The sequence below is a fragment of the Dendropsophus ebraccatus genome, chromosome 9, assembly GCF_027789765.1.
Source record: "Dendropsophus ebraccatus isolate aDenEbr1 chromosome 9, aDenEbr1.pat, whole genome shotgun sequence".
Lineage (NCBI taxonomy): Eukaryota > Metazoa > Chordata > Amphibia > Anura > Hylidae > Dendropsophus > Dendropsophus ebraccatus.
The window spans coordinates 31,091,455-31,235,633 of NC_091462.1; the positions used below are offsets into that span (position 1 = coordinate 31,091,455).

The 144,179-nt window shown below is 43.4% G+C and overlaps 3 protein-coding genes across 5 annotated transcripts in view; all 3 read left to right on the forward strand.

Annotated features, from left to right (window-relative positions):
* LOC138800816 (sodium channel protein type 2 subunit alpha-like) overlaps window positions 1-41,098 on the forward strand; it is a 180,589-nt gene extending 139,491 nt beyond the window's left edge. For both annotated transcript variants that reach the window (XM_069982869.1, XM_069982868.1), the window contains 10 exons: window positions 6,023-6,158; window positions 6,961-7,115; window positions 9,039-9,212; window positions 17,097-17,219; window positions 25,524-25,805; window positions 27,335-27,388; window positions 31,559-31,696; window positions 33,164-33,268; window positions 34,523-34,793; window positions 37,581-41,098. In XM_069982869.1, coding sequence (XP_069838970.1) covers window positions 6,023-6,158; window positions 6,961-7,115; window positions 9,039-9,212; window positions 17,097-17,219; window positions 25,524-25,805; window positions 27,335-27,388; window positions 31,559-31,696; window positions 33,164-33,268; window positions 34,523-34,793; window positions 37,581-38,776 — 2,634 coding nt within the window. In that variant the 3' untranslated portion in view covers window positions 38,777-41,098. The remainder of the gene's footprint in view (window positions 1-6,022; window positions 6,159-6,960; window positions 7,116-9,038; window positions 9,213-17,096; window positions 17,220-25,523; window positions 25,806-27,334; window positions 27,389-31,558; window positions 31,697-33,163; window positions 33,269-34,522; window positions 34,794-37,580) is intronic.
* An 18,600-nt stretch (window positions 41,099-59,698) lies between these two features.
* TTC21B (tetratricopeptide repeat domain 21B) lies at window positions 59,699-119,715 on the forward strand. Of its 2 annotated transcripts, XM_069982870.1 has the most exons (30): window positions 59,699-59,778; window positions 62,338-62,467; window positions 62,549-62,659; window positions 65,556-65,722; window positions 69,080-69,202; window positions 70,018-70,175; window positions 72,582-72,666; window positions 73,542-73,640; window positions 74,930-75,122; window positions 76,639-76,736; window positions 77,875-78,075; window positions 78,852-78,981; window positions 81,959-82,116; window positions 84,055-84,279; window positions 90,001-90,239; window positions 91,681-91,753; window positions 93,844-93,954; window positions 94,025-94,163; window positions 95,884-95,990; window positions 96,551-96,739; window positions 100,584-100,694; window positions 102,565-102,646; window positions 104,362-104,512; window positions 105,862-106,023; window positions 109,395-109,590; window positions 111,058-111,282; window positions 112,783-112,903; window positions 114,827-114,954; window positions 116,190-116,257; window positions 119,126-119,715. In XM_069982870.1, exons 1-29 carry the CDS (start codon window positions 59,746-59,748, stop codon window positions 116,214-116,216), a joined length of 3,972 nt encoding a protein of 1,323 aa, XP_069838971.1. In that variant the 5' UTR covers window positions 59,699-59,745; the 3' UTR covers window positions 116,217-116,257; window positions 119,126-119,715. The 2 variants fall into 2 exon arrangements, with proteins under 2 accessions (XP_069838971.1, XP_069838972.1); XM_069982871.1 differs by lacking the exon at window positions 114,827-114,954.
* Window positions 119,716-136,291: 16,576 nt separating this feature from the next.
* The window catches only part of LOC138800822 (polypeptide N-acetylgalactosaminyltransferase 3-like), a 9,565-nt gene continuing 1,677 nt past the window's right edge, over window positions 136,292-144,179 (forward strand). The window contains exons 1-4 of the mRNA XM_069982873.1: window positions 136,292-136,367; window positions 136,448-136,597; window positions 137,021-137,246; window positions 140,468-140,535. Of these exons, the coding sequence (XP_069838974.1) occupies window positions 136,304-136,367; window positions 136,448-136,597; window positions 137,021-137,246; window positions 140,468-140,535 (508 nt within the window). The 5' untranslated portion in view covers window positions 136,292-136,303. The remainder of the gene's footprint in view (window positions 136,368-136,447; window positions 136,598-137,020; window positions 137,247-140,467; window positions 140,536-144,179) is intronic.

A 144,179-nucleotide genomic window follows, 5' to 3' on the forward strand; every position in this document is an offset into this window, starting at 1 on the left:
TTGGTGACAATGCAACGGTGGTGAATTTAGGGAAAAGTTTATATGTTTATTTTTTTCAGGTTCCAACTTTTTAAAGAATCAGCCCTCTATTTTCTTTTCTTGTTTTTCTATATTGGGGCCCTGGCAGCAAGCTAGCAATGTACTAACCAGTTGGTTCCCGCTGCATTATTCCTACGCTTTGACACTATTCAGGTCCTGCTGGTGCCGGCTTTGACTGTCCCAAGGATATTTTGCTTTTGAAGAGCCAGAAGTTACTGACTTCTATGCATCTGTATATGAGCGTTAATAGAGATGTATATAAGACATGACCTCCAGTCCATGTAGCCTCGGGAAAGTCAGAGGAGAAGTCACCTGGGCATCAGCGGGACATGAAAAGTGTCAGAGCAAGGGAGTAACACTTTGCCATGGGAATGCGATGGGCTCAGATGTACATGTAGATGTACACTTGCTGCTAAGTCCCCAATAAAAAAAAAACTGCTGACAATTAAATGCTAAATAAAACTAATGTTTATACATTGAAAATGTCATGGTATGTATAGATAATTTAACAACACACTTTTTTTTATCTGAATGTGGGATTAATTTCCATGCTCCTATAGCATGTATAGAAAAGATATGTTATCTGTTTTGTTAGTAGCATGGTGGCTCAATGGTTAGCACTGTTTCCTTGCAGCGCTGAAGTCCCTGGAATCCAATTTGGTCAAGGACAACATCTCCATGGAGTTCACCCTGAACGTACTAGATAAAGCAATTAGAATGTGAGCCTTTATGAGGACAGGATCATCGGAATAGAGACCATCTCTGCTGTACATTTTCTGGTTATCACTTCAAGTTCTAACATGAGTTATGAGATTTAGTTAAAAAAAACAAAAAAAAAACAGTTATGTTAACAAGCAGATTAGTTGCTAAAATAACGGCTTATACAGGTTAGGGGTATTGTTAATTTTATCTTTTTTTTTTTTTTTGTGCTTGCCCTTTTTTTTTTCCACTTCTCACAGGGGTAAAATCAAGCAGAAGCTACCGAGAATGCAACTCCGGTGCTTTTAAACAAGGCAGCGCAACATGTCACCACGTTTCCTAAGGTTAAACCAAACGATATCTGATTCCGATTAATTTTGATTGGCTTGCATGCAAATCAGCTGTGTCCCTTGCCTGTCCATTGCAATCCAATACGAAACATGCACAGCTACTAGGCTTAGGCTGAGTCATGTGACTCCCTTCACAGCATGGTCTGCCGAGACTGGCCGATACAGATGTTGTACTAAAACGATAAATGTTTGACTTCATTTTTATATTTTCTTTTAACTTCCTTCAGCATTTGTAATGCATGCTCTAAACCTATACCGTTTACAAATCACAAATGTAAAGTAAAAAATGGAGCATGCACCATTTTGAATGTTACTTAGTCCATAAGAACAATGGTTTGATAATATGTTTCTTTCTTCGCACAATGACGATGAAATATGTATGAAAAAGTTGTATTTAAAGAGGTTGAGAACTAGTAAAAAAAAATAAGGAACAAAGCAGTAAACTGTTCATAGACATAATGGGGGGAGTTATTAAAAGGTTTCTGGTCTCAAAAAGTCTAAATATTTAGCAAAAATTGATGATCCTCCCCCCTATTTAGACCACCTTCTAAAAAAGTGGGCAAGGCTTACTACAAAGGAGGCGGAGCCTTCTGTACTATAACTTATCCCTTCAAATTGAAATCTATATCAACATTTCAAAGTCTGATCTCTCCGATTTACTCAGGGGGTTATCCTAGATTAGAAAAAGCACCACTACTTTCTTACATAAATAGCACCACCCCCAATCCTCAGGTTGTGTATGGTATTAAAATTCACTTCCATTCACTTCAATGGAACTGAACTGCAAACCCACACCCAACCTAAGCATAGGAGAGGTGCTGTTTCTCCCGGCTTATTATCAGCGGGCCTTACCGATCAAAGCTTGTGACAGTGCCCTTTTAAGACCAGCTATTAAAAACCAGTCTTAATAAATTCCCCCAATAGGTGGTTTGTAAAAATTTCATCCGAAAGGGTGCCAGGTGATTTTTTTATTTACATATGCGAATCCATATCCATACAGACTACCATTGAGCCAGACCATGCAACTGCTATGGGGTCCCTGGAGTGGTGAGAACCTATGAATTGGACAAGCATTTGTAAACAAAGACCCCACCTGTAATTCTGTATGCTGCGGGGGGCTGCAAGTTCAACAAAGATTATATTGGGCAATGGGAGCATGTCTAGTGTTCTGTTATTCAAGGGGGATTTCAAGTCAAGCCTATCTGATCAGTGGTACTGATCCGCTGTTTGCCAGAACCATAGCTCAGGTATACACTGAGAGACAGAAGCATTGAAGTGAAAGGGAACTAAGCTGCAGTTGCTTATTATGTCCACTACATACTGTATGGAGCTGTCTGTTTCGGCGTGACTGACAAAAAACTGATCAGCAGTTGTTGGCACCCCATTGATCTGATATTGATGACCTATCCTAAGGATAGATTATCAGCAAGTTTTAACTAGTGAACCCTTTTAAGTCTAAGACCTCATTTAGATGGTGTAGTGTACCTTTCGGAAAACCCAAACTTAGAGTACAGTAGGGATCTATGGTGCTGTAAGTTGATTCTAAAAAAACACTTTAAACCGTCAGATTTTATTTATTTATTTTTTACGTAATGAAGATGTTTTTGATGTTTTGTTGATTTATTTTACCAACTATTCTCAGTGGATATAATTTTTTTTTAAAGACAGAAAAGGAATTTCTGGGGACTTTTTGAGAATGTCTTTGAACTCTGTGTACATCTGACTTCTGTAATGGGGCTAAAGTATTATGGACCAACCTGCCACCAATCAGTTCACTAGGAAATAATGACATCATTAAGGCAAGACTGTTCACTGATCCTTTCCTCTGTGATGTCACTGCTTTTTAAAATACTCCATTATGAATGGAACAGTGGTCAAGCACGTCTCTCCATTTAAAGACCATAAGACTGTCACAGATAGCTTAGCGCCATGCTCTGCTTCTCTTGAGGAGTCTTATAGCCTTTGAAGCGAATATACCAAATTTTTTGTTTTTCACATGAGTAGACCGGCACTGGCTTGGCGATACCGATGTCGCTGCCCTATTTTTGAACCATGAGATGGTTTCTGCACACGGCGCCAGTCTGTTACCAAGCGCTGGTCCAGCATGAAGCACTGGGGTGGGCAGTGTGACGTTCTGCCCTCCCCTCTGTGATGCAGCTCTATTAGAATCAATGGGGGGGGATCGTCACACTGGGTTTGGTGGGCTTGCCTCCATTGCTTTATGCCCGGGCAGCGCTCGATAATACACCAATGCCGTGTGCGCAGTTCAAAAAATGACCATGTCACCAGCCGAGTCGGTGCCGGTCTATTCATGTGAAAAACAAAAAACAACGTACCTAGTGGTACATTCACTTCAAATAGAGCTGCAGCACTTTCTTGACCACCACTCCATTTAATGGGGGATATGGAACCCTTGATCTCATGATCAGTTATGGTGCCAGAAGTAGGACCCCCATGATCAGGAACTTATCCCCTATCGTATGCATAAGTAATAGGTTTCTATTATGGGAAAAACGAATGGTGCGTTTACACAGGCAGATTTATCTGACAGATCTTTGAAGCCAAAACCAGGAACAGACTATAAACAGGGAACGGGTCATAAAGGAAAGATTGAGATTTCTCCTCTTTTCAAATCCATTCTTGGCTTTGGCTTCCAAAATCTGTCAGATAAATCTGCCTGTGTAAACGCACCATTATTTAATGCAATAAATCAGACTTGCTGATCAGGTTGACTTCTATATGCATTAAGTCCACTGCACCTGTATAATAAACAGGTATATGGCACATGCACAGGAGTCGATCTACTGCAAGTCAAATGAAAAATACTGACTTCCTCTTTATCTTAGTCATCTGTTTCTTTATAAATGAACAATTAACATTTTATTTTCACTGAAGTATAAATGTGTCATATTGCTTTGAGCATCAGGATAATTTAGCACTTGACCTGTTGACCTCCTGTAAAAAAATTTCTGGAATGTTATTCTTTATTAACACTTTTTTTTCTTTTGATGCCTTGTCTCCTTTATAACTTTTGCTTATGGCTACAGCATTGTGGCAGAGTTTGTTATTCTGTGGAAATGATGGAAGCATTACAAATTGTTAAAGTTATGTAAAGGTTATTGACAACAAAGTTATATAACTCATTCTTTTGGTACAAGCTACTGTAGGATAGACATCATCGAGAGACAGTAACTGTAGTGTACCTAGTTTTACTATTTTGCATACAAACCAGGAAGTAGTTTTCCTTGCAATACCACTCCTAACCACATGGCGAGCTGTTGTAAGAAAACTTGTCTATAAGCGGTACATAAAATGAGCTGCAGCTGTATAAAACAATAACATTCAGAAAAAAAAACACATTTACCATCTGGTTTTAGAAATGTTTAATGTAATGATGACTAAAGATGAGCGAACCGGGTTCGGGTTTGAGTCGATCCGAACCCGAACGTTCGGTATTTGATTAGCTGGGACTGCTGAACTATATCCATGATTTCCACATAACCTTAGGGCTTTATCCAACTTCAGCAGCCACTGCTAATCAAATGCCGAAAGTTCGGGTTCGGATCGACTCGAGCATGCTCCAGGTTCGCTCATCTCTAATGATGACCATGGGATGACCACACTAACTGAGTTTAACACCTAAATGGTCAGTCCATTAATAGATATTCCATATGAATGAGTTTTCTTAAATTGTCCCTGTCATTGACAAGCTAATTTTTGAGCTTTCACTGCTGTTAATCAGCCTCTGAAAGTCAACTCAATGGTCACAGCTATTTCTTATTCTCTTCATTTCAAGGCCTGGATCCAGAGCTAGGCTGTTTGCCAGTAGTACACACATAGGTTCCTCCTTTCCCTTACTTATCTGTCCAGTCATAGAATAGCACCTAGTTCTTATTTCTATGCCATGATATAGTGCTGGTAAAAGTGCATTGAACTGACCAGACTAGCTTTGAGCTGGGGGATCATTTACAGTAAACAACTATAGATGTCACATGGAGGAGAGAAGGTGTTATTGATACACTGAGTTCTACACAGGGTTAATACATAATCCTCAAATACAGTGGATGACAACTATAGGGGGAGGGATCCATAATGTTAAAAGGCTCATCTTTTTCCTGTTTGCAAACATGTATGCTTCCATCATTCTCTATATTACATTTGCTACCTATCAGCACCGCCATTAATGATGTTATACATTACACAGTAATAACATTACACCAGATCAGAGAATGCGGACTGTGTATGCTACCAGATAAACTACTGTGATATAGAACGGTACTCATACTTGTCTCACAATGACCAATTCCCCAGGCAAATTAAAAAATGAATGCAAATTAAAAAATGTTGCCATCCCAAAGTGGCCAACATGCAATGCACACGATCCCTGGTGCCTAAAATTGTGACCTGCTATTGCAGCAATATCCATAAGTATGACTATCGGGTTGACAAGTAGTTTGAAAATGCACAGTGACCATGGGTGCATTATAAGAGATGGATGCAATTGCTTGAAATATTATAGTGTTCCTTTATAATAACTGATGATTTATATATGTTTCTATGCATTACATTGCATAGTTATTATTACGTTGCAGATAAAATTCTTGTTTTATTGTCTTAATGGAAATATATTAGGTTTGTACATTATGTAAATTAAGTCCAATGTAAAAGTGGTGTATAATAAATATAGTACAAATATATGAAATAAAAAATACATAGATATTACTGACACAAAAGCTAAAAAAAAAAAAAACTAATGTAAGTATGGACTATAAACAAAAGGTAAGGCTTAGCCGATAATAGGCTATCATTTTATAAATGGTTAAAAACATAATAAGATAATAAAAAATATGAATATTGTCCAGTAGAATAGACTTGTTATTGGTGAGAGGTTTGTTAATTCTTCTCTCTTTCTTACTGCGGGAATTTATCTGTAGAAGCTGAACCTAACCAGTTCATCTGAAGGGAGCACGGTGGATATTAGACCCCCTGGGGTAGTGGTGGAAGGAGAAGGAGAGCTGGTGGATTTAGAACCAGAGGAGGCTCTGGAGCCAGATGCCTGCTTCACAGACGGTGAGTGGGAGAACATTGCTCATTAAAGGCTGTACGTGCAGCGTCTTGCTTGGCAGTAGGCCTACACAGCCAGATTATATAATGAGATGAACTTCTAAAGTTCCCGGTAAATCATGAAAGCGCACATGTTGTGTGGAGGGGAAAAAACAAATTATTGGACTTTAGAACTCAGGGGAAATACCTCTTATGTTCCGTTGGGTATAATGTTTACATAGGTAATATTTGAAGAAATTGGAGAACACAACTGTTTCGGTATCCGAATGAACCTGGAAATACAAGTATTATAGTTAAATGGTAAATGCATAGAGCAGGAGGAAGGTTTGTGTGAGCAGTTTACCTCACACAATAGAGCCTCATGAGATCCAAAATGCCTGCTCTTCTTTCCTTCAACAACCATCATAAGGGGCAGTGGGTAGGACACCCCCATTTACAGTGGATCCTACCAATAGTGGCAGGTGTGGCTGACCTCTATCTAATATGTATGCACCAACTGGTGCCAGAAAGATTTGTAAATTACTTCTATAAAAAAAAAAAAAAAAAAAAAAAAGTCTTACAGTACTTAGCTGCTATATGTCCTGCAGGAAGTGGTGTATTCTTTCCAGTCTGACACAGTGCTCTCTGCTGCCACCTCTGTCCATGTCAAGAACTGTTCAGAACAGAGGCAAATCCCCATGGAAAACCTCTGCGGCTCTGGACAGTACCTGTCGCGGACAGAGGTGGTGGCAAGGAGCTTTGTGTTAGGCCTCATTCTCATGTTCTGTGCACGTATATTCGTATGTTCTTATTGTGTTCAACTATTTAGGATGTGTAAAGAGATTTCCAATTTGCCACGTGAACATTGATGAAAACAACGGGAAGACATGGTGGTCGTTTAGGAAAACCTGCTACACAATTGTGGAACACAACTGGTTTGAAACCTTCATCATCTTCATGATTCTTCTCAGCAGTGGAGCTCTGGTAAGTCAGATATTTTGTTACCGATGTGGAAATGGTGAGATGGCCATTCAGTGTAGGTGGTAACACATTCAACCAACATGGAAAATTATCTGTACATAGAAAAGGGAAGAGGGAATATAATACAGTCTTATCGTATAATGTTAAAGAGGTACTGTCACAAAAAAAACTTTTGACACGTCAGAGAGACATGTCAAAAGTTTTTATCGGTCGATCGATTGGGACAATGAGTCGGGAGAAGTTGTGCTCAGCGCATGCCTTTAAAAAAAATGGCCTGGTCTTAAAGGGAACCATTCAACACATTTGTGCTGATTGGGCTCCCAGAACGGCTGCACGCATCTAACAGCCGGTCTGTAATGGTGTCAGGGGTTCCGGGCTCCATAGTCGTCATGTCCGATAAGGGGGCAGGGGGAGAGCTGTGAACTACTCATCTGGGCTGTCACTAGTCATGGTTCTCTGTCCTGTCAGTGTACTCTGTGGGGTAATTGAGGCGTTAGCGGTCATTCTGGGAGCACAAAAACCTTTCTGTTTTTCTGTATAAACATATAGTATTAGAGGGAAACACATAGGATAGGATGACATTACTGCTGTATCTTGGCTCCTTAGAACTCATGCTTTAGCTTTTTCTTGGAGATTCTCTCCATTGCGCCATGCCATGATACCACAAAGTAATACTTCAAGGTTCCAACAAATCTAGAGTCTAGAGTGTGCCAAGAGTCATGGTTTAGCTGGAGAGCAAGAGGTTGGAAACCAATGTCCTAGTCCAATGTCCCCCAACCTGTGGCTCTCCAGTTGTAGCAAAACTATGACTCCGAGCATGCTCATACTGTATTTCTCTAAAAATAAGACAGAGTCTTATATTATTACTAGGGCTTTTTTCGGTGTGTTTTTTGGAGTAAAACAGTATGTCCTGACACTGTAGTCCTACTCTATAGGTATACAGCAGTTAACACCCATACTGTATGCCCCACTGTACTGTAGGCCTCCATACTGTATACATCCCCCTTCTGCAGTAAGGCCCCCATACTGTATGCCTCACCTCCCTGTATAGTTATCCCCCCATACTGTATACATTCCCAGTCTGCAGTAAGCCCCCCATAATGTATGCCTCCCCTCCCTGTATAGGTATTCCCCCATACAGTATACATTACCAGTCTGCAGTAAGCCCCCCATACTGTATGCCTCCCCTCCCTGTATAGTTATTCCCCATACTGAATACATTCCCAGTCTGCAGTAAGCCCCCCCATACTGTATGCCTCCCCTCCCTGTATAGTTATTCCCCATACTGAATACATTCCCAGTCTGCAGTAAGCCCCCCCATACTGTATGCCTCCCCTCCCTGTATAGTAATTCCCCCATACTGTATACATTTCCAGTCTGCAGTAAGCCCCCCATACTGTATGTCTCCCCTCCCTGTATAGTTATCCCCCCATACTGTATACATTCCTCTCTGCAGTAAGCCCACCATACTGTATGCCTCCCCTCCTTCTATAGTTATCCCCCCCATACTGTATACATCCCTCCTCTGTAGAAAGACCCCCATACTTTGTGCCTCCCCTCCCTCTATACTTATTCCCCCATACTGCATACCTCCCTCCTCTGCAGGTAGTCCCCATACCTACCATCCTTTCCCCTAACAGGTGGGGGCAGAGTTTAACAAGTCTGGCACTAATTGGCTGATGCTCAGTCACCCCATGTCAGGGATCTGGTCAGCTGACTTTAACTAGGGCTTATTTTTCGAGTAGGGCTTATAGTTCAAGCCTAAAAATTAAGCTAGGTTTTATTTTCGGGGTATGTCTTATTTTCAAAGAAACACTGTAGTTTCAGCTAGAGAATATTGTTCTTGGACAAGTAATTTCGCCAACATTTGTCACACTTCTTTATTATTTAGATGTACTTTGCTTAAATCCTTATTGTTTCCTTTAGGCTTTTGAAGACATTTACATCGAGCAGCGGAAAACAATTAAGACCATGCTGGAATATGCAGATAAAGTGTTCACGTACATCTTTATCCTTGAGATGCTTCTGAAATGGGTGGCCTATGGATTTGTAAAATATTTTACCAATGCCTGGTGCTGGCTGGATTTCCTGATTGTTGATGTAGGTATTCCACTCTATTATATCTATATACTGTCGGCTTAGCCAGTATTAGTTATATGCTATGTACAGTTGATAAAAAACCTGAATATGTTGCTTTGTACTTATATTGTACTTTTATTGCTTATGGAGTATTTGCTACGAGTGATAGCAAATTCCTAGCTGTGATTTTTTTTTCTCTACAAGATCCAAAACCATTGTTATGCCTAGCTGTAAAATAACTAGTGTGAATGTCAGACTATAGATGTAAAACTGAATGGCTGTCAGTCACTGTCGACAGCAATTCACTAAAATATATATTCTGTCAATTTATAAAAATCAACACTGAAACCGAAAAAAAAGACAGAAATTAAGCAGTGTGTCATACACAACCCCATCCTCCAACACATGAGCAGCATTTGTCACATTACTGGCTGTCATCTCCTATAGCTGCTTCAGAGTGCTGGATAACCCCCTGTACTTGTGTCAGTAGTGACTACCACCATGACATGTACATGATGAAATGGAGAAAAGAAATCACAGCCGCAAAATGGTAGCTGTATGGAGGGCATTGTATGTCTAGAAGTACAGAAATGCTAATGCAAATTAATATGTGAATAGTGAAACTTTGAGTCATGATAAGATGGTACGAGGGTGGTGGTAGGATAATGTTGTATGAGGGTGGAATCCCAATGATTTTGTATGAGGGTGGTATCAGGATTGTGTTATATCAGGGTGGTATGATGTGATGTGGGTGTAGTATTAGGATGATATGGGATCAGTATGATATTAGGACGACGTGTATAGGGATGGTGTAAGGGCATTATGGTCTGAGGGTGGTGTTATCGTATTAGAATGATATTCACCCATCAATGTGCGACGTTTCGATCTCTCATTGAGATCTTTTTCAAGCAAGGTTGCTTGAAAAAGATCTCAATGAGAGATCGAAACATTGCACATTGATGGGTGAATAAAAACCTTTTTTCACTCACTATATACTGGAGTGCCGCCTCGTACAAACCTTGTTGTGGATTTGGAAGCCTGGGTCTGGCTACCTGAGTTTGTGCACCCACCTGAGCCTTTGAGCCAACACAGTGCCATCCGGCAATTTTCCTTTTTAGTATTAGAATGATATATGACAAGGTTGGTATTAGGGTAGAGTGGAATTACTGTGCATAGTAATAGGGCAGTTACATTTGTTTCCATTAAACCAAAGATTTCCTTCTCCCTATAACATTTTCCATCCCCTCTCAGGGATTCAAAGAGATTTAGGATATGTTCACACTGAGTAAATGAGGCAGAATCTATGGGAGAGTGCACACTCCTCCGCTCACAGAAGTGACAGGCTGTGTCCATCTTTGTGAACCATTACAGTATGTATATAATCTACATAACTTTCTAAATACATCACTTTGATTTCACCATACAGATAATAGCCCAGATTAATCTGCCTAAAACCAAAATGACTTGGTTTTGCCCATAGCAACCATCTGGTTTTGCCCATAGCAACCAGTCACAGCTCAGCTTTCACTTTCATTTTACCACAGCTTGTTAAGTTACAGATGTAGCAGAGTTAGTAACATCAGAGACACAGCGCAGTTATTGTACATTGTGTGGGGGCATGGCTTGGACTTAGACCTACCCCTCCAAGTTTCAGAACGCTTACCGCCGAGATGTGGAATCAATGGAAGTAAGCACTGGGGAGCATCAAGCCTCATCTGCCTTCTGTGCCCTGGAAAACCCCTTTAAGCCAGCGAGAAGAAGATTTCAGTTTTAAAGCTGGTAGAATTGTGAATGCAGCTCTGCACTATAATACAGATCAATCCAAGATAAAAATGTAATTTGTTTGCAAAATTACTCAACTTTTTATGTAGATTTAATTCTATATACAAAGAAAAATGGTGCTGAAAGACGGACATACCCTTTACGACTTGTCGGTGCATTTATAAAAACTGTCCTTTTTTTCTATTCTTTCCGTTTTTTTCATTCTTTCAGTTTGAGGTACAGACTAACATGTATACAAAAAGAGCTGTCTATGTTACAGTAGGTCAGATCAATCATACATTATAGAAGGCCACACGCATATGGCACTGTACAAGTTCTGATTCACAAAGGTCTATGGACACAAAGTAAGCCCCTGTTTTTATATAGAAGCATAGAGATTTTTCTCTGTCGGATTCATATAGAATGAGTAAGAATATACTTCCATGTTCACTCAGATGCTTCTAGGGGAGAACACTTCCATAATATGGCGCACAATGGCACCATATGGCGATACATGGAGTGCTAATGACTTTGTAGCACAGAATTGAAAGGACTCTGCGCCATCATATACTCTCCTAAAGAACAATATTCGTGTATGTCTCTATGGTAATTGGTGCATTTCATATCGCAATAAAACCATTTTAGTTAATGAAAAACACTTTTTATAAATGTGCCCCAATCCGTACATCACATAGGGAGAAATATGAAGGCACTGTTGGCACTTGGCGCCCATGGCCGTCCCCTGGGATTGCACACAAATGGCTGTGAATGTGTTAGTTTGCCTGTAGATTGGATTTCTCTAGTGTTATGTGATTCAGTTCTAACCACACATTTTCTTATACTGTGCAATGCTGTTTTTAATGACACATCGATCTTTCAACAGGAAACAGATGGCTGTTCTCTGAAGCTGTAATGGCTGCATAAATACCATTGTGATGAACTATACCTTCTGTTTTATAAATCATTTCATCTCTTTCTGTTTAATGATGCCAATCTCAGTGTCCCGACCTTTGCTGCGTATTGCTTTTAGTGTTTCAAACAATGTTGGTTTCATATTGTAGATTTATAGTTAGGTTCAGTGCCTTAAAAAATATTCATTGCATAAATCATAAAACAGTGAACAATTTATTGTTGCAATATGGGGCCACCTGGTGTTCAAAGTGTATAGCAATGTGTATGTCCACCCATTCAGCTGGTACACATGCTCTGTCACTCTCCCCTAAGCCAGTTCTCTATATTGTGATCCTCTGTTAACAAAAAAAAAAAAGATCTCCCTGCTTGGTTTATAAAGGAGTGCATACTGTGGTGCCCACAAGGAAGATGGGAGTAATAATTTAGGACCAGCTGGGGGAAGTAAAATTTCAGGAAACATTTGTAGTATCAATGAAGCTTGAGTATCTTCCTGAGGGACACAGCATGTGGTGGTATAGTTTGGGACTCTGGGCCTACTATTGAATTCGGCCAGGGGAAACTTATATAATAACTTTACTTAAAGTGTGCCTTGCCTCCAGCTCTGTGCACTATAGTCATTTCTCTAATGTGTATTTTGAATTTGGCACCATAATAGGCTTTTATACGTCCTGTCTCCCACCTCCCCGCCACATACAGTGGAACCTTATGAGACAGAGTTTCCCACTCCATCTCCATAGCTCCCATCTCCAGTGAGAGACCCAGCATCATAGAATTACATGGAGCTGGGTCTCTCACTGAAAATGGGAGCTATAGAGATGGTGTGGGAAGCTCTGTTTCATTAAGCTATAAGTCTGCCTGAGGGAAGGTAATGTGACCAACTCCTCATAAACTCTTTTAAAAGTATTTAATCAGTGGAGGCAGCTCAGAAAAAAATAAACAATTGCATGACAATGTATCTCAGTGTATGCACATGTTAAAGGGGTTATCCAGCGTTACAAAAACACGACCACTTTATTCCAGAGACAGCCCCACTCTTGTCTCCAGCTTGGGCGAGGTTTTGTTGCTCAGTTCCATTGAAGCGAATGGAGCTTAATTGCAAACCGCACCTGAACTGGAGACAAGAGTCGTGTTGTCTCTTAAAGAAAGTGGCCATGTTTTTGTAGCACTGGCTAACCCCCTTAAAGCAGTATGAAACAATACAGTATATACATTAGACATGTTTAACTCACCATACCCAGACAGGATTAAGCTGACAGGACATAGTCTACAGCCTCACTCCAACCTAAATAATTAAGCAGCACATAGACTAGTACTGGGACACTGCAATGCTTTATATACTTTCACTACTCTAATCCCTATAATATCTGCAGGGACTGCCAGAGAAAGAAGTAGACCAGCATGGTTTAGCATTAGTGTTGAGCCGAGAGGCCAAACCGTTTGGGTTCGGCAAAGTTCTCCAAACCTGAATGCTCTGCATTTAAATCTCTATGGCATCCAACTTATTATTATTATTATTTATTTTTAAAGCACCCTTGATTCCAGATTGCTATACAAGTGATGGGGGTGACAAACAGAACATTACAAAATCAAAAGACGTTACTTGAATAAGGTAAATGGCTGACTGGTACATAGGGATAGAGGACCCTGCCGCTGAGCGGTTCGGAGAAGGTGAACAGTTTGGCCTCCCTGCTCAACACTACTTAGCAGCATCACCTAGGGAGACACATGAAAGTAAAAGGCAATGAGATAGTAATAACATTTCAGGAGTTTTGGTATGAGAATGGTTCATAGGATATCGAGTGACACTTAAGGATAGCTCTCATGGCTGTAAGATCATAGACATCAATTTAAATAGTTCTGCATGTAGAACTTAGTCAATTTATAGACTGTTTACACTTAATATTGTAACTGCTGGCCATTACTCCAAGAGGTTTGGGATGAGGAGTATGTGTGTCTTGAACAGTTTGACCAACAGACCTGTACAGGTCTCTTCTGTCTAAAGGCCCTATTACACTGAACGATTATCGGCCGTATTCGGCCGATATCGTCCGTTACGGACGATAATTGTCCTGTGTAATAGAACACAACGATCAGCTGACATGAACAATGTCGACTGATCGTTGTAGTTGTGTGTCTTTCAACATGTTGAAAGACAAACGACTCATATAGCAGCGATCTGATGCCGTCGCTCAGTGGAATAGGAGCAGCTCCCCGCTGCCCCCCTTGTCTCCCACCCACTCGCTGTGGCCGCGTGTAATAGCGGCAGTAGCGAGTGAGGAACAAGGAGCAAGCGAGCACTGACAGTGCTCGTTTGCTCCTCACAGTCGTCCCGTGTAATAGGGGCTGAAGGACTGGACCTACTCCCACCATTCCCACCTGCCTGAATTTCAGAGGCTTCATTGTGATTACCACTGTAAAGTCGTCTAAGTCCTCTTAGATATTCCTTTGATGTTAGTTTTCTTCTTATGTCGGATTTTAGATTACTTAATCCTCTTACTGAAACCAACAGCAGTTAATGTGCAATTAATGTAATAGCTATTTCCAGGAATTGGTAGAATTACTTCTCAGGTGGAGTGCGAGGTGAGCACTTTATAGACTTAACATTGGATGACACAACTATCTCATCTGCAATTGTCATATTGAAAGATATATTTGTCTCTCGTTGATGTTCCTTATTCATATATTTAGGTGGAATTGAAAGATACAAAAGGGTGGAATTGAAAGATACAAAAGGGTAGATAAACGAAACATATTTCGGATGACCACCACAAATTGGTCGTCATCTCAAAGAGGAAGGTCAATAATAGTGGTCTAAATCTGATCCAGTTTAGGAATGGAACATATCCTTATTAAAGGAGAAGTACGGCCAAGTAGTTTTTTTTTTTTTTTTTTTTAAAGGCAGGGGAGGGGGACATAACAATCAGTCCTTATTTACCTCTTCCGGTTCCTTCCATCCGCTGCATGACCAGCCCTGGAACCCCCCAGTTTTGATGATGTCACAAACATGCCTGTCCTGGCTGATGGACTGGCGGTGTCCCACCCCAGTCATTGACTGACTGAGCGGCCAGTCAATTGACTGTGTTGTGGTGTCAGCTGTGATTAAGATCCCCAAGCCAGGTTGGGGTGCCGGAGCGGCAATCTAGCACTAAAGAGGCACGGGAAGAGAGAGGATTTTTATGTTCACCCCCTGCCCCCTTAAAAAAAAAAATTAGTTCTTGGCCGGACTCCTTTTATTGAGGTCACCTGTATGAAGTTCACATTCATCTATGGGTAAACCCATGACATTGCATCTTAAACTTCTAGACATAAAGCAAGCATGGTAACTTCCCTTGTTTCACGTTCTGTTCCATGCAATTGGGCATTTATAGGCACTCATGCCTCATCATACTTAAACAAGAATTACATGATCCCATATAATAGTGTTGAGTGGATGAGTCAATATGTAGTGAGCTATAACTTTTTGTCCATACATTTCCCCTTCAGTACGTTACAGGGTTGTCATTCGTTCCCTCCTACGCCCTGTAGACTGAACGCATGGAATTGTGCTTCCCCGGTCATGACTTGATGATCATGCCTTGTCATCATTAATCATGGAGTTATCACGTTCTTGCTAAAGGCATAAGGAAACAGTACATGCAACTATTGTTGCCTTTTCTCTTTAAGCTGATCCCCATTTAAAGACACAATGAGGGTTATATATATATTAAAAAAAAAAAACAACAACAGTAGTGTTGCCCTACAAATTTCCTGGGGCAACAATACATTTTTCCACCTCTCTATAACTTGCCACCATGGCTCATTTTCGTTAGGCTATTGAATGTCTAGTTTGCAGATACTGTAAGCATATTCAAAAATATTCCCAGCCAGTAAATTAAAATAGGTTAAACATTTAAAAATGTTTAACTGAAAAAATTTCAGTTGGGGAGGGGGGTCATAATTTGTAATGTACTACCTTTTCCTAGAGGGGTTTTCTGGCCCAAAACATCACCTGTTTACCAGATAACTAAATGTTAGATTGCTGGGGGGTGGCTACAGTTGCTAAAACAGGGAACCACAATAACCTGTCCCCAGCTGCATGACCACAGTAAGGAAGGGTATAAATGGGGAAGTGAGCATGTGAACTACAGCGCCATTCAAACTGTATGGGATTGACCAAAACACCAGGGATCAGCGGGGGACTGGTTTACAGTATTCTTACTTAATTCAGGAAGAGGTCCGGGTAGGGGGATTTTTTTTCAAAAGTGCCGGGGAGGATTAAAAAAATAACATGCACTTACTGCCCCATTTCCAGTGCAAACTGCCACTGTGGCTCCTGGATGCTTCCTGGTTTGAGGGGACCTGGGACCTGACATTCCAGGCCTGCTTAGCCAGTCAGTGACTGTACCAGGTCCCACCTCTGCCGCTGAGCAGCTGAGCAGGTCTGGAACATTCCAGGTCCCCTCTTAAACCAGGAAGTGGGGGCGAATGGAGCGGTGGTACGCAGGCACCAGTGGAACAGTACATGTTATTTTTTGAAAGTACATGTTTGACAGTTTTGAAAATAATCCCCCTGCCCGGACCTCTTGTTTAATTATTAGGGGTCAGACCTTTACATTTTAGATAATTATCACCTTTTCAATGAAAAAGTGGGATATATTTTCTTGCTGGAATAGCCCTTTAAGGAATAAAGAATAAGTTATCTTTGAAAGAAAACACCAAAAAAACAAAATTATTATTCAGTTTTTAAAATTTTAATTTAACATGCCATTGGTTCTGAACAGATTTCAATTATATCCATTTTGGCGGTGGCCCTCGGGTATGGTCAACTAGCCGCTATTAAATCTCTAAGGACCTTGAGAGCATTGAGACCTCTACGTGCATTATCAAGATTTGAAGGCATAAGGGTAAGACTGAGAACTAGGATGTCACACAGCACAGATTCACTTATTTTCTTTGTTGTAGGTGCGTTTTTATTGTCAGTCTTAATTTTGCTCCTCAAAACCAACTGGAAATTTGGCAAATTGTGAGAGCGGGTAAGATTTTGAGGGTTTTGGTCCCATTGTGTCAACAGGTTTCTGTCATCGGGTGGAACCCCCGTGTGCTGTGTTCTAACCAGGTTTTATTTTGCAGCTGGTCGTCTTCCAACTATATAGAAAATCACGTCATCTCTCACGGAAAAACTAAAGGATGCCTCGTCTTTGTACAGTAGAATGTGGTGCAGAAATTAGAATTGTTGCTTTTGTTTCCATATAGGTATCTTTGGTTAGCTTAGTAGCTAATGCCTTGGGATATTCAGAACTAGGGGCTATTAAGTCCCTACGGACATTAAGGGCATTGAGACCACTAAGAGCCCTCTCACGGTTTGAAGGGATGAGGGTAAGATGAACACAAACTTTTAATGCATGTGTAGATACATGCATGTTGTATGTGATAATGAATGAACAACCAACTCTGTACTATTGCATTGTATACCATTGCAACTATCGAATCAATTTACCTTCACCTAAATTCTTGTACCCAAAAACGTCTTATTAAGGAAGAGAGGATGCTCACAATTAAGAATTACATTCTGCTGATAGTCGAAAGTCGATGAAGAAAACTAATACAATTGTTCTAAAATTTCCGATAATGTCAATGGCTGATTTACGGAGATGAGTTGGGCAGCGTTCACCATTACAGCCCAAATGCAGGAAGGACATTTAATAGTCTCCCACAACATTACAATCACATGACCTTCAGCTACATCCCAGCTTTGTTCTATGTCCTTCTAGCATTTGTCTGTATGGAAATCTCTGGTAATGTGATCTAAAGACCAACAAAAGGTCCTTATTATCCTGTATATGATTTGCACATAAAGGGCCATTGGGAAAATATAGATTATGATATAACAGCATAATGAAAAAAAAGAAATTAAAATTAAAACTGCTGATAGCACTATATAGGGGATAGGGAGGGCAGTGTGACAATTTCTGGGGTATAATCATGTAGGTTGCATGACTGAGAAAAAGTCAAGAGCCCAGAAGGCGGATCCTTTGTGTTAAGCTTCTCTGGCTCCTCCACTTAGCTTTGAATGACAGCTTTAACATCCAATCAGGAGACCTCTTCAGTGCACAGAGCTCTGAACATTTCCAAACCCCTCCTCTTGTCTCTGAATGATGACTCTAATGGTTTTCCTGGACGTTAGTACCGTGACTGATGGCTGAGAGGAGGAGCCAAAAAACGCTCAATATTCAAATCTTACCAAACCCCTTTTTTAATCTCTTATTGATGGCTCTAGTCGTCTTTTGATTGGTCATTACAGCGTTAACTTGAGGCTAAGAGGAGGAGCCAGAAGGCACTCAGTGGCACTCTGGGCACTTGACATGAGGTTCCACCTTCTTGGCACTTGCAGTAGCAGCCTGGATGTTCCTAACCCATGGTATGTATTCACTACCCTCCCTGTCCTCTTTATAGGGCCATTTTGAAGGTTCAGATAAGATACCCACTACAGCCAAATTAGGGTCCTTGCTTTTAGTGGGTCTGTGCCTGCACAATGAATGACTAAACGCATTATATGTACAAATGTACATTATATGTACAATGAATGTATATTACCGATACTGCAAGTAAGCACGGCACCGCTAGAACATAAAAGAAATAAAAATGCAGACCTCCAGTATGGGAATATACAGTTTGTCTTTGAAATCATGCCTTGGCATTATCGGTAACTAAACACAATAGAAATCTACAGATATAGCCAATATCATTGTTATAACCTAGGCTTTTCATCCAAAGCAGTTTTAATTATATTGGCTTAATCTGTTGTGCAAATGTGTAAGTTAGCCTCAACATAGTAATAATGTACATACGAGAAACTATTGTATAGTCTTATTATTATTATTATTATTATCATTATTATTATTATTATACACTTCAGTCTATGCGTGACTATATTGGATTATAGTTAACAAAATTTCCTTCTGATGCTTGTACTACAGTGACTCACTTGTTATCATCAATCTGAAGAATTCCCCGTTATGTAGAATGCATTGTTTTAAGATTTCATAGGAATTGAAAGTTCTCAAGCAAGAGAACAAGAACATGATATAAAACAATTCTGTTCAGGATTAGTTATAAGTTGCTGGGGGAGGTGTAGATTTGTTGCGCAGAGAGTACGCTGGGCACGGGGCCGCCCGAGTTTACAAAGAGGCGTGTGCCCCTTAGTAAATCCGGCCTGCAAAAAGGGGTGGGGCTTAATTTAAGACTAGCGTACTCATACACCGATCTTCTTAAATGTCCCCCAATGAGTGGATACTGTAGGCACCGATACTAGAGATGAGCAAAATGGCCGAGGTTCAGGTTCGTATGAACCTGAACTCTCGGCTTCTGACTGCCGCTGTCTGCCCGCTCCTTGGAGAGGGTGGATACAGCCGGAGGACCGCCTGGAAAACTAGGATACAGCCATAACCATAACCTCGGCAGGTTCGCCCATCTCTAACCGATACCCATCAGCTTATCAAGGGAAGGATTCCAGTGATACACAGATATTAAGTAACCAGTAAAAGGAATCTCTGAATCAGAGTTCCCCTTTTATCACGCTGAAATGTAATTATTCTCAGTAAGAGGCATAGCAATTGATACACACGTCTTGGGGGAAGTAATAATATGTGGAATGAACTTTGGATATACAGCGCATTATTTATTGAAGAATGTCAGGGAGGGCGCATAGACAAGCGCGTCACAGGCTGGATGGCTTTATTTTTAGAAATCGCAATATAATGATTATTTCCGCAATGACTATTTATGATCAATTTAGGTTACTAGCAGGTGGTGAAATATTCATCCTAAAAATACCTGCGCTTATTCAATAGTCTATATAGTCTATATATTAGTCCTTCGCCACCTTATGTCATGCCTAATGGATTTTAATAGGATTTAGGATAGGCTTAGCTCACTTGATAGGGCCTAGGGTTTGGATTTTTTTTTTTTAGTATATAGCAAACGGTACATCCATAACCCTGTTTTAAGCCAGGACAACATATACTTCTATTCCTGGCTTTGTTACAAGCGACAGAGCCATTCCCCACTAGAAGAGTATTAGCTAAACTAGCTGTTCATTAGAATTCAGATATCCAGCTCCATGGTAACCAAGCCACCGTACAGCTGATATGACTTATTTTTCTACTTGATGGTTCAGAAATAAGTATGTTTTTCCCGCAGCAACAACATTCAAATAGCCTGGAAATTCTAGGAACTTCATTGCTGGAATAATAAGGTGGTGCCACATTGTTAAAAGTCAGAAAAACAGCTCAGTAGAGTTGTGAAAAAATAAACTAAGCAGGGGCGGATTAACTTCACCATAGGCCCCGGGCTGTTGACCAGGCCTGGGCCCTCAAACCCTCTGTAACTATGGCAACACTAGCATAGTGTTTATAATGCAGGATAGATAATGTCATGATGCCCTAATTTGCGCAAAATTGCGGTAAAAAAGCAGCTGACTGCAGAACTGTAGCCAGGAGACAAAACAGTACTAAAAAGTATAAGTCTTTTTGGGTGGCCTGGGCCCCCCAGGAGCTCAGGGTCCCGGGCTACTGCCCAAAACGGACCTATTATAATCCTCTACTGAAACTAAGGCCTCCTCTACATGACCGGGGGGGGGGGGGGAGTGATAAAAGTGGGGATTCGTAGTCCGCATTTTATCTTTTGTGAACAGCCAAAAAAAATAATATATGCAGATACACAATGCACTTTAAGGGGAGCTGTCATAAAAAAGACACCCCAAACTGTTCATATGACCACATAACTGTGCGAGCAGAGAGACTTTCCATAGCTTTTAGATGTTCAAAGATGCAACCAAAAAAAAACACACACACATAAAAGCCAAATGTTCATGTGTTCCCTATGGGCTAGGGCAGGGATAGGGAACCTTCGGCCCTCCAGGTGTTGTAAAACTACAATTCCCATCATGCCTAGACAGCCGAAGCTAAAGCTTCGGCTGTCCAGGCATGATGGGAATTATAGTTTTGCAACAGCTGCAGGGCCGAAGGTTCCCCATCCCTGGGCTAGGGTAAGCCGCAACCAGACAGCTCTGGTGATGCCTAATCTCTCCCAGAACAGAAGGGTCGGGCCCAAGCGTCTTAAAAAGTCTTATTCTCACACAGTATTAAGAATCCTTTGACGTTGCCCAATCTTGCTAATGACAACAGAGATGGGCATGTTGAAATCCAGCCTATTCGATCCTTCTCTCCCCCAACATCTGCTGTCAGTTGATTTTACCGAAGGATGGCTCATGTCCACCTGTACCAGAGCCATTCATACAGATCAGGTCCCTATTCTGGTTCATAGTGGGGAGTCCTGGGTGTGGTTAGGTCGGTGAGGTTTGCTATCATACATGTCCTTTTTTTCTTAATAAGATTGTCCAGGATTAGTAAAAACATGGCAGTTTTTCTCCAAAAACAGCATCACCCTGATTGTGTGTAGTATTATATTTCTGCTCCATTCACTTCAATGGAAATGCAAAATACTGACCAAACTACTGAGCAAAAATACTGTGTGTGAACATAGGCAAAGGGTGTTAAAAGCGGAGTTGCCACACCACACACAATCAAGAGTGGCCTTTTAAGTCTTTCCATACTTATCAGGTGCTGTATGTCCTGCAGTAAATGTTGTTTTCTTTCCAGTATGACACAGTGTTCTCCGCCGACATCTCTGTCTGAGACAGGAACTGTCCAAAGCAGCAGTAAACCCCCATAGAAAACTTCTCCTGCTCTGGACAGTTCCTGTCTCGGACAGAGATGTCGGCGGAGAACACTGTGTCATACTGGAAAGAAAACAACATTTCCTGCAGGACATACAGTAGCTAATAAGTATAAGAAGACTTTATATTTTTAACTAGAAGTAAATTACAAATCTATATAACTTTCTTTAACCAGTTGATTTGAAAGAAAAGCATTTGCACTGGATCACTTTAATGGAACTGAGTTACAAAACCTGCACCCAAACTGGAGACAAGAGTGGTGCTGTCTCTGGAAGAAAGCGGCCATGTTTTTGTAGTGCTGGATAACCCCTCTAAATGCAGCACCTATACAATAAAACAAGATAATAATACAATGCATCCTACTTATAGTAGTAATCATTGTAATACAAGCCTCAGAAGCTGAGATATATTAAGTGTAGACTGGTGGAACAAAGATATTTTCTTACTAATTTCCTGCATGTGGGAATCTACAAATGAAACCCGGCACAGCATGACACACTTGCCTGTTGAGTGTTAAGAATACTAATAATTGTAACAAATCTATGCTTATCCCAATGCATGCCTCACATTGTAAGTGTCATACTAGATACACAATCCTCATTTCACTTTACATCCTAGAAATAGAGTGTATTCATTGACTGAAGGGGATCGATTGCTCTAAAGGAGAACTATTAAGGAAAGAACCTTGCAGCACTATGAATAAGCATACAATACAGTCAGTAGGAGTGGAGTTCTCTGGGGCTGAACAAATATGGCTCAATGACAAAGCTAAGGATGTACTCAGACTGACTAAGGCCATGTTCCCACTACCTAGTTCCGTAGTAACCACGGCCGTTGTAACACAGGCCGTGATTCCTACGGAACTTACGTAGTGCTGCAGGCTGAGAGAATTCCAGCTGCAGTGTATACACATACAAGGGGAGATCTATCAAACATGGTGTAAAGTAGAACTGGATCAGTTGCCCCTAGTAACCAATCAGATTCCGCCTTTCATTCCTCACAGACTCTTTGGAAAATGAAAGGTGGAATCTGATTGGTTGCTAGGGGCAACTGAGCCAGTTTCACTTTACACCATGTTTGATAAATCTCCCTCATACACACTACATACATACATACACACATATATACATACATAGATACATACATACACACATATATATACACACATACATACATACATACATACATATATATATATATATATATATATATATATATATACACACACATACATACATGCACTACAGCCAGGATCCCTAGTGGCACTGCAGGAGACTGACATGTCAGTTTTCTGCGGTCACTATTCATTGAATAGTGGTCGCAGAAAACCCTGTCAGTTCACACAATGGCTCCAGCCGCTCACTCCATTGTGTGCAGCAGGGAATTCGGATGCGGGCGCGCACGGAATGTGCCCGCATGCGAATTCAGCAGCAGTAAAGATCATCCGGCCTGTACTGCAGTACCAGCCAGGATTATCTTTTCTCACACCAGCCGTTCCATGACCCGGCCAGGTCAGGGAACGGCCAGCGTCATACAAAGTGTGAACATAGCCTTATATTGTGCCTGGTACAATTGGGTCCCTGGTGCACTGATCTTGGAAAGGATTGGCTTATCTATGGAAATTGGATGGATAAATGTATCTTTATATCTTTAGATATCATTGCAAGGGGGTTGTATGATATTTGTTCTATTTTTCTAGAAGCAGTGTCAGTCGGGTTTAGGGGTAGGGAACCTTGGCTCTCTAGCTGTTGCAAAACCAAACTCCCATTATGCCTAGACAGCCGACACTTTAGTTTTGTCTTCCAGTACTTATCAGCTGCTGTATGTCCTGCAGGGAGTGGTTTATTCTTTCCAGTCGCTGCTGCCACCTCTGTCCATGAAAGAGCAGGAAAGGTTTTCGATGGGGATTTCCTGCTGCTCTGAACAGTTCCTGACATGGACAGAGGTGGCAGCAGAGAGCACTGTGTCAGACTGGAAAGGATACACCACTTCCTGTAGGACATACAGAAACTTATAAGTACTGGAAGACTTGAGATTCTTGTAGATGTAAACTACAAATCTATATAACTTTCCAAACCAGTTCACTTGAAAGAATTTTCTTATTGCCGGAGTATCCCTTTAACTTGACACTTGCCCCAGTGCAAAATTATAGGAGACCCCCACCTACCTAACATGTGCCCTTATAATAAAGAGCTTCCATACAGCTGAGAAGCTTTTGAGCACAAGGGTGAATTACCATTCATTGAGCCTTTGTATTGCACATTTATTACTATGTTATCTTATACGATTTGCCAGGTTCTTTTAATAGTTCTCCTTTATAAAACACCTATGCAAAATACATTCTTAAATAACTTGAATTGTAAAATGTATAAAATGGTTCCAAGTTTCCTTAAAAATGTACACATAGGGGGACCCCTCAGTTAGTAGGTGCTGGGGTGGTGGTACCTTGCCTAACCAGTTTTCCACTTTATTTTGTTAATGGGTCTCTTACTATTACTTTTACGATTACGATTTTTGCTAGATTATGTGCTGTTCTTTTATATAGTGATACATGCATTGTAACCTGTGGCCCCTATGTACAAACACAGTCACAACTGTGGATGAACAAGGGGATGGCCCATCTGTCTATATATCCTAGTAAGGTATATGGGCATCATAGAGGGTAGTCCCATGCCCAAGACTGCATCCTATGAGTCAGATTTGAGCTAGAGGGGTTCTGTTAGGATTTACGTGGCTGCTTATTCATTTCAGTAGGTGTTGTGTAATATTGCACATCTCTTTTGGTCAGAGGCCTTTGATGCAAACAACACCTATAAACAGTGAGACCCCCACCAGTCATGAGAATGGGGGTCCCATGTCCCCTTGTTAACAAGGTGTAACATTGGGGTGCGTGCATATTCAACACTATAGGACTGGAGATAGCCAAGAACTCTCCCATAGAATGGAATGGAGCAGTATGCACACCCAACTGTCACTCAATGTATACAGGAGACATAGGACCCTATTGTCATTATGAATGGGACCCCAGGGATCAGACAGTCATCTCCCCTCGCGTAAATAGATGATAAGTGTTGTTCAAAGGAAAACCCTTTTAATACACTCAAATTAGTATTCATGTACATCATAGAAAGCTTATATTACATGCTATACTAATATAAGTAAAAGCCCATAGAGGTTTCATTATGGCAATATTAAAGAAACACTCCGGGAAAATCTGATACACTGTATTTGATAGTGACATAAGGGGGCGATAGAAGACACAGGGAGTGTCAGTACTTTATTATTATTGTATCAAGCCCCGCCCCTGAGGATCTCTAATAGGCATACCATAGTGTATTAGTTTCCTGCTACCCTATGAGAAAGGACAGCACATAACAGATAGGGACAAAGAACTATATCATAGCTATACAAGAAATTGTAATGTTGTATAATGCATGTCCATCACAATCACTATATATAATTCCCCATGATGATTAAGAGCATGTACAAATATAAGGAAAGTAGTGCATGTTTTAAATGAAAAACTTACGTTGCCTTCTGAAAACATTTTATTGTATTTTATGTCTTTATGGTGCCAATTTTTTTTTAATATTTTATATTTTCTGCATACATTTTGTCCACCATTTATTCTTTCTAGCCAATATGATTTGCAGTTCCTTTTTATTCGTCCTTTGTTACATTTCTTTTAACATTTTTCTCTTTTTTTCTGCAGTTTACATGTCTGTGCGTTCGTCTTTCCACTCTCAGGTCTTTATTTTTTCTATATTGTTATAATTTCCTTTTTTTTTTTTCTTTTTATGTGTCGTGAGGTTTTTTTTCCCACCTGGCCCATCTGTTTAGATTTATTTTAGTTTTTTTTTCTCCATGTCTGATGCCGACCTGACAGCGACATCTGTGATGTCAAACACTGACATTCTTTTTTTTTTCCCTAATCATTATACTAGGTGGTCGTGAATGCGTTGATCGGAGCGATTCCCTCCATTATGAATGTGCTGCTGGTCTGCCTTATATTTTGGTTGATTTTCAGCATTATGGGAGTAAATCTTTTTGCGGGAAAGTATTATCACTGTGTTAATACTACGACGGGGGAAATGTTCCCTGATACGGAAGTTAATAATAAAACAGAGTGTTTGGAGCTAATAGAAAGAAATCAGAGCGCTCGATGGAAGAACGTAAAAGTGAATTTTGATAATGTGGGAGCAGGGTATCTTGCACTACTACAAGTGGTAAGTGTGACCCATACATTCTCTGTATCAGATATAATGGATTTGTTTTAGATCAATGACATATACAGTGTATATGTCATATATTAAAGTGTACCTATCACTTTTAGAGACAGGCCAAAGTTTTGATAGTTTTGACTGATCACTTAAATGGGTCAAGAGAGAGGCACATAGCTGAGCACTTTTCTCTCCACTCCCTGTACCTGGGACCGAGATTGACCCATAGACTTACATTGTCATGGTCACTTAGCAAAGAGTCAGGAGGAAGAATAAAGCATACTCACCTGCCTGATCCTGACAATGCTTTGCCCCATGATGGTCACCACTTCCTTCACATGCCAACACAGAAGAAAATGCCAGTTCAACCAATGACTAACTGAGGCGAGTCACCACTGAAGCCAATGACTGGCTAAGTGGTATGCCCTGAGGTGTCGGCGTGAGGATGTGGTGACAAGGCACTGTCAATATAGCAATGGATGTGAATTGGACAGGTGAGTATTAGAGATGAGCGAACCGGGTTCGGGTTCGAGTCGATCCGAACCCGAACATTCGATATTTGATTAGCTGGGGCTGCTGAACTTGGAAAAAGCTTTAAGGTTGTCTGGAAAACATGGATACAGCCAATGACTATATCCATGTTTTTCACATAGCCGAAAGTTCGGGTTCGGATCGACTTGAGCATGCTCGAGGTTCGCTCATCTCTAGTGAGTATGCTTTATTTTTTATTTTTAAAGCACCCTAATTTTACACAATAATTTTATTATCTTTTTCAATAAAAAAACAACAACCTTTGTTCACAGGCAAATAGTCACTCTAAGGCCCAATTCACATCACATTTCTGCACCACATCAGGGGTTTCCATGAAATACCTTCATAATACTATTATAATGCTATTTCAGTGTCTGTCAGTATTCAGAGAGACAGCTTGTATCTACAACCCACCAAATATGACTTGTAAAATGCCCCCACTTAATACTGCCACCCTAGGCATCAGCCCATAAGTGCCTAACAGTTAATAATGAGCCTGTTCTCATATACCAGATGTAAACTTTTTTTTTTTTTTTGCAAGACCCAAAATTGTAGATTCCATTTTGAGTCCCACAAAATAAAAGTATACACGTGGCAAATAGACTGAATGTAGTCGCTAGTAGACTAGGTCCAGTCTGTTAAAGCGAATGGACCTGCTGTGGGTACGTCATGTTATATGTGAGAATAAGTACACCGTATACCTCTGACATAACACATACAGTACATAATGCCCTACTTAAAGTTAAACTATCAGCAGGTTTGAAGTATCTAACCTGCTGCTATGTCCCTATAGTTTCCCTTCAATGTTAGAACATAGGTAGGAGTAGCGTGTGTTACCATCACAGTATAATATTGCCTGTTCCTGCCGCCTAGCTGTATAACTACAGGCACACATGGGTTCTCTTTGCATTGGAAGTTATTTTGCGAATTAAAATCAACATGTTGACAAGTCTTGTGCGAGGAGAAACCAAGTACTAATGATGCTAAATGCATTTTTCTTGCAGGCAACATTTAAAGGCTGGATGGATATTATGTATGCCGCAGTTGATTCACGGAAGGTTGGTATAAATTATGAATGACTTGTGTCATTAGCAGGGCTGGAAATTCAGCTCACAGTGCCCTAGGCGCTAAGCCTGAATATTACTCTGTTTTTCTCTTTCTTTTTTTTTCATACTGATATTATTATATGTAAATAATAGTCCTTCTTATTGCCACATTATATGCCTTCTAATAACAGCTCCTTCTAATTTTTATGGGGTTCACAGAGGATTTGTTTATTGGATGGGTGCTCTCCCGGGATCGGTTATTGGATGGGTGTTCCTCTTGCATGGTTTATGGGATGGTAACTCCCCCACCATAGTTTATAGGATGGGTGCTCCACCGGCATGGTTTATTGGATGGGTGTTCCTCTTGCATGGTTTATGGGATGGGTGCTCTCCCGGCATGGTTTTTTGGATGGGTGTTCCTCTTGCATGGTTTATGGGATGGGTGCTCTCCCAGCATGGTTTATTGGATGGGTGTTCCTCTTGCATGGTTTATTGGAAGGGTGCTCTCCCGGCATGGTTTATTGGAAGGGTTCTCTCCCGCCATGGTTTATTGGATAGGTGTTCCTCTTGCATGGTTTATGGGATGGGTGCTCTACCGGCATGATTTATGGCTTGGGTGCTTTTCTGACATGGTTTATGTGATGGGTGCTCTTCTGGTATGGTTTAAAGCAGGGGTGGGGAACCTTTTCCATGTCGAGGGCCGTTCGGGCATTAATAAAATCATTTGAGGGCCGCATACTGTGCGCAGCAGTTAGTAGCGTGGGTTTGCAGCACACGGGGCAAGGCAAAGTATTGTTCCCCCAGTGCCCCTGCTATTGTAGTTAACCCCCAGTGATGCCCCTGCTATTGTAGTTAACCCCCAGTGATGCCCCTTGTAGTCTAGCTAATCCCCAAGTCATGTCCCTGGTAGCCTAGTTAACCCCCCAGTGATGCCTCTGATAGCCTAGTTAACCCCCATCAGGCATGTCCCTTGTAGCCTAGTTAACCCCCCCATCAGTCATGCCCCTGGGAGCCTAGTTAACCCCCATCAGGCATTTCCCTGGTAGCCTAGTTATCAACCCCATCAGGCATGTCTCTGGTAGCCTAGTTATCCCCCCCATCAGGCATGTCCCTGGTAGCCTAGTTAACCCCCATCAGTCATGTCCCTGGTGGACTAGTTAACCCCCATCAGTCTTGTCCCTGGCAGCCTAGTTAACCCCCAAATAAAAAAATAAACATCCCACTCACCTTTCCTCCGTTTCCACGCTGTCCAGGTCCTCTTCTGTCCCAGGTCCTCTGTGCCGGTCTTCTCCTGCAGGCGGCGCGCGATGAAATGACGTCATCGCGCGCGGCCCCCAGGAGACTGAAGACACGCGCCGCTCTAGTGGGGAAGAAGCCGGCACAGGCAGCATCCTCCTATATCCGGCAGCTGTCACAGACATCGGAGGATGCTGTGTATGCCGGCTCCTTCCTCCTCCAGAGCGGCGCGAATCACAGGGAAGCTGCGGGCCGCATCGGGAGGTCTCAGGGGCCGGATGCGGCCCGCGGGCCGGAGGTTCCCCACCCCTGGTTTAAAGGATGAAAGTCCCCCCCACGGCATGGTTTATGGGATGGGAGCTCTCACAGCATGGTTTGTGGGATGGCTGCTCTTCTGACATGGTTTATAGGATGGGATCTTTCACAACATGGTTTATGGGATGGGTGCTCTACTGGCATGGTTTATTGGATGGGTGTCCCTCTGGCATGGTTTATGGGATGGGTACTCTCCCAGCATGGTTTATGGCATGGGTAATCTCTCAGCATGGGATGGGTGCTCTTCTGGTATCCTTCTGGAGGATGAGAGCTCCCCCCGGCATGGTTTATGGGATGGGAGCTCTCACCGCATGGTTTATGGGATAGGTGCTCTTCTGGCGGGGTTTATTGGATCAGAGTTCTCCCAGCATGGTTTATGGGATGGCTGCTTCTCTGACATGGTTTATTGGATGGGATCTTTCACAACATGGTTTATGGGATGGGTGCTCTCCCAGCATGGTTTATTGGAAGGGTGCTCTCCTGGCATGGTTTATGGGATAATTGCTCTTGCTGCATGGTTTATGGGATGGGTGCTCTTCTGCCATGGTTTATTGGATTGGTGCTCTCCGGCATGGTTTATGGGATGACTGTTTTTCTGACATGGTTTATAGGGTGGGATCTTTCACAACATGGTTTATAGGATGGGAGCTTTCCTGCCTTGGTTTATTGGATGGATGCTCTTCTGGCATGGTTTAGAGGATGGGAGTTCCCCTGGCATGGTTTATGAGATGACACCAGCTATATGTTCTCAAGTCTTTTTTTTTTTTTTTGCATTGAAACTGTACTGTACAGATGGCTTGTACATAGGGTAAAATGGCCACAACTGCAAATTTTCAATTTGATTCAGGATTCCCTGGGATTGGTAGAAGGGGTGGCCTAACCATTGGGTCAAATCACTTCTCCTAATTTCCAAATTAAATTTAGCATTGTGCCCTGGTGAAGAAAAATTCACTAAGATTAATAAGTTAACTTTGGGAAAGCTGACGTCATGGGTGGTGCACTCACAGTGTCGGACTGGGATACCTGAGGCCCACCAGAGGAAATGATCCTTGGGGCCCACCAAAGAAGAATCGGTAAAAAGCGACATACTGACCCGGCCCTATCCTGGATTCATCTGGATCTGCGACAACTCCCTTGTGAATGACATGTTTTCAGTCGAACTATAACTCTCAGAATACCCTACACTTATGAAGCTTTAATGAAGGGTATGTTGGGAGTTGTAGCTTCAGACAGAGCAAACCTTTAATAATTGATAGTTGTGCAGAAGCTTCTGGTGGCCGTAATCTGTTACAACCATCAGCCCTAAAAGTCCAGCACTATATGTCTCTACAGTGGCAGCTCATATGTACTACAACTCCCAGCATAACTCCCAGCATATCCTGAGACTATCAGTAAATGCTGGGAGTTGTAGTGCTTGCAGCTGTTGTACCTGGAGGATTCTTGGTGTATTGTACACTGAATGCTTTGTGGGAGATCAGAATACATAGTTATGTGGGGGCTCAGTGTGTGGAAGTGACCCCAGAACAGAACTACCATCACACTGCTACTGACCATATCATCCATCATCATACTACTACTCCTTCATCCTCCTGCACCTCCATTATCATACTCAGTGGCGGATTAACTTTACCATAGGCCCCGGGCTGTTCACCAAGCCTGGCCCCCCCACCCCACTGTAACTATGGAGGCACTAGCCTGGCGTTCAGGACATCATGACATTATCTATACTGTACTATGATTTGTGCAAAATTGCCATAAAAAAACTGTGATTTTTTGCAAATCATGGCAGAAGTGTAGCCAGGAGACAGTACACCACTGAAAGTATAAGTCTTTTTGGGTGGTCATGGGCCCCCCAGGAGCTCAGGGCCCCGGGCTGCCGCCCAAAACGCCCCTATTATAATCCACTACTGATCATAGTACTACCCCTCTCATCCTCCTGCTCCTCCATCATCATACTACTACCCCTTCATCCTCCTGCTCCTCCATCATCATACTACTACCCCCTCTTCCTCCTGCTCCTCCATCATATTACTACCCATCCATCATCCTCTTACCCCATCATACTACTACCCCTTCATCCTCCTGCCCCTCCATCATATTACTACCCTTCCATCATCATAGTAGTACCCTTCTCATCCTTTTGCCCCTCATCAGCATACCAGTACCTCCCTTATCATTCTCCAGCCCCTCCATCTGTATTTAAAACAAAAAACAACTATACTTACCTCACCTGTATGGTTCCTCTAGTGCCCCAGCGACTCCTCTCCCTGCTCTGCTTGAGTAAGATCTCAAACGCTGGAAGGGGGTGGGGCTTTCCGCAGTGGGGGCGGAGTTTCCCGGGACTACCCAGGACATGGTTTTGCCAGGGCTGTCTCTTCAGAGTCAGGCAGACCCGGCAAAACCATGTATTTATCCTGCTGCAGCTGGGGGCCCACTGAGGACAGGCAGCATCATCCTATGGCTGTCTGGGGGCCTCACCTGCTGGACAGGCAGTGGGAGTGAGAGTGGGGGAGGGGCCCACCGCAGGATCCTCCGGTGGCCCAGTCCGACACTGTGCACTCATCAGCCGTAATGAATAGAATGCTGTAAATGACCGTGATTTATAATGCACATCGCTTTTATATCCTACAGCTGGAGGCTCAGCCTAAATATGAAGACAACCTCTACATGTATCTCTACTTTGTCATCTTCATCATATTTGGCTCCTTTTTCACCCTGAACCTGTTTATTGGTGTCATCATTGACAACTTCAACCAACAGAAAAAGAAGATAAGTATTATATTATAACAGCCTATGGCTATGTTCCCACTTCAGAAACTTATCGGGCGAAGGTGGACGTCTCGTCATATTGACATCCACCTTTGCCAGATCTGTTCCCGAAGTGGGAACATAGCCTATGGCTGTATCTTAGAGAAGAGCGAACCTGCCGAGGTTCGGGTTCGTATGAACCTGAACTCTCGCCTTCTGATTCCCGCTGTCTGCCCGCTCCGTGGAAAGGGTGGATACAGCCAGAGGACCGCCTGGAAAACTGGGATACAGCCTATGGCTATAGCTGTATCCCAGTTTTCCAGGTGGTCCTCCGGCTGTATCCACTCTCTCCACAGAGCGGGCAGACAGCGGCAGTCAGAAGCCGAGAGTTCAGGTTCATACGAACCCGAACCTCGGCAGGTTCGCTCATCTCTACTGTATCCTTGTTTTCCCAGACTCCCTTGGGTTGCAGCAAACTTCTTCAGCCACCGGTATTCAAATGCCAAATGATCGGACTCTTTAGTCTTTAGTAATCTTTAGTAGCTGGCAGACATTTTGAGAAAGTTTTTGAGTTGCTGAATTGATATAAAGGAATTGATATAAAGGAAAACGACTTTTGCACAGTTCCTTATGCCATGTGATACCAAGGATTACTGTGCTAACAGAACATATAAAGGCTCCTGTGAATGCCACAGCTGTGCCCAGGGGCAGTACACGGTACACACAGTCCCTTTAGCTCTGTACTATTACAGAAACAATATATCCCTCCAAAAGAAATCAGGAACATGTGGAGATATAGTAGGGCCCCATACGCTTTTATAAGTACGTTTTTCTGAGCAATAGCAGCTGATAGCAAGGAATCTCAGCAGTGGGAACCCACTTGGAGACTTGGGCAACTCCTTTAAAAGGAATGTATTGCCTAGATTTTTATTTTTATACTATTCCCAGCTACATATAAAAAATGCTAGGATGCAGAAATTAAAGCAAATCTGTATTCACCCACACCCCCCCCCCAAACCACAGGTACTGTAGCTGACATCAAGACCTTTCCCTTTCAAATAGCTTCTGGTGATGTCTTTGGGGTAAAACAAAAACACTATTTTAATCTGTAGGACAGTATCAAAGAGACATGGCCTAGAGTGTCCATGCCCTAGGTCTGCGACACCTCCCAAGTCTTCCTCCCTGCCCTCCTTATCTTTAGTGATACCCCTGGACATTTCCTCTCCGCCACTGTGAAAATAATTGCGAGAAGAAGAGGCAAGGGCGCACTGACGCGGGTTGGCTCTTTGCTCTAGGCAAATGTCTTGTCCTGCCCCGGGGCGTCGCACCTGAGAGGCGTTGCAGGCCTAGTGCACGGATGCTTTGGACTAGGGGTTAAGGGGGAATAAAGATTTGCTTTAATTATGTTATGGAATTCATGATTCTGAAATATGAATGTAATATTTTATATTTACAAGGTTATAACCATTTTTTTTTTTATTTCTTTACTTTGGAGGTCAGGATATCTTCATGACAGAAGAACAGAAAAAATACTATAATGCAATGAAGAAACTGGGGTCTAAAAAGCCACAAAAGCCTATTCCGAGACCACCGGTAAGATGATCATAATGTAGAAATATTACACTTACTAAAAGGGGTTTCTGGGAGTGGGAAATATATGGCCTATTCTCAGGACATTACAGTGATGGGGGTCTAATGTCTAGCATAGTGCTGTACATTGGGAAGCAGCTGTGCCTGATATTACAGGTCAGTCCCATGCACTTAGATAAGACTAAGGCCCTTATTACACGGAACGATTATTGTTCGAAAAATTGTTAGATTGTTCGTATTTGAACAATAATCGTTTAGTGTAATAGCAGACAATCATTAAACGACCAACGAGAGTTTGGACCTATTTTTATCATCGATTGTTTGCAAATCGTTTGCATGGAATAAGATGTTGCTCGGTCGTTCATAGTAGCGGCGAATGCAATAGTGACGACAAGACGACCGCAAGAACGATCATAAGTAACGATCATCGCTCCGTGTAATTGGGCAAACGATTACAGGTCATTCGCAATAGCGGCCGTTTGAGATCCTTTATCGTTAATCGTTGATTGTTGAAAAATCGCTTTGTGTAATAGTACCCTAAGATGCAGAGGGCTGCGGTACCAGACACTGCCACTACAAAACGTTATTATACTACCCCTACAGCCACAGCGCCACTGCTGACCATGACCCTCTGGTCTCCTGTATCTCCTGGGTTCCTGTGTCATCACGACCCAATGGGAATTACCTGCTCAGCCAGTCAGTGACTGCAAAGGTGTCCCGCCTCAGTCACTGCTTGGCCAAATGGGGATGTGATGTCACAGGACCATGAGATACAACAGACCGGCGGGGGACTGTTAGCAGTGGTGCTGCCCTGCCGGGGTCACCAGGACAGGTTAGTGTCACTCATTATGTCCTTACCTTCTTTTAAGTTTAGCCACAGTTCTCCTTTAAAGGAATTTTCCAGGCAAAATGGGCTGATGTGCCATCCACAGGATTACTCATTGTGGCGGGACCCCTCTCTGAATCCCGTGTCCTTAAGGGGTTAAAGGTTTTTATATTCGTATAAACATCACATTATAATGTCAGAATGTAACACTAATAGGAATAAGTGATAACGTACCTCTTACTTTATATTATAAGAATATTACGGGTAATCTGTGAGCGTTAATATTCTTTAGTTGAAGGGGCATTATATTACTATATTGTTTTCTATAGTTGTATCCAGAGATCTTTGGATTCTTATTTTTATTTGAATTGTTCTCTATTTTATACTTTTCCTCTTTCTTATTCCTACTTTAATGTTTTGTTTTTTTCTAGAATAAATATCAAGGCTTCGTGTTTGACCTAGTGACAAGGCAGGCGTTTGACATCACCATCATGATCCTTATTTGCCTTAACATGGTAACAATGATGATTGAAACAGACGAACAAAGTATCGAGATGGAGAACTACTTGTACTGGATCAACATGGTCTTCATTGTCCTGTTTACTACTGAATTTGTCCTAAAACTGGTTTCTCTTCGTCATTATTACTTCACCATTGGATGGAACATTTTTGATTTTGTTGTTGTTATTCTTTCCATTGTAGGTAAGAATTCTTTGATTATTAAGAACATAAAATTAGTATCACAGACCCTTATTTTTGTGCAAAGTTTAAAGGAACATTCCAGAAAAAAAATTATGCAAATCTAGTGAAATCCCAAAAGGGTGGATCATGACACATCTTAAGGAGTGTATCTTTAAATAAGCATTCCATGACCTAGGCTGTATTCCTGTTTTCCAGGTGGGACTCAACTGTCTCCACCTTCCCCATGGAAGGGAAGGCAGTGGGAGTCAAATGCCGATGGTTCAGGTTCGTACGAACCCGAACCTTGGCCTGCTTCGTTCATCTCTACATATAATGCACACTCACCATCACTATTCCTGCAGTATCATCTGTTTCATCCAAGCTCTCCTGCATCCACACATTTTATTACTGTATCTAAGTAATGTATTCTCTGATCAACCACCATCTTGACTGATTATAAACTGCATTTTCTCCCATTCAAATCTCCTAGTAATCCTATAATGCATCAGCACAGCATTACAGTGAATTAATTGTCATCTCTTTATATCTCTTAATAAGATAAGAAACCATAACTAAACAGTCAGAGCGGATGGCCTGTCGTCAGATCCATATAACTTTGTGAAAGAAGCTGTATGATCCTCATCTGTAAATCTAATAGTAGGAGTTTCTGTCGCCACACTCCTGGAGAACTTGTAGAGCAGTACATTCAGCTTCATTTAGGAAGTTCTGACTGAGATGGTGAGCCTAGAAACACATGTAATTTCCAGGGGGTCACCATGAGATCATATGACCCATTTAGCAGAAAGGTTTCTTTTTAGATAAAAAGGAACAACTAAGTGAGGTGATACTAGCTGAATTATAGATATTGGTTCCCTAGCTGCATAATTAATTATTAATCAATTAAGTATTTGATTTCTCTAATGGCCAAACATAACTTTTTATTGGAAAAAATGCTAGATGTCTGGATTTTGTTGTTACATACTTGTCATAGCACCCCCTGGTGTTCTTTTCATTCCCTCTTAAAAGGTCCATCTAAGGGTCTTTTTACACTGTGTACTTCAATGTCTTAGTTATATATCAGGGGGTCATGACACCTCCAACTAATATGATGTACAGTATGCTTTGCAATGCCAGAAGAAACAAGTAGTTAAAGAGGTTTTCCCAAGAGGTCAGAATATATTAAATGAATACTCAACTGCCCAATCCATTTCTGTGTCACTAGAAAGGGCAGCACTGACACACCAGCAGCAGGTGAGTATGTGTTTTTATTTTTATTTTGACAGGACCTTGACCCCTTCTGGGTAAATCTCCTCAGAGTAGTTGTCAACTTTTGAATGTGCCATTCAGAAAACATCCCTGCAGTAGCGGATCATAATAGGTGCTTTTCGGGCGTTAGCCCGGGGCCCTGAGCTCCTGGGGGGCCCATGACCTCCCAGACTTATACTTTCAGTGGTGTATTGTCTCCTGGCTACAATTCCACCATGATTTGCAAACAATTACTGCTTTTTTACTTCAATCAGGTAATCATGACATTATCTATCCTGTAGTATGAACACCACACTAGTAGGTGTTATTAGGTAATAGTTACAGTGAGGTGGGGGGCCCAGGCTTGGTGAACAGCCCGGGGCCTATGGTGAAGTTAATCCGCCCCTGCATCCCTGGGTCAATAAATCATATCAGTTCTATGGTTTTCCCTTTTTTCTTAGGGCTCTGTAATGTGCTGTTCCTGTTCTTCCTACCAGAAATATATGACTCAACTGAGTGTCACCAGTTGGGGGATTTTCCCTACACTATATGGCCTGTCAACTTTCATTAGATAATGCCTGGACACACCCCCAACTGGTAACACCCAGTTGGCTATTTAGCCATTTATTTCTGGTAATGACAGAGGAACGGCACATCACAAAGCTAAATGAAAAGGGGTTCTAGAATTATTATTTAATGAGAAAAACAAATATTTAGTAAAACAAACACTGGTCCTTTTTATCAGTACAACTGGCTTGACGTTCTATATTCTCATTGCTCTTATAGATATAACCTAAAACATGGCCTAGAACAATGTCTAGACATAGTAGATGCCCACTTGTGTAGTCAGGTCTCTGTGCGATCTGTTCTTTTACTTTCCCAAAAGTGGACTTTTAACAAATGGGCTGGATCTCCCCTGACTGTAGGATCTATAGTTTAAAAAAAGTTTTGTATGGTCAGATCAGCAAATAGAACTACTGTTAAATTTAGTGGGAGCTAAAATTTGTTGCTTCCAATAATGGGTTATAAGAAAGTGGCGCTGCAGTGAAGGACTTTCTAGAGAGTAAAAAAAGAACCTCTATGATGAGCCCCTTAATGTGAATGAATCAGCTGTTGGACAGGATACTGGTTTTACAGTTGGTCTTCTGTTCTTCCCTACAAAGTCAATGGTAGTGAGCTCACCGGATACTCCTCCAGCCCAGCCCATGTGCTTAAACGAGCCCAAGGTTCAACCCACAAGTAATGCAAAGATTGTTTCCAGTACGAGGCAAAGCTTCGTATCCAAAGGTTTTATGGCAAATCTATTAAACCATTAGGAATAATTTTATTCCTGATGATTTAATGGATTTGCAATAAAACTTTCGGATATGAAGCTTTGCCTCGCTCTGCGGTGCTGGACACAATCTTTGCATTTCTGTTCTTCCCTGGTATAAATGCAAGGTTTTTTTTTTTAGACTCATGAATTACGATTATTAATACACAAAATGACAATTTAGGGCACAAAAAGGTTACATGTCAAACTATAATACCACCTTTAATGTTAATGTTCCTTATTTTTTGCAGGTATGTTTCTGGCGGACATGATTGAAAATTATTTTGTTTCTCCAACGCTATTCAGAGTCATAAGACTTGCAAGGATTGGAAGAATTTTGCGTCTCATAAAAGGAGCAAAGGGAATCCGTACTCTGCTTTTTGCACTGATGATGTCACTTCCTGCTTTATTCAATATTGGTCTTCTGCTCTTCTTAGTCATGTTCATTTACGCCATCTTTGGAATGTCCAATTTTGCTTATGTCAAGAAAGAAGCTGGAATCGATGATATGTTTAATTTTGAAACTTTTGGCAACAGTATGATTTGCCTATTCCAGATTACGACTTCAGCTGGGTGGGACGGTCTGTTGGCACCGATTCTTAACAGTGGAGCACCAGACTGCGACCCAAATGCTGAACATCCAGGGAGTTCTGTCAGAGGTGATTGTGGTAACCCCTCTGTTGGGATCTTCTTCTTTGTAAGTTATATCATCATATCATTTTTAGTGGTGGTAAATATGTACATTGCTGTCATTTTGGAAAACTTTAGTGTTGCTACTGAGGAAAGTGCGGAGCCTCTAGGAGAGGATGACTTTGAGATGTTCTATGAAGTTTGGGAAAAGTTTGATCCAGACGCAACACAATTTATTCAGTACAGTAAATTAACTGATTTTGCTGATGCACTGGATCCACCTCTTCGTATACCAAAACCAAACAAAGTTCAGCTTATAGCGATGGATCTTCCCATGGTAAGCGGTGACAGAATTCACTGCCTTGACATCTTGTTTGCCTTTACAAAGCGAGTATTGGGTGAAGGAGATGAGATGGATAACCTCCGAGCTCCAATGGAAGAAAGGTTTATGGCCTCCAACCCTTCGAAAGTCTCTTATGAACCAATTACATCTACGTTACGGAGAAAACAAGAGGAGCTGTCTGCTTTTATTATTCAACGTTGTTTCCGGCAATATCTTTTAAGAAAAACAATTAAAAAAGCTTCATATATGTATAAAAAAGATAAACTGAAAGAAGCAAATAGCTTACCTATTAAAGAAGACATGGTTATTGATAAGCTTAATGGGAACTCAACCACTGAGAAGACAGACATGACGCCCTCTACGACATCACCTCCGTCTTACGATAGTGTAACAAAGCCCGAGAAGGAAAAACATGAAAAAGACAAAGCAGAAAAAGAGGACAAAAGCAAAGATGCCAGGGAGAATAAAAAATAAAACTGCACATTTTTTTTCATTTGTGTGACAAATTGTTTACAACCTGTGAAGATGACCCATCTGTGTCAACAGGACTCCTTTGGGAGATCTATGCCAAACTGACAGTTCTTGCGTATATGTACTTAAGGTCAGTGCCTATAATAAGACAGTGACCTCTTGTCAAGAGATGGTGTATCAAGCTTGACTGGTGGTTACTGCTTAAATACCAGTTGACACTTACTCTGGAAGCCACCAGAGGCTTCTCGGCCTGTTGGGACCAGTCAAGGGAATGCAAACCTATACTGTTTGTGTGTTTCACATAAAACACTGTAGTACAATAATTGTGTCCACTGTTTGCATTTTCAGTTACCATACCGCCATCTGTTTACAGAACTTGTGTTAGTGATTTCATCTTTTCTTTTCTTTTTTTAATTTAATTTGTAGACCATTTATTTATATATGTGACTATTTTTGTAACTGGGTTTTACAGTATGCTGGGGATAGAGTAAAATCTTTAAGGAAATTATTCTAAGTCTAAGGAAAAAATACAGATGACCACACACTGTACACGTGAAAAAGTCATTCACACCAACTCAACGGCACGAGTAGGAAACAAGCAGGCACACCTAGGTTATTTCTTAATAGTCACACCAATATAGGTTAGGATAGAAGATTGTCTAAGACTATCCATTCCATCCACGACTGTCAGAAGAAGTCACCGTGAGATGAGACAATGCGTGTCCCAACAAAAATCAACTTGTAGATGGTAGTAGTCCAATTCTAGAGTCATTTCGATGCACAGGGTTTGAGGAACCACCAAGCTTTTCGATCTGTATCTGTTAAAGGTTCTAGATCATGTTGTTCGAGATTATTTGAAATAAAAATATGGAACGACAAAACTAGAGATGACTACTGTTATATAGTGGTTGGGGGTATAAAGGGGAAACGTAAATGGAGTCAATAGATCAAAAATATTGAAGGCTGTGAAAAAGATGTGAGATATATAAAGTGGACAGAAACGTTTAACGAAGACGATGTCTTTCGCTATAAATATATTATTTCTAGAGGGAAATTTTATTGAATTTTATTTAAAAAATACACATTCATGTGCTATATAGCAATGTAGGGAGTGTGGTGAGTAGATGGGAGGATAATATAAATATATATAAAGTTTTTGTATTATATAAAAAAAGAAGAAAAAGTTTAAAATGGAAAACACTAGACTATAGCAAGTCATTGAAGATGAAGCATAATCTCAAAAGTATCAGAAAGTTAAAGGCTTTTCTATGACCCATAATGTGCCTGAGACATCCCAAGCCTTTTGTAATACGGAATCCTATTAGGTGGGTTTTGCCAAAGGACAGAAACGCCTATTGTGCTTGCTCAATGTGTCTGTCTGCCCGTACGTACTGAACATACAGACTTCTCCCACTTAAAGCACAACATCATTCAGTTTGAAAGTGTTCCATAGTGGAATGTATGACAAAAAAAATATTAAGGGAAAAAAACATATCTCCCTATGAGGAGCACCATTCTCAATTTGTAAAGAAAACAAAAAAAAAGTGGGTGTAACAGTATTGGGCCCATCCATTGGGATGGTTGGACAGCACCGATTTGCAAAACCCTCTTTATACAAAATAAACGTCTTGTTTTTGGATCCAGATTCTAAGAACGGCCAATGTGTACTTCACCCGCCAATGTGTAATGACGAGTTAGAGGTTAGACTGACGTTCTATCACTCAAAGAAGTTTTCCACACAGATGCTTTCATGACACTCAAGAAGGTGTATCATTTATTCTTTTCACTGGTGAAACCAAGTTAACCAATAAATGGGCGTCTTCCCTGAATGATTGTAATTATTTTCGACACCTTAAGTCATGCAAAAGAAACTGTAGCTTCGTTGATGACAAACTAGCTGTGTTACACTGTTGCCAAAACCAGTTGTGTACTGTCTTAACAATTCTGTGTTACGAAAAAAAAAGTGATAGTACCTTAAAATGTTAATGTAGACTCGGTCTTTTGAGAAATGCAAGTGTTTTTTGATAATATATTAACAAACTGTCTTGAATGTACATTGTAGATAAATCAGCAATTGTATTCCACTTAGCATGTCACTGTATGGGACTTGTTCAAAGTATATTCCATACAAAGTGTCTTAATTCTATCTTTTTGCTCTGATACAGTGTACATGATATGGACAGATGCTACATTCATTTTAACACAGGGACCCCATTTGTCATATTTTACATTTTATTTAATATTATTATTTATTTATTTTATTTTTTTAAATCTCTGAAAATCTTTAACTGGAACTTTCTGTGGCATTTTCTAAAGGTTCATTATTTCAGCGAATAGTTTCAATTAAATAAAGAAATATGTATTGGCTACTTTAATAATATTTTGGTTATGTTACCTAATTTTGAAGACTTTATTTTTTTTGTGGGGGGAGGTTCTTTCCATTGAGGGTTAGTTGGGTTGGGTGAAGGAAAATGTTACAAAGATCATATAAGGATAAACAGTCAATGAAAATAGGAGTATACGTATTCTTTTAAATACTACTCAGGATTCATAGCATATTTAAAGGGGTACTCTAGTATCTGAAAATTGTATTCAAATTAAACTTTCACCCCAAGATATATAACCTTCTAATATAGTGTTATCACTGATTAGTATTGGCTTCAGCGGCTTTTCTCTGCTACACCACTGACAGGAGATGGAATATAGACGCACTAAAAAATTTGTACTAACCCAAACTCCTCCCTCTCTCATGACAACACATCATCCTCTGATGTCACAAGAAGCCTGGCTGAATCTTGTCTTCCACCTCTCTAACTCACCATCTCTGACCAGCCCCTCCAGCCAACTTCTGAGCAGAGAAGGAGTAAAAGAAGCAGGTGTTGCAAATTCACTGATGCAATAGTCTGCAACAGGTTTGGGCGGAGAACTGGCCAGAGTGCTGGGGGAGGGGAGTAGGCAGGGTGGGAGGGCTGCAGAGGGAAAGCAATGCATTCTGGAACTTGTAGTAAAGAGCAACTGCTCAACCAGGAAGTTCAAACAAAATTACAAACAAAGGCCCCAGAAGAAATAGATTTTTGGTGGTTTCAGAACTGGGGTAGACAGGTAAGCGATGTTATATGCTTTTGCTGCATGCTTATCTTTTTACCTAATGTCGGAGTACCCCTTTAACGGCACATATAGAAAAATTGATTGTATATGCCGCACTCTTTTTACGTCTAAGATATGCCTATACAAACTGCTTCTGAATAAAGAAGGACATTGTCGTAAATAGTAATTGTATTAATGCACTGTACTCCTACTTTCATTGAAAGTTCATATATAAATGGTGATCATTGTGGCGTTGATGTCTGGAAGACAATGTCCCAGATCCACCATTGCAATCTAAAAATTCACATCTTACATGTCTTGAACCACATTTGTCATACGTTTAAGAAACTTTTTTGACACTTTTCCACTGGGTTTGACAAAAAGGGCATGACATTGTCCAATGGGCCATGACCTGGTTGTGGCATAATTTTGCCAAATGATTCTGGTATAAAGTAGGCCAAATGGTAGTTGATCTGAATTTAGCCTTGACCATCTTCTAATACAAAAAAGGTATCAATAAGCCTGACTAAGATTTAACATTAGAAAGTATTAATATTTCTGGGTCAATTCTAAGGGACTGGTGGACTTGAAGATCATGTATGGTACATTCCCCGGGTTTCGGTCTGTTATAAATATAAAATATCTCTATACAGTGATAGTGATTCCTCAACCCACCTTTCATTCAGTTGGTCGTACTAAGGCTTTCTACAACCTTTGGGTTGTACATAGTGGTACCCGACTGTACCCCACTGTACCACCATATGCCTCTTATTTTATCAGTAGGCGCCAAGGGTTTATTGTTGGATTCCATATGTATCAAAAGAAAAGTTGTGGCATGCTTTACTAGATGCCATATTAGGAGCACACACTGCCTATGGCTGTATCCATGTTTTCCAGGCAGTTGTCAGCTGCTTCCACCTTCTCCAGGCAGCACAATTCAAATGCTGATCATTCTCATTGGAGGGAACCCAAACTTTCGTCAAATTCGCTCATCTCTAGTGTACAGCGGTGCCCAGTAAGCACTAAAGAGATTGGAGAGCTCATTGAAGCTCTATGGCCCCTACTCTCCCTATGACATATGCCAATGACTATATCCATGTTTTCCACATAGCCTTAGGGCTTTATCCAAGTTCAGCAGCCACCGCTAATCAAATGCCGAAAGTTCGGGTTCGGATCGACTCGAGCATGCTCTAGGTTCCCTCATCTCTAGTATAGACACCACTCCATTGACTGTTGCAGGTCTGATGGAAATAGTAGGGCAATATCAACATTCAGTACAGGGTACTTTATACCAATGATGACTCTGGTGATTGATATGGGGGGGGGGACATGACTGGTTATGTTAGGGTCCCGGATCACTCCCTTTTTGACAGTACCTTAATCAACCATAATTTTATGAAAAAAGTAGAAAATTTGATCTGTAACATTCATAGGAGTCATATAATACAAGGTAACATATTTCTTAAATATTTTTTGTTACTTATACAACATACACATTTCAGACCTGAAAGTTCCACTTCTAACAATGTTAATGTACAGGAATAGTAAAATATAATTGTACAATTCTATAGATTTCCATTTTTTTTTACTATACAATCAGCATTACATTATCTCCATTAAAGTGAGAATTCCTAGTTAGCTCGGCTTTCTATGACTTCTATATAAGTGTCAATGCCACCAAATATTAAACCACTGATGGATTGTTCTCGCCTGTAAGAAGCTTCTAGGAATTTCGCAGTTTGCTGACTGTGGTTCTTATTCTGCGTTGAATTTTTTAAAAGAAAAATTGAATTCAGTCAATTGAAAAAAAATCTTAAATTTAAATATTTAATGAATTTTTTTTAAAATTTCTAAGTAGATAAAGTCTAAAATATAACGTTATTGAAAGTGTTAAAACTGTCGCCTTGGGATTGATAAGATTTTAAGGCAGCCATTGACTATAAGAGGCCATCTATATACTTCCTGGGGAAGAACGCAGAGCAAACAGGACACAAAGTGGAGCACTCTTTGGTATTATTCCCATAATACACAATTTGGTAGAGGTCACGATAGTCAGACCACTGTCATTGATGGCAAATCTAATCAAGCCTGTGACAATTCCTATAACTAAACATGTAAAAATCAAAACTAATTAAGGTTAGATTTATAATAAGATAACAATTGTGTATATTTTATGGTTATTTATATAGCACAAACATATTCCAGAGAGTCAATCTTTGGACTCTCCATATACTAGGCATACACACATGCAAACATGTATAAAAAATTAGTTTTGATTGGTTGGGCTCTTAGTGCTAAGATCCCACCAATCCCTTGATGTTACTGCGACGGTCTGCCAGCAGTTGCTCTATGCAACAGGAGCGGTGGCAGCAGACCTCTATGGGCCATCTGGACAACCTGAAGATCATCCGGGAAGCCCCTCCCACTGTTCCCTGCGCCTTCCCCCCCCCCCCCTGCAATCATCCCCACTCGCTGTTGGGGTATGTAATAGCACAGGCAGCAAACGGGGAACGAGGAGCAAGCGAATGCTGACCTGACAGGTTGGCACTCGGTTGCTCCTTAATATCGGGCCGTGAAATATGGCTAGGTTCACACGGTATTTTTGCATGCTCTTTAAAGGTATTGCCATTATAACAGGACGCAATGGGGCATAAAAATTTTTCAAAAAGGGTGCAAAAAATGTGGTATAAAAAGGGCCTACATTGTGCAAAAAACAGGATCGGTAGGAAGCATGTAATAAATTCCCCTTTACTACATCTGATACATCCAGGATGTCTTTTTGATCATGTGGGGAAGGGTATTGTGGTCCAAAGTATCAGAAGGAAACCTGTACACAGGCAAAACATCCATTTTCCACGCTGATATTGCCTTGGTTGGATACAATTGCTGCAAGGCAACAGTCGTCTGGAATACTTACCGCCAACACATTTTACAGGGACAATATACTTTAGATGGTAAGAGAATTTTTTTTCTCACAAAAGGGCGAAACGTCAAGGGATTGACTTGTTTTCAAAAACTTTTTTTTAACTACTCCATTAGGAAATGTAATAGTAGGTTCATATTTTTCTCATGCGGGTGTGTCCCATCAGTAATACATGCCAGATACAAGGTATATGTGCTCAGGAGTCTACAGTTTATGGTGGCTGCTCTGTTTCCCTACACGGTTCATGCAGTTCTTCCACACTGCTTTTCTTTGTCCTTCCAACTGTCCACACTATTGTCTGCTATGTATAACCCCCTCCCTGCTGCTATCAGAGAAGGGAGGGCGAGCAGGTAGGACATTTTAAATGAAACTGGGAACAAATTATGAATTAAAATAATGAAATAAAATCAGAGCAAAGGTATCAAAAGTAGAGTAGTAGAGAAAAGTAAGTAGAGTAATAAAGTAAGTCATTTATTAAAGGACAATTTGTTCGTTTGGAAAACTCATATAACCAGTCCATAGTTACATGGTAAGGGCGGGTTCAGACTACAGAATTCTCGCGGATAAATTCCGCCTAATTCCGTTGCCTCCACTGGCTCCAGAGACACCATTCTATGGGCAGGCTGATTCCGCTATCCGCCAAAAGAATTGACGTGTCTGTACAGCCGTGAGCGCGTACAGGCAACGGAATTCGGCAGAATTTATCCGCGAGAATTCCATAGTCTGAGCCCGCCCTAAAAGTGGTCACTTTTCTTTCCTTCTTCCTATCCTAGGAATAAGCTTTACCAAAAGCCTCTATCAGCTGCTAATAAATAATAAAACAAATAAATATAATAATAAAAATTATTTATCGTCATTGTTGTTATTATCTCGTCTTTACAGAAACGTAGCCAAGGATTGTATCCTTCCGTTGCGTCCATGAAGGTATAGGCGTCGTTTATGTAACCGTTGTTTATGCAAACGTAGAGCGTGCCATTGAGATGTAACTCTACAATTTTGTTAATGCTGCCAATAAACTTTTATATACATATCTTCCTTGGCAATGGATAAAGGGAAACATGTAAAAAAATAACAGAAAATCCATTATTTACCCGATAGACCTTTGCTGCCCCAGTGCCGGCAATCAATTTCTCAGTTTATTTTATTACTTTGCTGCAGCCTATCTGACCCTATGACTGGCCCATATACCCCAATTATTAGCCTCAAGAGTCCTGCACCCTAGCACCACAGAGGCAAGTGATTGGCTGCAATGTCCATATGGGTATACCGGTATATTATTACGGCAGTCACCTAATCCCAAACCAGTATAAAGCACTGGATTGACAATGCTGGGGCAGCATCGGAGTTATCAGGTATTAAATTATGTTTTGTTATTTTATGGTAATTCTTTAACCATTTTTTCAGATCTAAAAAAAAAAAACCTTAAAGGGAACCTGTGAACACTTTCATCCTGCCTGAACCAAAAGTCATCAGGGCAGTTCCCAGTAGCTTCTCCATGGGAGAGATAGATCAATCAATTCTGGTGGGGAAGGGGGAAGTATCTGGGCAGCATTAGAGCAATGACTGGTTCCTTTAAGGTCTAAAAAATACATTAGAGAGGTCAATAGCAGAATATTTTTAAACAATGTTTGCTCATGTTCTATTACACTTTAAAGTCCAAAAGGTATGTATATATATATATTATTTTTTTTCAGCTTAAATATCATCAAAAATATTTGAAGTTAGGAGGGGAAATTTATGTGACGTAGATTTAAATATTTCAATAAAGTTTAAGCTATACAATTTTTATCCTAATTGACAAAAAGGTCAACTAAATAATTGCTGGATAAACTGGACCTACCAGAAATTAGGTTGGTCATGTACATAGACACTAATATAATGATCAGAGGCCAAATGCAAAAAAAAAACATGTAGGCACAACTGATGTTTCCCTAATATGTTTATTTTATAGAAAATTGTAAAATAAAATATAGATAGTCACATTCTGTACATGGTAAGGAGGGTATTGCTCTTATCTCACCAATTTGTGCCATAAGCATTGGTCTTAAAGGGAATCTTTAAGTAGCCCCGGACTACTATAATGAACGGACAACTGAAAAGACACAGATTCCAATGATGTAGCTATTACCTCTGAATTCACAGCGGTAAGCTTGTAAACAGTCAATGTGCTATAGGCTATGCCAGTGATGGGAAATCTGCGGCCCCCCAGCTGTTTCAAAACTACAATTCCTATCAGACCTGGACAGCCAAAGCCTTATATATGGTTGTCAGAGCATGATGGGAATTGTAGTTTTGCAAGAGCTTGAGAGTCCAATATTCCTCATCCCTGGGCTATGCTATCCGCTCATTTTAAAAGTTCAGGGAATTTTTTCCTTTGAACGGATTCACTTTAAGGCTATGTTCACACTACGGATGAGACCGTCTGTTCCGTGACTCCAGCCGGGTCACGGAACGGCCGGTCTCAGCCCGGATCATCATCCTCCGTGGAGCTCTGATGCGGGCACATCAGCACGCGCCAGAGCTTCCCAAAGCACAGAGTGAAGCAAGCGGCCGGAGCCGCTCGCTTCACTGTGTGAACTGCCAGGTCCTTCTGCGGACGGAATTCATTGAATTTCGTCCGCAAATAATGGACCTGTCAGTTGTTTGCGGCGCCGCATTGGGAACCGGCCGGAGCGTATACAATGTGTGTACGCTCCGGACGGGATCCCATAGCAAACAATACTATGTTCCACCCCGCAAATCTACGGCTGTAGTTCTGCGGTGAGAACTAAGGCCGTAGATTTACGTAGTGTGAACATAGCCTCAAGGAGTACTCCGGCGAAAAAAAAAATTTCTTTTAAATCAACTGGTTTCAAAAAGTTGCATACATTTGTAATTTACTTCTATTTTAAAATATCAAGTCTTCCTATACTTATTAGCTGCTGTATGTCCTGCAGGAAGTGTTGTTTCCTTTCCATTCTGACACAGTGCTCTTTACTGACACCTCTGTCCATGTCAGGAACTGCCCAGAGCAGGAAAGGTTTTCTATGGGGATTTGCTACTGCTCTGGACAGTTCCTGACATGGACAGAGGTGGCAGCAGAGAGCACTGTGTCAGACTGGAAAGAATACACCATTTTCTACAGGACATACAGCAGCTAAGTATAGGAAGACATGAGATTTTTAATTAGAAGTAAATTACAAATCTATATTACTTTCTGAAACCAGTTTCTGAAACTTTACATAAGTGTTTATGGTGATATGAGTACGCCGTAATATTTATTATGTGAAGTTTATAACATATTCATATAGCTATATTTCAAAACTGTGTAACCACTTCTAAAATATTTTAAGAAATGTTTATGGATATTTTATTGTGATTTATGAAGAGTATCTTATTATATAGAATTGATGGATAGGACATGGCGGGGGAAATTATTAATGCTCCTGGGCCAATATTCCGGCATTTTATTCATGGCCATATTCATTTTGCATTTGTGCCACTTTTGGGCGCATTTGCCCTGTGCTGGGCAGTTTTGTTGTCTGACAGATGTTAGGGGCGTGACTTAGCCGGAATAAAGTTTTAAACAAACTTTTTATTTGCAACTTTTTTTAAAGTTTTAAAAGTTTGGTGCAATGTTACTCTGTAGGTGTCGAAATAATCCATAAGGCAAACAAACACATTGATGAAACACAACTTGAATCATACATTAAGCATCAGCATGATAGACTTGACATATTTGATATTGCCATGAAGGAAAGCATTTAGAAAGGTTATCCAGGATTAGAGAAACACAGGATGGTGAGTGCTATTACAGCTGAGCTCCATTCACTTCAATAGCACTAAGCTGCAATACCACACCCAAACTGAGGACAACAATGGCACTGTTTTCAAAACAAAAGGAGCTATATTCTACTAATTCTGAATAACCTCTTCTATAATAAAATGATAAAACAAGGTATACATAAAACCCTACAACTACAGTCACGTATAACGTTAAAGGGGTTATTCAGCGCCACAAAAACATGGCCACTTTCCCCCTCTCTTGTCTCCAGTTCAGGTGTGGTTTGCAATTAAGCTCCATTTAATTCAATGGAACTGAGTTTGAAACCCCACCCAATCTGGAGACAAGAGAGGGGGAAAAGTGGCCATGTTTTTGTAGCGCTGGATAACCCTTTTAATCTTGAACATATGACATATCACTAATTTAATACAGACTTTTTACAAATGTTTTTATTAGGATTTTAGACACATAAAATATAATTTAAAGAAATTATTCAACTGTATCATTTATTTTGCACAATAGAAATTCGTTTTTCAGAGTTAAATTTATATTTTTGTAATTTTCTTAAATTATTTCTTTGCAGTTTCAGGTTCAGTGAAAATGAGAAAAAAATTGTTTTCAAGTCAATACACAAAATTATTTTTTTTTTAAATTGAACAGGAAAACAGAATAGGAGTTTATCTTCTTATTTTTTTTTTTTTTGTTCTCCTTTGTTTTACAAAAATAAATTCTCTGTACGTTTCAGAATTATATACAGAAATATATTACAAATTATATTTGTAATCATACCTTAAATTTACTGAAACATTAAATCTTGGGTATTCTGGATATGAATACATTTAGAAAATAAAATAAATAATTGTGGTGTTTTGTTCCATATTTTTTTTATTTTAAAATGTCATTTTAATTTGTATGGTCCGAACATTTGAATATCGTTGGCTGATGAAGTTGGATGGAGGCCATATCTATGTTTTCCAGGACTCCCTAGGGCTGCATCCAACTTCTTCAGCCACCAGTATTCAAATGCCAAATGATCGTACTCAAGCATGCTCAAGTTGCGCTCATCTCTATTTCCATGTTATCTGAGGTTTTTCATAGGTGAATAAGTATAGGCCCCAATATATTATAATTTTAAATTATAAATTTAAAAAAATTATAATTTAAATTATAAATTAAAAATAAATACCAGTCTATAACTATGTCTAACCTCAGCATAAAGTTTGCGGAACACCTACAAGATTATGTGGATATAAGTCCTCAGCAACACCTATGTATCTGAATATTGGAGTCGAACTGAAGTTCGAAAACATTTGTTGAAAGAAATTCTAAAACTTTTACAGTCCATGTGGTACACGATATTCTACAAATACCTTTCGTAATTTTCGTGTAATGTGAAATTTTCTGAATGTTTATACATGCACTTATATTTTTGATAACTGAATATTTGGAGAGTTATTGTGCATCATATGATGTGTAGTTCTCTTAAATTTACACTTTTGTTACATATCAAGGAGCCTTATGTTGGGTTTCCAGTTGTGAATTGTCAGCATCCAAAAAATTTCAAACAATATTTTTTTTTTGTATAACTTTTTTATATTGCAAAGGGATATTTTTTTTTATGGTTTTTCTTTTCACTTTTATTAAAAGTTATGTATAAAATGAATTGCATGCAAGCATGTTTCACTGGTGGGTCATGCATGCAGAACCATGAAGGAGAAGAAATTGTGTAACTAGCTCATAACTCATATTTTCCCGCTTTGTAATTTCTAAAAGTCTCATGTGTTTTACATGGTAAATTCCGATTGTTGGACTCACTGTTTCAATTTTTTTTTTAAGTCTATCCCATTCTTTAATTGTAGACCAAAATATTCAGCATAGTAAAAAATAACTTGACATGTTATGTTTGAATGTGAACTTCCATTTCAGTTCTGGGGAATAAAAAAAAAAAAGTTGTATGTGCTTTTTTGTTTTTTGTTGTTTTTTTTATTTTTTACTTTTTGATTATTTGTTTTTACGCTCCCTTTTGTATAGAATAAAGCACTCAATAGATTTGTCTTCACCTATAAATATAACCAAATAAAGCAAAATAAAATTGGAAACCATTGCTAATCAGTCAGTTTTATTACCCGGTACTGTATTCTTTTTTTTTTTTTTTCCGTGGTTGGCGTTATATATTATAATGGTGGTTATATTGTTGCACACCTGGGAGGTGCTGGTTAATTTAATAGAAATATTAAGCAAAATATCAACCGCACACTGTATTACATTTTAAAAGTATCTGTCATTATCGAAAGTTGTTGATCACAGCTTACTGCTGAGACCCGCCGGTAAGGGCGTGGCGGGAGGTCAACCCACTCTCTGGCCGCTTGCTAATTCCAACACTTAGCCCCATTATAGTCTATGAGGCTAAAGTGTCGGAATTAGCGAGTGGCCAGAGAATGGATCGCACTGCTGCCATGCACTCTCCCTGGCAGACCTATTGCCGTCGATAACTTTTGAAATGTTTGATGCCATGTCAAAGTCTGTATCCATGGTTTCCAGGACTCTAGGGCTGAATCCAAGTTAAGCAGCCACCGCTAATCAAATGCCAAGTTTTCTAAGTTTTCTCAACTCTAATAATGACAAGTACTCTTTAACTATTTATTCATCGATAGCTGTAACCGTTTCGGAATACATAGTTGCTTAGACTACAGTGTATGCTTGATATTTTGCTTGGTGTCATGTACCATGTCTTATTTGGATTAGTGTGATGTCATACATGAACTATATATATATAGACTTTGTACAAAAACTATAAATATTTTTTTCATAGCTATGCTGTAATATAGTTCACTGCTACTTTACAGACTTGCTCACTTGCTGCTGTTTTCAATTATATATATAATAATAAAAGTTCAATTTACATGGTTCCGATTTGTAATATAGTGATAATGTCCTTCTGCACAACAGTATCTTTTTTACAGAACCATCTAAGAAGTATAGTAAAGAATAATAACAATCATGGTGGCATGGTGACTTCCACATGTGCCTCCATCTTGGATAAAACAAAACAAAAAAATGCAAAAAAAAAAGAAAAACAAAAATAATGCCTAGGTATAAAAAATACTTTTAGGCTGGTTTCTCACACAGCAGTTTTTGTGCCAAAGACAGATGTGGATTACAAAGGAATGGGAAATATAAGGAAAGGAATTATACTTCTGCTTCCTACTGAATCCACTTCTGGCCTTGACTCAAAAACTGCAGTGGGAGTTTTTTTTAAAAAAATTCCCATGTGTAAGACTAGCCTTAGGGCACTACTACATGGCCTGATATTAAAGAGCAAGCGGGCGCCGACCTCAGCACTCGCTTGCTCCTCGTTCTCCGCTCGCTGTCTGTCCACACACAAATATAGACGGGGAGGAGCAGAGAGGCCGCAAGGAACTGTGGGAGGGTCTGCCCGGATGTTCTTTAGAAGACAGCAGCGGTCTGCTCCCACCACTTCTATTATACAGTATGAAGGGCAGTAGACCGTCGCTATAGTCATCGTGATTTTAGAACATTCTGAAAGACAATGATCAGCCGACATTGTGCATGTTGGCTGATCGTTGCCTTTCATCATGAGATATTACACAAAACGATTATCAGCCGGAATAGCCGGTAATTGCCCAGGCATGGCTGATTATCGTTTAGTGTAACAGGACCCTTAGGCCTGTTATGTTTTTATTAGACTGTGAATAAAGCACAAAGAGACAGCCCAGGAATAGAATGGCGGCGTACCCGAGAACCGGCCATGGTTCAAATAAAGGACTGCGGCACCGGCTTCCCTGCACCGGCGCTGTTCTATCCTTGTGCAGAACTTAAAGCAAATGTACTAATGGTTCTCGCTTTAACTCAAAAACTGCAGCGCTCATTTGCTCCTTGTTCCCCGCCGACTGTCTGTGTTATTACACTCACATCAAGCGGGTGGGAAAGCAGGGGGCCGTGATGATCTTTAGATCATCTGAGTGGCCCATAGAAGACAGCTATAGGAATGTCAGGAGCAGACCATCGCTACAGTCACCGTGATTTTAGAACATGCTGATAGACAATGATCAGCCAACATTGTGCATGTCAGCTGATCAGTGGTCCCTGAGGAACATAGATACCGTGGTCGCCCAAGGAAATTTGAGGCAGCAGGTAAAAGACAGGGGGAGATTTATCAAAGGGTGTAGAACATCTGGGGTTACTTCTCCAAGATGTCTGGAACCTACCATGCATACTTACCTTTTTTCCCATACTATTGTTCAGTATGTGCTTCTTCGTAGCTCCATTTTGTGAACTGACAGGGTTTTCTGCGGCCGCTGTTCAGTGAATAGCGGCCGCAGAAAACTGACACTCTGGCCGGAATTCCTTAGAAGGTGCCACTACGTAAGTCCAGCAGTAACTTCCCTTGTTACAATGGCCGTGATTATTATAAAACTTACACAGTGGGAGCATGGCCTTACTTTGTATCTTATACTTTCAAATTGAGTCAAGTTTTCTATGCTGAAATACCCTTTAAAGTACAGCTGCACTTAAAATTGAGAACTTTTCTTACATATCATATATGGTGGTTTGTTATGCGACATGGAGAGAAAGGAGCTGCTGCCCATCCCACCTACGGCTGATACTAATGCCGCTAGGCTATGTTTAAAAACCATATTGCCCCATGTACCACGTGCAGGTCCCCTGGATCACATGGGTCCCTACACTAACTCCACACTGTGTCGGTCAGCGACTGCCAACCCTGCAAAGCGTGCACGTGCTGGGAAGGGAGGCCATGGGAGACCAAACCCAAAATGCCCCACCAAAACCCAGCCGGCACCACCGGCGGAGAAGGCTGCCCCCAAACAACACAAGTATGAATCATAAGACCCACATGACCCTAATTTGCAGGATACACCTGTGCTCACATGTCAGAACCTCCTATTTTTCCCATTCTATCTGCAGCAGTAATGGTGAGTGCAATGCCATATTCATACTTGTGTTGTTTGGGGGCAGCCTTCTCCGTCGGTGGTGCCGGCTGGGTTTTGGGGAGCTCTTTGGGTTTGGTCCTGTGACATTGAGGTTGCAGGGCCATTCTGTGGCCTCTCTTCTCTATATGTGCAAGCTTTGCGGGGTTGGCAGTCGCTGACCGACACAGTGTGGAGTTAGTGTAGGGACCCATGTGATCCAGGGGACCTGCACGTGGTACATGGGGCAATATGGTTTGATCAAATTATATACCAACATCCTGGCGTTGGTTTTTAAATATAGCCTAGTGGCATTAGTATCAGCCATAGGTGTGATGTGCAGCAGCTCCTTGTCCATGGTGATTTGTTATTCTCCCTCTCTCAGGTAGCATTCACACAATGCAGTTTTGCATGCTTTTTTTTTTTTGCCAAAATTAGAATTGGACGTAAAAGGCACAAATTTCCTGTATACTTTTTACCCTTAGGATCTACTCCTGCGAGAATTAAACCAGTAATAATATTGAGTTAAATTATATATATATATATATGTATATGAAATATTATGTCGTTTCAGTACTTGTAGGCAGGATTTAAGAGAACACTGTAGCAATGGATCCTTATGTGACCTCTGCACATCTGCGCTGATGCCGCTGTAGGTCTGACAATACCCCATACTACCTTTTCAGAAAAAATAAGGTTTCACATTTGATGAAAATCGAGCAATTCCTGGCCCAGAAACCACTAGAATGATTATCTCCAGACTGCACTCTATCTGGCATGTTAATGCACTGAATACAGAATGAGCAGCGCACAGCGTGATGGGGGAGGGGGACACTCATGTCTCATCTGTCTCCCTGTTCGTGGCATTCTTACATATTCTATACATGAGAGGCTCCAACCTACTTACTGTGAGATTCATTGGAGCATACAAAGAAACAGTAAGGATACAGTATATGGAGGTACCTACAGAAGAAGAACTAGTAATGAAAGGAAGAGATAAAATTACTTAAAGGGTTTTATTATGACATAACAAGATAACCCTGATCTAATGCCCTATGTCACACGGCACCAACCAACCCCCTTGTTTTTATCCTTTAAATCTGGACCTGTGGATCTGGGCTTTGCATTGGAGGCTACCATTTTCGGATGGTCCCAGTGGAGGTGGTGGCTGGCCCGGCAGACCAAGAGACACTAAGGCAAATCCAGGCACGGTCGGCATGGGACGGCAATGCAAAGATATAGGTCGAGGTGGGCAAAGTGGTCACCTGGGTAGCAGAGGTTCATAGTAAACACTATGGCTTAAACTAGATACAAAGAAGCATCCAAGAAACGTAGTCAGGAAAAAGGCTGAGGCCGTATACTGAGATAAACCATCACCAAGACACAATGTGACCTCCGCTCAGGCAAGGTGTTGCAGGTGTGACTGTCTAATATAGCAGAATGATGAGAAGGGGAAGGATCTGAATGCATGCACTGTCTCTTTAAGAATTAGGAAAGGAGCGAGCGTGCCCCCTATGGGCAGGAGCCGGCCAGGAGCAGCAGTAGAGAGGAGCATAGACTAGAAGTCACAGGCTACGGGTAATCCAGCAGCCATACATAGAGAGCAGTAATACGCTGGCAGGAGCAGACTACCGACATTACAAAAACAGCTGATTCCACTGAAAAAGCAGCCATTTTGCCTGAGCTGTTTAAAATGATACTATCACCCCCTTTCACTATGTGCGGTTTTCTGCACCATCCACAAGTCTATATGCTGCACATTCAATATATAACAGTATAGAACTTGTTTGTGTCTTCTTTGCACTCTAAAATCGTTTGAATTTATCGTTTCAGAGTGTCACCTAGGCGGGGCTTCACAGTAGCTGTGTCCAACTACCGTGCCCAACTGCCGTGAAGCCCCGCCTAGGTGACACTCCTAACCAATTAAATGAAGTGAGAGTTAAGGCTGTATTACATGGCACGATACTTGAGGGAAGTGAGCGCTCACTTCCCCCTTGTTCCCCGCTCGCTGACTGTGCTATTACACACATAGACAGCAAAGAGGGGCAACGTGGAGAAGCAGAAGGGGCTGCCCTAACGATCCTTAGATCGTTCGGGCTGACCATTGAAGTCAGTGGTGGTCTGCTGCCACCGCTCCTATTACACAGAGGGACGTGCAACAGACCGTCGCTGACGTGATTTTTCAACATGTTGGAGATTTATGACAAACTCCATGGACATAGGCAACAACAGACCTGTTCTATTGACATGAATAGAAAAAATGACTGAGCATACTCCGTGACCTTTGACGAGGTCATTTCACAGGGAGGGGGTGGCTGAGCTGTAAACAGGACGTTTTGAGATTATTGGTGCAAATGAAAACTGAAAGATTTCAGGATTATTTTGAAATATGGACAATGAAATTAGAAAGGAAAAAAAAATCTTTAAAAAATATGTTTAACATAAAAACTTGATGTAACAATGGGTCGTTTCCTAATGACACATTCCCTTTAAATCCCTTATGTCACCATGTATACCTCCTGTCCTCACTCCTCCTATCAGGATGCAGAATCTGGGGCGGCACGGTTGTCATTTACATTAATGAATGTGTAAGTTTAATCAAAGTGCTTGGAAAAACGAGTGCAGCGATGCAGGCGGCAGAATCCCGTGCCGGGAGCTTAGCTGAGGGCACTGGCAAATAAGAGCAATGCTACAGAAACTACACACGGCCATTGTTAAGGCGGCCTGCCACTAAGTTATGTAATAAATGCAAATATCAACAAGGAAGGCAAATGATTCTACCTCCTGAATGAATGAGCAATCCCACAGTGTGAGGACCGCAGGATTTGGTTGTTAAAGGATTTACACTTTGGATTTAAATTCAATTCAAATGTTTACAGCTCAGAGACTGATGTCTAGAAATGGCATCATGTATAGTACAGGTTGTCTCAGGGTTGGATGGGGGGGGGCCCGTTCTATCATGACATTGGTGCCAGGAGCTCTTATACACGTTACATAATTGGCTAAAATTGCCAGATTCAGACACCTATAAAGTGTCATTGACATTTAAATGAAGAAACCGAAAAACGTCATTTTTATCATAAAAAAGCAGTTTGAAGCCCCCCCCCCCCCCCCGTCTTCATTGTTCTCTTATGGAGAGGGGAGGGGTGGAGGGAGATGAGGCACCAAAACAGGACAACAAAGAGTTAATTTACAGCTACATCACTGGGCTATCTCCTCTGAGGTCAGCACTGACTTCTCTGACCTCTGAATACCGGCTTTCACACAGGTCCTGCTGTGTAATCCTTTGTTCTTTACTCTCTGCTGGTGACTAATCTCCCTCCTCCCCCCTCCCCTCTCCATAGGTTACACAGGGCTCGGCTGATGTAAAACAGTCGAGATTTCCTGATAATGAGCAGTGAATGAGAGAAGGGGGGGGGGACCTGGGAAAAGGCTTTTTGAATGTAGATAATGGCATATTTGCCTAATAAACCCAATTACAAAGTTTCATAAAATCGACGGTACTATTTCTGCAAAAAAAATAAAATAAAACACACTTGACACTTTAAGGCAGCACTTCAGTCATTTTTTGTGTGTGTGTGTGTGACAACCTCAACCACTGTCTGCTGTATGGACCAAAAGCCACTTTAGATATTTATTTCTATGATATTCTCTATATCAGTTTTATAGTCTGGAAGTCTGTATTCCTCAAAGGGGTAGTTCACCCAAAAATAGTTTCTTTCAAATCAACTGGTGACAGAATTTTGTCATTTACTTCTATTAAAAAATCTCAAGTCTTCCAGAACTTATCAGCTGCTGTATGTCCTGCAGGAAGCGGTGTATTCTTTCCAGTCTGGAGAGTAGGAGAGGTTTTCTATGGGGATTTGCTACAGCTCTTGACAGTTCCTGAAATGGACAAAGGGGACAGCAGAGAGCATTGTGTCAAAGTGGAGAGAATACACGATTTCCTGCATGACATACAGCAGCTGATAAGTACTGGAAGACTTAAGATTTTTAATAGAAGCAATTTACAAATCTCTTGCAAGTTCTGGCACGTTGATTTGAAAGAATTTTTTTAGGGGGGTGAGCAACCCCTTTAGCTTGGCATACATAAAATGTTTGTGTTTATCATGTTTATTGTGCGGCTGAAATAACTTACAAAAACTGTGTGTGACCATGGCCAAAAACTCTAGAGGGAATTTACTAAAGGTAAAGTAAGAAGCATCTAACCTGCTAATATAACCCTATAGCACTGGGGGACCTTTTTCTTAGGGGGGCCATTTTTGTGTACTTTAATCCATATGGTAATGAGGCCCCGACCTCCCCCTTCTACAGAATATTTATCCAGCACTCTGCAGTGATCAATGGCGGAGTGATGTCACTACAGAGCGCTACCCCCAATAATTATTAGGATGGGCAGGCCAGGCGGGGGGACCAGTGCCAGGCAAGGGGACCGGAGGGTGGTAGTCCTGTCCCATGTGCACCATGCGCAGGACATTGAACATTTGTATGCAATTTTTCTGACATATAGAATTGGCATATTTTTGGCCAACCCATTATGCATAAAACATTGTTTTTTTATGATGATTTTGCTGATACGTAGGCTGCATGCACAGAACCATGAAACGTGGTCCATGTGCTGGTTACTAGTAATGAGACAACTTCAGTGGCTGGAGAAGTTGGATGTGGCCCTAGGGCTGCCAGAAAACCATGGATACAGTCTATGGCCTATGGCTGTATCCATGTTTTCCAGGACTCCCTAGGGCCGCATCCAACTTCTCCAGTCACGAGTAATCAAATGCAGAGAGTTCAGATTCGGACAAGTTCACTCATCACTATTGGTCAGATTTCATGAACTGCATGAACTTGCTTTCAGCAACACTCTGCCGCCACTGGAGAAAGCAAGGGGAGTGGTTTCAATCACATATATTTACATGTATGTGAAAATACAGCCTTAGGCTATGTTCACACAACGTCAAAAATAGAGAAAAGGCGTCCGATTTTGATATTTAAACAAACGTCCGTTTTTGCCGCGATTTAACTGACTGCAATGGCAATGCATTGAAGCCAATGGGAAGACGGACGTCCAATGCACTGAGTGAATGGAATAATGGATGTTTCTGCCGCGGACGTCAAAATAATGAACATGATCATTATTTTCGGACGTCTTTTGCAAACAGCGGACGTTTTTTAATAGTTGTTCACACACAGTTTTACTTTTGTCACCGTTCTTTCTCCGTTTTTACTATTAAATTGAATGGAATTTTCAATTAAGCCGCATCCAAAGGACTATTAGTAATCCAAACTAGAATAATGTACAAGGGGAGGCAAGAGGAGGCCAGACAGCTAAATGACGTCCGTTGTTTTAGACTCAAAATAACAGACGTTATTTTAAACAGAGCTGAAAAAACGTTGTGTGAACATAGCCTTAGAGGTGGGGCCCAGCAGTGAAGCTATGTACGCTTAGCATTTTTTCCACTGCAAATCATGGAGGTCTGTATGTGTCACCGGTAGACATGTTTTATGCATATATTTATCCCTATTGCATCAAAGGGGTAAAATCCAAAACAAAAACCTCCATTTATCCACTCCACGGCTCAATATCCTTGAACAATCTACCGGGTATATTAGTAAATTACTGGCTTTACAATTCTGCGCAATGCACTAGCATATTGCATAGAGCTGTATAAAAGAGAAGTATAAAAATAAAAGAAAAAGTTTTTACTTCACAAATATTTTTTTAAAAAATCACCCTAATTTCCTAATGTAAATTCCAATTTTTTTAAGAAATAAAACAAAATAAAAAAAATAAAATAAAAAATGGTATTGCCATATAATTTTTTTTTTTTTTTTTAACTTTTATATCACCCACCTTCTTGCTCTTAGAGGGTGAGGAGTAAAAAAGAAGAATGCAAAAATGAAAACAGTCCTGAAGGGGTTAAATCAAGTAATATAAGTGCTCTGGTAACCATAGCATTCATATCACTACATTTTTTAGTAATGCTATATAGCTCCTCTAAATCTTCACATCGGTATAAAATGAACGGCAGTGACTTCTGAAGCGGAGACACATCATAACGTGGAGATTATTCACAGCCTTCCCTCTAGTTTTCGGAAATCGCTATACTGACCATAGGAGAAAGTAGAGCGCTGATGACGTCATGACGTAAACATTGTCTCCTGTGGGCTCCGAGCGTCGTTTTACATGGTACATCCGGTGGGCGGGGTTACAGGACTGGTCCATATTGTCAGCTTCGGGCAGACCGGCTTCATGGCTGCGGATGCTGCCGCCTCCAGTGTCCAGGTGGGAGCGTTACTGACGGATGCGACGCGTAGTGTATATCGTGTATGAAAGCGGTGCTGTATCTATAGCAGGAGCGTGTATCAGTACTGACATAGCTCCAATATATCATTGAAATTATAAGCACTGATCTTTCTCAACCTGGTGTTGCAAAACTACAACTCCCAGCATGCTCTGACAGTTGACGGCTGCTTGGGCATGCTGGGAGTTGTAGTTTTGCAGCAGCTGGAGGGCCACAGGTTGGAACGTTGACTAAGGAGATGGTTTAAAGCAGGAATGGGGAACCTTTGGCCCTCCAGCTGTTGCAAAACTACAACTTCCAGCATGCCCGGACAGCCAAAGCCTGAGGGGTTGTTGTTCATCATATGGAGATCATATCAGAACATGACTTGTCTCTATGTTGTCCACATTTTTTTAAAGTGACACTTTTAGTGGGTCGATCAGAATTTGCTGAGCCTTAAAGGGAAACTATTGATAGTTTGGATCAATCTAACTTGCTAATAATTCCTAATGTGCCTAGGGCACTGAGGATGAGGGCAAGTGTCTAACCTTCATCCTCAACACTGTTTACGCACTATAAGGAGTTTAATCTTAATGCCAATTCGGTGTTTTGACTACCACCCCCAGTACACCGATCCGCCCAGGGCGGCCCACCCCTCCTAATGAATATCAACCCCCAGTGCACCAAAACACTTCATTAGCATAAAAATTAAAGGGGTTATAAAAACAAATTTCTTTCAAATTAAATGGTTTCATAAAGTTATATAGATTTGTAATTTACGTCATTTTCAAAATCTGATGTCTTCCTGTACTTATCAGCTGCTGTATGTCCTGCAGGAAATGTTGTTTTCTTTCTACTCTGCTGCCACTTCTGTCCCTGTCAGGAACTGTCCAGAACAGGAGAGGTTTTCTATGGAAATTTGCTACTGGTCTGGACAGTTCCTATCTTGGACAGAGGTGGCAGCAGAGAGCACTGTGTTAGACTGCTATAATAATAATAATAATAATATAATATTATTATTATTATTATTATTATTTGTAAAGTGCCAACAGATTCCGCAGCACTTTTTTTAAAAATAAAAAAGCAAAGAAAATAACCTTTCCTGCAGGACATACAGCAGCTGATAAGTATGGGAAGAACTGAGATTTTTAAATAGAAGTAAATTACAAATTTATATAACTTTTTGAAACCAGTTGAGTAGAAAGAAAAAGATTTTCATTGGACAACCCCTTTAAACTCCTAATAGCGCAGAAAAAGTGCCCAGGATGAAGGTCAGAAACTTGCCTTCATCCTCAGCACCTCGGGCACATTAATGAGATGTCATCAGGTTAGATTCTAACCTGCTGATAGTTTCACTTTAAAGAACTCTTCCCACTGCTTGGGCCTTCCAGAAGCCCCTGAGAGAATGAATAGAGCGCTAACTGTGCACAGCATGCTGCATATATTTTGGAGACACTTTTCCTTCATTTTAGTCATTGTGAGGGTCCCAAATATTTAAAGGGGTACTCTATTTGTTTTCTTTCAAATCAACTGGTGTCAGAAAGTTACACAGATTTGGAGTTTACTTTTAATTAAAAATCTTAAGTATTCCAGTATTTATCAGTTGCTGTATGTCCTGCAGGAAGTGGTGTATTCTTTATTTTAGTCAGACACAGTGCTCTCTGCTGCCACCTCTGTCTGTGTCAGGAACTGTCCAGAGCAGAAAAAAATCCCCAATAGAAAACCTCTCCTGCTCTAAACAGTTCCTGACATGAACAGGAGTTGGCAGCAGAGAGCACTGTGTCAGACTGGAAAGAAAACAACTTCCTGCAGGACATACAGCAGCTGATAAGTACTGGACTTGAAATTTTAAATTTTCTCCCTGTTCTGTGTAGTTTTTAGAGATGGAATACTGCCTTTTTAATCCTTCCCAGCATAAGGCTTCGTGCACACAGCAGAGCGTGCAGTGACACATGGTGTCCCTAGAGACCTCCAGTGCTGTATTGTTTTTTGCAGAATAGGAAGGGTAAACTCCTCTGTATACCTGCAGAAATATAGATACAGCAGGGCCTCACAGAAGGGATATATGTGCTGCATTACCGGTCTGTGCAACCCGGACGCCGTCCTAAGCAAAACTACAATTCCCATCATGCCTAGACAGCCAAAGCTTTATCTGTCCAGGCATGATGGGAGTTGTAGTTTTTCAGCAGCTGGAGGGCCGCACCTGTGGTTTACATCATCCACCTGGGCAGGAGACACCATGGTAAAGATCTCTTCGAGGGGTAATACAGAGCATTGATGCATTATGTACATCAGGTATGGGGAACCTTTGGCCCTCCAGCTGTTGAAAAACTACAATTCCCATCATGCCTGGACAGCCGAAGCTTTAGCTTTGGCTGTCCAGGCATGATGGGAATCGTATTTTTTCAACAGCTGGAGGGCTGAAGCTTTCCCATCTCTGAGGTAAATGTTCTTACACCTTCTGTTTACCCAGAATCCCTTGCTGATGGTGTGAATGGGAGTATATGGAAGTGTTCATAGTCTGGGGATCTCTCTCTTTAGCCATTGTCTCCTCTCTTCAGGCGTTAATCAATTACTACAGCCAGGAGAAGTACTTCCACCATGTGCAGGCCGCCGCCGAGCAGGGGCTCAAGGACTATGTCAATGACCCGGTGTTCCTCTTTTTCCGGGCCTTTGGGATGTTAATGGAAGGTAATAGATGTTACCGCTTCCTTCCTGCCAACACTGTCAGTCGTATCCGTAATAACGCCGGCTTTATTCTCCTCATCACAGATCAAGTGTCCGAGTCTATCCGAGAGCTGGAAATGATAAAAGACGCAGCGGATGTTTCGCTGTGTTCTTTGATGGCCCTGATCTATGCGCACAAGAAGAGCGAACACCCAGGTAATCCTCACCGATAGCCGACACAGTGCTCTCTGCTGCCACCTCTGTTCATGTCAGGATTTGCTATGGGTATTTGCTGCTGCTCTGGACAGTTCCTGACATGGACATGGTTGGCAGCAGAGAGCACTGTGTCAGACTGAAAAGAATACACCACTTCCTGTAGGACATACAGCAGCTGATAAGTACTGGAAGGATTGAGATTTTTTAACAGAAGTAAATTACAAATCTATATAACTTCCTGACACCAATTGATCAAAAAAATAAATAAATTGACAACTGGGCGTTAATAGAGCATGCCCTTACATAGTCTGACACTGCAACTGGTTGCATCTAGTTGTCAATTTATTCGTAAATTTCCCAAATGAATAACTGAGAAAGAGACAAGTATTTATTTAAAATGTACCTGTCTTTTGGGAAAACTTTTGACATGTCGTAGAGACATTGGCAGCACATCTATGACTCTGTTCACACTGCAGGTTGCACGCTGCTTGTGGCTTGAGTACTGACAAAAAACACAAGGTGCAACAGCAACCCACAGGTGTAAGGGCTTACCTTATATACTACTCCCAGCGTACACACGGTAAACACCTGCTCTGTAGATATTAAAAAGTGAGGATCTTGGCAAACTATTTGATCCCACAGAGTGTACCATGTCGCCACGTTAAGGCGTCCTCAGAGACACGGTCCCTACTCTAGCATTTTCACATTAGCAATGGCCTCTTCTGGGCTGAATAAGCCTACAACTGGGCAGATAGGAGCCAAATGATCTCTTTTATAGCACCCTTGGGACATGGGTGGAGTGCAAGCCAACAGGAGGTAGCCACATCCCCCACATTGAACAGAAAAAAAGAAAAAATTGGCAGCACATCTATGACTCTGTTCACACTGCAGGTTGCACGCTGCTTGTGGCTTACCGTATATACTCCTCCCAGCATACACACCGTCTCGAGGACGCCTTAACGTGGCAACATGCTACATTCTGATCAAATATTTTGATAAGATTCTCACTTTTTAATATCTACAGAGAAGGTGTTTACCGTGTGTACGCTGGGAGTATATATACGGTGAGCCCCTGCACCTGTCGGTTGCTGTTGCACCTTCTGTTTTTATATCTTAGAGACATGTAAAAAGTTTTGATTGGTCTGGGTCTGCGTGTTCAGACTGTGACCTTCAGGAGAATGAGCGGGGAGAGGGCCACCCTGTGTTAGAAAAAGAGTGAGGCTCAGAATGTACGTCTTTTTTCTTTTACAAGTCTTAACACTCAGACCTGAAGCCATAAAAACTTTTGACATGTCTTTATGACATAAAAAAGCAAAAAATGGTAGCACCTCTATGCCTCTGTTCACACTGCAGGTTGCACGCTGCTTGTGGCTTAAGTACAGACAAAAAAACAGAAAGTGCAACAGCAACCTACAGGTGCAAGCGCTTGCCGTACATACTCCCCTTGGTGTACACACGATAAAAACCTGCTTTGTAGGTATGAAAAAATGAGGATCTTTGCAAATCATTTGATCACACAGAGTGTACCATGTCACCATGTTAAGGTGTCCTCAGAGACATGGGGGGGGGGGGGAGAGTTAACAAATATGTTGTAAAGTGAAACTGGCTCAGTTGCCCCTAGCAACCAATCAGATTCCACCTTTCATTCCTCACAGACTCTTTTGGAAAATGAAAGGTGGAATCTGATTGGTTGCTAGGGGCAACTGAGCCAGTTTCACCTTACACCATGTTTGATAAATCTCCCCCATAGTCCGTACTCTAGCACTCTCACACTAGCAAAGGCCTTTCCTTGGCTGAATAAGCCTACAACTGGGCAGATAGGATCCAACTAATCACTACTTATAGCACCCACAGGACATGGGTGGAGTGCATGTTTCTATGACATGTCAGACGTTTTCCCAAACAGGTACACTTTAAATGAGTCATGTCAAGAAAGCTGATAGGTCTGATTTAACCCCTTAAAGGGGTTATCCAGGATAAAGAAAAAAAACACAGGTATTTTTTTTTTTGTAAAAACAACACCACCCCTGTCCTAAGGTTGCATTTGGTATTACAATTCCGCTCCATTCCCTGCAATGCAACTGAGCTGCAAACAAATTCCCCTTTTAATACAGCCCCATCATTTTTTTTCTGACAGTGGATCGAGCAGGTCTTGAGTCCGCAGCAACATTTTTTGCTATAGTTGTGAAAAAAAAAGAGGTATCCCCCCCCCCCATGTGGGAGAGAGGGCTCCCCAGCTGGCTCTCACCTGTTTGTGACTACTGGAAGTAGTCAGGAAACCAAAGCAGTCAAGCCAGCTGTTTGTGTAAGGGCTCTATTACACGGGACGATTATTGTGCGAAAAATCGTTAAATCGAATTTAAACGATAATCGTTCTGTGTAATTGCAGGCAACAATCGAAAAATCGTTTGTTTGTCGTTAATCGTTCATTTAGATCTGAACTTAAAATTATCGTTAATCGTTCGCTGTAATTCCACATTCGCTCGCTCACGTTCCGCGTTTTTTCACTAATCGTTCAGTGTAATTGCACATTGTCCATTGTTTTGCTGGGATCAAGTGGATTAAACGATCATAGTAACGATCGCAATAACGATTATCGTTCTGTGTAATATGGTGAACGATTTCAGGTTAACGATAAACAATCTCGTTTGCGATCGTTTATCGTTCGTCGTTAATCGTTAAAAATCGATCTGTGTAATAGGACCCTTACTCCCATTGACCTTAATGGGAAATGTGTAAACACTCTTGACCTTAGGATAGCTTGACCATATAGTCACTATTGATCTCCATAGACACATCAGTATCTTCCACACTGGGATCAAACTGATTATTTGGGATTTTGTGGCAGATTATATTCTGTCATCCAAAGATTTAAAGCTGCTTTATATTTGTACAGATAGAGAAGCCATTCAGGACCTGGAAACGAGGATGAAAGAGCAGCGGAAGGCGGCGGGTCCTAGGGCCTTGTATTATGCCGGGTTGTTCCTGTGGCACGTGGAGCGTCACGATAAAGCTCGGGAGTATATCGACCGGATGATTAAAATATCAAATGGCAACAAAGATGTAAGTAGCTCACAGACATCCATGACCTGTAATAACTAGTCTGATAGCGTTATACACATCTAAGGAAGGGGCGTCAAACTCACAGCCCTCCAGTTGTCGCAAAACTACAATTCCCATCATGCCTGGACAGCCAAAGCTTTGTAGTTTTGCAACAGCTGAAGAGCAATGAGGGACATCTTTGTCCCTTTAACCCCTAGACAACCCTTGGCGTACAGTTACGCCCTGGAAGTCTGACACCAGACTAACCAGGGCGTAACTAATTCCTGGGGTTTTGTGCTCCTATGAAGCGCGCTCTGGAGCGGAGCACACTGCATAGGAGTTAGGGGCCCTCACTGTTAATGACAGGCTGCTTTTAAGTGTAATTGACAGGGGCAGCCCCTGTCTCTAACGATCGGGACCTGATCGTTTTAACGGACCGCCGGAGGTCTCTTACCTTCCTCCATGCGGTCCGATCAGCACTCTGTTGCTTGAGTCTGCCACAGGCAGGCTCAATCAGCAGATCGCCTATTGCACTGATCAATGTACAGTGTATGCAATCTGATGATTGTATGTAAAAGTCCCCCAAAGGGACTTAAAAAGTGTTAAAAAAAAAAAAAAAAAAGTAAAAATGTTATTTACAATACCCCAAAGCCCCTTCCCCTTTCAGTTTGAAAACATATAAAATAAATAAACATATTATATACCGTAGTGGGTGTAATTGTCCAATCTATTAAAATCTAACAATCTTTATTCCGTAAGGCAAATGGCGTAAACAAAAAGAGGGGAAAAATTGCCAGGATTACCAATTTTTTTTTTTTTTTTGGTACATTATATATAAAAAATTTTTATAAAAAGTGATCAACGCGTCCGAGCTACACAAATATTGTATTAAAAAAAAGAAGAGATCATAGCGCAAAAAATGACACCCGATACAGCCCCGTAGGTGAAAAACTAAAACTGTTATGAGTCACAATAGGCTCATTTTATCAATAACTAATTGCAAAAAAAAAAAAGATTTCAATAAAAAAATAATCAGAAAATCTGTGTAACCCGCATATGGTTGTGTTCAGACTGACCTATAGAATAGTGGTATCATGTCACTTTTACCGTATAGAGCATTACGTAGACACAGGAACCCCCCAAAAGTTACCATATTGCATTGTTTTTTCCAATTCACCAGTTTATATTTTCATAAATAATAATTTTGGAATTTCATCATACATGTTATGGTAGAATGAAAGACGCCATTACAAAGTATACCTATTCCCGGAAAGTCCAATAGACCGTGATGGAGTTCACCCTTTGTATTTAACCCTTTGAGGACCAAGCCCAAAATGACCCAGTGAACCGTGCCAATTTTCATTTTTGTGTTTTTCGTTTTTTCCTCCTCCCCTTCTAAGTTTTCTATCTACAGGCCATGTGGGGGGATGTTTGTTACAGGAATAGTTGTACTTTGTAATGACGTCTTTCATTCTACCATAACATGTATGATGGAACCCCAAAAATATTATTTATGAAGATATAAATTGGTGAAAAAATGCACTATTCTATAGGTCAGTCTGAACGCAACCATATGCAGATTTACACAGATTCTCTGTTATTATTATTATTTTTTTATTAAATCCTTTTTTTCCCCCCAAATATTAAAAAAATGGGCCTATTGTGACGCTTATAACAGTTTTAGTTTTTCACCTATGAGGCTGTATGAGGTGTCATTTTTTGCACCATGATCTTTTCTTTTTATTAATACCATATTGTGAAGATCGGACATTTTGATCACTTTTTATAAATTTTTTATTATATATAATGTAACAAAAGAAACGGCAATCCTGGCGCTTTTTTCCCACTTTTCGTTTACACCATTCGGGATGACGATTGTTATATTTTAATAGATCGGACAATTACGCACGCTACCGTATATAATAGGTTTGTTTATTTTTATAGGTTTTATTTATATAATGGGAAAAAGGGGTTGTTTTAACGTTTATTGGGGGGAGGGGCTTTGGGGTATTTTTAAAAACATTTTTACTTTTTTTTTTACACATTTTAAGTCCCCCTGGGGGGCTATTACATGCAATCATTAGATTTCATACACTGTACAATGCTATGCCATAGGCATAGCATTGATCAGTGTAATAGGCGCTCTGCTCATCGAGCCTGCCTGTGGCAGACTCAATCAGCAAGCACCAATCAGACCGCATGGAGGAAGGTAAGAGACCTCCGGCGGTCCGTGAAATCGATCGGTAAGTGACAGAAGATGCACCTGTCACTTACACTTAAACGCCACGGTCGCAGCGTTTAAGGGGTTAATGACACGCTGCAGCGCGATCGCTGCAGCCTGTCATTGACGGTGAGGGTCGGGCTGCTCACTACAGCCGGCCCCCACCTGCTATGAAGTGCGCTCCGCTCCGGACCACGCTTCATAGTGGGGTAAACACCCAGGAGGTACAGTAACGTCCAGGGTGGTCTGGTGACAGGCGGCCAGGGCGTTAGGGTACTATTACACGGAATGATAATCGGCCCGAATCGGCCGATTATCGTTCCGTGTAATAAATACAACGATCAGCCGATGACAACGATCATCGGCTGATCGTTGATATAGGTTAGAACCTATATTTGTCGGGCGCCAACTGCGCATCGTTACGTGATATACATTACCTATCCACGCTCCAGGGCTGCTCCTGCGGTCCGCTTCTCCCCAGGTCCTGCACGCTCGAGCTTCAGAGCGACCTGTCAGCTGACAGGCCGCTCAACCAATCACAGGCCGCGGCTGTCCCGGCTTGTGATCGGCTGAGCGGCCTGTCTGCTGACAGGCTACTTTGTTGCTAGAGCGCGGAGGACACGGGGAGAAGCGGACCGCAGGAGCAGCCCTGGAGCGTGGATAGGTAAAGTATATAGTTTAAGCAAGGACTGCAAGGACATCGGTAACGTTAAACTATTATCGGGCTCTGTAATAGGTCCAGTAAACGTTTACAGGTATTATCGGGCCCCCATCAACTCTAACTGTACATCCAGGGTCGTCTAAGGGTTAAGGTCAGTGGGAGCCATTCCACTAGTTATGCCCTATCGCAGGGGTGTCAAATTTGCATCTCTCCAGCTGTTGCAAAACTACAAGCTTTGGCTGTCCAGGCATGATGAAAATTGTAATTTTGCAACAGCTGGAGGGCCTCAAGTTTGCCACCTATGCCCTATCCCATAGCCTCTGATGAGCGGAATACCCCTTTAAGTTATTTCCTCAGCTCTCAGATTCTCCGCCTGGCAGTGCGGTGCAGCCCGATCACCATGAGGTGCCACAATCATTTAGTCCTGACAGATGGCAGCAGACGTGTCTTATTGTGTGACGGCAGGAAAGTAAATCACCGCTCTCTGGTCTTGCAGGGATTGGTTTTGAAAGGGTGGCTGGATCTGACCTGCGGGAGAGAGGCTTATGCTAAAAAGGCTCTGAAGTACTTAGAGGAAGGGCTGCACGATGAAATGGACGTGTTCGCAATGATGGGAAAGGTAAGGTCATGAAAAATGGAACTTTAATGGTAATGTGAATGGCAAGAAAACATCTCTAGTAAATAGCTTCTAATGGATGCCCTTATTAAATCTTTTTTTTTTTTTCAAATGAACTGGTTTGTAATTTACTTCTATAAAAAAACAACAACAAATATTTCAGTACTTATAAGCCACTGTATGTCCTGCAGGAAATGTTGTCTTCTTTTCAGTCTGACAGAGTGCTCTCTGCTGCCACCTCTGTCTATGTCAGGAACTGTCCAGAGCAGTAGCAAATCCCCATAGAAAACCTTTCCTGCTCTGGACAGTTCCTGACATGGACAGAGGTGGCAGCAGAGAGCACTGTGTCAGACTGAAAAGAATACACCACTTTCTGCAGGACATACGGCAGGTGCTAAGTATTGGAAGACTGGGGATTTTTAAGTAGAAGTAAATTACAAATCTAAATAACTTTCTGAAACCAGGTGATTTAAACCAAAAAGATTTTCGCTGGACAACCCCTTTAACCCTATAGCACCTGTTGGATAGTGGGTGCAGTGCTGAATTTGGGGATAGTTGTATACGTCAGTCCTCCAGCTGTTAAAATACCCATCATGCCTGGGCAACCATAGCTTTAGCTGCCCGTGCATGATAACAATTGTAGTTTTACAACAGCTGAAGAGACGAAGGTTCCCCATCCCTGGCCTAGGGCAGTCTATCCAAACCTGTGGCATTCCGGCTGTAAAACTACAACTCCCATCATGCAAAAGCTAGAGAGTTACAGGTTATGGGGGGATCTCTAGGAGATGCATCTTATGTCTGTTCCTGCTTTATTCCAGACTCTCTACTACGAGCTGCGGCAGAATTATTCGGCAGCTTTGGAAGCAGTGAACAGGATCCTGGGCAGCCACCCGGCCTTCACCCCGGCTCTCATTAAGAAGATGAAGCTGCAGCTGGCCTTACAGGACTGGGAGCAGACAGTGGAGACAGCACTCAGGTTCAGTATGCAGCTTTCACACCACCAACGTGTCATCCGCTTTGTTTCTAGATAGTCAGAGATATTGGGAAACGCGTGGGCTGCTGGCATTTCAGTTGCTAGGAAAACACAGGAGAACCAATTTACGGAACTAAATGGCGCAATTTGAGATAGAATCGCGGTCTTTATAGTTTATTTTTCTTTGTTTGTTTGTTTTTTAAGGAAGCTGTGTACATTGTTTCATCTCGGATAACATTATCTCTGGTCCCAGCTATGCCTGAGTACTATTAGCATCAGAGCCCCAACATTTAAAGGGTACCTGTCACTACAAAACAATCAAAATCATCCCAAAAACTGCACTGCAGATCCCCCCTGCTGCTTTTGAGGATTTTCACGGCAGTTTTTGCCGGGTGTACATAGGATCTCTGAATGACGTGTGTGTGTGGCTGCTTGGCAGTATGTGGCCTCTAGGTGGCAGCGTTCTCTTGTTATACGCCAGATGCTCGTTCATTCGCTCTTGACTTCTCTGTGACTGATGTAGCGGTGTTAAAGATGAGTCAGTATGTTCTCGTGCGTGATAGTTTTTAGACCCTTCTGGCAATAATCGGGTTAACCCCTTGCTTACAGTGGGCAGCTTTAGGATTTAAAAAGGTATTACTGTCTTCTAAAGTCATAGCACATCACCTAAAGGGGTTCACTGATAAGAATTTACTTGTCCCCTATCCACAAGTTAGAGATCATGGGGGGTCCGACCTCCGTGTCTCCAGTGATCTCCAGATCGGCCCCTGGCTCCTTTGTTTTGAATAGTGCCGTAGTGGGCTCTCTCCATAGAGAATGAATAAAGCCCCAGGTCACGTGTGGTACCTGCAAATGTATTTAAAGCTAAGGAGCTGGTCGAACCCTTCAATATCTTACTTGTACCCTGTCCTATTTTCAACGGAGAACCCCTTTAATCTTCTATCACTTTATGACCTGCAAAGGGCTCCTGAGCCCCTCCACGATCCTGAGAATGAGGGGGCTGCAGTGTGAATTCAGCTCTGAGGCCTCCTCTCTGTTGTCTATGCCCCAGACTACCTGGCTTTGCAGGGACCTGTATTCTGCCTCTTTCACTTGAAAAGCCTGGTGAGGGGCTATGGTGCTGCATTAGCGCTGGCATCCTTTTTTACTCGGGGTCAGTGGGGGGTCCCAGATGTCTGACCCTCACCAATAATAAAGTGATGCCATCTCTGTGGGATATAGGAATACTCCTTATAAGATTAAGGTTACTGTCTGCTGTGTTGGGGGTGGCTGAAATATTGAAGTTAAGCTTCGATGTATCACACACCCACGTATCAAGCAAATACAAAATGTCAAGGAAAGATCAAGTAGTGTATTGCTATTCCTGTCCGGCCGTACCATCATGCATATTCATTGTAATGCAAAAAAGGACGTTTCTGTGACGCCTCATGTTTTGCAAAAATTGCCCATGTATGATCAGGCTAAAGAAATGGGGGAGAGCTTTGCCATTGCGGGCTATGACGTGACCACTGGTGGTCCTAACCGATGATGAAAGACTGATGGGGATCATGTAAGGACAGAGAAGACCCTTGTGTGCATGATGTCCTCATATAAAGTTTATTTTAAATAGGAAAGGACAGGGTACGTGCTTCAACGTCCGTTGATTACTTAGTGAAATAGCGATGTGAGTGTCACTTAAGAAGCAGTTCTTCAACTGGATGACCTGGCACAACCATTTACACTGTAAGGGCCAGTTCACATGGAGCAAAAGTGGAGGAATCCCGCCAGCCCCCGTGTCATACTGGCCGTATATGGGAAGCCAGCATGCCTCCTCTCTCCGCCCGGAAGAATGGACATGTCAATTCTTCTGAGCGGAGAGAGGAAGCCTGCGAGCCTCCCATAGAGCCAGTTTTGCTCCATGTAACTGGCCCTAAGGGAGCATTCACACCTACAGGATCTACAGCAGATTTCATGACGTGTTCCATCATATAGTTATCTTGATCTCTGCAACATAGATATGCTGCAGATCCTGTATGTGTGAATGGACTTTAATACGCAATTTTTACTGCATTGTTAGTTGCAGGGCCAAAGGGGTACTAATTCTACTTAAGGAGAGTTCATCACAAAGACATCTAGAGACTTTACAGACCTTTGCTGCTTCACTGAGAATTCTGGGAAGAAAGGATGAAATGATATGCAAAATAGAGATGTCCCTTCAAGTCAAGTCTCACTCAATCAAGGATTCTTAGAACATTGACTGGGGATTTTTTAGGTGCAGGGCAAAACTTTCAGCTGTCCAGCATCATTATTATTATTACAATCATTAGTATTTGTTACTACCAGCTAACATTATTGGTAATGTTGCTTTGTCTTGTGGATGATGGACACACAAATAGGCATTACTAAAGTTTTCCCTTTTTCCCCCCTTAGGATTTTACAGAAGGACAGTCATAACCTGGAAGCCATCAGGATGCTTGGCATACATTACTTGTGCAGAGAAGGAAACGTTCATGAGGTAAGAGAAGCATCTGGTCCATTAGAGACACTTCTTACTCTAGAGGGTATACCTGCCTTTGATTACCATCATCTCTCAGTGTGTGTGTGTGTGTGTCTGTCTATCTATATATATATATATCTATATATATATATATATATATATATATATATATATATAATCTCAAAGTACTTAAACCCTCTCCTGCCGTTGCACAGTAAATTAACGCTGCTGTAGCCTATGCCTGAGGCTGCAGCAACATTAATTTACGATGCAGGATGACACAGGTGCAGAAGCTGTACCTGTGTCATCCGCAGGGGGTCCTGGCTGTCAGTGATAACCAGGGACCTGACGCAACTGTCAACACTGGAGCCGCGATCTGGTGCTGACAGTTAACCCCATAGATACTATGGTTAGCACGAGAATTCTGATGCCACCCCAGAGCCCCGATGGTAGCCATGGACACTGGATGCCTCAGACTTCCGGTGTCCTGGCTCCGGAGGCCGGCAGGTAAGTGTGTGTGCGTGGAGGGGGGTAATGTCGGTGCGCGGCAGCAAGCTCTGCCTCCTCCCCTCTCTCCCCTGCCTCTGTTACAGGCTTCTAACAGCAGCAGGGGGCAGAGCTAGGAACTTCAGGGTAAAAGCGTCTTTGTTATTTAACAATACTTTACATGTCAGACATTTTGATCAGTCGGTCTCTGGGTGTTCTGACCTGTCAGTTTTGTTAGATGATGTGAATTCCATACCATTCCCTGTATAATCCTCTATGCGCTTATCCACTATATCGCTAGCAGAGCGTCTCACAGCGCAGCGGTTTTACTACAGTAACTACTTGACAGTTGATTGATCTGTCAGCGGAGATGAGAGTTTAATGAAATATTCTGTTTTCTTGCCCAGGCGACCACTAAACTGGGCGATTTAATCAACGCCCTGGACCGGTTTGAACCGCACAACGCTCACCTGTACTATAGCATGTCCCTGGCCTTCAGCAGAATGGTAAGCAGGGCACCTGAACTAAAGTGATGTTTAGTTTCTCATTTTTTTTTTTTTTTTTTACCATTAGCCCTAATATATAGTGGAGGAAATAATCAGTTTTTCACCAGCAGCTATAGGCATACTAGCAAAAATCAGCAGGTTAGCCCCCACTAGCTTGCTGGTGTAGGGTAGTAGTGCGCACTGATCACTGTGGTACTCTCCTTTTCTGAGGGTCCTATTCCACGGGCTGAGCGGCGATCTGCTAGATCACCGATGATTGTTGAGCGAGGGCTGCAGGGACATCGTTACCAATGTCCTTGCAGCATCATACATTACCTGTCCAGGCTTCTTCTCCGCTCTGTCTTCATCCCCGGGTCCCGTGCGCTCTATCTTCAGAATGGCCGGTCAGCTGACAGGCCACACTCAGCCAATCACAGGCCGTGCCGTCCCGGCCTAGGATTGGCTGAGCACTCCGTCAGCTGACCGGCCATTCTGAAGATAGAGTGTGCGGGACCCGGGGATGAAGACAGAGAGGAGAAGAAGCCTGGACAGGTAACGATGTCCCTGCAGCCCTTGCAGCATCATACATTACCTGTCCAGGCGGCTTCTCCGCGCTGTCTTCATCCCCGGGTCCCGCGCGCTCTATCTTCAGAATGACCGGTCAGCTGATGAAGACAGAGCGGAAAAGAAGCCTGGACAGGAAATGTATGCTGCTGCTGCTTGTCAAATCGTCGGTCGCCCGCCACTGAACGATAATCATCCGAATCGGGCCAAATGGGGCCGATCCGGCCGATTATCGTTACTGTGGAATAGGGCCCTTAACCAGTGTCATGTCAGTAAAGGAGCTCTCCGGTGCTTGAAATTTTTAGATTTTGTGCTGCAGATACTGGGAAAATAACAAAGATCCTATTCCGTTCTCACCGGTGTTCTGTGGCATCTCCAGTGTCCCCCGCTGGTTGCAGCCACGGCTACTTCCAAAAAGAACTCAGCTCAGGAGTTGCAGCCACTCAGCTAATCGATAGCCGTGGCGCTGTCCCATCTCAGTCAGTGACTGGCTTAGCAGCATGTCACTCCTGAGACAAGTTCTTCTTGGAAGTGGACGCGTCTGCGACTAACAGGGGGAGCGCGGAGAGCTAAACATAGTCTGTTATTTTCCCTAGATCTGCAGGGCAGTATTTTAAAAATGTAATCGCGGAGAGCAGCTTTAATTGTGAAAGTACACTGAATAGAACAGCAGAAAGATGCCCCAAAACCACTAGTTTTGTTCATTGCGTAAAGGAATCAAGGCCTGTCTCTTTTTCCTTCTCTAGTGTGAACGTAACCAGCTCATCCTTCAGCTAACCCAAACCTTGGTGGAGCGGGCAGTTAATTTGGCTCCTCATGATGCCACAATCGCCACGGAGCTGGGCTATCAGCTGGTGCTACAAGGCCGCGTTAAAGAGGCGCTAAAGTGGTATAAAGCAGCAATGACTCTGGATGAGTCCAGTGTCTCTGCACTTACTGGTGAGAACGTCTGGGGAGGATACTTGATTTGGTTATGTGGAGAAGGAGTGTCAAACTGCGGCCCTGCAAAACTACAACTCTCATCATACCTGGACAGCTGCAGCTTTGATGATGGGAGTTGTAGTTTGGCACACATTTTACACCCCTGATGTAGTGGAATAAGTACTTTTCTATCATCCTCATACAGGTGCTTGCCCAGGACATTGCCTTGTCTCACCGCCATGTCAGACATACATCAATCTCCCAGGGTTGGGAAAGGTCTCGAAGTGTTTATGGAAAAAATGTGTTCATTTTCTGGGACTGAATCTATACGTTTGTGGGTTTGGCTGAGAGGTGTTACGTTTTGCTTTATGCTGAGATTTGCTCCTGGAACAGACGTCATATTTGATGGGTAGTTGGGTCAGAAAATGTTCCTGTTGATGAGGCCACCTCAGCGTAATGCAGACCTTTCCGGGAAAGAGAATAAGAGAAGGCTTGAGAGGCCCCATGGGGAGGGGGTCTCAGGCCTGCCAACTTTCATATATATATATTTATATATACATATATACAGTCATTTTCTGAGAACTCTTGTAAGTGGACACAATGAATGCTTTGAGTGGTCGTATACAGGAGACATTTTCCAGCTCTTGGAGGCTCCTGAATAAGCGGAAATGAGGAAAGGACCATGAAACTTCTAGTAAATGTACTAAATGCATTCTTTTTAACATTTGTTAACATCAGTTACATCCATTTGTGGATACTTAAATAGGGGTTCTGCCTTGGGCATCATCCATCAGCCTAAGGTCAGTAAGCCGCACCACGACAGAGGAAACAGCATTACAGAGACCCTAATGAGATCTAGTGGCTGTCAGTGTAATGTATGGACGTGCTGGGCCTTCCAGAGACAATGGTAACTCTATTTGTTGTGCTGTGTATAAGGAAGGCTTCTTCTTACAGTACAGTAGGCACAGTACACATGGGAGGACAAGGCATCGATGCATGTACTGAGAACGATGGAGGCCAGACTCTTCCTGGTATTGTCATCATCCAGATAGAAAATAGAAATCTGGGACATCAGTAGAATGCCCCTTAACAACCTGCCGCATGGTAGTTTTTCTACGGCGGATATTTGCATTAGAGTAACCATGCATGCTTTGCAGCACCATCAGTCATGGAGCCAATGTCTTTGTCACCCAGTTAACCACTGGATCCTCCTCTTTACAGTCTTATTTACCGAGAGAAATCCACAATCTTTCTATCGGTATAGAGTTTAAAAACAAGCAATGCTGGGAGGTGTAGTTCATGTGTGACATCGGTGACTATCTTCTCCTATGTGGGATTCACTATGACCATAATCTCTAATAGATCAGTGACATATTAGATTTCAGCACCTAGAGACCAGAACTGTCAAGCAATTGCGAGCTCCTTATGCCATTTCAGTAAGGAGTTGGTCATAGCCAGAAGCTTTTTTTTTTTTTTTTTTTTTACATAGAACCAATCCCTTCTAGTATTGAAGCCATTTTTCAATATTTTGTAGGTATCATTAGATGTCAGATCCTGGAGGGACAACTACAAGATGCCGATCAGCAGCTGGAATTTCTGATGGAGATTCAGCAGTCTATTGGGAAATCTGGGGTAAGTCAGAAGAGCAGTGCAGCCATTTAAGTATACTTTAGTGGAACGTGTGGTCCAAGTAGGAGATCACAGGTGGCCATACCTCTCTTCATTGGCAACCTGGATCCTTTGTTATGAATCGAGCTTCGGGTCAGCGCACTACCTCTGGATTCATTCATTCTCAATGGAACTGTCAGTAAGGGCTGAGTGTTGTACTCTGCTCTATCCGGCAAATCAATAGAGAATGAATGGAGCCTCGGGTAACGCGCTTCTGCAGCTCGATTCATTAACAAAGGAGCCAGGTCACTGATACAGATACCCCCGCGAACTCACACTTATTTTAAAGGGCTATTCCACTCGTATAACTTTTCATATGTTGCTGCCCATGGTGAGACTAACAATTCCTTCCATAAGTGTTAACTATTAAGTCTCCTCCAGTTGTGAGCTGCTGCTTTCTGCTGAAGGCACAAAAATCTGTGCATTCGCGTTTCTCTCAGTCTCCCCCTCCTCCCCCCTCCCTTCTTTGTAGTGCTGTGAGGGTTAATCTGAGGTCAAGTTGCTGATGAACTCACTGTGATTAACCCTCCCAGCATTACAGAGTTGCTACAAAGTTGCAGATAAGGACTTGTTTACATGAGCCGTCTCGGAAGGGAGGGGAGATGGAGAGAAAAGCTCACACACAGTTTTTTGTGTCTTCAGCAGAAAGCGGCAGCTCAGAACTGGGGGAAGGAGACTGAACAGATAATAACGTGTATGGAATTAACTGTTAATCTCATCATGGGCAGCAACATATCAAAAGTTATGTTTAAGTGGTATAACCCTTTAAGTATTTCAAATTGGGGCCAAAAATCAACAGCCTTTTAAGCAATGGAAATCTCTGAGCAGCGTGAATGGGATAGATCGGATCATGGTTTGTTTGGGTAATATGTATTTACGATTGACTAGATTATTACTATGACTGTCCACCGACCACATCAGCTTTTCTATATGGTTAATATACAGCAAAGCTTATAGACCTGTCAATAAAGTCACTTTATTGTGATGTCTTTGAGCACTACCTGTGTGATCTGACCGGTCTTAACTTTTCTATCTTGGTATTACAGTCTGTATTGCGTCAGCTGGATGATGAGAATAACATCTCAAGTCTTTTCTTGTTCAGGAGTTATCTTACCTACGGGCTGTTCTGGCCATGAAGAAGCAGAAGAAACAAGAAGAGGTTATCCATTTGTTAAATGACGTCCTAGACAATCACTTCTCCTCTCTACAAGGATTGCCTCTTGGTATCCAGTACTTTGAGTTGTTAAATCCAGATTTCTTGCTTGAAATTATTAGGGAATATTTAAGCTTTTGCCCGAACCAGGTAACTTGTGTCCATCATTGCCAAAGTTGCGTTTTCTGACCTCAAACCTGTAAACCAGGGATATGAAACCTTGGCTCTCCAGTTGTTGCAAAACTACAACTCCCATCATGCCTGAACAGCCAAAGCCATGTCCAGGCATGATGGGAGTTGTAGTTTTGCAACAGCTAAAGAGCCAAGGTTCCCTACCCCTGCTGTAAACAGTAGTAGGGGAAAAAGTGATTACCATTTGATGTCTTCTGTGCCTGCCATCACTCACTGCCTGTCCTTATTGGGCTTGTGCATTTATCATTGCATGACGTTATATGGCTGCATCTTCCTGTCCCCATAGGCTGCAATATTATAAGGGCCCTATTACACGGGACGATTATCGTGGAAAAAATTGTTATAACGTTCAAATTTAAACGATAATCGTTCTGTGTAATTGCAGGCAACGATCGGAAAATTGTTCGTGTGTCGTTGATTTAGATCTGAACCTAAAATTATCGCTAATCGTTTGCTGTAATTCCACATTCGTTTGCTCAAGTTCCGCATTCTTTCATTAATCGTTCAGTGTAATTGCACATTGTTCATTGCTTTGCTGGGATCAGAAGGAATAAACGATCATAGTAACGATCGTAACTAACGACTATCGTTCTGTGTAATATGGTGAAAGATTTCAGGTTAACGATAAACAATCTCGTTTGCGTTCGTTAAAAATCGCTCTGTGTAATAGGACCCTAAGTCTATAATTCTGTTTTTATAAAGGAAATTTGTTTAAACTCCTTTTATCTTTTCAGCCCCCCGCTGCTGGGCAGCCCGTATCCCCCTTGTTGAAGCATTGCACCTCCGTCCTAGAAACAGTAGTAAAGACCGCTCCGGGCCTTCAGCAAGCTGTGTTTCTGATTGCAAAGGTGAAATATTTATCAGGTACGGCAAAAACTTCACACAATTGCCAAAGTGAATTTCTCAGACATTGTTCAAAAGTAGATCCGAACCCGAACGTTCGGTATTTGATTAGCTGGGGCTGCTGAACTTGGATAAAGCTCTAAGGTTGTCTGGAAAACATGGATACAGCCAATGACTATATCCATGATTTCCACATAGCCAAGTTCAGCAGCCCCCACTAATCAAATGCCAAACGTTCAGGTTCGGATCGACTCGGACATGCTCGAGGTTCGCTCATCTCTATTCAAAAGGTAAATGTATTGGGGGAGATTTATCAAACATGGTGTAAAGTGAAATTGTCTCAGTTGCCCCTAGCAACCAATCAGATTCCACCTTTCATTTTCCAAAGAGTCTGTGAGGAATGAAAGGTGGATTCTGATTGGTTGCTAGGGGCAACTGAGCCAGTTTCACTTTACACCATGTTTGATAAATCTCCCTAATTATTCTTATTTGAGATGAGCAAACTTACAGTAAGTTTGGGTTTGCATTAACCCAAATTCCTAGTATTGGTGATTGAAGAAGATGGATGCAGTGCTAGGACTACCATAGGTTGCATCCATCTCCTCCTGCCACTGGGAGTCAAATACAAAGCGTTTGGGTTGTTGTAAATCTGAACTTACTGTAAGTTTGCTCATCTCTAGTCCTTATCATGCTCCACTATTCAGTTTTTTCTAAAAGGGGTTATCGGGAACAAAAGAGATATTCTCATCTGATAATGTTATACCCTATCTACACCAAAGGGAATAGGGTACTATTACATGGCCCGATGGGAGGCCCGATAATAACTGTAAACAAGTGCCAATCTGCTAGATTGGCGCTCGTTTTCTGGGCCTCTTACACAGCCCAATAATCGTTTAAAAAGGGCTGCATGGGCATTGTTACCGATGTCCTTGCAGCCCTTGCTTTAAACTGCAGACATTAGCTATCCATGGTCCAGGGCACCTCCTGCACTCTGCTTCTCCCCGGGTCCCGCGCGGCAGCTTTAGAGTGGCCTGTCCTAACTGACAGTCTGCTCAGCCAATCACTGGCCGCGGCGGACCCGGACAGTGATTGGTTGAGCGGCCTGTCAGCTAAGACAGGCCGCTCTGAAGCTGCAGTGCGCGGGACCCAGGGAGAAGCAGAGTGCAGGAGGAGCCCTGGACCATGGATAGGTAGTGTATGCACTTTGCAAATAGTCAGCCGCCGGCCGCACACTGCTATTACAACTAGCGATGCGCGGTCAGTGCCCGACAGTTATAGGTTCAAACCTATATCAACGATCGGCTGATCGTTGTGTTTATTACACGGAATGATAATCGGCCGGATAGGGTGGATTCAGCCGATTATCGTTCCGTGTAATAGTACCCTAAAAAACTGATCTGTGGGGGTCCCGGCCACAAGGACCTGTACCAATACCAAAAATGGGGACAGAATATTCCTTGGAATAAACAGTGCTTTACGTGTGCATGGCCCGCGCTCCATTCATTCTCTATGGGGTTCCCTGAACATTTGAGTTCAGCATCTTGCAGTTGAGCTGTATCAGTAGCTGACAGCCCCATAGGGAATGAATACTGCTCTGTGGTGTGTTCCATTCATTCGAAGTCTCAGTGGTTGGACCTCCACAGATACCCCTTTATGGCACCACAACTGATCAGCTGAATGCCCCCCTCATTATCTACCAGGCACAGCACTGTATATTTTATAGTGGCTGTATGTGGTACTGCAAGTCGGTCCTCTTCAGTTAAATCGAATGTACCATCAGGTACATCACTTTCAGATTTTTACGTCAATTGACCAGCGCGGGGATGCCAGTGTAGCGGTCCTTTTTTTGAACCGTGGCCTGGTTCCTGCCAACAGTGCCAATCTATTGCCAGGTGCTGGCCCGGCCTGGAGCACTGTAGGTGGGCCCGCTTGCCCCTAGTGTGACGTTCTGCCATCCCCTCTGACGCGGCTCCATAAGAATCAATGCAGCTGTGTCACAGACGGGGAGGGGTTTAGTGCTTCAAGCCATACCGGAACCCGAAAATAGACCAGCGTTGTGCACAGGAACGGGCCACGGCTCAACAAAAGGACCACAGCACCGGCATTATACTGATGCTTTAACTGTGGCTGAGCTACAGAAAGCTTAGGTGTCTGGCAAAGTTCCATACTATTTGGTACGGAACTTACGTTGGGCTGCAGGCCGAGGGAATCCTGGCTGGAGTGTATACACATAGTATACACTCTGGCCGGGATCCCTAGCGGCGCCGTAGAAAACTGACAATGTCAGTTTTCTGCGTCCGCTATTTAGTAAATAGCAGCCGCAGAAAACCATGTCATTGCACACAATGGAGCAAGCGGCTCCGGCTGCACGCTCCATAGTGTGCAGTGGGAAGTTCTGATGTGGGCGCGCACTGATGCACAAGCATCAGAACTCTGCGGCGTTAAGATCATCCGGCCAGTACTTCAGTAGCAGCCTGGATGATCTTTTCTGAGACCGGCCGTTCCGTGACCCAGCCGCTTCACGGAACGGCCGGTCTCATACAAAATGTGAACACAGCCTTAAAGTGTATGGAACTGTGTCTGGCATTAGAGGGGTATCCATGCTTATAAAAACATGGAAGCTTGTCCTCAGTTTGGGGGTGGGATTTTGCAGCTCTTTGTCATTAAAGTGAATGGAGCTGAATTGTAATACCATACACAACCTGAGGACAGGGGTGGTGCTTTTTTGTTTACAAGAAAGTAGCTGTGCCTTTTTTAATCCTGGATAATCCCTTTAATAGGGACATGGTACTCACTCAAGTTTTAGATCCCTTTTTAAACTCGTGTTAAAAAGTGGACTATCTTATTGGGCTAAGTCCATGACTTGTTGCATTGGTTCTCCTGCGTATATTATACCATGTCTGTTTCTTGGCTCTGTATAGATAGATAGGATATGGTCAGGACAGTGTCCGTTTCTCCTGGCCGTCTGCATCTCTAACATTATTATTTCTTTGTTTAGGTGACGTGGAAGCAGCTCAGAGCAGCCTCCAGCACTGTCTGGAACATAATCCGTCCTATGCAGATACACATCTTCTTATGGCTCAAGTCTACTTACACCAGGACAACCTAAAGCTATGCTCTCATTCTTTAGAGCTTTGTTTGAGTTACAGTTTTGAGGTGAGTTTTCAAAAAAAGGTAAAATTTAAAGTCATATATAGTTACTAAAAATCACCTTAAAGCGTCACTCTAATGCCCTTTTTGCATTCTGACTTCTCTACACAGATGTAATGGGTAAATTTAGCAGTTGTCATACCTTATTTTATATTATACATCATGGTGCTTGTTTAAGTAAAAAGTTATCTTTTATCAACTGCAGATTGTGCTAAGTGGGCGGGGCTTCATGGCAACAGCACCATTTAGCCCCGCCCATAGTACCACCAATGGTCCTGCCCCCCCCCATGACGTCATTGCTGCATAGGCCCCGCCCCCTTGTCGACCATTTGAACAGGCTGGCCTAAAGGTCTAGGTCGGCCCATACCAATTAGCGTCGAGAGGGTGGGGCCTATGTGGTGATGCTGTCACAGAGGAGTGCTGTGGGTGGGGCTAAGTGGTGACGTTGCCACGAAGCCACGCCCACTTAGCACAATCTGCAGTTGATAAAAGATGACTTTTTACTTGAACAAGCACCATGACGTATGATATAAAATAGGTTATGAAAACCACTAAATTTACTCTTTACACCTGTGTAGAGAAGTCAGAATGCAAAAAGGGGCTGACAGTGCCACTTTAAATGCTGTTCCCAGGAAAGTCATCGATCGCTTAGCCACACCTGACACCCCCCCACCAATCTGCTGTTTGGGTGAGCCACAGCACCAGAAGTAAACAATATATGGGAGCTCAGCTCTGTACATTGTAGTGATGGCAGCACTGGGTTACTACAACCCTGTTCTTATTGAAGTGAATGGGAGCTGTGTTGCAGTAAACCAGCACCACTAGTACAGTTTGCGGTGTTGCGGCCTCTGGCTCCCACACATTGTTTACTTCTGTTGCTGCTACTTGCTCCAACAGCTGGCCCTTCTGCAGACCCCCAGAAAACCTATTTAAAGGGGAACTATCAGCAGGTTAGACGAATATAGTGCTGGGGATGCCGAAGAGAAAGGTATGTGTCTTACCTTCCTCCTCGGCACTGGTCCCGCGCTGTTAGTCAGTGTAAACTCCGCTGTGGAATACCCTTAGGAGCACTCCCGCATCATCCGGCCCGCCCCCTCTATTAATTATCATTAAAAGGGGCAGGACGGATAACGCGGCGGTGCACTAAGGGTGCTCCAAAGTGGAATTTACCCCGATTAACAGCACAGTACTGTCGTCGAGTAGGAAGGTAACACGAATACCTTCCTCTTCAGCGTCCCCGGTGCTATAGGTGTCAATTCTAATGTATTCTTTAAAGGACAACTCCGACGAAATATTTTTTTTTAGCTTATTTAACACACATTACAAAGTTATATAACTTTGTAATGTGGTTAAATACCCGGTCTGGCCCCCTTCCCCCACTTTCGGACCCCCGACCCCCCCGCCCGGAAGTTAAGAATGTATACATTACCTATTACGGTCGTCACGGTCCTCTTCTCCCGGGCGGCATCTGGTGATGACGACGTCAGAGCCGGGGGGCGGTCCGGGTCTTCTTCCTCCTCGGCGTCTTCATAGAGAGTGAATGGGACGGAAAAGGCTGCTGGTGCACATGCGCACCAGCACCCTTTTCATTGGCTGGAGCGCATTACATGGCTTCCAGCCCTGATTGGCTGAGGTTGCTGGAAGCCATGTGATGCACTCCAGCCAATGAAAAGGCTGCCGGTGCGCAAGCGCACTGGCAGCCTTTTTCATCCCCAGGACCCGGAAGTCAGAGACATCGCTGGACGGCGGTGACGGTGAGACGGACGGCAGGCCAATGGAGTGGCGATCGTCACCGGAGGGATGGTGAGTATGGTGTCTGTGTGTCTGTGTTTTTTTTTTTTTTTTGGGGGGGGGGGTCCCGCCGGAGTTGTCCTTTAACTCCTTTTTAGTATGACTACTTATTACTTACAGCTAGTCACTTCTAAACGTTTGTGCTTATTCTAGATACGTGAATATCCATTGTACAATCTGCTCAAAGCTCAGACACAGAAACGAATGGGAGAAATTCAGGAGGCCATTAAGACGCTACAGATAGCAATGAGCTTACCTGGAATGAAAAAGGGAGGGTCCACTTCAAAAGCAAAAGGAAGGAAAATAGAAGTCAGTGCAAGTGACAGGGTGTCCATCTTCCTGGAACTCGTCGATTGTCATCGTATGAATGGAGAGCAGGTAATGGAGTGCTTACAGTTTATACATATCTCTTATCACAGATGAGACTGTCAGTAACTTGGCATTTTGGTTGAGAAGAAAATTCTTCAGGATGACCTCACAATCTATGGCTATGTTCATACAAAGTAAGAGACCGGCCGTTCTGTAACCTGGCCGAGTCAAGGAAAGCCTGGTCTCAGAAATGATCATCCCGGCCGGTACCGCAGTACCGACCGGATGATCTTTAGCGCCACAGAGTTCTGATGCGGGTGCATCCGTGTGCACTGACTTGTCAGTTGTTTGCGGCGCCGCTTGGGATCCCGGCCGGAGCATATACCATGTGTATACGCTCTGGCCGGGATCCCATAGAGCAGTGTTTCTCAACCTTTTCAGGCCAAGTACCCCCATGCGACAAGATGCTCCAGCCGAGTACCCCCAACGATGCCATCCATTAATAACATTGCCCAGGGTAGATTTACATGTACGTTTCACAGCAAAATCCACTGCGATACTCTGTACTGTTATGGCCTATGGCTCTGCATTCTCACAGAGGATTTTTAATCTGCTGCGAGAATGTAGCCGCTGCCTATTTACCTAATTAGCTGCCGGCCCTTAACAGATCATACTTACCTCCCTGTACTCCCACCTGCTTCTCTGGCTCCCAGCTCACTGACAGCCCACTCATCCAATCAGTGGCTACGGTGGGACTGTGCACTGATTGGCTGAGCAGGCCGTCAGTAAACCGGGTGCCAGAGAAGCAGGTGGGATATATCCCACAGAGATGGATATGTCCCCCTGGAGCCAGATACCTCCCCCCATGTAGTCAAGAGGCCTTCTTCTATGTAGCCAGATATCTCCCCCATGTAGTCAAGAGGCCTTCTTCTATGTAGCCAGATATCTCCCCTATGTAGCCAGATACCCCTTATATGTAGCAAGATATCCCCCCATGTAGCCAGATACCTCCTCCCCATGTAGTCAGATACCTCCCCCCCATGTAGTCAGATACCTCCCCCATGTAGCCAAATACTTCCTCCCATGTAGTCAGATACCTCCCTATGTAGCCAGATACCTCTGCAATGTAGTCAGATACCTCCCCCATGTAGCCAGATACCTCCCCCATGTAGCCAGATACCTCTCCCCCATGTAGCCAGATACCTCTCCCCCATGTAGCCAGATACCTCTCCCCCATGTAGCCAGATACCTCTCCCCCATGTAGCCAGATACCTCTCCCCCATGTAGCCAGATACCTCTCCCCCATGTAGCCAGATACCTCTCCCCCATGTAGCCAGATACCTCTCCCCCATGTAGCCAGATATCTCTCCCCCATGTAGCCAGATACCTCTCCCCCATGTAGCCAGATATCTCTCCCCCATGTAGCCAGATATCTCCCCCCATGTAGTCAGATACCTCCCCATGTAGTCAGATATCTCCCCATGTAGTCAGACACCTCCCCCATGTAGCCAGATACCTCCCCATGTAGTCAGATACCTCCCCATGTAGCCAGATACCTCCCCCATGTAGTCAAATATCTCCCCATGTAGTCAGATACCTCCCCCTATGTAGTCAGATACCTCCCCTATGTAGCCAGACATCTCCCCATGTAGTTAAGATACCTCCTTCTATAGCCAGATACCTCCCCATGTAGCCATATATCACTTTTCCTTTTCCTCTCCATCTGGCCCAGACCACCATGATGATTTCTTGCAGCTACAATTTACCTCTTGCCAGAGAACCTGCCAAACATCTTAGGCGTCACAGTTTTTTTTTAACTTCCCTCCCTTTTTCCTACCTATAGGCTCCCATACAGTAATAATTCCGCTGTTTGGTGTAATGCGCTGTAAAGTGAGTAGGTGTGTGGGTTATCCCTGTATTTAGGATCCCTCATTAAAAATAATATCCCCTTCCATGACCCTCCATATAGTAATAATGCCTCCTGCCCTGCCCCCATAGTAATGCCCACCATTCTACTCCCTCCCCCTCCTGCCCCAACAAACAAAAAAAATTCATACTCACGTTATCCGCCCATGGGGGGGAGGGGTCTTCCTCTCTTCTCCAGCCTCTGAGCCACAAGGAGATTAAGGGGAGAGTAAGGTCTCAGGGGGAAAAGAAGGAAAGAGGAGGATAGAGGAGGTGAAGGGGGAGTGGAAGAGAGAGGAGGTGAAATGGGAGAGGAAGAGAGAGGAGGCGAAGAAGGGAGAGGAAGAAATAGGAGGTGAAGAAGGGAGAGGAAGAGAGAGGAGGTGAAGGGGAAAGAGGAAGAGAGACGAGGTGAATGGGGGAGAAGAAGACAGGGGAGAGAGGAGGTGATGGGGAAGAGGAAGACAGGGGAGAGAGGAGGTAATGGGGGAGAGAGGAGGTGATGGGGGAGAGGAAGACAGGGGAGAGAGGAGGTGATGGGGGAGAGGAAGACAGGGGAGAGAGGAGGTGAAGAAGGGAGAGGAAGAGAGAGGAGGTGAAGGGGGGAGAGGAAGACAGGGGAGAGAGGAGGACAGAGAAGGAGAGCGGTGATGGGGGTGAGAGAAGGTGATGGGTGATGAGGGGTGAGAGGAGGTGGTGGGGGTAGGGAGGAGGTGGAGGGGGTACAGAGGAGATGATGGGGGTACAGAGGAGATGATGGGGGTACAGAGGAGATGATGGGGGTACAGAGGAGATGATGGGGGTACAGAGGAGATGATGGGGGTACAGAGGAGATGATGGGGGTACAGAGGTGATGATGGGGGTACAGAGGTAATGATGGGGGTAGAGAGGAAGTGGAGGGGGACAGAGGTGATGATGGGGGTAGAGAGGAGGTGGAGGGGGGGTAAGAGGTGATGATGGGGGTACAGAGGAGGTGGAGGGGGGAGAGAGGTGATGATGGGGGTAGAGAGGTGATGATGGGGGTAGAGAGGAGGTGGAGGGGGTACAGAGGTGATGATGAGGGTAGAGAGGAGGTGGAGGGGGGAGAGAGATGATGATGGGGGTAGAGAGGTGATGATGGGGTAGAGAGGTGATGATGGGGGTAGAGAGGTGATGATGGGGGTACAGAGGAGGTGGAGGGGGTAGAGAGGTGATGATGGGGGTAGAGAGGTGATGGGGGTAGAGAGGAGGTGGAGGGGGAGAGAGGTGATTATGGGGGTACAGAGGTGATGATGGGGTACATAGGTGATGATGGGGGTAGAGAGGTGATGATGGGGGTAGAGAGAAGATGGAGGGGGGAGAGAGGTGATGATGAGGGTAGAAAGGAGGTGGAGGGGGAGAGAGGTGATTATGGAGGGAAAAGAGGTGGAGGGGGGAGAGAGGTGATGATGGGGGTAGAGAGGTGATGATGGGGGGAGAGAGGTGATGATGGGGGTAGAAAGGAGGTGGAGGGGGGAGAGAGGTGATGATGGGGGTAGAAAGGAGGTGGAGGGGGGAGAGAGGTGATGATGTAGTGGTGCGCCGGGGGCTTCTGCTGCAGTGGATTGTGGACCGGGAGATGGGGCACCCCACTTCCACAGGCAGCAGCGTCAACCGTAGGACGATTGGGGCCCCATCTCCCGGTCTACAAACCACTGATTGACCGGAGAGAAGCAGCGTCAGCCGTAGGGGAGACCGGGGAGAAGCGGCGGCAGGTGGACATGGGGGGCGCCCCATATCCTGGTCCACAATCTACTGCAGGAGCCGCGGGCGGGGTAGCACCACTACCCCCTCGCAACTCACTGTCTCTGAGGCCCTGCTGGTCCGGCCGCCTGCGGGGACATCAGCCTGCCACCGCCGCATCTCCTCTCCTCTCCGCCGGGTCACCTCAGGCAGCCTGTTCGGGATTCGCCCCCAGGCTGCCGCATATCCTCCTGGAGCCCCCGGCTGGACGCTGCAACCCGATCCGGGAGCCGCGGGGAAAGAGCGTGAGGCTGCCGGATCGGGTTGCAGCGTCCAGCCGGGGGCTCCAGGAGGATATGCGGCAGCCTGGGGACGAATCCCGAACAGGCTGCCTGAGGTGACCTGGCGGAGAGGAGATGCGACGGCGGCAGGCTGATGTCCCCACAGGCGGCCGGACCAGCAGGGCCTCAGAGACAGTGAGTTGAGAGGCTGCTGGTTTGTATCCTCGGACTTCATCCTTCCCCCAGCAGCCTCACCATGTCCTGTACAGAAAGCTGGTGAGGCTGCTGGGGGAAGGATGTGAGAGCAGCGGCGGGGACAGGTGCCGGGACATTGCTGGGTGATAGCAGTGTCCCGGCACCCAAAATATTTTTTTCCCCCACCTCCCGGCGTACCCCTTCAGCCTGCGGCGCGTACCCCCTGGGGTACGCGTACCGCAGGTTGAGAAACACTGCCATAGAGGGCAAGGTAACGTATATTTTCGTAATAATCATGGCCGTTGTTGCAATGTGCAACAACGGCCGTAGTTTTACAAAAATATACGTAGTGTGAACATAGCCTTTGGCTACACATTATAGACATCAGTAATAATAAAAAACAATCACCAATATACAGTACAGTGCCAGTAGAGGGCTATGGTCACCTTTGCCCTAATTTTATTTTGTTGCTGATTTATTTCCTGGCTGCAAAACTAACTAAATGATCTTCATTAAAAATTTCCTAGCATTTAACCCTATACTCAGAGAAAGATAAGATAAATCTATTGGATGGAGCTTCTGCTCTCTTAAAGCTGTATTAGATGTCCCGACCTGCCCTGCAAGTGAGCACGCTTACCTACTGAACCTATTGGATGGCTCGCTAATTGTGCGGCCATGGCTACATGGACATCACCAGCGATGTTTGTGCAGCCCTTGTTTTAATCAGCCATCAGGTGCCCATCCCTTATTTCCAGAGAGATGTGCGACCAGCGGCTGATGATTTAAACGTTTGAAAGACTGCGATTATCTGATGAGCTAGCAGTAATAGCATCTGTCTAATCCATTGAAAACAAATATTGTGCAGTATTTCAAAGCCATGGTTCATGAGGCCTGAGGTTTCTAATGACATGATCTAGGTTCCCCACAGGGGCGTAGCTAGGATTCACAGGGCCTCGCCCCCCCTCTTCTCCTATGCACAACACAAAGCACTGCATATATATATTTATTTAGTCTGTGATGTGGCCAAAAAATAAAATCTCCTGTGGCCAGAGGCAGAATCCACAGAGCCACAAGAGTGATAGATGGTAGAGCAGGGAGCCAATTACCTTTTTTCCTGGGGCCCCCTTCTGCACGGGCCTCATAGCAGCTGCCTACCCTGCCTCTATGGTAGCTACGCCACTGGTTCCCCACAACCCTTTCACTTGTACAGTAGAGACGATAAACTGATCTCAGCATGCCTAAAAGGAATCTGTTTGCTATATATTATGCCCTGAGCTTCAGATAGCTGATAGGGACCTGTTATAGACAGTTATAAAATTATGCTTTCCTTCCAAGCACAAGAGTCATATAGATCGGGCTGAGCTGCAGCATGCACGTCTACTCCCTCCCCCCACCCCAACCTGTCCTGCATAATTGATGTACAAGGTTTGGCTTCTAGCAATAAACTAGATGCAGGGAGGAAGGTGGGGGTTCCCTTAAATGGAAAAATTGTAATAGAAATTGAGTTTACTACCACAGATGGGTCAGGAGAGGTGACAGGCCCCCAACAATTAAGAAATCACATATCAACCAATCTAATTTAGTTCCATCCGTTTCACTTTCAGAAATAGATTATTTTGTCAAGTATCTTGCTCTCCGCGAGTCTTGTGCTCACCATATCGCTCATGACAAATCTTTCCTTGTGTTATTTCCCTATGTACATGAACAGCACGAAGCTGCAAAAGTATTACAAGATGCTATCAACGAGTTCTCAGGAACGCCGGAGGAGCTGCGCCTCATGATAGCCAATGCCGAGCTGGCCCTGACTCATGGGGATGTGGAACAAGCCTTATCCATGCTCAGAAATGTTTCCCCAGAGCAACATTATTTTGTCCAGACCAAGGAGAAGATGGCGGACATTTACCTCCATCACAGGAAGGATAAGAAGCTCTACATCAGCTGCTATAGGTGGAGTGCATCTTGTCTCTATTACAGAGGATTCCCATAGATTAATATGTTTAAAGGGAACAATCAGTACGATGGACAGAGAGCAATGACTAAAAAAAAGAAAAAAAATTGTGACCGGGACACTTTAAAGTGACACTGTCACCCCCTTTTTGCATTCTGACTTCTTTGCACAGGTGTAAAGGGTATATGTTTTCACACCTTATTTTATATCATACGTCATGGTGCTTGTTCAAGTAAAAAGTGATCTTTTATCAACTGCAGATTGTGCTTTATGGGAGGGGCTTCACGGCAACAGCGCCACAGTTGACCCCGCCCCTCCATTATGCCATAGGCAAATAGGACCTGCCCCCTCACCGACCATTTGAACAGGCTGGCCTAAAGGTCTAGGCCCCACCCTCTCTAGGTCGGCCCAAACCAATGGGTGTCGAGGGGGTGGGGACTATGTGCCGATGATGTTACGGAGGGGCAAGGCCAACGGTGGCGATGTGGGTGGGGCTAAGTGGCACTGTTACGGTAAAGCCCCGCCTGCGTAGCACAATCTGCAGTTGATAGAAGGACACTTTTTACTTGAACAAGCAGCATGACGTATGATATAAAATATAGGTATGAAAACTGCTAAATTTACCCATTACACCTGTGTAGAGATGTCAGAATGCAAAAAGGCGGTGACAGTGTCACTTTAAGAATACTTTATATGGGCTTGTTTTTATTTTTTTTGCTTCTTTATTTTTTTCTGGTTGAAAGTGGTGGGATCTAACAAGGATCAGTCTTTCTTCTTGCAGCTCACAAGAGTCTCTTTTTTTCACTTCCCCACAGTATTGTGGGAGCCAGAGGACTGACAATAAATATAAACACCATAGACATAAAATTAATCTCTTTGAACATCTTTGCACTAAATTGTTGGACTTTTTTTTTTTTTTAATAGTTTGTCTCCTAAAGGTAAAATGAAGCAACTTCCTAAATAGTCTTCATTAAAACGTCTATTTTTGCTGTTACTTAGGCGGATCTGCAAATATGGAGTATTTGTAACCCATTATTTTTTTATGGGGCATTTCACACGTCCTGGATTTTTGCGGATCTACAATCCGCGATGTAAAAAATGCGGAAGAACGTGTCGTAGTACGGCTGCAGTTGCTTTCCGCAATTCTGTGATATCACCATTCAAGCTCCTGGCAGCCATTTTCAGCTAGTGACTCCCTGCCCAGATGACTAGTTGCCGCCCCCTCTCTGCCTCGTACCCTGCAGTAAAACACTTTTCCCACAGAATAAAGTTACACTGCTTGTATGTTAAGGGAGCAGTATTGTAGATCTGTAGGATGAAGCTGTGCGCCATATAAACACACTCTTGCTGATTGTTCCCTTTAATAAGGACCATCTTAACGTTTGATGTGTATACAGATACATTCTAGGTATATCCATATATAATATTTTTCTCTTTTAGAGATCTGGTAGAGAAGGTACCGAGCTCTCATACATACCTCCTGCTCGGAGATGCCTATATGAACATTCAGGAGGTAAGTTCCCTGTCTGGTGCAGGATTGTAGCATTATAATCGGTCCTGTGATGATGTAATAGAGATGAGTGACCCTTGAGCATGCCCGGGTTGGTTCTAACTCAAGCTTGTGGCATTTAATTACCAGTGACTGAAGAAGTTGGTTGCACTCCTAGGGAGTCCTGGAAAACATGGATACAGCTTATGTTTTTAATGTAACTATTGTGGCCCAAAAAAAACACCTTCCCACAGGTTTTTATTAATACTTTCATCTATCGGAGAAGCTGCCGTATGGGTTTGTTTCCAGCACTTATCACTGCTGGCCGGAGGGATCTTGTCGGCTGGTGGAGGAGCAGTAAAATGGTACAATATGCTTAGAATAATGTTCAGGGGAGGAGAGATAAATGCTGGAGCTGAGGGTCCTTTTACATGGTCCAATATGGGAGTATGGTTTATGTGGCCATTAACATTATCGGCCTCACATCTCCTTTTTACACACAGATGAGAGATGTGCGGCTGTTAACAATAGACTTCCTTAGTAACTCCAAAGGACGGTCTCCTACAGCAGGACAGGTAGATGATGAGAGAAGTGCTCAGCCATGTGCTTCTGTCTGCTGGTTCTAGTGATTGGTGTTCTGAACAGCCAGACCAGTCTGTAGAACATGTCAAAAGTCTTTTTTCATTATAAGTATTCTTTTACTGCTCAGATACTGTGGCCTACAGGATGGTCATACTTGGCATTGAATATACAGCTGCGATACCGTAAATGTGCAGCAGGTGTCGCTATGGAGTGAATGAATGCTACAGAGCATACTAAATGCATACTAAACGCTACATAGCATACAAAATCACAGATATCTGTCAAATTACATGTGTTATAGTAGATTTCTGGCCTTGGATCGGTGCAGTGTTCCTCCCTGATCTGTTCCTTTTGCTATATGCTCAGATATTTGCTGGAACCCTCATTTAGCATAGAGATCACTGTGTATCATCACTGACCTGCCGGTCTGATATCTGCTGCATGTATCTAATCAGGAAGTATACAGCAAAGGAAAGCAACCAATGAGCTGTATGTATCTAATCAGGAAGTATACAGCAAAGGAAACCAACCAATGAGCTGCATGTATCTAATCAGGAAGTATACAGCAAAGGAAACCAACCAATGAGCTGTGTGTATCTAATCAGGAAGTATACAGCAAAGGAAAGCAACCAATGAGCTGCATGTATCTAATCAGGAAGTATACAGCAAAGGAAAGCAACCAATGAGCTGCATGTATCTAATCAGGAAGTATACAGCAAAGGAAAGCAACCAATGAGCTGCATGTATCTAATCAGGAAGTATACAGCAAAGGAAACCAACCAATGAGCTGTGTGTATCTAATCAGGAAGTATACAGCAAAGGAAACCAACCAATGAGCTGTGTGTATCTAATCAGGAAGTATACAGCAAAGGAAAGCAACCAATGAGCTGCGTGTATCTAATCAGGAAGTATACAGCAAAGGAAAGCAACCAATGAGCTGCATGTATCTAATCAGGAAGTATACAGCAAAGGAAAGCAACCAATGAGCTGTATGTATCTAATCAGGAAGTATACAGCAAAGGAAAGCAACCAATGAGCTGTATGTATCTAATCAGGAAGTATACAGCAAAGGAAAGCAACCAATGAGCTGTATGTATCTAATCAGGAAGTATACAGCAAAGGAAACCAACCAATGAGCTGCGTGTATCTAATCAGGAAGTATACAGCAAAGGAAAGCAACCAATGAGCTGCGTGTATCTAATCAGGAAGTATACAGCAAAGGAAAGCAACCAATGAGCTGCGTGTATCTAATCAGGAAGTATACAGCAAAGGAAAGCAACCAATGAGCTGCGTGTATCTAATCAGGAAGTATACAGCAAAGGAAAGCAACCAATGAGCTGCGTGTATCTAATCAGGAAGTATACAGCAAAGGAAACCAACCAATGAGCTGTTTGTATCTGTTTCTGTATTTCTTTAGGGTGTTTGGTGTATTTCCTATATGAGAAGTATTGATTTGCTTGTCATACTGAGTCATTTTGCTCAGAAGTAATTTCCGGTAACGATTTTACGGATTTTATTTTTTTCCCTGATAGCCTGAAAAAGCCATTGAGGTCTATGAGCAGGCGTTGAGGAAGAATCCTACAGATGGCGCACTTGCCAGCAAGATTGGGAAAGCCTTGATCAAGACTCACAACTACACCAAGGTGCGTGTCTGGTACTGCATTCTCCTCTTATTAAAACATATGAGGTTGTAACATTCAGTCTTTGTACTAGGCCATCAGCTACTATGAGACGGCCCTGAAAAGCGTCCACCAGAGCTTCCTCCGCTATGATCTGGCTGAGCTCCTACTGAAACTGAAGCAATATGAAAAAGCGGAGAAGGTCCTCCAGCAGGCCCTGGATCATGAGACTGGTACGAGGTGTACTGCTTGGATTTGGTACATGATGGTTACCTTTTGAAGGAATTGAATGAATATCCCTTCATTCAATACAGTGTTGTTCTGTACTTGGGTAACATGACTATATAATCACTTCCATAATGATTTAGAATACATATCGTTCCCAAGCATTGTTGCCTTTTACTGATCACTATTAGGCCATAGATCTGGTGTGGCCTAATAGGCAGTCACTTCTAGGAAGCCTGGGGGGTTTAACTGCCCTCCCCCACATCTGCCATAATAAACCACTGGTGCATTGTAAGATAGAGGGACCACCCCCATCTAATACCATGGAGCTGTGGTCCCTACTGACCATGCATGACAGGGTTAAAAGATTCTCTAATCCTGAGTGGTACATCACTAGATTGCAATGTGTTACTGTGCGAGACTGTGCGATTACCATGATGTACATGTATGTTACCGAGTGAGAAGGAGTTAATGAAGATTATCATTTTTTTTTCTATCAGATCAACTGGTGTCATAAAGTTATATAGATTTGTACTTTACTTCTATTGAAAAATCTCAACTCTTCCAGTACTTATCAGCTGCTGTATGTCCTGCAGGAAGTGGTGTATTCTTTCCTGTTTGACAAAGTGCTCTATGCTGCCACCTCTGTCCATGTCAGGAACTGTCCAGAGCAGAAGAGGTTTTCTATGAGGATTGGCTACTGCTGTGGACAGTTCCTGACATGGACAGAGGTGGCAGCAGAGAGCACTTTGTCAGACTGGAAAAAATACAGAACTTGCTGCAAGACTTGAGATTTTTAAATCGAAGTAAATTACAAATCTATATAACTTTCTAAAACCAATTGATTTGAAAGACAAGAACATTTTGGCCAGAGTACCAATTTAACCTTTCCTTGTGATTGCATGTGTAAGGATGTTGAGCAGGAAGCAAGAAGCAGGCTTATGAGCTGAGGATGCTCCATACATGGCGGGTGCTGGCTGTGTTATACAGCTAAAGTCTGCCAGCAGTACCTGGGATAACTGACCCTGCCGGTTAACCCCTTCAGTAGTGACCATAGCGTTTAGGTGGGTAAAGAGAAAGGGGTGTCTCAGACTCCCAAAAAATGATGATCAATAAGTTACATTCAAAATGGCTTCTATAAAGCTGACAGCCTGTCCCACTAAAATAGGAAAGTTATGGGTTTCAGAATGTAGTGATATATAATTTTAAATGTTTTTATTTTTTTTATACATAGTAAAGCCTAATAAACTTTTTGGTATTGCTGTAATTATACTGACCCACATAGTGAAGTTCACTGGAAAGCAGGGATGAATACATAATGTGAATAGTAGAAAATCATTGGTGTGTGGGCGTTCTATTACATATACTTAGTATGCAGAAAAAGCCTTCTATATAACAGAGGCTATGATGCTGTCACTGGTCTGTCACCCACTATATCTTAATGATCACTATTGACTTTAATGGAGATGTCAGATGTGATGGTAAGAATAGTGATCCATGCCGTGCTAATTCTGCTATCAGAAGTGATGAAAAATCTTACACAAGCTGAGAGTTCCTGTGTGACTTCAGATGGATTGGGGCATGTAGATACAACTTGGTTTAATATTATTTTTTTTTTCATTTCTTTTTTTTTTTTTTTTTTTTTTCATTTCTTTTTGGTACTTTGCACAATGTTTTTTCTTTTCTGTAGTTGCCGGTGTAACATCTCATTGCTTTGATTCCCTTTAGTCAATGAGCTATCACCACTCATGGATGACAGCCGCTATCATGTTCTCCTTGCTAAAACCTACAGTAAGATGGAAAAGACAGAAGATGCTATTGTTTCTTTACAGCGGGTAATCCCCCTCCTATGTTTTCCTGCACACATTTTACATCATTTTAAAGGGGTATTCCAGTTCAGCACATACATCTTATTATTTGCATGTGATGGGCGCACAGCTGCATGGCTGTAATACCAGTCATAGCCACTGCTAATAGTATGGCGCTGTGCATGGTAAACAGTAAACGTTTATGCATCAGTCAGCTGATTGTGGGAGGTGTCAAGAGTTAATCCCCTAGGCCGATTGTCCAGTTGGCTGTTTTTTGTGTTGTATAACTTGAAAATTTTCAATGAAAATTTAAATAAAAAAAAAAAGTTAATCCCCTACAGATCTGACATTAATAGCTACAGATGTCAAACTCAGGCCTTCCAGCTATTACAAAACTACAATTCCCATCATGCCTGGACAGCCAAAGCTAAAGTTTTGGCTGTCCAGGCATGATAGGAATTGTAGTTTTGTACCAGCTGGGGGACCTGAATTTGACACCCCTGGTATAGGCCATTTGTTTAAAGCTGGAGAACCCCTTTAATTATGATATATTCTGTTTTATTACATGTACCCCATCCTCATTGAAGGCTCGGGAGATACAGGCCAGGGTACTGAAGAGAGCTCAGCTGGAGCAGCCAGACGCCGTCCCTGCCCAAAAGTCTCTGGCGGCAGAAATCTCAGCAGAAATCGCCAGACATGCCGCCGTCCAGCGAGACTATGAGAAGGCCATCAAGTTTTATAAAGAAGCGCTAGTCTACTGCGAGACAGACAATAAGGTAAGAAGTGTTAGGAGCCATTTACCTTCACAGGAGAATAATCCTTCTATTTACTGTGACATCAGAAGTTTAGAGCGCAGAGGAGCGGCACCTAGAGGCAATGTGTTCATATATAATATATAGATGTGCCATCAGGTGTAGAATTGTTTTTCCATTTTCAAAAATTGTCCTGGATAATTGTAGCTTACCTGCAGTTATTGAAAACTTCTGACATGTCAGATGATGTGGGTCCATCTGCTGTGAATGGGCTGTATTAATAAGCCAGTGAGAGCTGACGTTCACCCTGCAGGCACAGATCTGCACCATGGAGGAGTGAGTTTTATCGTTGGATTATGCCACCTGGGTGGGGCTTCACGACTACTAAGCTTTTTTTCATACCGCCCACATTGGCGCCCCTCTGTGGCGTAAATGGAGCCTAAACCCTGCACCCTCCGCCGGCCTGTTCCAATGGCCACCAAGGTGGGGCATAGACACAGATGATGTCAGGGTGGGGTGGGACCGACTGCATCTATGTCGGTGGGGTGAAGTGGCACAGCGGCCATGTAGCCCTGACCAAGTGGCACAATCCATCAACAATAAAAAGTCATTTTTCACTGGACCAAGCCCCTAGAAATCTAATATAAACTAAGGTCTGAAAACTGCAGAATTTAGACTTTTACAGCTGTGTAGTGTCTTTACAGCAGTGTCACTTTAAGTTATTTCCAGATAGATGTAGATAGAAGGATCTAGCAATGAGTTTACAGCTATTCACCCTTACCCTTCTGGTGCTACATCTACCCTACATGTTTTCTAGGCAGCCTCAGGTCTTCATTCAAATTCTTCAGCCACAAGTAGTCAAATGCCAAACGATCAGACTCTGGTTGCACTCATGTCTAATTGGGACATATAGGCAAGGAGAGAGTGCGGTGGCCGGGGCATCCACTCCCCCCCGGCCATAGCTAATTCTGTCACTTTAGCCTTATAGACTATAATAAGGCTAAACTGTCGGAATCAGCAAGTGGCCGGGGAGCGGATGGCCCGAACACACCGTGCTCTCTCCCCTATCTCATGCTTGATGACATGTCAAAAGTAAATTTTTTTTAAGGGATATTACAAGAAAACCAACTTTTAGAGGAGACTGCGGGGGAATGACCTCTATACCCCCTGCCGATTTCCATATTGGGCCCTAGTTTCTATATTATGAACAGAGCCTGCGGGTACAGCATGTGACCTGCGGCCAGGGTCGGACTGGGCCACCGGGGAGCCGGGGAAACCCCCGGTGGGCCCCTCCCCCTTTCTTCCCCCTGGTGGGCCCCTGAACAGGAGGCTCCCTGTTCAGCAGATCCAGGCCCAACATAAGCTTCTGCAGACTATGGCCCCTAGGACACTCCTGTCACCTCCTAACTATCCTGGCAGGGGCCCCACGTGTCCCCCCAGAACGGTCTCTGAGAGGAGAAGCCCCGGCACTTCCTGCATACAGAGTGTCTATGGGCTTCCTCTGTGCAGGGGGCGTGTCTTAGGGCAGCAGGAGCTCTGGGTGCTGTTATCTGTATGGACCAAGAAACAGTGCAGAGAGCAGGAAGTGCCGACACAGGAGGCAGCACAGAGAGAGGTGAGAGGATGTGTAATGTCATCTAATGGCCTCCAGTCATCCTGCTGGCATCCAGAGTGCAGGTGCCTGTCCCCTCTACACTGTGCAAATGCCCCTTCCCCACAGCACAATAGCCACCTCCTCCCTCCAGCCCTGTATATATATTCCCTCTCTGCCTCCAGCCCTGTATATATCCCCTCCCCCACCTCCAGCCCTGTACATGTTCCCTCTCTGCCTCCAGCCCTGTATATATCCCTCCTCTCTCCAGTCCTGTATATATCCTCCCCTACCTCCAGCCCTGTATATATCCCCCCTACCTCCAGCCTTGTATATATCCCCCTCCCTCCAGCCCTGTATATATCCCCCCTACCTCCAGCCCTGTATATATCCCCCTCCTTTCAGCCCTGTATATATCCCCCCTACCTCCAGCCCTGTATATATCCCCCCTACCTCCAGCCCTGTATATATCCCCCTCCTTTCAGCCCTGTATATATCCCCCCTACCTCCAGCCCTGTATATATCCCCCCTACCTCCAGCCCTGTATATATCCCCCCTACCTCCAGCCCTGTATATATCCCCCTCCTTTCAGCCCTGTATATATCCCCCCCTACCTCTAGCCCTGTATATATCCCCCTACCTCCAGCCCTGTATATATCCCCCTCACTCCAGCCCTGTATATATCCCCCTCACTCCAGCCCTGTATATATCCCTCCTCCCTCCAGCCCTGTATATATCCCCCTCCCCAGCCCTGTATATATCCCCCTCCCCAGCCCTGTATATATCCCCTCTCCCCCAGCCCTGTATATATCCCCTCTCCCCCAGCCCTGTATATATCCCCTCTCCCCCAGCCCTGTATATATCCCCTCTCCCCCAGCCCTGTATATATCCCACTCCCTCCAGCCCTGTATATATCCCTCCCTCCAGCCCTGTATATATCCCCTCTCCCCCAGCCCTGTATATATCTCCTCCTTCCAGCCCTGTATATATCCCCCTGTTATCGCTTATCTCATGGTGTATACTGTATATAGTGTTACCGCTTATCACTGGTCTCATGGTGTATACTGTACATATTGTTACTGGTTATCACTAATCCCATGCTATATATAGTGTTACCAGTTATCACTGATCTCATAGTATATACTGTGCTGATGGCTGGATCATTAGTCCGTCTGTTATGTTGTACGTAATGGGCTCAATACATTATAATGGAACCTATCAACTGCAATTGGTGCTGAGCCCGTCACTTGCAATATGACAGGTGAGCAATGATCCAGCCATTGTTGGGGGTCTCAGCACTGAAACCCTGGCTGATCAAACTTTTTACATGTCAGTCTGACAATGTTTTAATGACCACTCTATGCCTTTCATGATGGACATTAGGCCTCACTCTCGCTTAAAGCCGCTGTACTAACGTAAAAGGTTTGTCACTGGTTAAATCCGTCTATGTAGGGTGGGCCCCTAGAGTCAGTTTCCCTGGTGGGCCCAAGGTACCCCAGTCCGACACTGCCTGCGGCTCTATTCAGTCCTATGGAGTCGCGGGAAAAAGCCGAGTACACTGGAAGAGTGCTGTACTTGTCTCTTTCCCTTGGCTCCATAGCAATGAATAGAGCCGCAGGTCACGTGCTGTACCCGCAGGCTCTGTTCATAATACAGAAGCTGGGGGGAGATATGGAGATCTCCTGTTTTTCGAAAAGTTGATTTTCTTGGAACACCTTTTCACTGTGACTCTTTTAAAGGGGTAGTCCACCAAAAAAAATTTTCTTTCAAATCAACTGGTGCCATAAAGTGCCAGAGATTTGTAATTCACTTCTATTAAAAAATCTTAAGTCTTCCAGTACTTATCAGCTGCTGTGTGTCCAGCAGGAAGTGGTGTTTTCTTTCCTGTCTGACCCAGTGCTCTCTGTTGCCTCCTCTGTCCATGTCAGGAACTGTCCAAATCAGGAGCAAATCCCCATAGAAAACCTCTCCTGCTCTCCAGACTGGAAATAATACAACTTCCTGTTGGGCATACAGCAGCTGATAAGTACTGGAAGGCTTGAGATTTTTTAATAGAAGTAAATTACAAATCTCTAGCACTTCATGGTAGCAGTTGATTTGAAAGAAAAAAAATTTTGGTGGACTACCCCTTTAATGCATTTTTGGCAATTGAATTCTAAGTGCAAGCTTATCAAAAGATATAGGGAGAAAAAAAAAGTCCCCCCATTGGTTGTGAATAGTTGTGTTTTACTGATATGTGAAGTCTATTGAAGGACCATTTTGATGTTGTATATGTAGGTTATAATGGAGCTGGCACATCTGTATCTTGAGCAGGATGACATTGACTCGTGCCAGCAGCAGTGCACTCTTCTCCTGAAGAACGACCAGCACAACGAGGCTGCCACAATGGTAAGTCACACATCTCTATATACACAGCACAGACTGGGCTCATACATGATCACACACATGGCAAGTAATGGTGGAATACTTACATTCAAGAGAATAAAATACTTCTGCGTCTTGGTCATACCAATGGGCGTCGAGGAAGCGGGGTATATGTGCTGATGACGTCACGGAGGGGAGGGGCCTACGGTGACGCAGTGGGCGGGGGTCCCACTAAGCCCCGCCCATTTAGCACAATCTACAGATGGTAAAAGATCTCTTTTTACTGGAACAAGCACCATGATGTATGATGTAAAATAAGGTATGAAAACTGCTAAATTTACCCTTTACATCTGGTTAGAGGAGTCAGAATGCAGAAAGGGGGCGACAGTGTCACTTTAAGGGAAAACTGATATGAATGCTAATGTATTACACAGGGGTTGGGGGTACACACCATTGAAATATATAGGAGTCACACTTCGTCCCCTGCCCTAACCATGACACCGCACAAATCCAGCCATGTTGACAGTGATGAATTTTAGAGATTCTGCCGAAGCTGAGGTTGTGTCCTATGAGGTCGGAAAGTATCTGGCCCAGTATACCGAGAACGTCTCCAGCATCTGTAATAATGCTGATGTCAGCACAGAAATACAGATGTATGTGAATGGTGGCTGCCAGTCAGATTGAGGAGAACACGCTGTGCCCTGAACGCGCCAAATAAATGATGTCTGTCAATGCGGGGGACAACATGCTGCAATCTGCATCTTATCTACAATGTTATTCAGAGAAACCTGAGACAGGCTGCAATAATCTGGCGCTCTCATGTCCTGATGTGAAGTCACTCCGTGCGCTGGATTTGGCACCTTGGCCTTGTTTACCAGGCAGTCACTTGTTTTCGTGGAACACATAATCTTATTGCTGTTATTTTTTATTCTGTATATTGGACTTGTCAGCTGCTAATGTCACCGCAGCGCTCCGCAGGGCCAAAAACACAGGCAAGCAAAAGTTTCCATCTGGAAAATGCCAGGCGCTGAATAAGGTGCTTAAAGCGGATCTGTCAGCTTAGTATGGTGTGTTATGTAAGGGCAGAATATTACAGATACAGCTCCGCACCCCTGGTAGCCAAAGCAGCACTTATTAAGTTCCATGTGGGCAAAAGGAGTGTTAAAAGAGTAAAGCGAAGGATGTCAGGGCATGCTGGGAGTTGTAGTTTTGTAACAGCCACTGATTGGGTCTACACATTTAAACTTGTCTACCTTGTGTAGTCTGTACACTGTCCAGATGCATCTTCCAGTCCTATGCACTGAACACCACAGAGCATAAAGGGGTACTCCAGAGCAACTCAAACCAACTGGTGCCAGAGATTTGTAATTTACTTCTAAAAAATGTACATTCTTCCAGTACTTATCAGCTGCTGCATGTCCAGCAGGAAGTGATGTATTCTTTCCAGTCTGACACAGTGCTCGCTGCTGCCACCTCTGTCCATGTCAGGAACTGTCCAGAGCAGTAGCAAAGAAAACCTCTCCTGCTCTCCAGGCTGGAAAGAATATATCACTTCCTGCAAGACATACAGCTGCTGATAAGTCCTGGAAGGCTTGAGATTTAAAAGTAAATCAGAAATCTTTTTATTTATTTTTTTTGCTGGAGTCCTCCTTTAAGTTGGATCCCATAACACGATGCCCTGGAGTAGTGGCCCATATGAGGCAGGGCTGTCCAAAAGTATATAGCCCTCCATTGCTAGAAGGCTTCAAGCCAGACACCTGGACTCTAAGTGATACAAGCAGAGTACAATAAGCCGAGGTCAGTCCCTAACCACGTTACACAGTCCCTGATAGACGTGTGATATTTTCTTCCAGTGTCCTTTAATCCCATTTCCCTTTCTCCCTAAACCCTGCAGATGATGGCCGATCTTATGTTTAGGAAGCAGGACTATGAGCAGGCCGTATTTCATTTTCAGCAGCTTCTGGAACGCAAGCCAGGTAAGCACCGCGCTCATTCTGTCCTTGTTTCAGATCCCCCTTGTTTCATTATCTTTAAAGGGGAACGATCAGCAGGTTAGAAGAATCTAACCTCCTTATAGCCTCCTATAGCGCTGGGGCGCTGAGGAGGAAGGTGTGTGTCTTACCTTCCTTCTCGGCACTGGTCCTGCGCTGTTAGTTGCGGCACCCTTAGGAGCACTGCCACATCATCCGGCCTGCCCCCTCTATTGATTATCAATAAATCGGTCAGGCCAGATGACGTGGCAGTGCTCCAGAGCGGAGTTTACCATGACTAACAGCGTGGGACCAGTGTCGGGGAGAAAGGTAAGACACAAACCTTCTTCCTCAGCGTCCTCAGGCGCTATAGGAGGCTAGATTTATCTAGCCTGCTGATAGTTCCCCTTTAATGTCCATTGGGTAGAATAGTGCATCATACTATGTTATTTTGGCCACCAAAGTCAAAGGAAAACTAATGGAACAGAGATTATCTGAATCCAACCTACTCAAAAAAGTCTCACGGAAATCACCGTAGACCTCAGAGGAAATAATACAGTTACGGCCCTTTTACACGGAAGTGGCATTTCTAGGAACACTCAATTGTGTAAAAGTGGCAGAGATCAGCCGACGAACAAGCAAACAGCTGATTGGATCTTTTTGTGAAACTTATATTTATTGGCCGCACATCTCTCCGCGTAAACAGGAGATGGGGGCAGCCAATGTCCACATGAATGATACAGCCGTCATTCGTGTGACCCGATTGTGCGGTTTATCACCTCTTGTACATTCACTACATACTAGCGCCAATCTTGCAGATTGGCGCTACTTTGTGTCCGTACATAGTCCCGTAAGGACCCTTACACACCAGTGTGATGATGTCAGCAGAACAAGCGATTTCACCTACAACACTAATGACAGAATACAACCAGCCACTGTAATTCTACCTGAATACCAAGTCTATAAGGAGAAGAGGAGTTGTAACTGCACTTATGTATGGGGATTGTCAAGCCAAGATGAGTTTTAAGAGAGGTGATGTGTCTCATCGAAGAGACTGCTAAACTGGGGAATGGCGACTAACATAGGCCATGCAATGCGCCATAATAATAATACATGCAAAGTAGCTCTCTAGTAAAAGGAAAACTGCTTCCTTCTAGTGCTCCTATAGGGGGTAGCATCCCCTTAAGTGATACTCGACCCTTACTTAAACAGGTCATCCAGTGTTAGAAAAACATGGCAGCTTTCCTTTAGAAACCGCACCCCTCCTGTCATCAGTTTGGCTGTGGGTTTTGCAGCTTAGTTCCATTGAAGTGAATGGAGCTGAATTGTAATACCACACATAACCTTAGGACAGGGGTGACAGCTGTGCCTTTTCTACTCCTGGATAACCCCTTTAAAGAGTTTTTACAATGTCACTGGGTAATAGGCATAATATATAATATGCAGACCATCTAAACACCATACAGACTTTTATTCCAATGTGGTCCAGTCCAGTTACCATTCTCATTGTTAGCATACAGCTGTTTAGTTATTCACACACAACAGATGTACGTACATTGTATTATGGAGCGTGCGGACAGAACCAACAACTTGGATCACTCAGCGGATCACAAGAGATTCTTTTCGTAATAATACAGTAATGTCAGTGGAGAGTTGTTGTGTAAGCCGTTCTCCATATTTCCTGCCGATGAGCTCAGACCTATTTTTTTTCTTCTTTACAGACAATTACGCCACTCTTGCTCGCCTGGTTGACCTCTTGAGAAGAGCAGGAAAACTTGAAGAAATACCAAAGTTTCTTGATCTGGCAGAGAAACACTCATCTAGAGCAAAGCTGGAGCCTGGCTTTCACTATTGCCGAGGGTTATATCTATGGTACGTCCATTTCTAGCCCATTAATAGTGTGTGGTGCTGCGCAAGAAGTGTACAGAAATCCTGGTAGATCATTATTAAAGGAGAAGTCCAACAATTTCTAAAAGCCATCAGGGGGGGAGGGGGATTTATTCCAAATAACAACTCTCCTCGTGCCTGCAGGGAGCGGCTGGAGCGACGGCGGGACCCCAGCCAGGCTCCGGGATCTCTGGGGTGTCAACATCACAACCTGGCTGATGGACTGGACGCTCAGCCAGTCAGTGACTGGGGTGGGAAGCCGCTTCAGACACTGATTGGCTGAGCGGCCAGTCCATCAGCAGGGACAGGAATTTTCCCTGAGTTGTGACAAATCTCATCACTAAAAATAATGCTGATGTGTGAATATGGGCTTAGAATTCACCAGACTTCTGCTTTAAGTGGAGGACTCTAGTGTAACATGGAGCGGGTTACTGCACAGTTGTTTGTTCCTGTATACAGAGGCTTCTGCATTTGTGCAGTTTCTAGAGAACCCACAGGGATTCCTTGTGCAGTAGCAGCTTGGAGGAATCCTAAGGGCCCTATTCCACCGGACGATTATCGTTCAGATTATCGTTAAATCGTTCGAATCTAAACGATAATCGTTCGGTTGAAATGCAGTAACGATTAACGACCGAACGAGAAATCATTGATCGCTTTATAAGACCTGGACCTATTTTTATCGTTGCTCGTTCGCAAAACGTTCGCAAATCGTTCGCATTGAATAGGACATCGTTCAGTCGTTCGCAATAGATACGAACGCAATAGCGAAGAAATACGGAAGAAGAAACGATCGCAATTACGATCATAAGTAACGATTATCGTTCCATGGAAATGAGTGAACGTTTTCAGCTCTTTCGCAATAGCGGTCGTTTGAGATCGGTAATCGTTAACGATTCTGCTAACGATAATCGTCCGGTGGAATAGGGCCCTAAGACCTGAGATCTTGGGGTGTGATCACTTGCCACTTTATGTTAAGTGAATGTGTTATGAGTGTGCAGCACACCTGCAGCAGGAGGAGTACAAGGACTAGCCACATTGTCATGTAGTGAGGCTAATTCCCTTGTATTGTGTTCAACTTTCCTTTAGCGCCACCATAAAAAAAAAAAAGTGTTCATATAAATTATAACCCTAGGTGCTCCGATTCCAGTGGTGTTTTTCATTATTTGTGCCATATTGCAGCTCAATTCCATTGAAGTAAACAGGAGAGATCACAGTACACCCAGGCCCGGACATGTCAAAAGTCTTCTTTCTTTTAAAAGTGACAGTCACTCTGGGACTTTGTTCAGGTCTACAAGTAATGTTGCCCATTGAGTATTGGTCTTTTTGTTTTCTAGGTATACCGGTGAGCCCAATGACGCCCTTCGACATTTCAATAAAGCCCGTAAAGACAGCGACTGGGGTCAGAACGCAGTCTATAACATGATTGAGATCTGCCTGAATCCTGATAATGAAACAGTAGGAGGAGAGGTCTTTGACAATCTGGATGGTGACCTGGGGTATGGAAATGATAATATATATATATATATATATATATATATATTGCTTGTACATAACAGGCCGGGCTGTAGTGTAAAGGGAGGGACAGAGCATTAGCAGTAGAGGTAAAAGCATATGGACAACTTAGAATGCATTTTTTTTATTGCTCCATTGCACTTATAGTGTAAAGCAATGATTTGCACATAGGTCTGTATTTTTTGCTTTATAAGACACTTCACTAGTTTTCCTAAACACATCCCTAATTTAGACAACTCAAAACAGGGTGGTTAATGCTGTGAAGTAGGGCTGGGCGATATGGGCAAAAAATAAAATCTCGATTTTTTTTTAAAATTTTTTGACGATTCTCGATTTAAATCTCGATTTTTTTTCCTTTTTTGCTAAATAAACAGAACATTTTCTCCCTGCAGCATCAGATACTATTTTAATATTTTAGACAACAACTGTATTGATTTCCAGTGTAACAGAGGCCCCATATAGTATAGGAAATCATGTTTGTGCCTCCATCTACGTAGGGTGTAGTAGTGGAGGTATAGTGGATAGGGGGTGTAGTAGTACAGGTATAGATGAGGGGTGACTGGGGTAAAACTGAAGGGGACTGGGGTGACACTAAAGGGGACTGGGGTGACACTAAAGGGGACTGGAGGACACTAAAGGGGACACTAAAGGGGACTGGGGTGACCCTGGGGGACACTAAAGGGGACTGGGGTGACACTGGGGGACACTAAAGGGGACTGGGGTGACACTAAAGGGGACTGGGGTGACACTGGGGGACACTAAAGGGGACTGGGGTGACACTAAAGGGGACTGGGGTGACACTAAAGGGGACTGGGGTGACACTAAAGGGGACTGGGGTGACACTGGGGGACTGGAGGGACAATGGGGGACACTAAAGGGGACTGGGGGACACTAAAGGGGACTGGGGGACACTAAAGGGGACTGGGGGACACTAAAGGGGACTGGGGTGACCCTGGGGGACTGGAGGGACAATGGGGGACACTAAAGGGGACTGGGGTGACCCTGGGGGACTGGAGGGACAATGGGGGACACTAAAGGGGACTGGGGTGACACTGGGGGACACTAAAGGGGACTGGGGTGACACTAAAGGGGACTGGGGTGACACTGGGGGACACTAAAGGGGACTGGGGTGACACTAAAGGGGACTGGGGTGACACTAAAGGGGACTGGGGTGACACTAAAGGGGACTGGGGTGACACTGGGGGACTGGAGGGACAATGGGGGACACTAAAGGGGACACTGAGGGGACTGGGGGGACACTGAGGGGACTGGGGGACACTGAGGGGACTGGGGGGACACTGAGGGGACTGGGGGGGAGACTGAGGGGACTGGAGGGACAATGGGGGACACTGAGGGGACTGGGGGGGACACTGAGGGGACTGGGGGGGACACTGAGGGGACTGGGGGGGGACACTGAGGGGACTGGGGGGGGACACTGAGGGGACTGGGGGGGACACTGAGGGGACTGGGGGGGACACTGAGGGAACACTGAGGGGATTGGGGGGGGGACACTGAGGGAACAATGAGGGGACTGGGGGGGACACACTGAAGGGGACTGGGGGGGGACACTGAAGGGGACTGGGGGGGGACACTGAAGGGGACTGGGGGTTGACACACTGAAGGGGACGGGGGGGGGGACACTGAGGGAACAATGAGGGGACGGGGGGGACACTGAAGGGGACTGGGGGGGGGACACTGAGGGAACAATGAGGGGATTGGGGGGACACTGAGGGGACTGGGGGGTGACTGGTGCAGCTGGAGGTGATTGGAGCAGGAGGGCACATACATCTCCTCCTCCTCTCACCTCCACACACACGCTCCCCTCCCGGCCAGATATGGAGGTCCCGGGTCTGTGGAGGAGGAGGCCGCAGGGACTACAGTAGGTGGTGATCGCATAGCTGCGGGTCACGGAGCTATACAGCGGGAACGGGGGTCTGCAGCGAGCCCCCCGTTCCCGCTGTATAGCTCCAGGACGAGCAGCGCCGCGATCACCACCTACTGTAGTCCCTGCGGCCTCCTCCTCCACAGACCCGGGACCTCCATATCTGGCCGGGAGGGGAGTGGGACGCTCAGTGGAAGGGGCGGGGGCAGGTCAGCGGCGGCGCTGTCAGTGGCTGGAGGCCGCCGGCACTGCACCGCCCCTCTCCAGCCTGGCCACCCAGCATCTTCTCCCCGCTCACCCACACCGCCCCTCTACGGCTCTCCCGCCGGCCTGCACCGCAACCCCCCTTCTCTCAGCTCCTCCCCGGCACCGCAGCCCGAAATGATTTTTTGTGAAAATCGAATTTACGATTTTCACAAAAAATCTAATCGATTTCAACGTTCTGGACGATTAATCGAATTAATTCGATTAATCGCCCAGCCCTACTGTGAAGGGATCAATGTTTGTTCAGATTATAGAGCCACTTTAACACTCTCCATGACAGTACATTATACCCACACTTGGACAGCTCTGCTGCATGTACAGTACACATACACAGTTCTACTACATTAATGTACAGACACACACACACACACACACACACAATGCTGCTACATCAATATACAGACATAGAGCTCGGCGCCAGACAGACACACGGTGCTGCTATATCAATATAGAGACACAGAGGTCGGTGACAGACAGACGGACACACAGTTCTACTACATCAATATACAGACACGCAGAGATCAGCTTCATACAGACAGACACACACACAATTTTTTTATACAGATTGTCCCTACTTACAGTATCTGTATACTCCTCAGTCATGTGACTAACCACATGAATCTGACATCACTGAAAGTCCCTCAGCCCCCGTTCTTGGTAAGTTACTATGGGGCTTGTACGTGTAGGAATTGTACGTGAATCACATAATTTCCAGATTCCTCTCCTGCCCGGCACTGATATCATTGATCCGTGTCCGGCAGGAGAAGGGAGAGAACCGCTACACAGTTCACTCAACAGTCCTTTTTTATTTTTCCTTTAAAAAAAGAAAACATTTGATAAGTTTTATATGAATCCTAAAATGTTGCCAAATGGTGAAAACTGCAGCTTTTCCCCCCCAATAAGCCCTTATATGTTTGTGTGGAAAAAAATATAAATGTTATAGATCTTAGGCTGCCAGAATGATAAAATAAAGGCTCTTAAAGGTCACTAAAAGGTTGCTGTCCGACAACCACAGGGTCCTTTTACACGGCTGATCTAGTGCTACAAATGTGCGCTGATCAGTGAGATGGTTCCTGGTCTGCAGAGCCTTTACAGGGCCCGCTCATCCGGCCTATTCACTTTATCAGAGAAGAAGTGCAGCCAACTAGTGATGATTTGAAGTGTTTATCTGTATATATAATATGAGACGTGCACATTTTGTGTTTGTAGGAATTCCACTGAGAGGCAGGAATCGGTGCAGCTCGCTGTCAGGACCACCGAGAAACTTCTCAAAGAACTAAAGCCACAGACTCTTCAGGGTCACATCCAGCTCCGGATCATGGAGAACTATTGCCTAATGGCAACCAAACAAAAAGCAAATGTGGAGCGTGCTCTGAACACGTTTACTGAAGTGGCCGCTGCGGAGGTGATGGCGACAGTATGCCTGTGTTGTGTTCCTTTCCGTTACATCTTACAATAGCAATAATAATGGCTTTATTTATATAGCACCCACATATTTTGCAGAGCTGTACACAGCTTGTCATTAGAAATGAGAAAACCTGATTGAATACCAGGGCTGCAGCCATGTGTTCCCGGACTGCCTAGGGCTACATCCAACTCCTTCAGCCACCAGTATGCAAATGCTGAAGGATCGGACTTGAGCATGCTGGAGTTGCACTCATCTCTACTTGTCATCATTCAAATTGGTCCCTGTTCCCATTGAGGCTTAGGGTACTATTACACTGAACGATAATGAACCAAATCGGCCCTATCGGACGATTATCGTTCCGTGTAATAAACACAATGATCAGCCGATGATTGTTGTCATCGGCTGATCGCTTATATAGGTTTGGACCTATAATTGTTGGCCACTGACCGCGCATCGCTACGTGTAATAGCGGTGCGCGACCAGCAGCTGACAATTTGCAAAGTAAATACATTACCTATCCCATGGTCAAGGGCTTCTCTTACGGTCTGCTTCTCCCCGGGTCCCGCGCGCTACAACTTCAGAGCACTCTGCCTTAGCCGACAGGCCGCTCTGAAGCTGCAGTGCGCGGGACCTGGTGAGAAGCTGCACACAAGAGAAGCCCTGGACCATGGATAGGTAATGTATGCTAGTTTAGCAAGGGCTACAAGGACATCGGTAACTATGTCCCTGCAGCCCTTGTTAAACGATTATCGGGTCGTGTAATAGGCCCAGTAAATGAGCACCGATCTAGCACTTGTTTACAGTTATTATCGGGCCCCCATTGGCCCGTGTACTAGTACCCTTACCATCTAAATTCACTGATCTGTGTCTTTTTGGATGTGGGAGAAAATTGAAGAACATAGAAACTCCTTGCAGATCCCCAGAACCAGAGCGCTGCAAGGCAACAGTGCTAAGCCAACATGACAGGGACAGATTCATTTATGGTGATGCATATATCTGATTATCACTGGCATAGTATATAGCTACCCACCTGTACCCTATCATGTCCCTACCCTATTCGACCCTACATGTCAGACCTTTACAGTTCTAGTCTTAAGTTTTTTATTATTATTTTATTTTATTTTCCCCAAAATCTTTTTATTGGATACATATATAGTACAACACAAGACATGTTAGCAGTTCACAGTATCGGTTCAAGTGGACCGAGATATGATACAAGGCGAGTCCTTGTGAAAATAATGCACAGCTTCTGGGAAAACAATTTTCGCCTCCCAAGTAAGGCACATATAGCTAGTTCCTTCTCTCTATATCAGTAACATCCGCAGCAAATGACTAGGAGGTAAAAATAAGTGTTGTGTAGAAAAGACATTTGTATCACTATTATTATTATTATTATTATTATTATTATTATTATTATTATTATAGTGTTGTGTGCCATAGTAACCATACAATTTCCTCTCCTAGAAGGACCATGTGCCCGCTCTTTTGGGCATGGCCACTGCCTACATGATATTGAAGCAAACCCCAAGAGCCAGGAACCAGTTGAAAAGAATTTCCAAAATGAACTGGACCCCAGTAGAAGCCGAGGAGTTTGAAAAGAGTCTATTGCTCCTGGCGGACATTTACATCCAGTCAGGAAAGTACGACATGGCGGGCGAGCTCCTGAAACGCTGCCTGCGTCATAACAGGGTATGTATGAGAGGGGGGGGGGGGGGGGTTGTGGCGCTTGGATTTTTTGCACATGCCAGTAAATCCTCCTTTGGTGTACATAGAAATTGCTGGAGATTGTTAAAAATGCATTTGAGGGAACTGTAAAACTCATTCCCATGTCCTTAATTGTAATAAAAATTAGGTTTTCTCATAATTGACTCTAGATAGAAAAAGACGATTACTAGCGAGCATTATCAGAAAAATACCTTTCATCAGAGGGAAGAAGAATCCTCTAAGGGCTTCTAATGTTCCCTTTCCAGAAGCAATTACACTGACAATACTGACTGCCTTACTGACTACTTCTCATTCATACGCAGATGAACTTTAAAAAAAAAAAAAAAGCTCATTTGTATTCAGCCTATGTGATATTCCATATTATTCACACTAATCCCCTCGAAGTATTCCGGGATTGTAGAAGTCATCTTGGTGTTAAGCTGAGATGTCAGTAAATGAAGCAGAATCATTTAGACCTTGACCACCCTTCCTTATATATCTCGTTACCAAATCCCCAACCAATCAGAACTGTCGTTGTTTCTGTATGGCATGTCCAAATGTTTTTATTTTAAAGTGACAGTAACACAAAGCTATTATTGGCCGTATTGGTCCGATATATCGGTCGTTACGGACGATAATCGTTTTGTGTAATAGAAGACCGATCAGCCAACATGCACAGTCATGCAACATGCATCGGCTGATGGTTGTCTTTCAACAGGCTTAAACGGCAATGATCAGCCTGGCGACGATCTGCTGCCACTTCTTGCAATAGGAGTGGCGATAGCAAACCACCACTATCTCCTATGGCCCTACCCCTGATGATCTTACCAGCTCACTGTCAACACATGTAATAGCGCCTTTAAAGGGACTGACTTCACGGTTATTTTCCCAGCAGCTAATAGAATATAGATGGAGTTCAGGGGGTAGGGAAAGACCTTCTGCAATGCCTGCATGGAAAGGAGTGTTTCCATGTGTTGATGTTGAGATGCCACTACCACTTTAAATTGGTGTTCTGGTTTACATTTATTGTTGGCATATCCTCAGGATAGGTGTCAATGTTAGACTGGTGGGGGTCTGGCATACCTGGCCAATCAGCTGTTTGCAAGAGCCACAGAGCCCACATAAACAGAGAAAAGTGTTAGACACAGACAGCTCCGTACATTGTGTAGTGGCCATACTGGGTTACTGCAGCTTATTGAAGTGAATAGGAGCTGAGCTGCAGTAACCCAGCACGACCACTACACATGATATGGAGCTGTGTGCTTCCAGCTCTCTTTTTCTTTGACAGTCGAGGTTTAGATTCAAGTTTATCATGTAGTTATGTGTCAGATTATCAAAGGTTCCAGATTAGCCGGATTAGAGGAATTTTTTTGTATGGAGTATAACACTAAATATGCATTCATATGAGGATGGTACGTGAAACGACAGTAATCATGGAAACCTCGGGTCTTATAGTAATCTTTCTCTGTTACTCCCTTGTTCCAGTCCTGCTGCAAGGCTTATGAATACACTGGATACATAATGGAAAAAGAGCAAGCGTATAAAGATGCAGCCAGCAACTATGAACTGGCCTGGAAGTATGGGAACCAGACAAACCCCACTGTCGGTAAGCAGGAATGACATCACTGCCCCAAGGATACAGACTGTGGTTGTTTTTATTGGGAGGAGGACGGAATAACTAATAGGCCCAGGCTTAATAATGCACGGCCACCAACATACACAGTAGTCAAGGATTAATCATATTACATAGAGACACATGCACCAATTCATACACATAGCCATACAAAAGGATGATCAGCAGGTTCATATGCCAGCTGAGCTGGTGATTCCAGCCCCAGTATTTTTTCTTCCCTAGGTGGCGCTGTTTTCCAGTATTTTAATCTAAAACCTATATGTAAATGAGTCTGTTTGGTGCACTTGGGGTGTTCCTCTGCTCTTCACGCTCGCTTGTCCCCTCCTTCTCTCGCTCTCTAAGTAGACTTGGCTACTTATGTATATATGAATATGCATAAGTAGGAGGCGGCGGGGGACAGTGCACTGAAAGGTAAAGGGACATTTACATATCTGCTTCAGAGTAAACTACCAAAAAACAGCGCCACTGAAGGAAGAAAGAACAGGTATCTATAAACCTACTGATAGTTTTCCCTTTCAAGATTTAACATTTGTGCCTTAAAGGGGTATTCCACTCAAACATAACATTTCATATGTTTCTGCCTATGGTGAGACTGATAATTTATGCCATATTTGATTATATCTATTCAGCCTCCTACTCCCAGTTCTGAGCTGCTACTTTGCGCTGAAAACCTTCCCCCTCCCTTTTAATGTAAACAAGTCTCTGGCAGGCTTTATCTGCAACTCTGTAGCTTCTTTGTAATGCTGGGAGGGTTAATCTCAGGTCAAGTTGCTGATGAACTTACTGTGATTAACCTCCCAACTTTACAAAGAAGCTACAAAGTTGCAGATAGGAACTTGTTTACATCAGCTGTCTTGGAAGGGAGGGTGAGACGTGGAGAAAAGCTCACACACAAATTTTTGTGTTTTCAGCAAAAAGCGGCAGCTCAGAACTGGAGGAATTGTTGGGCTCACCACGGGCAGCTACATATCAAAAGTTATGTTTGAGTGGAATACCCCTTTAAAGGGTGATCCTGTCATCACAAGGGCGATCACTTTCATGATGCCTGAACCCAAAGTCATCAGCAACTTTTTCCTGCCCCACTGGCCTTTATTGATAGATTTCTCCCTATATCAATCAAAGGCAGCCGGCAGAGAGAAGCCTTAGGATCATACAGATGACTTGTGGCTCAGGGAACATGAAAGAGATGATCAATTCCCCTGAAGAAATCCGTCTGATCCCAGATCAACAATTAGCAGAAAGGAGATATAGAGGGAGATGCATCAAACATGGTGTAAAGTGAAACTGGCTCAGTTGCCCCTAGCAACCAATCAGATTCCACCTTTCATTCCTCACAGACTCTTTGGAAAATGAAAGGTGGAATCTGATTGGTTGCTATGGGCAACTGAGCCAGTTTCACTTTACACAATGTTTTGATAAATCTCCCCCATTGAATTGCTCACTACCTTGTGGTTAGATGTGGTATTGCAGCTTTGTCCCTTTCTCTTTCATTAACAAGGATATAAAGGAGACAAGGTAGACGGGATGTAGCATTTTCTTTTTAATTATTTTAATATAACATCTATGAACATAACAGCCCCTCACCCAGACACACAGTACTGATCCTGCTGGTAGAGGCAGCCATAAGACTTCCCCACCCTCTGGGAGCCATTTTAGATGATGTGCCCAGTTATAGGAATACAAGAAATCCTGTCTGTATCATAAGCATATATGAAAAGTAAATCCAATCACATAGCAGTAACATAGCAGTCTGTACACTTGCTCCATACGTCTGCGAGCTCCTCCGCTCATGTACAGCAACCATCCATTGGAATATATGAGTTTATAGTTGTTACCACCACAGAGGAAGCCTAGCCTGGCCTTCTGACGTCCACCTCCTGACTATTACTTTCCTAGCAGAAAACAGGACCAGTGGAAAGAACAGCTCATTATATAACCCATGTACAGTCCCATCAGAGATTCCCAGGAGACATCCCTGCAGAGAGACTGCTCCGGGAAACCGAAAATTAGTCTTTAGAAGGCCGGTGAGCAGAATGGAGCTAGAAGGTTAAAGGGTTCCTTTATGTGCGGTACTGGTCCTCTGGCATAAGCATCTTTTGTACAATGTATGTGCCGTGAAAAAAATTCTGCTAAGAAACTTAAAGGGTTGTCCTGTTTTTACATTGTGATAGAAAACCAATGTAACAGAGGGGGCGCACTGCTCAGAAGTAGAGATAAGTGAACTGACAGGAAGTTTAGATTGATGCAAACCTTTGAATCTTGGTGGCTGGAGAGGATGGATGCAGCCCTAGGGCTGCCTGGAAAATATGGATACAGCCATCGGCCAAAGACTGTATCCATGTTTTCCAGGTAGCCCTGGGGCTGCATCCATCCTTTCCTCTAAGTCCACTCATCTCTATTCAGGATCCTCCTCTCTCAGAGTTAAGAGCGGTAGCATAGAGCGTCTCCTGCTCTTTGTGACGTTTACTGTCCTGTATTACACAGACAAGCCATTGATGTGAATGGGCACTGTGTAATGCTTGGTTTCTCCTGTGGTGGCATTGTCTAGCAGTTTGTGTGGGTCTGAACATGGAAAGCCCAACCAATTCAAACTTTAGACTTTTTTAGAACAGTCCCGCATTGAAACACCATACCCTTTCCATTTTTATATGCCATTTTAAAGCGCTTAAAGGGGTGTTCCACTCAAACATAACTTTTAATATATTGCTGCTCATGGTAAGGCTAAGAATTCATTCCACACATGTTATTATGTATTCTGCCTCCTTTCCCCAGTTCTCAGCTGCTGTTTTCTGCTGAAAACTCAATCTGTGTGTGACCTTTTCTCTCCCTCTCCCCCTCCTCCCCCCTCCCTTCTGAGACAGCTGATGTAAACTAGTCCTTGGACAGAGAGAAACTGTTTTTTTGTTTTCAGCAAAAAGCAGCAGCTCAGAACTGGGGGAAGAAGACTGAATAGATAATAACAAGTATGGACTGAACTGTTAGTCTCACCATGGGCAGAAACATATCAAAAGTTATGTTTGAGTGGAATACCCCTTTAATAGGGTTATCCAGAATAGAACAGCACCACACTTCCTCAGTTTGTATTACAACTCTGCTTTATTCAGTTCAGCAAAACAGAGCCGCAAAACCCATACACAAAATAAGGAATGGGCTGGTGCTGTTTCTGGAAGAAAGCCAGCCATCATCTTTTTACTAATCCAAGCAGTCATCTCACGCCACCCTGTGTTATATCTGATGCCCATTTCGTTTTTATTTTTAGGGTACAAATTGGCTTTTAACTATCTGAAGGCAAAGAGATATGTAGACGCCATTGATGTCTGCCACAAGGTAAGATCCTGTATAGATGTCCATGTGCTATAGCGTCTGTGATGAAGCTGCAGTGTCCATTCTTCCTGCAGAGCGTCACTAGTACAATAGAACAACGTCCATCAACTTCTGTCTTTTTTTTCCCTGATCCAAAGCTTCAGATCCAGCAGTGACTTGCATTGCACTCAGTAATATCTCAGTATGCACTAAGCTTCTCAGCTCCCCTAGTGCTGGCTGCAAGCAGTGAGAGTGGCACCATGGAACTCAGTCTATGCGGTGGAGTTGGAGCAAATGTTAGAGCCAGAAGAAACACATCTGCATGCTTCCCCTGACTCTAATGATTGCTGGGGGCGCTCAACTTCCAGACCCCAAATGATTAAAACTTTTCGCATGTTTCTAAGACTTGTCAAAAGTTTTTTGGGTTTTTTTTAGCTGCAAAAACACTTTGTTACAGTAGGCAACAGTATTGATGTCGCACTACTGTTTCATTGGTCCCCTTTGGTATTGTCTTAGGGTCCTACTCCACGGAGCGATAATCGCTCTGTGGAATCGAGACAACGATCAGCTGATGATTGTGTCATCGACTGATTGTTTATTTAGGTTCAAACCTAAAATCATCGGGCACTGACCGTTCATTGCTGCGTGGAATAGCGATGCGCGACCGACGATTTTATAAGCACCGTGCTTTCCCTAAACATGTTGCAGGTCTTCTCCTGCGCTCCTCCTTCCTCACGGTCCTGCGCGCAGCAGCAGCTTCGGTGCAGCCTGTCTTAGCTGACAGACTGCTTAGCCAATCACTGGCCAGGACCGCCACGGCCAGTGATTGGCTGAGCGGTCTGTCAGCTCAGACAGGCTGCACCGAAGCTGCTGCTGGGCGCCAGACCGGGAGGAAGGAGGAGCGCAGGAGAAGATCTGCAACATGCTTAGGTAAAGTATGGTGTTTAAACAAGGGCTGCAAGGACATCGGTAACAATGTCCCTGCAGCCCTCTCTAAACTATTATCGGGCCGTGTAATAGGCCCAGTAAACGAGCGCCAATCTAGCAGATCAACGCTTATTTACATTATTGTTCGGGCCCCCAATGGCCCGTGGAATAGGACCCTTAGGCTGCATTCACACGTTCTGGGGAAAAGCTGAATCCAGTCCTGGGAAACTTGGAGAAGTTTCCCAGGATTGAATCCAGCTTTACCCAGCATCCGGGGTGGAGCGGCAGGGAGCGGAGCAGCACTGAAAGGCCGGCTGCTTGATGAGCGGAGCGCAGATAAAACAAAGCACTTTACTTTGTTTAGATGAGCGATTTGCTGATCTGTAGCTGTATCCATCACCGCTCACCTCACATTGATTAAGCGTGTTGCCAGAGCTGCCCCCCCCACACGCACACACTAAATACATTCATCTTAAAGGTGTTATCCAGGCCTAGAAAAACATGGTTGTCTTTGCCTAGAAACAGCGCCACTCTTTTTCTCAGTTTTCCTATGGTATTGCAGCTCCATTGAAGTAAAAGGAGCCAATTGTAATGTTACACACAACCTGAAAACTGAAGTGGTGCTGTTTTTGGAAGGAGGCAGCTTTGATGTTCCAATCCTGGATAACACCTTTTAATACCCTTTAATTTTTATACTGAAGCTTGAATGAGGCCTAAGACATCACCGGAAAAATATATTCGTAATTTACTCACGGATCTGCAATTACGGACCAATTTAGGTCCAACCCTCCCATTTTTTCCTGAATCCGATTTACGAATGCACAACAGAAAATTTTTTGCAGATTGCGGATGAAGATTGTGGACATAATATATTGTCCTGAAAAATTACTGAACGTGTGAATGAGCGTTAAAGTACTAGAAGAAAGGAACCCAGCAGCGTCCAGCAGCTGAAAGCGTTTTTTTTTTTTTTTGTTGTTTTTTGCAGAAATCAATAGTACAGGCGATTTTAAGAAACTTTGTATTTGGATTTATTACGCACATATGCCATTATCTGCATTCAAAAAGACTTTCCCCAGTCCCCCCCCCCCTCTCTCTCATTCACTGTTCATTATCAGGAAATCTCGACTCTTTTACATTAGTCGAGCCTTGTGTAATCTATGGAGAGGGGGGAGGAAGGAGATTAGTCGCCAGCAGAGAACAAAGGATTACACAGTGGGGGCTGTATGAAACCTCATCTCCCTCCACCCCTCCCCTCTCCATAAGAGAACCATGAAGACAGGGGGGAGAGCTTCAAACTGCTTTTTCATGATAAAAATGCATTTTTCGGCTAATAATCCCAATTAAAGTTTCTTAAAATCACCTGTAATATTGATTTCTGGAAAAAAAAACCAACTAAACAACAGTGACACTTTAAAGACACAAGACCCTTTTCTTCTCTGCATGCTCACAATGGTCACCATATCTGTTTTCATTTCCAAAGAGTCTTTGGAATATTCCAGACTATTTGTGGTTGCCCTGTTGGCATCAAGTTTTCAAATAATGTGGATTATAGGACCTGTCTCTGCCCAGACCATTTCCAGAGGCTTAGAAATATGGTGTCACTGCGCCCATTACATGCCCCGCCATTGACAGCCCACCACCATCGCCATTATTTGCAGTGTTATCAATGAGAAACCTGGACTGCTTCAGACTGGAACCACATGATGTTTACCAAAGAATCTAGGGGCTTCCACCACTGTCAGGGTCCAGTATGGAGGCCTCATTGTGAGCGCTGTCTTAGTTGTGGAGCGACGCACTGCCCCCTGCTGGTTTATGAGATATAACATACTAACGTATGCAGCAGAAACAAGCCCTGTAAGACATTGTAGACCAATATATCCCAGAAAAGAATAAAAGAACGTTGCTATAGCTGTATATAGGTAATCTTTTATTCTTCGGTCACCGTGTGTTTTCTTTCTTCAACAGGTCTTAGAACTTCACCCAACATATCCGAAAATAAGAAAAGACATTCTTGACAAAGCCAGAGCTGCTTTACGGACGTGAAGAAATATTAGAGAGAATCGTCAAGACTAAACAGGATTTATTAATAGTGAAGGAACAATCCAGTACCCTGCCATATGTATAAGCAGAGCGTCACCAGCGGATACATGTGACCTTAGGTGTCAGACAATGGTTCACAGCTATATCTGTGCTATATACTGCCTTACACTACAGTCATGTCAGAGAGTACAGTGCAGAGTACGGCTTATCACTCCGTCCCCTCGGATAGTTATAATATGACTGTAGGGTCTTACTGAAGCCACTTTTAGGAATTGGACTATTTAGTTTGGTAAATAATAAGCCTTGAATTAAACAAGAAGAAGGGGCACGGCTGAGCCCATCTGGTCCTTATTGCAGATCGAGCAGTGGAGAAAGGATTTGGCTGCAGCTGGCGACCTCCCAGCCAGAAGCGAACGCAGTTGCCCGGCAATTTTTTTTTTTTTTTTTTGCACTAGCCCTGCAGAAGGGATTTTCCTCATTTTAATGTGTATCTATAAAAAAAAAAAAACTTGAAACATCAGAGGTTTTTAATCTGTCTGGTCCTAAGCCTTTGAACTCTAGAACAAGCTGTGAAAAGCGCACAGTCACTCCCCTTCTCACTGCAGTAGATGGGCTCCATTATAATTCTATAGGACAGAGAGTGGAGGGAAATGCTTAGCTTCTTGCATCTCTCAGCTCGTTTTAGGGACCTTGGGGTCTGAACATTGAGACCCCGACCAATCAAAACATTTAATTTTTAAGACAAAAAGGGAGTTTTTAAGAGGAGGTGATCGATGAGGGGAGTCGCATGGGCATGGATATCTGTCACTAGAGGGGAGGATAAACTAGTGACAGAAATGCTGAACAGATCGGTGTATTACTTACATTATTCTGTTTAGCCATTCTCCTAATATGCAGGGGAATAGGATTCTTGCCACACCCCTCCCCCGCCCTCCAACTGCTGATTGATAGGTGACTGCCTATATACAGCATGGATAGATAACTGCCAATCAGCAGCTGGTGGGCGGAGTTTTCTTTTTACTTCTCATGAATATCCAGGACTACTGGGCTCACGCACATAATGGAAAGGACTTCTTATTGTCCATGTTATTCAGGCAGATATCTCTTATCAGCTGCACAGAACTATGTAAGTGATACATCTTTCTGTTCAGCTTCTCTGTCATTGGTTTATGCTACCCATAGGACACCATAAGCAGTCACAAATGTACTGATGTCTGTACATAACATTGTGTAGTCCTGTTGAATTCTTAAAGGGGGAAAGCAGACAAAATTGCCTCATATATCATCAATATAAGAAGAGGACATTGATGACAAAATGATGAGCTATCCATAAGATGAAAAGTTTTCTGTGTCCCGCTCATTGTTATATCTGTCATTATTTAAATGTATGTTTAATGTTTTATTATAATGTAAAAAGTACATTTTCTGAATTATATTTATACATTATGACCTTTACTGCCATTGTGGAGTATTTTAATACAAGTCCCTATAGACCCTTTCCCAGTAGATCCATCTGGTGAGTTATGGGAGTTACCTTCACTCCCTCCCTTGTACCAGCAGTCTTTTGCGTCTTCCCTTATGATATGTGAATGAATTGGAGAGTATAGTGTGAACAGTGGCCTGATCATATTGATCCGGGGGGAGTCCACCTAACAGTGCATGGGTTTGCACCAACTTGTAATACCATATACAGCCCACAGACTAGAGTGGCACTGTTTCTGAGCGGGGATTGCAACATTTTAAAAGTATTTTATTTAACCGCATTGGCTGCTTTGGGTTGTGCCTCCTGATGTCCCTGGCATAACATCATGTAACATTGCATCAGCGTAGAGTAACATACTTTTAACAGGCGGTATTAGCATTTAGTTATTATTCCTTGGCGCGTATTTGACAAAATATCATGTTGCACGTTCTATTCATTCCAAGCCAGCAGAATGTGTGGTCTGCCCTTGTCTGACGTGTATGTAGATATCCAGTCTGGCCAGTAGAGAGCGCTCTCGCCTACTTTTTGACCTCCAATCTTTCACTGTGCAGTAAATCCCAGTGTGCCGTCTTATACATCTTATATACAGCCATTAAAAAGTAGGGAAAAGTCTGAGCAGCCTTCATTCACTTATTTAGTGTTTCTGTATATTATTCTTAATAGTCACATACTGTGATAATCATGGCGTGATAAGTCATGTGAAATATATTGCAGATTACTCTCTTATACTGTTATTAGGCATCACTAGCGTTATTATTATTGCATCAGCTCAAATAGCCAGCTGGCTGCTCCTTCGCTTGGCTCTAATTCCCATAGACTTTAAGGCTATGTTCACACTACATAAAAGTACGGCCTCAGAAAGACCTATCAGTTCACACAAGGAAGCGAGTGGCTTCGGGGTCACGGAACGGTTGTGTGACCATAACCTAAAGTTGTTATCCAGCATGTAAAGAATTGATGGCCGATCCTGTGGATATGCCATCAAAGTGAGATTGGCAGGAGTCCAACTCCTGACACCCCCACGATCAGCTTTTTGAAGGTGCTGCGGTGTCCTAGCAATCGCCAAAGCTTCTTTAAAGGGGTTCTTTTTCTTTCAAATCAACTGGTGTCAGAAAGTTATAAAGATTTATAATTTACTTCAATTTAAAAATGTCAAGTTTTCCCATACTTATCAGCTGCTGTATGTCCTGCGGGAAATGGTGTATTTCTTTCAGTTTCACACGCTGCTCTCTGCTGACATCTCTGTCCTAGACAGGAACTGTCAAGAGCAGCAGCAGAACCTCTCCTGCTCTGGACAGTTCCTGTCTCAGACAGGGGTGGCAGCAGACTGAAAGGAAAGCAATTCCCTGCAGGACATACAGCAGCTGATAAGTATGGAAAGACTTGAGGTTTTTAAATAGAAGTAAATTACAAATCTATTTAACTTTCTGAAACCAGCTGATTTGAAAGAGTCTCGCTGGATTACCCCTTTACGGTTTACATATTATCCTTGTAGCTGCGGTAAGAGGCTCTGCAGCGTTGTACTGTCCGCTTACATGGGATGGGGCTGCAGCACCTGTCACCATTGGTACAAATAGTGATGCAAGGACAAGATTAGGTAAGCATTACAAATGTTGCTTGTATGAACACCACGGCCTCTTCAAATCAGGAGTCGGACCACCACAGATCTGTTATTGATATAACTTCCATCTAAAAAATGGGGGGGAAAGAGGGTTATGTAACCTGATGCATCCATCAGTGGTCCCCCCCCCATGGAAGCATGATGTCCAGGACCTGCACACGTTTAGAGAAGTGTTCCTTCCAAGCTGCACAGCTCCTGGACATCATAAAAACTAGCAGATGTGTAGTGTTATCATGGCAGTAGGGTGAGATGCTGCTGGGGAAGAAGCAGGGGCCAAGTGTTCTGATGATCAGCCTCCTTACTGTAGTGCAGGGTGAGCGCTGAACATCAGAAAACAGAGAAAAAGTAGGACCTGTGAAGGTCCTGCAGAGAGAGAGGGTTGAAGGACCTGATCACATGACCTGCAGGTCCTCAATACTACAGTGTGGAGATCAAAGAGGAAGAGAGAGAAGACTGAGCTTTAAGTATTGTGTGTGTGTGTGAGTTTGTTGGTCAGTTATGTGTGTTTGTGCGTCGTGTGTGTGTTTGTGTATGTTAGTGGTGTCTCAAGTGATTGTGCATGGATGAGAGGCCCGCTAGGGCTCTGTCGCCCAAGGGCCTGCAAAAACCTGGAGCCGATCCTGGGAAGAAGGCTCGGATGAAGAAAGTGTCATGGTGGCCTTGTGGTAAGCACTGTACACTTGCAACTGTGGGTTTTCAGGTTCGAAACCTACCAAGGGAAACATTGGTAAGGCGTTTGTATGGGTTTCTTCCATACTGATAGGTGACCTTAGGATTGTAAACTCCATTGAGGACAGGAATGAGTGCGAGTCCACCCTTGTCCTTGGCTGTGTCTAGTTTTACATGACATCCCCTTTCAAATAATGCCAATAAAGAGACCAATTTTTTTAAATCCTGGACTGCCTCTTTAAGTAGCGCTCGTAGTCTATATCTGCATGTATGCATTGATATGTGCATGGGACCAGGATACTTTGCACAAATTGCATCCATTTACCTAGAAAAACTGCTGCTATGGCCCAGGATCACTCTTATTTATAGCCCTATAAGCTACTGATCAGAGCCTCTATCTGGTCTATGGTCAGCATGCGCAGTGCCGCACTCACCCGGGCGTTGATCTTGCTGAGCTTGTACCTTTGCAGACATGATCATGACTGGCACTGGAGCAGTTACCGGAAGGTTACTCATCCCTGGTGAAGTGGTTCTAATAAAACTCCGGGAACTATGCCAAGTAGGATGTGGAATCATTTTCTGTTATTTCATTACATTACACCGGGCACTGTGCCAACACTACAATGTATGCCGAGAGCTACAAAGTTTTCAGTGCATCAAGGTTAAATATATTGGATAGCTTGCAACATGGAGCAGGTAACGGAATCTATACGTTTGTATGTAAATGCGGCCGCTGGGGCTCATTGCCCCCCCCCCCCCCCTGCTGAGGCTACTTATTGTGTTGTCTCTTTTTGTTGTTTGTTTTTTTTCCTCTTCTGTAAATTGATGTTTATGAGCACAGATGACCCGGGAGGATTGATGACCTCTCAGATTGCAGAGTTCTTAATGGATCACATGGGACCCTGGTAGGCAATCCTACCAGCCCGGCTCTGGCCCGCTCTTCCTCTATTACTAATTCTATCTACAGTTGTTATGCTCTGTGGTTTATGATGAATTTTTCTCATCATCTGTTGGTAAAGTGAAGCTAAAGGAAATGAAGACATTTAGGATTTGATGCTTGGACCAGCTCGGAGGCTCATAACATACACCAGGCACTATCTGTAATGTTTTCTGCCCCTGAATAATTGAAAATAGGCAGTAAAGTATTTAGTTTTATATTATCATTGGGTACAACCATTGACTTCTATATATACTATAAAATGTTTGCACAACAGACTTTTTCAAATTAATTTTGGAGACTGTTCTGTAATAACATCTGCCTCAAATTGACATAGTAACTAATAATTTAGAAAGTGTGTGTGTATATATATATATATATATATATATATATATATATATATATATATTAGAAAGTGTGTATATATATATATATATATATATTTTTTTTTTTTTTTTTTTTTTTTTTATTTTGAAAGGCTATAATAGAGAATATTTTTTTTTCGTAATAAACCGGTGTCAGAAAGTTATAGAGATTAATAAATTACTTATTTTTAAAATATTTAAGTCTTCCAGTACCTATCAGTTGCTGTATGTCCTGAAGGAAGTGGTGTATTCTTTTCAGTTTGACACAATGCTCTCTGCTGCCACCTCTGTCCATGACAGGAACTGTCCAGAGCAGGAGAGGCTTTCTATGGGGATTTGCTCCTGCTCTGGACAGTTCCTGACATGGACAGAGGTGGCAGCAGAGAGCACTGTGTCAGACTGAAAAGAATACACCACTTTCTGCAGGACATACAGCAGATGATAATGACTGAAAGGCTTGAGATTATTAAATAAAAGTCATTTATCTGTATAGCAGTGTTTTTGTTTCAGACACACAGCCTTTTTGTTTCGATGCATACAGTTTTATCTCCCTGACTGTGTGAAACTAGCCTTAGGGTGCCTTCACACATGACGGATCCACTGCGGATCCCTGCCCTGTAAAGTCTATGGGCAGACATACTCGCAGCGGGATGGACATCCCACTCCGAGTATGTATGGAGACTGCCCTGTTAACCCCTGGCTGTCCGGTGCTAATACATTACCTGCTCCGTGATGCGGCTTGCTCCGGGGGTTCCCGGGTGCACGTCCTGCTTAGCCAATCAGTGTACTTGCACTATTGAAACTATTTACACCATGGCCGCCTGACTACAATTGTCATGGGGCCACATTTGTCAAAACCTTCAAATATTAGAGCTGGTATTGTAACCCATTGCAACCAATCAGAAAAAAACTTTCTTTCGTACACTGTACTGGAAACATAAGCCGCGCTCTGATTGGTTCCTGCAGACGACAATGAATCTCTATGTGTGTAACTTATAGGAATATCATATTTTATTCCGTTCGCACGGTTCTCCTTAGAAATTGTTTAACAGAATCTCCAGGTAAATTATTAAATGCCGCTGCCATGACAACCGCTGCTTTTTATTTTTTTTATCCTTAAAATTTGAACTCTGTGGGCAGAATATTAAGGTTGGCTTTGTTGAATCCAGTGGATAAGGTAATATTATCATATTCTAATGCTGCTCTCACCTCCGCAGACACAGGAGATAAGGGGTTTGTCTGTTTTGTTGAAACAAAGAAAAGACCTAAATCAACCTTTTGATTTTTCAGCTGAATCTCGAATCCGTGTAATTTCCTTAAGGAAAAAGCTCCAAAAATGTTACCTTAAAATAACAATTATACCAGGAGGATCTTTCAGGTCTTAAAGGAGAAGTCCAGCTGGGAACAAAAAAATCATTACGGGCAAGGGGTGGGAAATAAAAAATAACTTAGGGCCCTATTTCACGGGACGATTATCGTTCGCATAATCGTTAACGATAAACGATCCAAACGACGGCTATTGCGAAGGACCCGAAATCGTTCACCCATTTGAATGGAGCTATAATCGTTACTTATGATCGTTCTTGCGGTCGTCTTGTCGTCGCTATTGCGTTCGTCACCACTGCGAACGACCGAACAACGTCTTATTCAATGCGAACGAGCAACGATAAAAATAGGTCTAGGTCTTCTTAAACGATCAACGATTTCTCGTTTGGTCGTTAATCGTTAACTGCTATTCAACCAAACGATTATCGTTTAGATTTGAACGGCTTAACGATAATCTGAACGATAATCGTCCCGTGGAATAGGGCCCTTATAGTCACCATCCCGGCACCTGCGCAGAGCCGCATCCCGCTCTTGTCATGACCCAGCTGACGCATGCCCTGCTCAGCCAATCAGTGACTGGGGCAGGACACCGCTGTTGTTTATGGATCCTCCATTCTATTAGGGGAAGTAAGTAAAAACATAAAAAGAGAAGCTGGCGCCATCATTTACAGAATGTGCACATATACCCCATGTGAATTCAGCCTGACCAATCAATAAAAGCCTACATGGGCTGATCAAACCATGTATAGGCTGTTTAAACAATCGCAGATGTACAACAAATCAGCATTCGTAAAAGGGCCGTAAAAAGGACAAACACCAATCTATCTCTGTCTCTCATACCCTGAAGCTATGTTCCCAATATGTTTTTCGGCCCATTTTAGACCCCAAAAACATACATTTTCTGTTTTTCAGGTCATGTTTTGTCATCTGTAGCAGGACATGTCTGGTCCCAGGTTCTGCCTGTCTCCTGAGGCTAAAAACAACTTTTATTCTGGTGCCATTGTGCGGTGTCAATGAGGCAAAGCCTACAGCTCCTCTTTCTTCACCTTTTTTTTTTTTTTTGGGCACATCCCTGGGCTGGATCTTTATCTCCTTGTCATGCTGAAATTTTTAGCCCGAACACCCACCCCAGGAGACAGGGAGTCCTTGGGACCAGACATGTCTTGATGAAGGCAACAAAATGATACTGGCAGTTTGGGGGGCTGTTCGTGGTGGCACAGTGTCAATGAGGTGGGTCCTAAAGCGTTTGTGCCGCCCTAGGCCTACAGCGCCTTTCTCCCCACTTTTCCTCTTCATCATGCCCCTTGGCTATTTCTTCAGCACACTGATGACAGGACAGAGAACTGTGACTAGTCACAGCCCAGATAACTACTTCACAGCTCTCACCCTGTCTCGCCCATGGTATTTAAATGGTTTTCCTGGATATGAAGTTACTGAACCAGCAACCACAGACATGGTAGGGGGGGGGGGCTCCTTACAATATCGATTAGGTGCTGCTGGGAACTCAATTCCTTTAAGGGTTACTTCCATCTCAGACATTTATGCTATGTTTACAGGATATGCCATGTATATATCTGGTAGATGCAGGTCCCACCTCTGGTTGCAATATCTGGAGGTGGCCAGGATTTGGAAAGTAGGCCAGTGGCCAGTGGTTTACGCAACTCCTGTAAACATGAATGGGAGTTGTGTGAACGGCATGGCACCATAAGCCGCACTGCATAACGCCCAGGGAGCTCTAGATCTGTAGGCATTTATGGCCTGTGCTGTGCGTATGCCATATTCTTAGATGGGAGTACCCTTTTAATGATAATTTCTCCATGTCCCACATATGGTTTTTCACCCATTCATTCCGCCCTCGGTCCGGCTACTTTCCCTATCTACCTAAGAATAAAGAGCGTTCATATGGAGAAGTTGGGGAATAGTGAGTGGGTCAGCTTTGTTCATCTCTAAGGACTTCAGCCTATGGTGCCTTGTTGCTAAGCAACCCACCTACCCATCTTTGCATTGACTGAGCGTATTCCTCTCCTCCGTTCATTCATTTATTCAGACTGGTGGTTGGAACTGAAGTGTGGTGTTTCCATGGAGACACGATCCAGGTGTGATCCGCTCGGGCACTTCCTATTTCATACAGCGTGGCCGAGATCATTGTGTGCACTGACGGATTGCCTCTAAGAGCAGAAGGCAGACTTCTTGGTTTCTTAAAGGGAAAGTATTTACAGTACAAGGGTTAGAATTTTTACCTTTTTTTTCCTCATATATTTCCACTATATTACAGCAATAACCTTTGAAGCTCACCATGTCAGGACTGCACAAAGCACTAGAACTGTGATAGAGAACCTACGGCCCTCCAGCTGTTGCAAAACTACAATTCCCACCATACCTGGACAGCCAAATCATTATGTAGTTATGCAACAGCTGGGGGGCTGCAGGTTCCCCATCACTACACTAGAAGAATGAGATAAACAGTGCCACGTCTGTTCCCAGGTTGTCTGTGGTATTACAGCTTAGCCCTATTCACTTCAATACCAGACAGAGCTCATGCACAGGTATGAAAACAGCCATGTTCTTCAAGTCTTGGACGACCTCCTTGATGTAAATAGTTGTGATAGATATTAAAGGCATAATAAAAACATTTCCAAAAATGTAAGGGTAATTATTCCTATTCATTCCTATTGTGTTATTCACGCAAATGCGGATCCGTAATTCTGATGTCACAGGTGTAGATCCTTCTGGCAGCCATATTAAAAAGTGATTTCTGATGTTTAGGTGCATTTACGTACATTTACTTAAAATCTTTAGTGCAATACAGTAATACCTCTTGCCTGCACCTGCACCTGCAGTTACCAAAGTGTTAGTAGTAGAGAACTTTGGGAGCAAGAGTAGAGTGGAGTAGAGTAGATGGCTCTGTCCAATGTAGCTGTGTACTTTGCCGGGACAAAGTAGCTGAAGATACTCGTACTCATGTATTGAGTCCTTGTTGATCTGACCGCCTTATGCCCTATACTGTCGGTTGACCTGTCCTGCTAGGGTAGTACGAGGTCCCAGGTCCTTGCGCTGGGTTGAGCAGACTTCCCAGGGTTTCACATAATAGCCGTGCGTTACAGTAGGATACGTAGGCTTGAACTGCAGCTTTGTTCTACTGGGGTCAGTATCTAGCTCAGGTATGCTGCCCTGTTTAGTGTGAAGGTATCTCTGGCGTGGACAACGCAATCCTCAGAGGACGTCCAGAGGGGTCTACCACTGCATGCTAGCTGAAGTAACTTGCATTTAAGAAAGTTAAGCCTCTGGGACCCTGTCAAGGGTCCTGGCCTGAGCCAGGCCCTGGCCTCACTGCAGCAGGAACTGACTCTGTGTGTCTGTAACCACTGACTGAACTAGAAGACCAAAGACTCTCCCACCAGGAACTAGCACCTTATTATTGGGTTCCCTTAGCTAATGTGGGATTGGTGGGCCGGTGTGTGAAAGAAATAGTAGAGGTGATAGGGCAGAAAAAGAGGCGTACCAAACCTGCACCTGTGACAGGACGAGAGCAGACGTGTGACACAAACGATTAACCCTTTGCTTCCTTTAGCTGTGCGGAACATAAGACATACAGAAAATACAGTTGTGACATCTAGTGGGAAAAAACAAACACTACAACTCTCCTTCATCCACTGTGAGAACCTGAGCGAGTTACTTTGCCTTGGTGCATAAAGAACTTTCTGAACATTCTGAGCGTCTCTCACACTGGAGGACCTGTCATGTCCTATAACATATGGTACAATACAGTCGCTTAGTAGCCCTCTGAGTAACCCTCACCTATTTAGGAGCCACTGGCACACAATTACTGTTATGTTCTATAATATATCACCCTATCACAAGGATAATAAATCCTTGTAAAAAAAGAAGTGTATTGTTGGTGACAGATGTTAGTGAGTGTGGGTTAGAGGCACCAAATCCTATTATGTTACCTGGATCCAGAGCCTGAGAGTCTTCTGCCAAATCTTGGAGCTGTGATAATTTATCCTCAGGGACAGTCTCCTTGTACACTCAGGTCCTCCCTCAGCTCCAGCTTTTCTCTCCTGGATTATTAGGTTTAACTTATTGCTGGCTTCTTCACCATTGCTGTAAGTACGAAAATTCCCGTAAACTTTGCAACTTTTACTTACATTGCCTGTAGTATTATTATCATAGTAATCCTTACTATATATTAGTAGACTGCATATGTTGTGTTTCAACTTATTGCTAAACTACAACTCCCACCATACTAAAAGTTGTAGCTTTCCAACTACTGATGACCCTCCGGTTGATGGCCGCTGTAGTAACATAGTTGGTCTTCCCTCTGTATACAGGGATTCACACCATAGGCTGCAGGTGATAAGTCTCTCAACACTTGTTTACTTAGTGATATTCAGAGAACTCTTTTAACCAGTTGTTTCCTCTGTCAGGTCGTATGCTATATAATACTATGCCACCTTATAATATGTCACTGAGGGCAGACTGGGAACCATTGGGGCCCATGGACAGTATATCTCATTGGCTGCTATAATACAATATATACTTATTTTTAAAAACTTAAAGTGTTAAAGTGTTATTGTCTCCTAGAATAACTTGGGACATGTCAGACAGGTATAATAAAAGTTTTTATTGATTGGTGTCTGAGACCCCCATCTATTGCTAGATATAGTTGGGAAAAGCATGCGACTGTGGGATTGATTCCCCAACTTGCTACTGGATCCGAGTTATTGTCTACAAAGTGCGAGCCCGGGAGTGAGGCATTCAGCGGCACACATCTTCCAGGTGTATCTAGTAATTGGTGCGGTCTCAGCATCCAGACCCCATATATTTGACTTGCCAAAGGTTTTGTTAAGTGACAGTATCGCCTTAACTTTAATATCTCTATAACGGAGCAATATGTGTGGACCTTTTGTGCTACCCAACTGGTTTGACTTTGGGCCAAACTCAGAAGCGGAATCTAAGTATCCCCTTGGTTTTAACCTGTTATCCTACTCCAGGATGTATGAGCTAGAGGGCACCAGGTTGCTACCCCAAGAATAGCCCTGGTGTGAGTAGTAGCTGGTACAGCAGAAAAAAGGCTCTAAGTAGGCAAAGGTTCTAGGTCGAGACGTTATACGCCTCACTGATAGAGTTACAGTAGCAGGAAGTTCTTCTGACCAATGGAGAGAGACCCTGACCGATCAAAAATTTTGGCGTGTCCCTGTCAAAAGTTTTTTCAAAGGGAAAATTTTCTTACCTTCTTCCTTGGTGCTGTTTCTGTGATATTAGAAGTTCAATCCCTATGCTACTTCATCGTTATGATGCACTGGGGACAGGACTACCACCCCCAGAGAACCAATCCGCCCCTGATATCCACTCTTCTTATATTCATTAGGGGCACCCTATGACCTTATAGACTTCTGCTTATATCTCAGGGAAGCAACCATTTGGGCCCATTCACACTGCGGATAACAGGTGGAAATTCCTAGTGAAATCCTCACCACGGACTCTGCTCAGAATTCCGCCTGCCTCACTGCTTCAATGTTAACTATAGGGCGCCTCCACTCTGCACGGCTCATGTCAATTCTTTCAGCGGAGAACCACAGAGAGCGGAGGCGCCTTATACTTAAAGTGGTTATGCAGTGCTACAAAAACATGGCCGCTTTTGCACCACTCTTGTCTCCAGTTTGGGTGGGGTTTTGAAACTCAGTTCCATTGAAGTCAATGGAGCTTAATTGCAAACCACACCTGAGATGGAGACAAGAATGGTGCAAAAGGGGCCATGTTTTTGTAGTGCTGGATAACCCCTTTAAAATTGAGGCAGTGAGGCAGGTGGAATTCTGAGCAGAGTCCGCTGCAAAGATTTCCGCCTGTTTTTCGCAGTGTGAACGGGCCCTTTTCCCATGGGTGCTATAGTGTTATACTGAACCTAGCCACCTGTATCATGCTGCCAACAGATTCACACTCAAAATTTTACTTCTAAGTAGTCTTCCCAAAATACATCTGTCTGTTATGTCCTTATGTTTCTATAGGGACAGAGCTTTAGCGGGTAAAGATCTAACAGCCATGTGCCCATAAAGGCTCTATTTCACGGAACGATTATCGTTCATAAACTCGCTCCAACGACCACTCAACGATTTTTTTTTTAGCAAACTATAACACATAACGTGAACGATATATGTAGTGTAGCGATTATTTTGCGGTCGTTACATGGTCGTTTAAAATGTTCGCCGGGGTGATCATGACCATACGACACTCCTACTTTTTTTTTTAAACCTTTTTACGAACGACTGAAAGATTTCTAATTTTACCAACCAATTAGCAAATTATCTTTTAAAGACCAACGATTTTTTTTCCGACATGCTGAAAAACAATTTTAAATGACAATATAACCATTTCGCCTTTGTCGTTTGCTCGTTTACACCAATTCCACAAAGTGATTATCGTTAATGAGCGGTCGTTGGAGCAAGTTTATGAACAATAATCGTTCCGTGGAATAGGGCCTTTAGACAAAGCCAGTCTTATAAATGGGACATAGTACATGAGGGCCCATATTACAGACCATACACTAGAGCAGGAACATGAAAATCAGGATGGATCACGGCAGGGATAGGAAAAGTTTTCCCTGCTGGGATCTGTCCCTGTTTTTGGAGACAATTACGGACTGAATATCCGCCTGTCATTATTTGACTTTCTTGTTTAACATGTCATTTATTATAAGGTGCGGCCTATTTACACAGGGATTCTGTTGACCAGGACTTTTTTTCTCCAATCAATGCAAATAACATATGAATCATAATACCTTTTAATTGAATTCCACACATGGTAAAATCTCTAAGCCAGAGCTTTCCTAAGGCAGTCCAAGCATGATGGGAGTTGTGGTCTTGTAACCATAGCCACAATTTGGAGAACGCTGCTCTAAGCTACAAAACTAAGGACTATTTCAGGAACAAATATTTCGAGTTGCTAATTTTGAACATTTTTGGTGTTTGTCTTGATCTACAGTTTAAAAAAATAGAAGTTTTTATTTACTTTTGACATTGACCACTGAGCCACACAATAGTTCCTTTTCTGTAGGGATCACTTCCCATATTATTATCAAGACGTTACAAGACTGAAATAACCCTTTAAGTATTGAAAATTACCATTATCCAATTTTATTAAGGAAGATGATTTATTTTACTGCATTTACTCACTGCATTAAGATCTGAGTAGGATGCTTCTCAACAAGAATTACTGAAAGGTGACGTGGAAAAGGTGGATAATCTGGTGACAGCGGAGCCTCGTAAGGATTAGGATGTATTAGAAGCAAGTAAACAGCCAGTCCTTTAAGTTGATGTGTTGGAGACAATAAAAAAAGGTAAAAAAAAGAGTAAGAATCTGAGCTTCAAGACGACTGAGACAGAGCATCTCCAATATGGTTGGTCTTGTTGGGTGTTCCTTGTACGAAGTGGTTGACATGTACCACAAGTGGAAGGAAAGACAACTAGAAACAAAGTCACAGGCTTCAAGGCTCATCTGGGGCACCCCTTAGGAGCACTGCCCGTCCCCATAGAGCCGATCTGGCCCACCCCCAGCCAACCCTTTTCATTGATGATCATGAGAAGGCCGGGCGGATTGGCACTATGGGGGTGGGGCAGTGCTCCTAAAGGTGCCCCAGTGCTCCTAACCGTCTTACCGGACCAAGGAGTAAATGACTGACTGCATGGGAACAGCACTTAGGATGAAGGTAAGAGACATACCTTCATCCTCGGCACCTCCTGCTCAATAGGGGGCTATCAGCAGGTAAGATTTGTCTAACCCTCTGATGGTTCTATTCAAAAATTTTATTTTGGACGGAATTACATTTTTATTTAAAAGCAATGGAGAATCCTAAAACTCTCCCACTGTGTAGGCCTTAAAGTGACAGGTGGGATAAATGTAAGATATACCCGAACCAGGGTTATGGGGAATGGAAATTTTCCAATATTGTTATGTGAATAATGTCCATCATCTACTGATATGGCCCATGAAGAGGGGAATCTCACCTGAGATCTACTTCTTCACAACCATATTAAGGTAAACACAACATTGTCTGTCCAGTGGGTAGTGATGACCTTCTGTTCTACAAGGGATGGGAAGCCAGGGAATGAAGGCAACAAGCTCAGAAATCTTCTGACCCAAGATGGTGGGGTAAGATAGCATGAACCAACATCAGGAAGGGTTCCAGTATGAGTTTTTTTATGGGATCCTCTGTGCTGTATTGTACACCACAGCATCACCACCTTTCAGCCTACTGTATATGTAAGTGCTATAGACAATATATAAGATAACCAGTTATCAGTAAAACTCAATGACAATGTCAATGCAATGTCAGTAACAATTTTTCTTATTCCTACCTTCATTTTCAGATCTTCAGCTATGACTCTAGCAGACATTTAGATGACTTTAGGCTTGAGATAAGCCGTCCTATATACAATCTGAGAAGATGCCTATTAGACTATTATCCGGCTATTGGAAAACTGTTCTGGCGGTACTCATCCTTGTGGGATTTGTATTGAATATTTTGAACCTATTTGGAATATCTGGTGAAGACATATCAGCAGGACCTTTACAAGTGGTGAAGAAAATAGACATTGGAAGTGAAGAAGTACATATTTCTGAAGCAGCAATGTCCAGCATGCACATCAATTCTCACTTTGATGGTGGAGAAGAGAACCAGTGTTTACCCGGTTATTACACCAAAGAAGAACTCAAGCCTTACCTTTTGGAAGTCCCTATATAGTTTACAATCTTAGCTCAGAAGAAAAGAAAGAGGAAGAAGGATTTAAGAAACATGCAGTTAACATCTTTGCCAGTGATAGAAAGTGATGCCAGTGATTGTAAGTATGTATTCAGTTCTATATCGTTTTATATCTCGATGTACTTCACAAACATAACATGTGCTGATATGAACATGAATTAGTATTTTTGCAAAAGATGGAGGGCTACAGGTTCCCCACCACTGCCTTATGTCAACAAGGGAAACACAGGAACTGTCCAACTGGATGGCAACCATCTTCAAACGCTTTATCATTTTTATAGCCTAGGAAGTCCTCGAAAACATGGATACGTCCTATGGACCCAAGCATACTTGAGTTTTGCTCATCTGTACTTGAGGCCTAGTAGATGAAGATGCTATAAAAATGCCCCCTTTGGGATAATAGACTAGAACAGGAATGTCAAACTCAGGCCCTCCATCTGTTGCAAAATTACAATTTCCATCAAGCTTTACCTTTGGCTATCTAGGCATAATGGGAAATGTAGTTTTTTAACAGCTGGAGGGCCTGAGTTTGACACCTGTGAACTAAAAAGTGTTTTAAGATGGTTGCCACCCAGCCAATCAGACTACTCCTGTCCTAGTGGCTGTTAGGAGATGGCTACTAACCTTTCTCAACTCAGATGTCTCAACATGGCCTTTCTGTAGCGCTCTCTATGCTCACCTTTGGGTGCTGGTCTCTCAGTCATTTAGTGGATAGCACCCTCTCATACACGCAGGTCTTGAACATTGCCAGGCTCCACTCCTGACCATAGCTCCTGGACCTTTCTCCTGCTACTCTATACCTCACAAGCTTTCTCTGCCCATTCAGAGGTGACATCTCCGGCTCACAGCTTTACTGTTGTTGCTATTCCACTCAATGGCATAGTTGTGGCAGTGAGCTTTCTTTCTTTTTCTGCTGCCAAAGATGACATTGTACTTACCTTCCAGCAGGCTCTAGTTCCCCATTCTGCAAAACAGGAGTCCGTGGAGCCTCGGTTGCGAGTCTCAAAACACAGGAATAGCCAGATATCCCTGGCCTGTTGCCATAGGGTGCCTCCATGATTGGGTGAGCACCACACCACCCTGATAAATAGCCCCTTAAGTCCCACTCGGTTGCAAGCATTGGAACATAAATAGGGAAACAACAGGATGGCCCCTTTTGTGTCAAAGTCTAACTCAAGGTGCGAGTATTGTGACATGACAAGGGCTTGCCAAGGCAGGCATCCATCCACAGACAGCTGTTTTGGGGTATTTGCCCCTCGTCAGTGTGGGGCAGGATTCTGGCTAGTTGGGGCATTGCCAAATCAACCAACAAAACACAGTAATCACTGAGCTCAAGGAGACCAGTGAAAAAATTCCAATGAGTCTCCACTGATGCCCCCCCAATTTTTTTCTAGTTCCCCATTCTCTTGTTTGTAACTCTATGTAATTGTTTATAATTAGAGATGAGCGAACCTCCAGCATGCTCGAGTCCATCCGAACCCGATTGTTCGGCATTTGATTAGCGGTGGCTGCTGAAGTTGGATAAAGCCCTAAGGCTATGTGGAAAACATGGATATAGTCATTGGCTATATCCATGTTTTCCAGACAACCTTAGAGCTTTATCCAGCTTCAGCAGCCCCCGCTAATCAAATGCCGAACAATCGGGTTCGGATGGACTCGAGCATGCTCGAGGTTTGCTCATCTCTATTTATAATCATCCCCAACCACCTCAGACATGTGGATCTAGTGTAAAACAATAAACAGTAGGAAGTAGGGGGTGCAGCTGCAGCTTCTTTATTTCGGATTCATATGTAGTTCTCTCTAGTGAACACTAAGCTTCTTATTTGCTGTCATAGATGCAGTCAGCAAAAGTTTGTGCGTTGTCCTCCGCTGCCTAAAACCAGTATCATTATGGTGTTTTACAACGAAGGCTGGTCCCTGCTGCTCCGCACAGTATACAACGTCATGTACACCTCCCCGGCTATTTTCCTGATGGAGATTATTTTGGTGGATGATGCCAGTACAGATGGTAAGCCGATAATCTCTGGATCAAAGGGCAAAAACCGCAAAAGTTTTTACTCAAAAAAAAGTTTTTTGATTCCCTGACAGACTATTTGAAGGATGCACTGGACAGATACGTTAAACAATTTCCAATTGTAAAAATCGTCAGACAGACAGAAAGGAAAGGCCTTATTTCAGCCCGTTTACTGGGGGCTTCTATAGCAAAAGGAGAAATTCTGACGTTTCTGGATTCACACTGTGAGTATTCATTTCTGTCTACATTAAAATGAAATATATAAGTACACCTGTTCCTGAAAAAAACAAGTCCCCACATGGCCCTGTAGATAGAAAACTGAAAGTGCTAGAGCTCATAGAAGAGGAGGAGGGAAAAGCGAAAGCGCAAAAATGAAAATTGGCCCGGTCCACTGGGTCATTTTGGGCCTGGTCCTCAAAGGGTTAAACACTTGACACATTGTGTTCTGTTGATCAAGAGACCTATATAACAAGCAGGATTTCTACAAGGCAGAAGAAATTGATTTGAGTGCTTAACATAGAAAGGAGAATCGTATATTAAATGAAATAGATTATATAATAATACGCTGCATGTTAAACAGGCAAAGCTTCTCTTTAGAGCCATGTGTAATGTTGGTAAAATGCTAAAAGGTCCCTATTTATTTTCAGGTGAATGTCACGATCGATGGCTGGAACCACTGCTTGCAAGAATTGCTGAGAAACGCAATGTTGTAGTGTGCCCCGAAATTGCTGCCATTGACTTAAACACTTTTGAATTCATCAATCCTATTCCGACTCAACACCTTCGTGGGGTGTTTGATTGGACCCTAGCCTTTAGGTGGGACCCTGTTCCTAATTCAGACAAGGCAAGGCCAGATGAGACCTACCCTATACAGTAAGAAAACAGAAACTTTACATCCTTACAATCTGAGAATGAGATGGGTAACAGGATCTTTTTAAATCACGTTCAGAGCTCAAGTGTCAAAGAGGCTGTGCTGAGCAAAAGAATGCACGCCTCCTCCCTCCTCCACCCCTCTCTACCATAAGTGATTGCTGTACATCACTCCCAGTGCGGTACGTTGATCAGTCAATCAAATCAGGAAGGGGTGGCGGAGACAGAGGAGGTGTGCATCACAGTGGCTTAGCACAGCCTTTCGAGCTTCGAGAATGATCAAGGCCAAAGAAGGTACAATAAAAAATATACTTTATTTAAAAAAGCACTTCAGTATAGTTTTTTTTTGTCCATATCTTGCACACTTACTACAGCAGCTGAACCATGCGTTTCACTATGGTCATGTGATCACTAGCCTGACCCACAGGAAATCACAGTATTTAAGTAGTTAAGTGCCAGAGATTTGTAATTTACTTCTATTAAAAAATCTCAAGTCTTTTAGTACTTATCAGCTGCTGTATGTCCTGCAGGAAGTGGTGTATTCTTTCCAGTCTGGAGAACAGGAGAGGCTTTTAATGGCGATTTGCTCCTACTCTGGACAGCTACTGCCACGGACAGAGGTGTCAGCAGAGAGAACTGTGTCAGACTGGAAAGAATAAATCACTTCCTACAGGGCATACACAGTGGCATAGCTACCATAGAGGCAGGGAAGGCAGTTGCTATGGGGCCCGTGGAGGGAGGGGGCCCAGGGAAGATAAGAGCCTCCTGTGTCCTTTTGCTTAACCCCTTATTACTGCAGTGTGTAAGTGACCCAGTGTTCTCTAACATGCTGCAAAACAAAGAAAGGGTTAATACAGAAGACAATTAGCTCTCTGCCTGACTACTCTGATAACCTCTGACCTCTGTTCTCTGAGTTCCTGCAGAGGTCAGGGGTTATCAGTGCAGGAGTAGAAGGAGAGAGCTAATTGTCTTCTGTATTACCCTTTTTCGTGTTGCAGCATGTAAGAGAACACTGGGTCACTTACACACTGCTGTAAATAAAGGGTTAAGCAAAAGATAGTCTGCTCCTGCACCTATGTATATAACCATAGGATTCTGCCTCTGGCCACAAGAGAATTTTTATTTTTGCCACATCACCGAGTATGTGTATATATATATTAGTGTGTAGGGGAGGGGGGCCCCATGCAGTTTTTTGCTATGGGGCCCCATGAATCCTAGCTATGCCCCTGGGCATACAGTAGCTGATATGTACTGGAAGACTTGAGATTTTATAATAGAAGTAAATTACAAATCTCTTGCATGAATTTTTTTGGAGGGGTGAACTACCCCTTTAAGGTGTTAGAGGAAGTGGACTGTCCTGAGTCAGCTGACTTCCTGTGAACTACAGGATGACATCATTATTTCAGATCTCATCTGGCTGCTTACAGTGCAACATGCATAACATAATTACCTAACTGGATAATAAGAAGTGCAGTGTGTAAAGATTACATCTAATAAATCACAGCAGTAATACTAAAGTAAGGATGCTGAAGTCATTGGGAACAAATACAGGAGCACATAAAGTGTTTTGCTATAAGCTTGCTCCAGGAAAGATTCGCCTCAGAAGACGCTTAGAGCAAAATGCGCGTTAGGGAATTGCTTGTCACATGGCTGTGGTCCTGTATACTTACTTGTTTTAGTGGAGTAACTTTTGAGTTTTGCTAGAAGCTTCCAATATTAGACACACATTGGTATCTTTTCTGGTAGTTCTAAAAATTGAGAGACCCAGAAGATAAAGTTTAGTTTTTTTATCGCCCTAATCATTTTCACAGAAAAAATGTACACATTGTATACCTTCTCTTATCCCCAACCCCGTCCTCCGTCCTCCCCCCCTACCCCCCCCCCCTCAACCCAGAAGATAAAGTAGTGATAATAGTGGCAGGTGTGGATTCCCTGTAATCCATATCCATTAAGGCCAGGGACACCTTTGAAAAGCTTTTAGTTTTTTCTTGTTTTCTACTTGTTTAGCTACAGAGGTCTTTATTAAAGAAAATATTTTGTTTGTGTTTTATGGACAGAGAAGCCATTATCTGACAGGATTCTCATCAGCCTATCTCTTCCATCCTGGGCCAACTGATTTAAACAGATAAAGATTAAGATACAGATACAGATAAAGTCCGGCGAAATTTTTATTTAAGTATTGTATTGCCCCCCCAAAAGTTATACAAATACCCCATATACACTTATTATGGGAAATGCTTATGAGTGCTTTTTTCCCTGCACTTACTACTACATCAAGGCTTCACTTCCTGGATAACACGGTGATGTCACTTACTGGATAAAATGGTGATGTCACTTCCTGGATAACATGGTGATGTCACTTCCTAGATAACATGGTGATGTCACGACTCGACTCCCAGAGCTGTGCAGGCTGTGGCTGCTGGAGAGGATGATGGCACGGGGATGCTCAGTGTCCCTCCAGTGCCCTGTGTCCCTCAGTGTCCCCCTGCCATCATCCTCTCCAGCAGCCACAGGCCGCACAGCTCTGGGAGTCAGGTCGTGACATCACCATGTTATCCAGGAAGTGACATCACCATGTTATCCAGGAAGTGAAGCCTTGATGCATTAGTAAGTGCAGGGAAAAAAGCACTTTATAATCATTTCCCGTAATAAGTGTATATTGGTGATTTGTATAACTTTTGGGGGGCAATACAATACTTAAATAAAAATTTTCACAAGACTTCTCCTTTAAGGCCCTATTACATAGGCCGATCTGAAGGAGCAAGCTCACTGACGGCACTATTACATGCACCAACAGCGAGCCGGGGTGGGTGGGATTGGCCGCCTGGACAATCCAGGGAGCTTATACGCTTATACTGCTATTACACGGAGAGATGGCCAGCAGATCGTCGCTATCATTATAATTTTTTTCCAACAAATTGAAAGAAAAGGATCAGCCGACATAGTGATAATGTCAGTTGATCGTTGCCTTTTAACAGGAGCTATTACACCAAGCGATTATCGGCCATAATGGCTGATAATCGGTCAAATACAGCCAATCATCACTTGGTGTAATAGGGCCTTTAGACATTTCTTTAGGAGAGGAAAGAAGGCTGATAAGAGTCCCGTCATATAAAGGCTTCTCTGACAGACTACTGATAACAGAAACTGTAGAACACAAAAAAAACAACAACTTTTGTTTCAGATCTTTATACAAATTGGAATGACTCTCTTCTTTCAAACAGGTCACCAACTATGGCTGGAGGACTCTTCTCAGTTTCCAAGGAATATTTTGAGTACATTGGAAGTTATGGTAAAGAGATGGAGATATGGGGTGGTGAGCAGGGCCGGCCTTAGGGGTGTGCGAGCAGTGCGGCCGCACAGGGCGCTGTGCACTCCCGGCAGGAAGGGGGCGCCACCTGCATCCCCCTGAGGCCATATATCCGTCCCCTGCCTCAGCACAGCAGCCGAGGAAGCTCTTCTCCCCGGACATGTGACTGCAGCCTGGCCCCCCCCATCCCCCGCCCCCCACAGCGTCTCCCAGCTCACAGAGGCCCATAACCCCGCCCCCTCCCCCGACGGAGACATCAGCAGTGTGATCCTCGGCTCTACCTGCTTCTCCTCATGGGCAGAGACTTCCTCCACTACTACTGCAGTGTGACTGTGAGTATATCTATCTATCTCTGTCTGTGTGTGTTAGTGGAGTTTGTGTGTGCCCTGTGTGTGTTAGTGCTCTGTGTGGTAGGACAACATCTCCCAGCATGCCCCTGTGTGGTAGGACAACAACTCCCAGCATACTCCTATGTGGTTCTGTGTGGTAGGACAACATCTCCCAGCATACGCCTATGTGGCTCTGTGTGGTAGGACAACAACTCCCAGCATACTCCTATGTGGCTCTGTGTGGTAGGACAACAACTCCCAGCATACTCCTATGTGGCTCTGTGTGGTAGGACAACAACTCCCAGCATACTCCTATGTGGCTCTGTGTGGTAGGACAACAACTCCCAGCATACTCCTATGTGGCTCTGTGTGGTAGGACAACAACTCCCAGCATACTCCTATGTGGCTCTGTGTGGTAGGACAACAACTCCCAGCATACACCTATGTGGCTCTGTGTGGTAGGACAACAACTCCCAGCATACACCTATGTGGCTCTGTGTGGTGGGACAACAACTCCCAGCATACTCCTGTGTGGCTCTGTGTGGTAGGACAACAACTCCCAGCATACTCCTATGTAGTGATGTCACGATACCAGAATTTTGAGTTCGATACCGATACTAACTTTTTTATTTCGATACTCAATACCAGTTCGATACTTAGTAAAGTATAAAAAAACAAAACAAAATACAGTGGTAGAAATATAATACCCCTGCACTATTACAGTGATACCAATTTTTGGACTATTTTTATTTTATTGTGTTAAAAATAAAGTTAGTGATATCTGTCTAAGACAGCTCTGCTACATCAGCTATCATGAAGACAGCTCTGCTGCATCAGCTATCACTAAGACAGCTCTGCTACATCCGATATCACTAAGACAGCTCTGCTACATCCGATATCACTAAGACAGCTCTGCTACATCCGATATCACTAAGACAGCTCTGCTACATCCGATATCACTAAGACAGCTCTGCTACATCAGCTATCATTAAGACAGCTCTGCTACATCAGCTATCACTAAGACAGCTCTGCTACATCAGCTATCACTAAGACTGCTCTGCTGCATCAGCTATCACTAAGAGCTCTGCTACATCAGCTATCACTAAGACAGCTCTGCTACATCAGATAACACTAAGACAGCTCTGCTACATCAGATAACACTAAGACAGCTCTGCTACATCAGATAACACTAAGACAGCTCTGCTACATCAGATAACACTAAGACAGCTCTGCTGCATCAGCTATCACTAAAGCAGCTCTGCTGCATCAGATAACACTAAGACAGCTCTGCTACATCAGATAACACTAAGACAGCTCTGCTGCATCAGATAACACTAAGACAGCTCTGCTGCATCAGCTATCACTAAGACAGCTCTGCTGCATCAGATAACACTAAGACAGCTCTGCTACATCAGATAACACTAAGACAGCTCTGCTGCATCAGCTATCACTAAGACAGCTCTGCTGCATCAGATAACACTAAGACAGCTCTGCTACATCAGATAACACTAAGACAGCTCTGCTGCATCAGATAACACTAAGACATCTCTGCTGCATCAGATAACACTAAGACAGCTCTGCTGCATCAGATAACACTAAGACAGCTCTGCTACATCAGCTATCACTAACACAGCTCTGCTACATCAGATAACACTAAGACAGCTCTGCTGCATCAGATAACACTAAGACAGCTCTGCTGCATCAGATAACACTAAGACAGCTCTGCTACATCAGATAACACTAAGACAGCTCTGCTGCATCAGATAACACTAAGACAGCTCTGCTGCATCAGATAACACTAAGACAGCTCTGCTACATCAGATAACACTAAGACAGCTCTGCTGCATCAGATACCTTGACTGCCCACACAGCTGCTATCTGCACCAATCACCAAAATTGCTGAGGAAGAGGTCACACAGGATCGCACACAGACTATAGCTAGAGCAAGGACGACCCCCCCCCCCCCCCCACCTTGTCACCCCCCACATCACTGATGTCTGCTCCTCACAGCCCCGTCCCCTCCCCCACCTGCCAGCCGGCTCTATCCTCACATGTGCTGCACATCCACCCGCCTCCTCCGTCCTCCTCTCCGGGACCTCCTGCTCTCAGTCTTCTCTCCCCAGCCGCCCAGACCTCTGTGCAGCTTCGGCTCCGCTGCATAAATCATTTCCCTGATAACAGAGTCTGGCCGAGCCGGACTCTATTATCAGAGAGACACCGGCAGCGGGGGTCTGCTACACACAGTAGCCACCCCTGCTGCATACGGAGTGGTTAGATGCCGCTGTCAGTGTGACAGCCGCATCTACACAGTAAGTGCCGGCTATTTGAAAATGGCGCCGCTGGGAGCGGAGAGCCGCGCAGCGGAGGTGACCGCAGGGGGCAGGGAGAGGCATACAGAGAACACGGCCGGCGCTCAGATAGCCGCCGGCCGTGTTCTCTGCACTGTACTTTATGCACTGCACTATTATGCAGCGTAACATGAAGTATCGATACCAGGAAATCCTGGTATTGAATCTTTTTTTTGCCCGAAATATCGATAGTAGTATCGATATTTCGGTGCATCGTGCATCCCTACTCCTATGTGGCTCTGTGTGGTAGAACAACAACTCCCAGCATAAACCTATGTGGCTCTGTGTGGTGGGACAACAACTCCCAGCATACTCCTGTGTGGCTCTGTGTGGTAGGACAACAACTCCCAGCATACTCCTATGTGGCTCTGTGTGGTAGGACAACAACTCCCAGCATACTCCTATGTGGCTCTGTGTGGTGGGACAACAACTTCCAGCATACTCCTGTGTGGCTCTGTGTGGTAGGACAACAACTCCCAGCATGCTCCTGTGTGGTAGGACAACAACTCCCAGCATGCTCCTGTGTGGTAGGACAACAACTCCCAGCATGCCCCTGTGTGGTAGGACAACAACTCCCAGCATGCCCCTGTGTGGTAGGACAACAACTCCCAGCATGCTCCTGTGTGGCTCTGTGTGGTAGGACAACTCCCAGCATGCTCCTGTGTGGCTCTGTGTGGTAGGACAACAACTCCCAGCATGCTCCTGTGTTGCTCTGTGTGGTAGGACAACAACTCCCAGCATGCTCCTGTGCGGCTCTGGTGGGACAACAACAACTCCCAGTGGTGGGTATGTGTGGTGTGTATGTGTATATGTGACTGCATGTGTGTCTGTGTTTGCAGGATATATATACTGTGTGTCTGTGTTTGCAGGATATATATACTGTGTGTCTGTGTTTGCAGGATATATATACTGTGTGTCTGTGTTTGCAGGATATATATACTGTGTGTCT

Bases quoted from the DNA above. Each gene is read 5' to 3' on its own strand.
- TTC21B (XM_069982870.1), top strand. From the start codon at position 59,746: ATGGCTGCGGATGCTGCCGCCTCCAGTGTCCAG. The intron at 70,176-72,581 runs GTTCAGTATGCA...TTCCCCCCTTAG, and splicing joins ACAGTGGAGACAGCACTCAG to GATTTTACAGAAGGACAGTC. The intron at 114,955-116,189 runs GTGAGCAGAATG...TTTTATTTTTAG, and splicing joins AATTAGTCTTTAGAAGGCCG to GGTACAAATTGGCTTTTAAC.